We start from the raw sequence: 107761 nt of genomic DNA, 5'->3' as shown, positions 1-107761 counted from the left end.
TAAACCCTAAACCCTAAACCCTAAACCCTAAACCCTAAACCCTAAACCCTAAACCCTAAACCCTAAACCCTAAACCCTAAACCCTAAACCCTAAACCCTAAACCCTAAACCCTAAACCCTAAACCCTAAACCCTAAACCCTAAACCCTAAACCCTAAACCCTAAACCCTAAACCCTAAACCCTAAACCCTAAACCCTAAACCCTAAACCCTAAACCCTAAACCCTAAACCCTAAACCCTAAACCCTAAACCCTAAACCCTAAACCCTAAACCCTAAACCCTAAACCCTAAACCCTAAACCCTAAACCCTAAACCCTAAACCCTAAACCCTAAACCCTAAACCCTAAACCCTAAACCCTAAACCCTAAACCCTAAACCCTAAACCCTAAACCCTAAACCCTAAACCCTAAACCCTAAACCCTAAACCCTAAACCCTAAACCCTAAACCCTAAACCCTAAACCCTAAACCCTAAACCCTAAACCCTAAACCCTAAACCCTAAACCCTAAACCCTAAACCCTAAACCCTAAACCCTAAACCCTAAACCCTAAACCCTAAACCCTAAACCCTAAACCCTAAACCCTAAACCCTAAACCCTAAACCCTAAACCCTAAACCCTAAACCCTAAACCCTAAACCCTAAACCCTAAACCCTAAACCCTAAACCCTAAACCCTAAACCCTAAACCCTAAACCCTAAACCCTAAACCCTAAACCCTAAACCCTAAACCCTAAACCCTAAACCCTAAACCCTAAACCCTAAACCCTAAACCCTAAACCCTAAACCCTAAACCCTAAACCCTAAACCCTAAACCCTAAACCCTAAACCCTAAACCCTAAACCCTAAACCCTAAACCCTAAACCCTAAACCCTAAACCCTAAACCCTAAACCCTAAACCCTAAACCCTAAACCCTAAACCCTAAACCCTAAACCCTAAACCCTAAACCCTAAACCCTAAACCCTAAACCCTAAACCCTAAACCCTAAACCCTAAACCCTAAACCCTAAACCCTAAACCCTAAACCCTAAACCCTAAACCCTAAACCCTAAACCCTAAACCCTAAACCCTAAACCCTAAACCCTAAACCCTAAACCCTAAACCCTAAACCCTAAACCCTAAACCCTAAACCCTAAACCCTAAACCCTAAACCCTAAACCCTAAACCCTAAACCCTAAACCCTAAACCCTAAACCCTAAACCCTAAACCCTAAACCCTAAACCCTAAACCCTAAACCCTAAACCCTAAACCCTAAACCCTAAACCCTAAACCCTAAACCCTAAACCCTAAACCCTAAACCCTAAACCCTAAACCCTAAACCCTAAACCCTAAACCCTAAACCCTAAACCCTAAACCCTAAACCCTAAACCCTAAACCCTAAACCCTAAACCCTAAACCCTAAACCCTAAACCCTAAACCCTAAACCCTAAACCCTAAACCCTAAACCCTAAACCCTAAACCCTAAACCCTAAACCCTAAACCCTAAACCCTAAACCCTAAACCCTAAACCCTAAACCCTAAACCCTAAACCCTAAACCCTAAACCCTAAACCCTAAACCCTAAACCCTAAACCCTAAACCCTAAACCCTAAACCCTAAACCCTAAACCCTAAACCCTAAACCCTAAACCCTAAACCCTAAACCCTAAACCCTAAACCCTAAACCCTAAACCCTAAACCCTAAACCCTAAACCCTAAACCCTAAACCCTAAACCCTAAACCCTAAACCCTAAACCCTAAACCCTAAACCCTAAACCCTAAACCCTAAACCCTAAACCCTAAACCCTAAACCCTAAACCCTAAACCCTAAACCCTAAACCCTAAACCCTAAACCCCTAAACCCCTAAACCCCTAAACCCCTAAACCCTAGACCCTAGACCCTAGACCCTAGACCCTAGACCCTAGACCCTAGACCCTAGACCCTAGGCCCTAAACCCTAGGCCCTAAACCCTAGGCCCTAAACCCTAGGCCCTAAACCCTAGGCCCTAAACCCTAGGCCCTAAAACCCTAGGCCCCTAGGCCCCAAGGCCCCAAGGCCCCAAGGCCCTAGACCCTAGACCCTAGACCCTAGACCCAAGGCCCAAGGCCCAAGGCCCTAGACCCTAGACCCTAGACCCTAGACCCTAGACCCTAGACCCTAGACCCTAGACCCTAGACCCTAGACCCTAGACCCTAGACCCTAGACCCTAGACCCTAGACCCTAGACCCTAGACCCTAGACCCTAGACCCTAGACCCTAGACCCTAGACCCTAGACCCTAGACCCTAGACCCTAGACCCCTAGACCCCTAGCCCCCTAGCCCCCTAGCCCCCTAGCCCCCTAGACCCCTAACCCCTAACCCCTAAACCCTAAACCCTAAACCCTAAACCCTAAACCCTAGGCCCTAAACCCTAGGCCCTAAACCCTAGGCCCTAAACCCTAGGCCCCTAGGCCCCTAGGCCCTAAACCCTAGGCCCCTAGGCCCTAAACCCTAGGCCCCTAGGCCCCTAGGCCCTAAACCCTAGGCCCCTAGGCCCCTAGGCCCCTAGGCCCCTAGGCCCCTAGGCCCCAAGGCCCCAAGGCCCCAAGCCCCAAGCCCCAAGCCCCAAGCCCCAAACCCCAAACCCCAAACCCCAAACCCCAAACCCCAAACCCCAAACCCCAACCCCTAAACCCCTAAACCCCTAACCCCTAACCCCTAACCCCTAACCCAAAACCCTAAACCCTAAACACTAAACCCCTTAAAAAACCCTTAAAACCATAAACCATAAACCCTTAAACCCTTAAACCCTAAAACCCTAAACCCTAAACCCTAAACCCTAAAACCCTAAAACCCTAAAACCCTAAACCCTAAACCCCTAAACCCCTAAACCCCCAAACCCCCAAACCCTAAACCCTAAACCCTAAAACCCCAAAACCCCAAAACCCTATACCCTAAACCCTAAACCCTAAACTATCGTATGAAAACTATTGAATTCAATCCTGGAAAAACAAAATCTATCAAAACTAATGAAAAATATGACCAAAAACAAAATGGGTAATCAGGTGTCTAATAAAAATACATGACCCAATTTCAAAAAAAAAAAAAAAAAAAAAAGAAGAATGTATGCCTCCTTCAGATACCGAATCTGTAAAAAGATTCACAGTTTAACTCATCTTTTGCCACAATGAAAATCGACACCCTAAACCTTAAACCCCTTGAACCCCTAAAACCCTATACCCAAAACCCTAGGGCAGATAATATGGTATATCAGTCTATAAGAATTTCAAAAAAGTAAAAAATAAAAAATAAAACTCCATTTGTTGAAGATAGGATCCACTATATGAGTTCATAGTCAGATCATAAATCAAGTAACTAGTAAAAGGTAAGTGGTCAATAGAGTATCAAATGGAACTGCAGTTAAATCCAGATTGGTCTGAGGTAACAAGTTCCAGAAAGAGACCAGATCAAAGGGGAGAACAAAAGAATATTAAGTGTAAATGAGGGAGCACCAGAATAGGTAGCACCTAGTTGTTTGAACACAGTTACCTGCAACAAAAAGATAATGCCAAAGCATTAAAATATGATTAAAGTAGGTAAGTAGATGTAATTTACTTCTTGGATTTGCTAGGGTTAAAGATTATTTGCTTCTCGAAGTTTGTGCTTGAGAAGGAGAGTGACTCATTTCCCAGCAGAATATGAACCTGGATGAACACTTGCAAACAGATATTCTAGATGTTCCCAAAAATTTCCATGTACTAGTGATAAGTGGAAGTTGTAGGACACAAGTGGCGAACTTTGGAACGGATTTGGAAGAAAATCAAGGGCTAAGAAGAGGATAGGAGACGGCCAAAATTACAGCAAACCAGATTGAGGAGAAGCATGGTGCACAGGGCAAGGATCTTTGGTAAAAACTCAAGAGTGCCTCTAAGCGGTACTAGAGTGATTAGACATCAATGGTGAGGAGAAAAAAGCACAGTACTCGAGCAAGGTGTTTCATCAAAGTCTTCCAAACGGGAAATTTTGAAAAAAAAAATAAACTTTTTAATAATTGGAAAAATTAAATTTTAATGCTGGAAACAATGTGTGACTGACACCAAACAAGAAAAGAAAACAAGGGAGTAGAAGCAAACAGCACAAATGTTGACAAGGAAATTCAAGGATTAGGGTTTAGGGTTTAGGGTGTTGGAGCATATGGCAATACAAGATGATAAGTTCATAAGACATGGGCGAGTAAAAAGACGAATTTGGGTTTTTTGGAGGGCCAAAAGACGGATATAATAGAAATAAATGAGGAACAAGAGCTCTGTTAGTGCACAAGGCGCGGCCAGATTGCAAAGCTAGAATTCAAGCAGGTGACATATCTGGAACCTAGAAACAGACATGCTGTGTGCACTGACATAGTTCAGAAAGCCAAGAGTTTCAGGAGAAGAGCAAGGATCTGTCTCCTAGGACACCTTAAACCCTAAAACTAACAATAAGAAACCATCACAGCGATCTTCTTCCTGCACACAGCGGGAGGATACAGACATCGCTTTACAGTATTTTAAAAACTGAAACCCTAAACCAGAAAGCTAAGAAGACTATAGAAAATATTCAAAATGTAAATAAAAATAAAAGTGCACTCCATGACTAAATTAATCAAAAATTTAAGAAGAATAAGCAAAAAACAAAAAAAACAAGGCCAGACTTTCGTACCTTGCGGTGGAATGGCAACCAGAGGGTGACAGAGTCACCGGGGATGAGGAAGAGGGAAAAAAGAAGGATGAGGCGTGGCAAGAGTGGTGACGGCGAGGAAGAGGAAGAAGAAGAGGACGACAGCGAGGAGATGCGGAAGGGAATAAGGCGAGGCTACAGGGCTAGCCATCGGCGGGGAAGTCGAAATGGGTTAGGTGAGCGGGGCAAAACGAGAAAAGAGGGAAAGAATGGGGAACGAGATGCGAGTGGGAGAATCGAATACCCTACACTCCTCTTTGCTATCTTCTCCGACCCGAGCCTCTTTAAACCCTACACCCAAAGGCAGAGCGCTCCGTGCCTCCGAAATCCATTTGCCCGTTTCCCAAAAGATATAAATTTTTCTTCTTTAATATTTATATTCCTTTTTATGTTTTTTAAAATTATTTATTGAGAATTACAAAAATACCCCTCTTTTTTATCTTATTCTATTCTCCACAAAATGAAATATAACAACGTTTTATGTTTCATAATCCATAATATCTTTAATTAATTGTAGCTTTTTTATCCTTTTTTTGCTATTCTATTTTCCTCTTTTTGAATTTTTTAAAATCTTTTTATCGGGAAGTACATGTGCCTTCACCCAAAAAAGAAGAATGCCTAGAGTACCCCTATTTTTAGGGTTAATGACTCTCTAATTATGAGGTACCTTTTTCGTATTTTTTTAAACCCTAAACCCCAAAAAAACCCTCAACCCTCAACCCTCAACCCCCCAACCACCCAAACCCCTAAAACCTAAACCATAAACCTCCACCTAAGCCCCAAACTCTAAACCCTAAATATAGAAGTGGTGTTTCTTCCACCAAAATTAAATTCACTGTCTGGTTTTTTTAATGGTAGAACCGGTTTTTTTGTTGTGATATAGGCTCAGTGTAAATCTTAAGTTAATTTCAAACTTAAAATATTTAAGAACTTGGATTTTTGAAACTCTTCCCCCAAATTCTAATAACTATGCAAATGACCTATCAGAATCGAATATTAAAGTGATTATTTTGATGTCCAAATATAAGATCAATTTCTCTATCACAAAAGATACTATGTAAATAAGGATGTGAAAGTAGAAGCTCAATAAAAGCATAAACCATAATTGGTCAACTCAATTTGATCCAAATGAGCTAATACTTGTTAAGGGATCAAGTCAAATTACATTTGATTCAACTGGCTAGTTTACTCAAAAAACATACTTATATAATGAAGACTAGTTTCTAAAGTGTAGTCCAAAGAATTATAAGGTATTCATCATTTTTGAACAAATGCATACACATCATTTTTTACTACTCCCCAGAATTTTTGATAGAACTCACCATTGAAACCATTTGGACCAAGGGATTTGCCCTTAGGAAAGCCAAGAGAGGCCAGATCCATTTCTTCAGTATTGAAAGGGCGTTCTAGATAATCCGCATCAGAAGAGGACACAATACTAACAAAATTATAGAAACAACCTTGCCATTAGATTCTATTACTTAACCCCAATTGCAACAATATGAAAATTATTTGCCTTGCATAAGTCGAGGCCTAAGGACAAAGCACCCTTCTATATTATAGGGTGAAAATCTAACAAAATAAGGTAAAGAGTAGTTTTCACAAAACAAAAAAAAAATGTAATGAGAGTTGTTTGAAGAATTTCTTTCGTTCGTCTACACCATTTTGTTGAGGGGTGTAGGCATATGATGTCTGATGAATAATGTCATTTTTTTAACAAAATGAGTCAAAATCTTTAGATGTGTATTCTTTGGCATTATCCGACCAAAGGACTTTAATTTGTTGCCCAAACTGAGTGAGTACAATTGCATAAAAATATTTAAATATCAATGGTATTTCAGAACGCTCTTTAAACAAAAATAACCAAGTGGTACAAATGAAGTCATCAATGAATTTAATAAAATATTTCACGTGAGAAATATTGGAGCATACATCAGTATGAATTAACGAAAAAGGAGAGACACTTTTAATTTCTAGATGAGGTGAGTATGTAAACCTTTGATGTTTACTAATTTGACATGATTCACACTTGAAGGTTCGATCGCACTTTAGGAAAAAAATGATGAAGAGATTGGGTGGACGGATGTCCTAACCAGTTGCGCCATAACCTGGTTTCAGTGTCACAGGTGGATGCAGTATTTATTTGTGGCACATCTAGGTAGTAGAACCCCCCTTGTTCACGACCTCCACCAATCACCCGCTTCGTTGTAAGTTCCTGAAATACATATGAAGAGGGTGAGAAAGTGATAGAGTAATTAAAATGTTTGGTGAGCTGACTAACCGATAAAATATTCAAAGGGAAAGTAGGAACGAAATGGATATCAGTGAGCGGAAGTGATACGACTATATAATAACAAGGGATGTTTGGCCCAGAATATGATATACGTCCTATTGATATTAGGAAAGAGCCTAAATCATGCACCATGCCTTCTACTTCTCATCCCATAACAAATTTTGTGTCTCATCATCATCTATCCCCTGTTTGTTGTCAATTTCTAACGGCTATTTCCCCCGTACATGTACCATAATCCTATCAGGAGGCTCTCAAACATCCAGGGTGATAAGACTTGCGAGCTTTGGTTGATAGTTGAAATAAGGACATATAAAAATCAACAGGTAGACTTAGGGTTTATGGTTTAGATTTACAGATCTGGATAGGACCAGCTAATATTTTAAAATTCAGTTCAAATTTCAAATAGAGAAGCAAATCCAACACGCTATGTTAGGCTTTGAGGGAATCCAAAAACCTTATTAACATGAAATCTAAAAAACTCTAAACAACTTACCTTATACATTTCTTGTCTCACCGACAAAGGCTCATCACCACACAAGGAGTGATAGAACATTTACATCTCTGTTCAGGCTTACAAATGTTTATATGGTTGGATATCATTTTAAGACTCGTGTTCAAATCTAACAAATATAAACAAACCCAACATGCTGCGTTAGGCTTTGAGGAAATCTTCAAATCTTATTAACCGAAAATCTAAAAAGGACTAACTTGCATATTTTATACAATTCTTGTGGCAAAGGCAAAGGTTGTAATATTGGTAAGGAGCGATAAAAAGCTTCACACCGGCACAAGAAGTATTAGAACGTCACCACACAAGACCACTTTGCACCAAGGTTGTACTATTGGTGCCCTATGCTGCCTTTCTCTAGGAAGGAAAAATTAAGAAGAAAGTGAAGAGACAAAGGAAGATGAAATCATGTTAAAAAAGATGAAAAATCATTAAGAGCATTGTTTCAAAATGGCACCATTTTTTATGAAGCTGACTTTTAACTAGATTGAGCTTTTTAGTGGACTGATGGCTTGCCAGGTCGAGTCGCACCAAACCATTTTGGCTATTTTCTTTGACCCCTTCAATTGTTTCTACGTTGAACCACTAATACCCAATTGGAGACGACAAAATCAAATTAAGACAAGACCATCACGTTTCTATTGACCCTTCTAGTTCCTTTTAAGGGGATAATATGCCCCAATTTAGGGCATCTAAGTTTAGCTAATGTAGTACCATAATTACTAATTTATTACATATTAATTGATTAATTATTAAATAATTATGCTATTATTTATAAGGAAATAAATAAAAAATTGTTCTTTTAGAGTAATAGTTAAAAAAAATAACTACTACTAAATATAATAATAGAGTAATAATAATTATTAAGTATGAAATTATTACAATCAATATTTTTAATATATATATAATTATTTTTTACATTTAATCGATTTTTGGAGTAATAATTTTTATAATAATAGTTAATAATAATAATTATTCTATATATATAATTAATAGAACTAATAACTAATAAGTATAGAGTAATTGTAAGTATGATGTATAAAAATAATTATTAAACAATATTAGTGATATAATCTAAAATAATTAATAAGTTCAGTAATTTATAGTAATAATTGTTGATAATAGTAATAAATAATAACAATAACAAATAATTTATATAAGTAAGTAATTAATATATGCAGTGACTAATAAGTATTAAGTAACAATAATTTAGGGTTTAGACACACGATAATGATTACTAATTAATAATATAATATTGGTCATATAGATTACAATTTATTATTTTTATTAATCAATAAATTTGAGCAATAATTACTGATTATAATAGCTAATAATAATAACTAATGATTAGGATAAATTTATAATTATAATAATTATAAAAGCCAATAATTATAATAAGTATATGAAAAGAGGGTGCTACGTGTGTGCCACACGTCACTACGCCACGTGTTCAACACGCCTACGCCATGCGCTCGTCATGCCTAAGCCACGCGTTCTACACGTGGTAACCACGCGTGCGCCACGCGTTCACCACGCGTTCGCCACGCGTTCTCCACGCATAGGCCACACTTTTTTCACGCGTTCGCCACTCTGGTGCGACGCTGGCGGCACGCGTTTGCCACACGTAACCGATACGTTACGATCCTCCCGATATGTTACGATACCCGATATATCGGAGATATATCGGGTATGAAATTTAGAAAGTTTCGGCCGTTACGTATCTAATGTTGTCCGTTACAAATCACATATCGGCTGTTACAAACTCTTAATTGCGGCGTGTCAGACGTCGAAGTCCTTGTAACGGTCACGTAACGGTTTTTTGCTGCGTAACGGTTTGTTTTCTCGCTGAGTCGCTTTTGAGTTGACCTGGTGTGTTTCACCAACCGCATGCAACGAGTTTTTGTCCTTTTGCTTCCTAAAATTGTTTTTTGACCCGGTCTGTTCCAATCGACCGCGAACAGTACCTTATTGACCGAGTCACGATTGAGTTAGCCCGCTTTTCACGTCTCTCCTGCTCTCGCCCTTTCTGCTTTGACATCGCCGGAGGCGACGACGAGATCGGCTACCAGAGCTACACTGCTGCGCTCGACTCTCCCGCTCGCCACTCGTTGCCCATTCTTTCCCTCTCTTCTCATTTCGCCCCGCTCGCCTAATCGCTCGCCTAACCCATGCGGACGCCGCCGCCGACGCCTAACCTTGTAGTCTCGCCTCGCCTCTCTTCGCCGTCGTCCTCTTCCTCTTCCTCGCCGTCACCACTCATTCCCAGCGGCGCCTCATCCTTTATCCCTTCTTTCATTCTGTTTGCCCTCTTCCACCGTCTCCGGTGACGCCGTCGCCGTCTGGTTGCCATTCCATCGCAAGGTACGTACGACGCTTAATCAAACTCGCCTAGACTCATTCCCATTGCAGTCTGATTATTCGGCTTTGGTTTTTTTTTTTTTTTTTTTTTTGCTTCATCTGCTTATGTTTTTGATTAATTTCGTCAGTGAGTGCAGTTTTTTTAAAAAGGATTCCAGTTTTTAAAATACTGTCAACCCAAGTCTGCATTCCTCCAGCAGTGTGCAGGAAGGAGATCAAAAAGATGGGTTCTTATTGGTTGATTTTCATAGCTTTCTCCATTCTGTATATTTATCTTGGAGAGGCTCATATGAAACCATTTTTCCAGTGTCATTGTGGGTGATTGAACTTGGTATGGAGCCTTATCTTTTCAGAACTTGACTGTCAGTTTCCCGGGGTCTGTTGCATCCACTGCTTCTGCCAATGGAATCTCGATGTATGGAGATTTATATAAAACTGCTCAAATTGTGTACGTTCTGTGGCCAATATCTGTAGTCATTTCTGTTGGGAGAATTGTGTTTTAATCTTCTAAAATTTGTCAATTTGCAATCTATATTTTTTAGTTTTAAACTATCATATGTTTTGTTACTCTTGAAATAATACAATTTGGCCATAAATTGATGGTCTATTTCTATGCTGTTATATATCATTAATATGCTCAGTTACCAGTTTACCATGGGTGTATTGATATACAATGGAAGTATTTGAAGGAATATACTATTTTTATAAAGGTACTAACTGTAGGCTGATTTTGTCAATTGTGTAATTTTAAATTGAGGGAATTAACTTTAGAGTTTTTAATGCTCACTTCATGGTTACACTGATAGTGTGGAAACGAATGTTGCCTCAGTTCAGGCATCAAGTACAGATTGTATGTCACTAGAGAAGTAGATTATGTGCCACCAAAATCAAAATATCATCATCATGAATAAATCAAGCTTATATGAGATGAATTAAAAGAATTGGAGAAAAGGCAAAGGATAACAGAAATGGTATTACCCGAGATCAGTATAAGAATTAACTATATAAAGTTTATTTCTTTCTAATAAAATACTGAGGTCTTCTTTTGTCATGAAGATTTGCTTTACTTCTTTCATGCTGAAGTCACATGATAACTTGTCAATGACCATTTGTACATATGTGAGGATTGTAGTGTCTTGTATCTGCCAGTTATTACTTTGCAGTGACCACTCTACAACTGGAGACTAGTTCTTTATCTTGAGGATGTGGCTTTTACTTTTCTGAAGCAAGCATCGAGGAATAACTTGTTGATGTATCTTTCAAATGCATCAAATTCAACTGTAACACTAGTGGCAACATCTTACTTTGAATGAAAACGAGTAAACAAAACTTTTATAGAAATTAATCCGATGCTGCTTGTTGCGAGAAGGTTGGGCCTGATAAGTAGTTATAGGTAATTGTTCGATCCTGTGTCAACAAGGAAAGAAGAACAGAAAACTGTCCACTAGTTTCTGGTAATGTGGTGCTTTGTAGGACTGCAAGATATGAAATGGAAGCAAGAAAAATTGATGCTTGTTGTGAAGGCCATGAGCAATAAAGAGGAAATCTTAGTCAATATCATGTACAGGCAGCCTGGTCTTGTCTTCTGAATGCTGAGTGGATAATACATTTGGTCTTGATGCTGTTGAAAGCATCAATGGACACTTTAAAAATGTCAAAGTTCATGTGAGCTGATGTAACTTCTCCAGAACTTTAGTTTGCTCCAGAATCCATGGATTTGATCTTCTTGAACTGGCTATTAATGTATTTGTCTGATATTGAAGTAATCCTTAACTGGGATTGGTTTCTTTTGAACTGGAGATGTCCTCTACCCACATTTTTGAGAAGCTGAATCAAATATTTTTTAGATAACTAAAAATTCTACAGAAATAGAATCTTTTGGTCACAATTGCAAACTGTGGCGAAGAATTAATCTGATTGTGTACTATCTGATTCTGGGAAAGAATTAATCAAATTGTGGACTATCTGATTTTGGAGATACTTTTACAGGCAGGGTTTATATATTCTAGGCAATTGTGCTTGAGATGCTTGTGGATCCTGAGGCTGGTTTTGGTTATCATATTTGTCCTCTTTGAAAGCTAATTGTTACACATGAGCATAACCAGCAGATAGTGACACTGATTAAGTTAGGTGTTGTTGATGTCCTTTCTGAACTTGGAATAATACATTGGGCATAATTCATATGTTATGAAACCTTCTTTTATCTTTGTCTTGATTAAATATCAAACCTTTTATAATTCATTACATAAGACTTTGTGGCCAAATGGATAAGCCACTGGTTTAACTGGAGAATCTGGGTTCGATTCCTTGCAAAGTCGTTTATGTGTTGTGGGATTGAGCAGATTTTGGCATGACTATGAGTGACTATTAAGCTACCTGCATATAGAGCATTCAAAATTAACAACTAAACCACCGTGCTTATTTATTTTTTCCACTGACAATTTCTATAACTGACCTGGATGAAAGTAGTTAGGAAAAGTTGAAGAAGGGTAGCTTGATTGAGTTAGTTAATGCTAGTGCAAATTGAGGAGGATGGCTCACACAAATTATTTTGTAGGGTTGTCATGAAGCTATGACAATGCAGACATGTTGATTATGATCTCTTCTTCAACCCTAGAATATTTCTTCTTTACTTAATGTTTCTTATATTTCTGTTGTTCAACCTCCAAAGAACAATGTTTCTTGTATTTCTTTAATAAAAGCTCGATCTTTCAGATTGCGAGCCCAGAATCAGAGTTTGCAAGCATACATTGATACTCTAATTATTTTGCAGGCATACACTGAGGAAAAACACTTATTTGGGCCTGCATCTCAGCATTTGAATAGGAAAAAGCATGCAGCTGACTGGTGAACAAGATGGGATGCTAGAAATGTGTTTTTGCAGTTGCAGGTGACCCTTCCTTTGTCTAACAATAAGAGCTAGCACATATTTGACTCATTTGCTACTTTTATAGGCTTAGAAAAAGGAAGAGTCTGTAAATTCATTTGGTTTTTTATATGAAGGAGAGTCTATTAACTCATTTGGGTTTTCTCTATGAATGTGACTAATCAAAGACTTACAAAGCAGTCACCGTTGCACATCGAACTTGTCTATCAACGAAATTTTTTATTTTCCTGAGATGATTTCGCGGAGATGTTCATCAAAATTATTTATCAAGAGATGTCCAGCTGCTTATTTTTTATTTCATGTTGATACAGGGGCATAGGAAACATTCTCCTTTTAATTTCACTTTAATTTAGTGATATAAATGGTAATGATAAATTAAGGCAGTCCTGACAGCTTGATTTGGTATTTTTGAAGAGAATTTCCAGTGAAGAACAATCATGTAAGTCATTGTAGGCTCTGCCTGCAATCTCAGCATAGATGACCCTGTTAGCAAATTCACAACATAGAAGATTCCCTTTCCAGTGTTTTTTTTTTTTTTTTTGAGGGAAGTGTGTGAATTTCCTGTTATTGTTTTTGTTCCTACATAATAAATCCTTCTGGGAATACCCATGTTGGTTGTTGAATGAATTTCATCATCTTGGAATTGCAGAAATAAACGACTTTGGCACAAAGTCTCTATTCATGCTTCCCAGCTGGTGGGTTTCTCCAGCCCCAGTGCTACAGTGGTAGGAATTGGATCAATTCATAGTTCATAAAAAAAACACTTTCGTATGATGATAATAAACTCAAGTGATGTTACCTTATCCCATTCACTTTAATTTAGAGTGGATCTTCTAACCAGTGAGAGCTAGCATTGATTGCTAAAGAAAGAACTGTTATTAACAAAAAAAAAAACCGAGAAAAGTGAAGAAACTAATAATTGTGTCAATCAAATAGTTTCATGTATCACAGCCAAAACAACTATCACTCTCAGGCAACTCGCCTGGGAAGTAGAGAACATTTACACGTACAGTGGTAGACTTTTTTACCTACCAACTGAGTTAATTATTAATTTCTATTTGAAGCCCTTGAGTCTAGTTTAAGTAAAGTTCTTAGGAAAATCAGAGTCCTAGTTCTAGTAATTTTTATTATAAAAGTTTTATATTAGAGGAGGTTACTTGATGCCCTCTCCAGGCATTCGATAGCACGTTTTACTTTTTTGTCTAGAGTTATTAAGTTTTTAAGACTTTTTAACCTTTTCACCATTACAGATGTGTAATTTGTGTTCAATACTTCTATGCTTATACTTAGTTCTATTGTTCCCCTGTTCTTGCTATAGCTGCATTTGAGGTCTGTTCATGTTAACAAAAGTTAGATCTACGTGGCTTTCTCAATGCAAAGAATTAGATATTTAGCAGGATGGAATTGCAGTAAGAATTTCATTAACCTGTTTAATGGTATCTTGCCCCAATGATTCATGTTATAAACAGCATTATGAGCGTTGGATCTAAAGTTGAGATAAGCTGCTTGAACCTTCCTCCATTCTTCCCTTCATTTGCTAGCTCCTTTTTCAGAACGTGTCTCATGTCTTTCCTCAACAATTGCACTTGTGTCATGGTCATCAAATCAATTGGACACAGCTCTTCTCACTGTGGCTCATGCTCTGTCAAAGTGTGCCTAAACACGTGTCTAAGAATCCAAGATTTAACTGAGAACATTTCTTGCCCAAATGTGTAGGGTGCTAGTGTGTGTTTTGCATGATAGCCGGATGATTTTTCCGGTGTCATGTATCATCCACCAATTGTCATCGGTGTTCTCATTGTTCTTTTTTTTTTAAATGGTGCAAAGCTTTTATTAAAGAGAGCTATAAAGCCAAACTAGTACAACATCGGGTACAGCAAAGGATACAATGTAGGATACAGGCTCTAGATAACCTTGTCTAGATGTCAAATGAGGATACGGTACAGATGGCAGCGTTGGTGACTCCAGAATTGGCAATCTTGTCTGCAATTGAATTGGCTGATCTAGGAATTTTTCTCTAGGCAATGTGCCATTCATCAGATAGATTTGAAATTTCATCAAAGATCTTTCTCATAGCCCAGGGAGCTGAATTCTTTTTGCTGCCCCAGCCGATGACACGTGTGGAGTCGCCCTCTAGGATTAAGGGGCCTCCGAGGTGTTGTTTGAATAGCTTGATGCCTTCCAAAAGAGCTAGGATTCTGCTACATTAGATGAACAGCAATCGGCTGGACCTAAGAAGGCCGGCAAGACTTGCCCTTGGCTGTTTCTGAAAACTCCTACCACTCCAGCAGGCCCTGGATTTCTTTTAGAGGATTCATTAAAGTTTACTTTACACCAGGATGATGGAGGCTGCCATTCTACCATCACCTTTGGTTTAGGGGCACCAAAATGGATTGTTTTTCCCCAAAATTTCCTAATGGTGGAGCTTGAGAAAGGGGGTACACCATGGAGGCTTTGCCCATAATCATGAGCTATGAAGTACCTTTTCTATGACCCCACTGACCCACTGATTGAACTGCTTTTGGCTTCACAAGTTCTGCTGTTTCTCTCCAACCACAGGTGCCAACGGACTGCTGCTAAATGATTTCCATAGAGCTTTCCCATAGAAGGCCAAGGGACATGAGCGTCATTGTTGTACAAGGAGGTTGAGTGATAGAGGCACACAGAGGCAGATGCCAAACTTTAGAAGTATGACACTCCAAATCAATCTACTGAATTGGCAGTGTATGAGAATGTGGTCACAGCTCTCTTCCTCATCACCAAAGCTTTCAAAGTGATTTTACAATCTGCTGTCCTCTCTTAGTTAGTTCATCACAAGAGAGTATCTTTGCATGAGCAGCAACCCATAGAAATTGCATGACCTTTTTAGGGGCCACAAGCTTCCCAACTAGACTGGGGCCTAGGGGCCTGATTTGGGGAGGGGTAATCTGGCATCTGTAGAAAGTGGCTACCGAGAAATTGACTAGGGGCAGGCCTTCCATATTATTTCGTCTTGTCCCTGAATTAAAATGTAGTGTGCCAATTCTAGTAATGCAAGTAACTTAGCTACTTCCTCTGTTTCAAGGTCATTTAGATTCCTCCTTAGGTGTAAATTCCAGCTCCCATGAGTTTTCTGTAGGTCTGGATTCCAGCACTTAAATCTGTTTGTTCTGAGCAAGGTTGAATAGTCTCGGGAATTCTAAGCATAGTGGGCTATCCCCCACCCAACAATCTGTCCAGAACTTGACTAAAGAGCCATTTCTAACATCGAATCTGAGGTGTTGTTACAATTTTGGTTTTTGCTTCAGAATTGATTTCCATATGCGATTGTATGCTGAAATTGTCACTTGGGGGTAGCCAATGCTGAGGGTTCCCACCATACTTTGAATCAATTACTTTTCTCCATAGTGATCCTTTTTCTGTGGCATATGTCCAAATTCACTTTGATAGTAGTGCCTCCTTCATGGTTTTGATTTTTGATACCCAGTTCACCATGTTCTTTTGTGAACACTTTGTCACATTTGACCATTGGGTATTTGAATTAATTTGAACTACCTCACCATAGGAAATTTCTGAGTTGCTTCCAGTTTGGATGCCACATTTGCTGGACAAGATAGTGAGGACAGGAAATAATTTGGGATACCCACTAAGATAGCTTTGATTAGTGTGGTTTGGCCTGCTTGTGAGAGTAACTGACCTTTCCATGTGTCCAGTCTTCTCTGACACCTGTCCAGAATTGTTTGTCAATGTTGTTTAGTTGCTCTACCATAAAGAGTGCAATCCCAGATAGGATGAGGGGAGCTGAAATGGTTTGCTACCTAGTATTTGAACCATTTGTTTTTGCATGTAACCACTAAGATTGAGGCCTATTAATCCAAAATTTCCCCAAGTGGCACTTTGATGGCACAGATCTCATATAAGTTCAATAGTGCTTTTATATTCAAAACGAGCTCTAGCTGCCCATCACATTGTACAACTGATGCGGCATTAGGTATGTCTTTCCTGTCATGAAGGTGAATAGAGGAAGAATGGAAGAAGAAGAAGAGGAGCAGAGAGTAGAGGGGAGAAGAGGGAACCAGTTGGGAAAATTTTCCAAAACTCTATTATCTCTTCAGTCTTACAGTTCACATATATAATGACTGGAAACCCTAATTGAGACTTAAAATAACAAAAATGTCCTTGAACAAATAAAATAATTACTCCTAAGAATAATTCAAATAGAGGATAATAAAATTATAAAACCCTAAACCCTAAACCCTAACCCTTAACCCCTAACCCCTTAACCCTAAACCCCTAAACCCCAAAACCCTAAACTCTAAACCCCAAAATCCTAAACCCTCAACACGTATAGCATCTTGGAACCGTTTTGGGCATAATCACACGTAAAAAGATGTAATAATAATATCAAACTCTGACATATAATGGTATAGTTATCTTGTCGTCCAACTACAATCCCATGCTTGTTCAACAACACAAGATTGGGAGACACGAAAGCATGAATTTTCTATCAAGTACTTTGAACTAGACCAATAACTACTAAATTTTTTTAATAAAATTTTATATAGTTCAGAGAATAAGATGTCAACTTAAAAGATTTTTTAGAAACTCATATGACCAGGACTACTTCTACCTTTTCATGGAATCAATGTTTCCAGTTAGCGTCTGTATGGAACCCACAAACAAGAAAAGAAAAGGGGAGATAAATGTTTTGTGTTGTTTGGCAACAGAGAATCATTAAGAGAAAATAAAATAAGAGACAAAATCATAGTTAATAATTTTTCTCTCACAAAATAATGGAATTTGGGGAGAAAAGAAAAGAAAAAGAAACTTGAGATGAAATTTTTATCATCCAAAATTTTAAATATTACTAATTTTATTTTCTTTTTTATTTTCCATGTGTATCCAAACAAAAAAAACTACATTTCTCTTCCATTTTCTCTCTTATTTTTCATGGGCATCCAAACAAGAGAAAAGAAACCTCTTTTCTTTTCTTTTATCTTTCTCTTTCTTTTATTTTCTCTCCACTTTATGTGTTCTAAACACAGCCTTAGGGGCGTGACCTTAGCCTTTTTATTTTAAACCTAAGGTTAAGATAAATAATAATATTTTTAATTTCATTTTACTAAAAAAATTGCCTCGTTATGCTTAGGCTGTGTTTGGAACACAAAAAGCGGAGAGAAAGAAAAAAAGAGAGGTTTATTTTATATTATTGGATGCCCATGGAAGATGAAAGAGAAAACGGAAGAGAAATATAGTTTTTTCTTATTTGGATATACAAGCTTGATTTCTACAAGTTTTGTGTTCTTGGGAAACAGAATAAGGTGCAGTTCAAGGCAGCCACACACAAGACAAAGGGGATTTTTTACCATGTTCATTAAGATGTTTGGGGGCCAGTAAGAGTAACATCACGAAGAGGACGCATGTATTTTGTGACCTTTATTAATGACTACTCACGAAAGGTTTGGGTATACTTCATGCAGCACAAGTCAAAAACGTTTACCAAGTTCAAGTTGTGGAAAATTGAAGTAGAAAACCAGACAGGGAGGAAGATTAAATGCCTCAGGTCAGACAATGGTATTGAGTACACAGATTCAAAGTTCAAGGAGTTGTGTGAGCAACATGGGATTAAGAAACACTTCACAGTATGCAAGATACCACCACAAGACGGTGTGGCAGAAAGGATGAACAAAACAATAGCTGAACGAGTCAGATGTTTCAGGTGAATGTAGTACTTACAAAGAACTTTTGGGCAGAAGCAGTGAATATGGCATGTTTATTGATTAACAGATCACCTAGATCAACACTAGATGGGAAAGTATAAGAGGAGGTGTGGACAGGCAGTGAGGTAGACTACTCTAGTTTGAGAGTGTTTGGTTGTCCAACCTATGTACATCTATGTACATGTTTTTAGTGAAGAGAGGTCGATGCTTGACGCGAAGTCTAGACAATGTATCTTTCTGGGATCCGAAGACTTCAAGCTATGGGATCCAAAGGCAAACAAGATGGTGATCAGTAGAGATGTAGTTTTTGATAAAAATAAAAAAAACATGTTGCAGCATACTCAAGAAGAAGAGAAACAGGTGCAAGAAAATTGCAGCACCAATGATCATGTGATGCAGGTGGAGCTAGAGAACCATGGCAGAGAGTTCTAGCTCAGGTGATCAGCAACATCACAGTATAGCCACAACCATACCCAAACGCACTATCAAGCCTCCTACCAGGTATGGTTTTGAAGATTTGGTTTCTTATGCTCTTATTATTAGTAGCAGGGATCCTACTACTTTTCAGGAGGCAGTACAAAGCCAAGAGAAAAGTAGATGGATGAGTGTTATGGTGGAGGAGATGGAGTCTCTGCATAAAAACCAGACATGGGAGTTGGTGGAGCTTCCTGAGGGAAAGAGAGCGATAGAGTGCAAATTGGTGTATAAGAAGAAAGAAGCAATATCATAAACAATGGGGAAAAATTCAAGCCTTGTCTAGTAGCAAAGGGTTACTCACATAGGAAAGGGATTGACTATGATGAGGTCTTCTCCCATGTGGTCAGACACACCTCCATCAAAGCAGTGTTGGCGTTAGTAGCACATTCAGACATGCAGTGGAGCAGATGGATGTAAAAACAACTTTCCTTCATGGTGACTTGGAGGAACAAATTTACACGGTGCAACCAGAAGAGTTTAGTCACCCTGGACAGGAACATTTGGTCTGTAATTTGAAGAAATCATTTTATGGGCTGAAGCAGTTTCCGAGGTAGTGGTACAAGCGATTTGACTCTTACATGATCCGGATTGGCTACGAAAGGTGTGAGTATGATTGTTGTGTTTATGTGAAAAACCTTGATGATGATTCTTTTATTTTTCTGCTACTTTATGTGGATGATATATTGATTGCAGCAAAGGGTATGAGTGAGGTCAACAAGTTGAAGACTTTGTTGAATAGAGAATTTGACATGAAGGATTTGGGTGTGGCCAAGAAGAGTCTTGGGATGGAGATTAGCAAGGACAAAGCTTCCAGGAGATTATGGTTATCTCAACATAGCTACGTTGAGAAGGTGTTGGACAGGTTCATCATAGGTAATGTAAAACCAATAAGTATACCTTTGGCGAATCATTTCAGATTGTCTACCGCTTAGTGACCGAAGACAGATGACGAAGTTCATGACATGTCAAAGGTCCCATATGCCAGTGCAGGGGTGTTTGATGTATGCTATGGTTTGTACAAGACCAGATTTGGCACAAGCTATCAGAGTGGTTAGCAAGTTTCTTTCCGATTTGGCCCTGATGGCTTCAATGGGGATTTCCTTAAAAGATTTTGGCCGCGTCTCAAGGGGGATATCATAGCCATGGTTAATGGTTTTTTCAACAACGGGATCACGTTCCATAGTATCGGTGCGTCCTTTATCACTTTGGTCCCGTAGAAAATCAGTGTGAAGAAACCAGAGGATTTCAGGCCTATCAGCCTCGTTTCTAGTGCATACAAGATTATAGCCAGAATTTTGACTCATCGTCTCAAAACTCTCCTTCCTACAGTAATTCACAAAGGGCAAGGCGCATTCTTGAAAGGTAGAGAGATCTTGGATTCTACTTTGGCTGCCTATAAACTTATTGATCATTTTCAGCGCAATAAGGACCCAAGAATTGCCCTAAAGTTGGACCTTGAAAAGGCTTTTGACAGAGTCAATTGGATCCTATTGGATGAGAACATGGAAAAGATGGGTTTTGGCAACAAATGGAGATTCTGGATCAGAAGTTGTGTGGGTTCAGCATCGTACTCCCTCCTCCTCAACGGCTCAGTATGTGGTTATTTTAAAGGGAGCAGAGGAATTAGACAGGGAGATCCTCTCTCCCCGCTTCTATTCAATATGATTGGGGAATTTCTATCTGCAATGTTCTACTCGGCAGGAAATCTTGGGTGGCTCCCCCCTACTAGTTCCAGTCCAGCTTTTAAAACTCCCCTACTTCAGTATGCAGATGATACCATCATTTTTGGAGTCGGCTCCATTGATTGTGCAATAAAGATTAAAGTTGTGTTGGGGCTTTCTGAGTTAGCCTCTGGTCAGAAAGTAAATTGGGGAAAGACTTTCCTAATGGGCTTCAATGTTAATCCTGAGGTTCTCACTGAGATGGCAAATATATTTGGATGCACCTTAAGTCAATTACCCGTAACATATCTTGGTTTACCTCTCTTCAATGGGTGTTTTGGGACGACTTGTGGATAGGGCCGAAACCTCTGCAGACTGCTTTCAGAAGTCTTTTCCTTCTCACCACTCACAGAGAAATATCAGTAGCTGAAGCTTTTGAGGGGGGAGGGATGAGCCTCCATCCTAGAAGGGGTCTCTCGGATAGTGAGGCATTGGAAGCTAGCCGATTGTTGGATTTAGTCGCTTCGTTCAAAATTCGTCCTTGGGAGGCTGACAAGCTCATTTGGTGGCCGGATAAAAAGGGGTCTTTCACGGTCTCATCGGCATACGGATTTTTAAACGGTAGTAATTCGGCATGGAGGGAGAATGGGATCAATTTCGTATGGCGTTTATGTGCCCTCCAAAGGTAAAATTCTTCGTGTGGAGTGCCTGTCTAGGTAAAATCCTCTCGACTGATGTATTGCGAAGAAGAGGCCACCCCTCTGTTGATCCCTTATGTCCATTCTGTAACTCTGAGAACGAAACTATCAGACACATTCTACTACACTGTAGTTTCTCTTGGAAGGTGTGGATAAGCATCCTTGGTAAGTTTGGGCTTCAATTCTGCATGGAGGAGGACCTCCTCACTTTTAGTAACTCACCCTTGGGTACCTCTATGCCGCGTCTTGGAAAGATGATGCTCTCTGCCTGTTCCAGTTTCATCCCGTGGGGGCTTCGGAATGAGCGGAATAGAAGACGATTTGATGCTAAAAATGAATTTGTAGACCGGGTTGCGGACAGAGTGGTGGTCACATATCTACTTGGCTTTTAACAAAAAAAGCATTTTCTCCCTATCTGGGTTCCTCCATTTGTGAAAATTGGAGAAACTTGGCTTTGATACACATTGGAAAAAAACCTCCGGTCATGCAAGAATGGACTCCTCCAGCTCCTGGTTATCTCAAGCTAAATTTTGATGGTTCATCTCTTGGCAACCCTGGTATTTTTGGTTATGGTGGAGTAATTTCAGATCATTCCGGTAATCAGCTCTTCACGTATGCGGGCCCCCTTGGTATTTCTGATTCTACGAATGCAGAGTTACAGGCTCTCCTCTCCGGTCTTCGTGTTTTCAAAGAAAGATGTAGTGGGCCCCTCCAAGTTGAAGGGGATTCTAAAGTGGTGATTGGATGGTGTGAGAGAGTGTCTTCTCCTTCGTGGAGACATTGGGATACATTTAAGGAAATTTTAGATATTACCTCAATTGTTTCTTGTTGTTGGACCCACATTCCGAGATCCGCAAATTCAGCGGCAGATGTACTTGCTAGGCAGGGAGCTACCCTACAATCACTGGTTGTAAGGGAAATGCTCCCTCAAACTTTGTAATTTTCTTCTGTTTTATTAATACATCTTTATTAAAAAAAATGTTTCTTTCAAATCTTGGTCGACAACATTGGGATGCAGTCAAGTGGATTTTTAGATACTTGAGGGGTACTACAGACTATGACATCATGTTTAACAGACAACAGAGTGACCCTACAATTGTGGGATATCTAGATGCAGACTATGCAGGGGACTTGGATGATAGGAGGTCTACCACAGGTTATGTATTTACTCTTGTGGTAGGACCTATTTGTTGGAGGTTTATGATACAGTCTATAGTTGCACTATCTACTACTGAGTCAGAATACATGGCAATAGCTGAGGCTGCAAAGGGGGTTTTGTGGCTTACAGGGTTGGTCAAGGAGCTAGGTGTCCAACAAGGTGGAGTTCAGTTGCATTGTGACAGAGAGTGTCATTTATTTGGCAAAGAACCAGGTGTATCATGTGAGGACCAACACATAGATGTGAGGTTTCACAAGATCAGGGAATTGGTTTCATCAGGTGAACTACTGCTTGAAAAAGTTCACACTTCTGAGAATGCAACAGACATGTTGACAAAGCCTGTTACTACAAATAAGTTCAAGCATTGCTTAGACTTGATTAATGTCTCCAGTTACTAGATGGGAGATGCTCCAACCTATTGTTACAAGTGGACTCCTAGGTTATACTTTCTTTTTTCTAAGGGGTGGATATTCTCCAAGGTGGAGATTGTTGAAGTATATGGCTCATACAAGTTGGGGGAGTATTTTTGTATAGGGGTATTTCTATACTGCACTGTACGTCTAGGGTTAGTATAAATACATACTATGTAACCCTAATTGAAGTTATTGAAATTTCTAGCACCACTCGATCCGTGGACGTAGGCACACCGCCGAACCACGTTAAACCCTGTGTGTTCTTCGTTTCTTGTAGAATCTCTTCGTTGAATTGCCGTATAGTTCGTAATAGCCTCACGTTTTACAACAACTAGAGATGTCCTTGTTTATGTAAAGAAGAAAGAATAAAATGATTTACATGTCCAAGGTGAACATGCCATAAAACATGGGAAACATGTAAAGATTTATTTGTAAGGACAGAAAGAAGGGCAGGGTTGCCATGCTGTAACACATATAAGCCTCCATCTCTCTTACCGGTTGCCACCACCATTCCTGTGAGACGATTATAAATTGTGAAAAGATTGTTAGTAAATATAACGGTTAAAGGAAAATCAGTCGGTAATTTACTGAAGGAGAGAAGATTTTTTGTGAGATGTGGAACAACTAAAACATTTAACAACTGAATATTTGGGGTAGGAGAGAGAATACCTATATGTGAGATAGGTAAGGAGGCATCATTTCCCACAATTAAAGAGTCATTACCCATGTACGGAGCAGACTGATCCAGGTTGGATGCGTTGTTGGACATATAAGCGGAAGCATGTGTCTAAGAACCAGTCGGAGGGCACAGATCTAGTGAGAGTGCATGATCCAGTGAAAGCCTCAGCAAGATGGGTATGAGACTCACTGGACTCATTACAGACATAATGTTAGTCGCATCGATTAGCATAGTGACTGTCAAGATGGCATATCTGACAACGAGGAGGGTGGTGCCCTTATTCAAAATAAGGGCACATAATGGCGGCCAAAACCATTGGTTCGGCCATGGGTTTGACCAGATCTGCGGCAGGTCGACCGGTCCGATCCACAAGACGCGGCAATTAAAGCAGCGACGGGAGAGACAAAGCTCAAAGCTCTCTGCTCTGGAGACGAGGTCAGAGAAATAGGGGAGAGGCGTGAGGGCCATTTGTGTGACGGAGAAAGTGGAAAATTCGGCACCGAGTCCACTGAGAAACTAGTGGAGTTTGTCGGTGTTGACGGCAGGTATGCCGATAGCATGAAGTTGATCGTAGATACCCTTGAAAACGCTGGTATAAGTGACAACGGATTGATTTCTACGCTTTAGCTACTGGAGATTGTCTTTGAGACGGATTTCTCGAGCCTTCGACCGATGATTGTATGCATTTTCTAATGCGAGCTAGACTGTGTGTAGTGGAGAGGCCAACGGCTTGGCCATTGCCTCCTTGGTGAGAGAGGAAAGGAGGAGGCTCAGAAAGCGTTGATCCATTTCTGTCCATTTTATATATTCGATAGTAGGAGTAGTAGAATTTGCAATGACAAATTGAGGTGGTGGTGCGAGGGTTTCGTTCACATAGTCGAAGAGATTTTGGCTTTCAAGAAGGGGAAGAAGGCTTTTCCAGAGGAGATAGATGGTGGAGGAGAGTTTAATGGTAATCATGCGAATGAGAGTTTGAAAGGGGAGAAAAGGAAAAATAGAGTCAGCAACCATTGAGGTTTGATTTTTTTTTTCAAATAACAGTGAACTGAACTGGACACAAGGTTGAACCACGAGCTGATGCTAACCCGAGGTCTTGGCTTGGGTCGGATGACGATTTGGTTTGGTTCAAGATGGAATGAGCCCTCGGGCTTGAAGGGGAGAAAAATAAAATCAAAAGAGGTGTCGCTTGGGAGAGGAAGCGGCGCCACAATGAGGTTGCAGAGGCAGAGGGTGGCGGAACGCTGGTGGGCCATTGTGTCGGGACGAAATCTGAGGGGTGGCGACTATGCCTGTGCCAGAGCCGACGCGCAGAGGTTGGCAACAGCGGTTGCTCGGGGAAGCTTTTCGCCAAAAAAAGGGCAATCAGATACACGAGGATCGATGACGTCTAATACCATGTAAGTTTTTATTGAAAAACTTTTTATTCACCATGATTATAACGTAAGTGTACAATGGTATTTATACAAAAAAAACTATTTTTTGCTCGGTGATCCGTCGGTTCCAGTGATGGAAGCCTGGTCTGCAGGCTTCCGTTACAGTGCCATATCGTTCACAACCTTTCCAGCTACTTCCACTCCTACTCAGCCAATCTTGCAACCAATTGCTATACTAAACCAACGTACACTGCTACTTGGTAAGACTTCCATTCCCCTGCTCTTGATCAAGTGGGAAGCCAAGGAGGACATCAAGCTGTTTCCATCTCTCAACCTTGAGGACAAGGTTGATCTTGGAAAGGGATGGTCATGTAATAAACCTTCAGCTGAGATGGTTGGAGATGAGTTGACTAATCCACTTGTTCCAGAAGAGTATATTCCAATAGGCTTCACAAAGGGTGCAAACAAGTGGGAAGGATTACCCATTAGAAGATGCAACGTGGGAAGCCAAGGAGGACATCAATCTGTTTCCATCTCTCAACCTTGAGGACAAGGTTGATCTTGGAAAGGGATGGTCATGTAATAAACCTTCAGCTGAGATGGTTGGAGATGAGTTGACTAATCCTCTTGTTCCAGAAGAGTATATTCCATTAGGCTTCACAAAGGGTGCAAACAAGATTCCAGCAAAATATCAGGATTTTGTTATGGCATGTGGTTTAGGTTATATAAGTAAGCATCATCTCCCTCTGGAAATCTTACAGTAGTGGTACTTTTTTCAAACTTCATGCAGGCATGTGGCCGGCCGGTTGAGTGCATTCTCTCCCAAAAGAAGTAAAATGTTGGACAAAATTAAGGTTGGATGGTTGATGACAAGAAAGAGAGGGATAGCAGTATCTGGATGCATGATTAGGACAAAGCCAGGCGGATGATACCACAAGTTCTTGGTAATGTTGCAGAGAAAATTGGAACTAATGTTATGTGAAGTATTTGATCAGTTCCCAAATCCAATAATTTAGTTGAATATTGAATTTATTGACATTACTTTTCGAACATGGTGAAATTCAAAGCTTCTACTAAATTCTCTGCAGTAGCAGAAGGAAAAACGATGGATGGACGAGTAGCTAGTGACATGCATGGGCACAGCTTAGATAGCACAGTACGTTTGATGGTGTACATGTACGTTTACAGTAGAGGCAGCTGGGTCTAACGTCTATTGGCAGGCATTGCCGTCGGCTGGTTGGTGGAAGTCGCTGCATAGGCCCTGAGAGAAGGCGATTGCGTAAGGCGGTCCGGAAGTACAGTTGTCCCCTGTTTGTTGTTTCTTCTGTTGAAACCTTCTCCTGGCTAAGTAGCCTCTCATCCATGGAGTCACGTCCTCGCTGAACTTAATCAATAGGAAGAACAAGATGCGGTAGATGACAATCATGCTGAAGAGAACCGACAAGTTCCACCATTTGGAACGGTTCACGTCAATCTGGAAGACATTTTTGAGGATTTACTCCCCAGGGATCTTCGGCATCTCAGGCGACTAGTTATCGAAGAAGACCTTTTAGGTCGTTTTGGTATTGGCCCTGAAATTGAAGCAGAGACAGCCATCGTACATTAATTTAATGTCTACGTTAAACAAGATGCCATAACAGAGAAATAATAATAATACCTGAAGTGCCCAAAAATGAAAACTGATATAAGACATGGGGTAGCGCCAGACTGGTTTTGGTATGTCCTTTGGGAGCCTAAAATAACCAGAAACCAGCATGAAAATTCCCTGTAGCGGGCGTCATGACCAAATGCCAACCAAACAGTGTCAGCAATCAGAGAGATCCAAAGCAGTAAAGTGGAAAAATTGAGTGAGATTAGCAAAGGAGAGCATATGGAAGTACACCTGGATTCCAGCGCCGATGATAATTCCCATGAGGAAGTTGGGGATGACGCTGGCTATTGCCATCATCAAGCTTTCCACGACGGTAACACTTGCATAGAGGCACAACACGAAGAATATATAATGGACGATTCCTGGGTGGAGGTGAACCATGAAATAACATATAGTTCCAGATATAAAAGTTATCATTATTAGAAAAGGCATAGCAGATAGGGTGTTGCCGATGACAAAAGCTGCTACGCCGTAATGACCATTGAGCCTCTCTCGCTGGAAAACCTGCAATTTTTCATCACTCAATCAACCAATCAATCAACTAATGGCAGATCGCTCATATACATATAAATAGAATTGTCTCCACAGACCTTCATATCTTCCACAAACGAAGGAAACCCGCCAATGGACATAAAGGTGACAAACCCAAACACAAATGAGGCGCATGAACCCCTTGCCTGTTCGTGAAGCGTACGAGGGGGTTAATTCAATATTTCAAAACTTAATGGAATTGCTGTGTTAGCTGTATATATGCATTTCATACCAGGATGGAATTGTAGCTGGTTCCCACGTTCAAATAGATGGTTCCGATGCAGATGGTGACCACAATGTAAATAACAAGTCTCAACCAGTAATAACCAAAATCTCTGGACATGTTCACGAATGAGCGCTTGGTCAAGGTGTAGGCCTGCATGAAGAAGCTAGCTTGACTGCCTCCCGAGTCCAGTACAGTCCCTTTCTGCCATCAACCCCACCAATGTTAAATATATTAGGCTTTCGACTTTAGACCACAACCACTATCTACTACCATATCTACCTTTTACCATTTTTTTTCAATTCAATTCAGTACTTGAAATCACTTAATTCACTTACAACTCTGGAGATTTCCTCAATTCTCTCTTTCGCAGAGTAATGATATTGGGAAGTGGAGTAAAAGTTTATCAGGGTGCGGGTTGCTTCAGCCGTTGTTGTCTTCTCCAAAGGGTCATCAGACATCACAAACTGATCATCCATTCAAAAAAGGGCTGATTAATACTTAAACCGATGCAAAATAAAGAGAAAACATAATAATCGATTCAGAACATGCATGCATGCTTACCCGTAACTTCATGGATCCTTTTAAAGTAGCTTTCACCTTATCAAAATCCGAGTTTATGCACCTCAGAAAATGATCGGATGGGTTCCTCAGCGCTGGGCAGGGGAACCCTGCTTGGGCGAAAAACTGCAGATGCACAAAATAATAACAGTCACATGTATTATATAAATATAAACATTTCTCAGTAACATTACAAATTAAGAGACTAATTAAGGAAGGGCAGCATTGCACCTCACAAGCCTCTGAGACCTTCCCGAAGTAAACTGTTTTACCTCCTGAAAGGAGGTACAAGCGATCAAATAGCTCAAAAACCTCACTGCTTGGTTGATGAATCGAAGCTATAACTGTTCGACCATCTCTCGATAGACCTCTCTAACAAGGTCATCCTCCCATTCTTGTGATGGGAGGAGGACCACCTCTTTTCCAACTTGTAAAGGTTGGTATAGTATAGTCATTCAATAATTTTAGTGACAAAAAGGTGATGGCAAGAAGAAGACGAGCTCCCCCTCCTGTGTTCTACTTTGTGAGAGGGAGAAAGGTCTCCCATGGACATCGCTCTTTTTTTTAATAATGTTTATTTTTTGAAACTATTTGTTGATCAATTAACTTATTATTTCAACTTTAAATTAATAATTAATTACATCATTAATACTAAATGAAATATTAGCAACTTAAGTTATTTTAGTAATTTATTTAATTTATCAACACACTATTGAATGTCACAATAATTTCTATAAAAGGTGCGTCCCAACTGCAATGGTTTTTTTTTTTTTGAAAAATGTTTCTATTTGCAATAGTGTTGCTCAACCCATCATAATGCACCTGAATTAGCCTCTTGATTGAGCAAGGTTCATCATCCTAGTATTTGTTCTTTAAATAATACTGGAACCATGCTTAACTGGATGGTTGTTTCCATGTTTATTATGTACATATAGTATTCTTCTGTAAGTTTTTCTACCTTTTTTGTTAGTTTATTCATTTGTTTCTCGTACTTTTGTCATGATTATGCCTATTTTCAAGCTAACTTTAGGAAGAAAACAAAATATTGGATAAAATGCCATATTAAAAGTTGCAAATATTGAAAATCTAAGTCGATCGGGAGAAATGTGAAAACGAGAAGAGGCTATGTTGGTGCAAATGTTGTCACGCACAACCAACAGATGATGCTATTTCCTCTTATGTACAACGGTGTTGTTTCTTTGCTTACCTATAATTTTGAGAAGTTTTTTGGTTAAAATTTTGGAAAACTCTTTGGGCATTTCTTTTATCGCTTGATGTTCTTGGGGATCATAATTTTTTTTTGTAGTCTAATAGCAATTATACACATACACACACATACACATATGAACGGGTGATCCAATAAAAAACCTGATTTCGTGCAAAAAATACTAAATCGGATTTCTTGCTATTCAATCTTGATCAACAGCCTAGGTGAAATTTCCCTGCTCGACACTCTCGCCTCTCATCCCCTATTCTTTCCTTCTCCTCTCCTTTCGCCTCGCTCACCTAATTCATTTGGAAGAGCATTTATTAATCAAAAAATATTTAACCAAAATTCAAAAGTAATGATGGGCGCATTTTCAAAATGGTGGTATTTTTTACGAAACCAACTTTTATCAAATTTGAGCTTTTATAGTGGAATGTTGCCTCTCGAGTCGCACCAGACCATTTCAGTTTTTTTTTACTCCTTCTGTCGTTCGAACCATCATTGCCCAATTGTTGACCACAAAATCAAATTGGGACCATCACTTTACCATTGACCCTTCAGGTTCGTGAAGTATTTTTTAATGTTTTTTGTTAGGAATTATTTCATTATTAAACATATATTTTTAATATTTTTACTATTTTTTATTGTTATTTTTTAATTCTTTATTAATGTTATTGAGTTATTTAATATGTTTGCGCCAAGGAAAAAAGTTTGGGGTTAATATTCCCAAATTTAGGGCCCCCCTAATGGAGTACCGTAATTACTAATTTATTACATACTAATTGATTAATAGTTAAATAGTTATGTTATTATTTATTAGTTAATGAATAAATAATTGATTTTTTACAGTAATATTTTTTTATAATAATAGTAAAAAATTATAACAACTAATAAATATAATAAATCTCTACTTATTGATTAATTGAAGTCATAACTAAAACGTATTAATTTAATACTTATTGAGTACTAATAGAGTAATAATAATTATTAAGTTTGAAATTATTATAATAGATATTTGTAATATATATTTAAAAACAATTACTAATTATTTTTTATATGTAATCGATTTTGGAGGAATACTTTTTATGATAATAGTTAATAAGAATAAATAATAATGGTTCCATAATTAATAGAACTAATCACCATAGAGTAATTGTAAGTACGTATAGTAATAATTAATTAAACAATATTAGCAACATTATCTAAAAAATAATTAATAAGTTTGGTTATTTACAGAAATAATCGTTGATAATAATAACAAATAATGATAATAACAAATTATTTGTATAAATAAGTAATTAATAAAATTATTAAATAATAATAGACCCACGATAATGAGTATTAATTAATAATGTAAAATTGTTAACACAGATTTCAATTTATTCATTAATTTAATTTTTTACTAATCAATTAATGAGAGCAATAATTACTGATAATAATAATTAATGATTAGGACAAATTTATAATCAATATAAGTAATAATTAATAAACATAATAAGTAATTGGACCAGGGTGCCACGTGCGTGCATGAGTGAACGTCCTACGCCATGCGGTCAGCTTATGTGTGTAACCCGTGCCACGCATGCGCGTACACCAAGAGGAGGACGCCACGTGCACGCCACTAGGACGGCGTGCATCTCACTTGTGCCACGCGATAGCCACACAGGCGTGACACAGGCGGGACGCGTTTGACACACGTGGATATCGGCCGATACGTAACGTCATCGGGCCTGAAATTTAGAAAGTTTCAACCATTACGAATGTTATGTAATTCGTTACGAACCTCATATCGGCCGTTACAAACCTTATGTAACGGTGTAACGGACGTTACGAAATCGTTGTATCGGTCACGTAATGTTTTGTTTTCTTCCTGAGTCGCGTTTGAGTGGACCCGGTTTTCTCTGATTGAGTCGAGGTGTCTGGTGTGTTTAACCTATCGCATGCAACGAATGTTTATCGTTTTGCTTCCTAAAAATTTAGTTAAACCGAGCCACACCCTTATTTGGCCGGGTTTGTTCCAATCGGCCACGTAACGGTAACTAACCTGACCGAGTTGGCCCGGTCTAGACCTCTGCGTAAATCGCTGAGATCGCTAAGATTATCTGGCTCTACCCTTTTCTGCTTAGACATCGTCGGAGGCGACAACCAGATCGGCTACTCCAATGGTGATTTTTGTCTCTACAGCCACCGCGTTCTTCGAAACGGAGGCGGCACCATAATCTAAAAAATAATTAATAAGTTCGGAGTATTAATCGTTGATAATCTTAATAAATAATAATAAATACAAATAAGTAATTAATATAAGTAATGATTAATAAGTATTAAGTAAGAAAAGAAACACGATAATGAGTACTAACTAATAATATAAAATTGGTAATACAGATTTAATTAATTAATTAATTAATTTTTTACTAATTAATAAATTAGAGCAATAATTACTGATAATAATTATTAATAATTACGATAAATTTATAATCAATATAAGTAATAATTAATAAGCATAATAAGTATTGTACAAGGACGCCACGTGTGCGATGCGAGTGAACCATGTCAGCGCCACTTTTTCGTCACCCATGCTACTTGCGAGCGCCACGTGTTTGCCACGCGTGCGTCACTCGTTTGCGACTCCTTTGGCAGGCGTTTGCCGTGTGCTTCATGCGTACTCCTGCGTATTCCACGCTGGCGGGACACGTTTGTTACACGTGGATATCGGCCGTTACGTTACGATAATTGTGATATGTTACGATATCCGATATATCGGATACATATCGGATCCGAAAATTAAAAAGTTTCGGCCGTTACGTATCTAGTGTAGTCCGTTACGAACCTCTTATCGGCCGTTACAAACCTATTTTTAGGCGTATCGGATGTTACGAAGTCGTTGTAACGGTCATGTAACGGGTTTTCCTTTGTAACGGTTTGTTTTTGGGTGAATTCGAATCTGTGTTGACCCGGTTTACTCTGTTCGAGTCGAGTTGACCTGGTGTGTTTCACTTATCGCATGCAACGAGTTTGTCTTTTTTGCTTCCTTAAAATTTATTTAACCCGAGCCACACCTGACCCGTTTTGTTCCAATCGGCCGCGAAACGGCTACTAACCTGACCGAGTTAGCCCGTTCTTTGCCAGCCGCTCGCCACTCGTTCCCCATTCTTTCCCTCTCTGCTCATTTCGCCCCGCTGGCCTAATCGCTTGCCTAACCCATTCGGACGCCGCCGCCGCCGACGCCCTGCCCTGTAGCCTCGCCTCACCGTCGCCCTCTTCCTCTTCCTCTTCCTCGCCGTCACCACTCATTCCCAGCGGCACCTCATTTTTTATCCCTTTTCTCATTCTGTTTTCCCTCCTCCACCGTCTCCGGTGATGCCGTCACCGGCTGGTTGCCATTCCATCGCAAGGCACGAACGACGCTTAATCAAACTCGCTTAGCCTCATTCCCATTGCTTTGTCTGATTATTCGGCATTCTTTGTCCTGCTTCGCCCATAGGGTTATGTGACTTACACTCGGAGCCACTCGTAGAAGCCTACACTTCCAGCGCTGATCCCTGGAGAGGAGGATGTCTGCGTGCCATTTCGGGTATACTCTTTTTCGATCTTTCGTTGTTGTGTATCATCTTGTTGGTGGAAACGAATGTTGTCATCCCCCTCTTTTATCCACTTATATCTAACTCTTTGTTTCCATAAAATTCTTTCCTGGTTGACAATTGTTTTAATAGCTTCTTGGAGCATGTCTCTCTCTTTATTTTCTGGTATAGTGAGTGTTTGTTGTTCCCCCTTTTCTATCGATTTCCTACATTTTTTTGTCAGAGGCAGTTTTTTATCCTGCTCGAAGTTTAACCGTCTTACCGCTCGCCATGCCTTGATTCTTTACTACAGCAGTTTTGAGTTTTTGGCAGAACTGATAAGTTGCACTCCTGCGACTGGGATTGTGTTTTTAAAGCCTTTTCCCCCTAGCCAAGCATCTTCAAATTGAAAGGGTGGGGGGGAGGACCCCACATGTCTAGCGTTGTTTCAAGTAGAATGGGGCAGTGATCAGAGGATTTTTCTTGTTGAATTTTCATATAGGTCAAACCAATGCTGGTCTACTAGGAATTTAGCTAGGCCATTATTGGAGAGGATCTACCATTCGACCATGTGAATTCCGCTCCAGATAAAGAGGGTTCGATCAAGGCATGGCATGCAATAAGCCATATCTGATTATGTCGAAATCACCACCGATCCCGCGTCTTAGAGTTGCAGTTTGGTATGTAGACTGATACTGTTGTCCAGTGAGCCAGTCCCATCTTTGACTGATTAAAGTGGATTGCAAGTGTATGTTGTCCCTCCTCGGAGTTGATCACTTCCAAATGTCGACGATCCCTGAGAATTGCCAATTCCCCTGCCGAGCTCTTGGCTTTGGCTTCTATCCGGTTTTGGCTCCTTGTGTGCCAAATGTCTTTCGCGTGTTGGATGGTTAATTTAGACAAATTTGTTTCTTGAAAGAAGGCCACTGTTATTTTGTTTTTTTAACATCTCCCTGACTTTGCCCGTTTGCTGTGTAGATCCAGACCTCGTACATTTCCAAGACATAATAATGTTCATTGTTCATTGACTCGGGTGTTGTCTTGTAGCTTTCTGATTCTCTCCCGGCATAATGCGTTGATGTCTGCTTTGCGCATTTTTAAGAAGGCGCCAAATTTGTTCATCATCTCTTCTAAGAATAGGCCTAACTTTTTCTCAAATGTCTTTAAACTGGTCTTTGTCCTATTTTGTATTTCATGCTCCTTCTTGTTGGTAAGATTTATTTCCTTGGGAGTTCTCTGTATTGTTTTTTTTCATTTCGTTTTCTCAAATGTCTCCACTGTGCTTGTAATAATGCAGATTTTAGTTGACTAAAGTGTGGCTTTCTTAACTGTCTTACCAGGCTTCTCAATGATATTTGGCAGCCACTCGATGTTTCTGAGTAATAGCTTCTGTTGGTCAACATTTGAATGCCTTTGTCAGCTAAGTAATAGCTTTGTCTTAGTTGTAGTCTCTTCATTACATGTATCTTTGGATTATCCTCTTTGAGCACAACTGTTTTAATAACTCTCTCTTAGAGAACTAAGAAGATGGTTTTGTAATTTTTTTAATAACTAAGAAGATGGTTTTGTAATTGGGTCCTTCAAATTTTGTTTGTTCCTCTATGATTTTGCTTTTGTATCTTAAAAACACAGCTCTCTGTTTTTTGAAAGTTTCCATGTTGAAGCACCTTGTTCTTTGATTGGCCATTTATATTTGAGACTCAAGTTGCTCATAGAATGTCAGATTTAGAGTATGATACTAGCCTTGGCATTGGCTTGGGACTTTATGTGTAAACATAAGCTTATGTCTCTGTGTTAAGCTACCAAGTTATGAAAACCAGTCATTTGAGGTTACATCTAATGTCATACATTATGGAGAAAGCTGGCACTACAGAGAGTTGGAATGCAAATTATATCCGTGTTTATTATACCCTAATGGTTGAGATGTGGCAACTGGTTGACCTTATTTCTGATAGATTTGTGAATTTTAGTCTATAGAATTAAAGCTGCTTTATTGTGTCTATTACTTTTTCTGTTTTTTTTTTAAAACATATGACATTTTTTTTTAACTTGTTGATGGTCAGAAATTGAAAATTTAGGTTTCTGCAGTAAATATAGTATCATCACTTAGATTCTAATTGGAGTGTGATCTGCTCTTCTTTGTCCTGGGTCGAAGTCTCGCCAGCCTTAAGTTAGTTGTATGGGTTATGGGTAACTGACATTTACAAAAACACTAAAAACATTGTCTTTGTTTTTCTGCCAATCATGCATTGATCCTTTGACGTGTTTGGGTTGAGAAAATCTCTTTAATTGGTGCTTTTCATTTGGTTCAACTGGTGGTTGGGTAAAAAAGTAATAATGGTTCATTTTGTTAGGTGGGATCTGAGTGTATTGTTAAGATATACCAGGAGCTTCACCGCCGTTTCTGGACGATGATTCCCCCTCCTTGTAATCTTACTCTTTTGAGCCTTTTAATATGACTCAGCATTATTTTAAAAAAAAAAAAAATGATCTATCCAGTAACATCTTCTAGACGCTTGTCATTGTTACTCCATTGATCCTCCCTAAACATGCCTAATCCACCTCAAATAACTTTTTCTATGTTGTCATTCTTCAATGCTACTCGTAGGCAATACGGTGCTAAGCAAAAGATACAATTATTTTCACACAGACTACTTTCTTTTTTGTTAGTTGATGACATCATTCATATAAATAGAACTTTCCTAAGGAACAAAAATTTGGTTCAGCAAAAGTTGGCTGGACTTGATTCCAGCATCCTTTCCCTATATCTTGTTCCTATTTCTTCATTCTTTAAATTAAATACTAAAATATCTATTATCATAACTTTGGTACTCATGAGCATTAAAAAAAAAGAAAAAACTATAAGTACTCATTCTTTTCTTGAAAAGAAAACTATGAGTACTCTTGATCACAAAAGAATAAAAGAAAACCCATTGGAAAGAACAGAGGCAGAAGCAACAAAGGCCAGTAACCAAAAGTTCTAGGGAAGGGAATGACATCTCTAACAGCATTAACACAAGTAATTGTCATGTCCATGTTGCCAAACCTCACACTTAAACCAGAAATTTTGGCAGTTCATGCTTTCGAATATCAACATACCACTCATACTGGTCCTTAGCCAAACCCAGTTCCTGTACCCTGAAAAAATAGTTGATCAGAAAACAGTGAGAGAGAGAGAGAGAGAGAGAGAGAGAGAGAGAGAGAAATGATATGAGGAAATCAAAGGAAATCAAAGTAGATCAGCAGCAATGATACTATCAGAGTGCACTAACCGAAAATAATTGAATGCCTATTTAGATTCTCTATATATTCAAAAAGCTAGCACAACAGTTTTCAGGCTTGAGAAAGAGAAGAAAATAGAAGAGAGATGAGAGATAAGCAAGCAAGAGAAGATCGAGAGATAGAGGAAGATGATCCCGAGCACCCCAAGAATTTCTAGAAGAGATGATGCTTACGGAGAAAAAATTTCACTTTAGAGAGAGAATCAAAGGACAATCGGGGCGTTCAGTAGTGTTTAACTTATTAGCGATCGAACGAGGTGTCGAGATAGGTGGTGCCGCCTCCATTTCGAAGCATGAGGAAAAGTAAGATGGTGGTTGTAAAGATCACAATCGCCAATGAAGTAGCTGGTCTGATAGTCACCTTGTCGCCCATGGTGATGTCTGAGCAAAAAGGTAGAGAGTCAGAGATGGTGTAGGGTAGGACAGTGATGGTGTAGATTTAGTCACAGACTGGTAAGATCATTAGACAACATCGCGAGTTGTCCTGCCTCAGTCACTCAGTTAATTATTTTGAGAAGTAGGTCTTGGTTGCGGGACGATCCAAGTCAACACGTTATTTTACTATAATCAATCCCGGCCCACTCATTATTCTGTTGCCTCTAATCTGAGCCACTCAGCATTTGACTTGCGACAACTCGGACTTGACTCGGGTAGATTTCCAAGCGTTACGTTGCAAAAAACCCATTACGAGACCGTTACATCGACTATGTAACCTCCGATACGCCATTACATTTAGGTTGTAGTGCCTGATACGATCATTGTAACGGTCAACTTCATCGTCAATGACGGCCGATACGATCATTGTAACGGTCAACTTCATCATCAATGATGACCAATACAAATCAGACTCAGTTTTGATATTTTGCCGAAATATCGGATATCTTGGTTCTATTTCATCATTCTTTAAATCAAATACTAAAATATCTATTATCATAACTTTGTTACTCATGAGCATTAAAAAGAAAAAGAAAAGTAGTCTAGGAGATGGATTACGCATGTTTTTGACAGATCAGTGAAGCAACACGACAAGCGTCTAAGAGATGTAAGGGATTTGCTCCCTCCCCCTTTGTAAATTTTCTCTTGTTAATATAAATACATCTTTATCAAAAAAAAAAAAAAATCGTCTAAGAGATGTTATTGGATAGATCAATAAGAAAGGGAGGTAAGCCAAATACAAAATAATTCGTAGTCTCTTGTGAAAATAATTATATCTTTTGATTGCCACTGTATGATTGTCAGTCAGTAGAACCGTATATGTTGATGTTTTGTTTATTTGCATTTGCATGTGAAGGAGTTTCTATTGAAGAGTCAAATATTCAACCTTTGAGAAGTCCAGTTTTTGCTTGTGGTAGTATCCTTGGACAGTTTCATGATCTAATGAAAATTTTCCAAGCTGGTGGTCATGTACCAGAGATCAACTGCATATTTGTTTTTTTTTCTTTAATTGTATGCTCGTCTTTTTTGTCAACTAGGTCACTGATGCCAACAGACATGTATGACAGCTAGAGCCCTATGATAGCTTCTTTTGCAACAGTTTGATGTCTCGCGGAAGTGATGAAAATAACCGAAGTGGGTGCAACCGTTGTGAAAGAGAGCTTGGGATTTACTCCCAGTTTCCTTGGCTCGCTACTCAGCTCCTACTCCAAGCTGCGTCTATACAATAATGGCCGCTCAGTCCACTCTGTGGTTCTAAAACGACAGGTGTGGTCTTCCAATGGGTATCTGCAGAACCATCTGGTTAATTTTTATGCTAAATGTGAGAAACTGTCGTGTGCACATAAACTATTCGATGAAATTTTCGCAAAGAATACGGTTACCTGGACTGCATTGATTTCAGGATACAATCAATGTGGAAGATGTGATAAAGCTCTGAAGTTGTTCTCCCTCATGAATTCTCAGGACCCATTGTCTCCTCCAAATGAATATACCTATGCAAGTGTTATTAGTGCATGCAACAAACAAAATTGCCTGCTCCATGGTACGCAGGTAACGAAGAATGCTTCTTTTTGGTTGGGTTTTGTTCTAGCTAACTGTAAGTACTAATGACCAGAGAACTTATTTTAGGTGCATTCACATGCGTTGAAGAGAGGCTCATTAACCCATCTCATGGTCTCCAATGCTCTCCTCTCTCTATACATGTCTCAAGATTGGGTCACAGAAGCCGAGTTAGTCTTTCGAGAAATCCGTCAGCCTGATGAAATCTCATGGAACTCACTCATTTCTGGCCTTTCACAGAATGGATTTTTCAGAACCACTGTTGAGACATTTCAAAGAATGAGGAGAAGGGGTATCGCTGTATCTTCTTTTGCGTTATCGTCCTCAATTTCTGCTTGCGTACAAGGTGAATTTAGAGGTAGAGAACTCCATGGTATAGCTATTAAAACGGGACTAGATGCAGATTGTTTCACAGGGAGTGCTCTAATCTTGATGTATGCTAGAACCAAGCACATGGATGGTGGGATCAAAGTATTTGAAACATTAGATTGCAAAGATGTGGGCTCTTGGAATTCTTTGATTGAAGGGTACGGAGAAAGTGGTGAAGGAGAGCGGGGTCTTCATGTTTTCTGCAATTTTATTGAGTCAGGCTTAAAAGTAGATGAGATCACCATGACCACAGTATTGGGTATTTGCACAAAACTGGTTTTGCTAGAGATTGGAAAGCAGGTTCACACTCTCAGTTTAAAAGTTGGCCTTGCTAGGAGAACATGTTTGGAGAACTCCATGATTGATATGTATGCCAAGTGTGGAAACATTGAAGATGGAATAAAGATTTTTCAAGACATGGAAAAGAAATCCATCGTTTCATGGACAACGATGATGGGAGGATTGGCCTACCATGGAGGAGATAACGAGGTATTAAGATTGTTCGAAGAGATGAAGGTAAATGAGGTGAAACCTAATCGAATCAGTTATACTTGTGCTCTATCAGCATGCGCTCACAGTGGGCTCGTCGATTATGGGAAGAGTTTGTTTGATTCTATGGAAATTGAACCTAAGGAAGAACACTATATCTGTATGGTGCATCTCTTAGCAGGATCTAGGAAATTTGAGGAGGCTGAGGATTTCATTGAAAGGTCTCCAAAAAATTTCAAGGAGCGGTTATGGAAGAGCCTTTTGGTTGCTTGTAAAAATTCCTGCGAGTCCGAGAAAGGGCTGGAGGTTGCAGAAAATATAATGAAAAATGGTCTACCAAGTGAAGCATCCTCTTTGGTACTCCTGTCACATGTGTTTGCAGCAGGAGGTAGATGGGATGAAGTGGAGAAACTGCGGTATGAAATCAAACAAAGAGGGATGAAGAAAGAGCCAGGGTGTAGCTGGATTGAAATTTGTAACTGTAAATTTCTAATTTAATTATTTAAAGAATCTCTTACCATCTTTTGACCACATATTTTTTCTTTTCATTGAAACAATTGAAGAGTTGAAAGTTATCTAGATAAATAAGAATATGAGCATATGTAGTCCATCACCATGAAGATTACACGATACTTGTTACAATGACGGTTGCCTCACAAAGCTAATAAAGCTTCAAAGTAATAGACGTGGAAGTGCAGGTCAAGGTGGTCAAAGCAATAGATGCTCTCACCAAACTGTTTTCACTAACACACTTACTCTTCTTCACTTACTCTTCTTGAAGATCAAGATTGGACTTTCCTCTCGAAGATTTTACTACTATACAAAATTAAATTACTATGTTTTAAAACGTATTCATTCCATTGTCATCCTCATCCTCCTCATCATTATTATTATAGCCTGCCCTAACATTTCAGACTTGGCATCATAAACTCAACTCCTTTGCTCTGCTCTATCATTTACTACTCCATTATTACGTCAACCTTTAACAATTTCCTCATTGCCTAAACCCTATATCCTAAACCCTTAAACCCCTTACACACCAAAAACCCAAACACCCCAAGAACCAATAAAAACCCTAGAACCCTAAACCCCAAAACCTTGGGCTTTAGATCTAGGTACAAACCTCCCCTCGTGAAGCATTTAAAGAAATGGTTCATTAAACTAACTAAAGGAAGCTTGGAAAAAGGAAGATTCAAAAAATTCAAATGATTTTGAGCCCCAGAAATGCTAGGTTTTCTCCTTTGCCTTTCAAGTTCTATGTCATAGTTGATGCAAAATCTCCATCCACATGAATTAGAAGGTTCCTCTTCTACTACTGGATTGATAACAAGAAGAATTGAAGTCGAGGCCTAAGGACAAAACGCTCTTCTATATTATAGGGTGAAAATTCCTACAAAATAAGGTAATGAGTAGTTTTCACAAAACAAAAAAAAATGATGTAATGAGAGCTGTTTGAAGAATTCCTCCACTTGGGTCTGACAACATATACGGGAGGCTCTTTTAGAGCTTCTATCCCTAATAGAGATGGTGTGGCAGCCCATGAGAACTTAACACCCATTGGTCTAACACATATAAGCTCTTAGCCAAGGTCTTGCCACAAGATTGAGGACAACTTTGCCCTTTGTTATTAGTTAGCATTGTCACAAGCTTTTATGGAAACTACCAATTGCAAACTTGTACACATGAGCTAGCGGACTCTCAAGGCAGAAGGGCACTATTCGACTTGGTAATCAAATTACACATGGAGAAGGCATTTGACAAAGTAAACTGCAAGTTCTTACTATTTCTGTTCAAGATAATCTTGTTATCTATCCCCATAGAAATTGGGTCTCACAACATAAAGTATGGGAGCCTCTTTTAGAGCTTTGATCCCTAAGATATATGGTGTAGCAACCCCATCAGAACTTAAACCCATTGGTCCAACAGATATAAGCTCTTAGCCAAGGTCCTGACCACTAGAACCCCAAAACCCTAAAATCTAAACCCTAAACCCTAAAAACTCTAAAACCCCTAAACCTAAAACCCTATACCCTAAAACCTTAACCCTAAACCCTAAACAATAGAAATTGGAAGTCTATTTGACTTGAAAGCCAAGACCGCACAACATTCATCTTGTCATTAATCAAAACACTAATCAGTTGGAAAATTCATCAGACAACCTTTGTTATCCATGATATCAGCTTTCTGGTGGAAAAATTCAGGCTTCATACTCCTAGGTTAACAACCTGTGTTTGGGACTCACTCACAAAAGGGGGCCTGGTCTGGGCAATTTACTTTCTCATTTAGTAGGATCTCTTGGCCTTGTGGCCTACTTGTTTTGTTCTTTTTCTCATATTTCATAGCTTTCCTTCTTCATATGTCATATATAGTTTATATAATTTTTTCATTTTTAATAAAATTGATTGCAGGCTTGCAGCCATTCAAACAAGAAAAGCCAAAAGCTCAATCCGCACTACTACATTTTTTTGTTTCTTGTCCCTCCTTTTTCAGAGACTTTTGTGTATATTTCTTTACTTTTAATAGATGTGGTGTCTTCTATTCCAAGAAACGACAAAATTCAATCTACAAGTTTAAGAGTTTAGAGTTCTGTTGAAACCACTCTTTTCCAAAAAAAAAAAGAGTTTTGCTGAACCAGAAATGAATACATCAAACTAATTCATCAAAAATAGTGGAAATTGGGAAACTGAGGAAGTGACCATAAGAGTCTAACAAAATAAAGCAGAAAAATAAAACTATATTGAAGATAATAACATTCCAAATGAGAATATAAACACCTGAAATACATTTAGAAAAAGTAGACACCAGAAATTATCTCTTTCAGTCTGTGCCGCATAAGCAGAAAGAGGACGTGAAGAGAAAGGACAAAGAGATGGTGTGCAACTTCTCTCCACATCTTGGTTGGGCCTCTATTTCTTGTAAATGACTTTCCATTAACAACTTAGAAACTTAGAAATATGATATTTGAGCACTTTTGGCAATTCTATTTGCATTTCAATGTTTGAGCAATGGGGTCCATGAAAAGAGGGGTCTAAACTCCCCCCAACCAAAACCTCTTGTTTCTCAGCTTTTTGATTATGCTTGATATAGTTTCCCCCACACTCTCTCTATCCTTTCCATGCCACTGCACAACCTTTTCTACCCCTAGCATCTGTCTCTTTCATTATTTTTATTCTCATGTACTAATTATTAATTGGAAAGGGGCAAACGCCAAAACCAAAAATCATTTTTAGTGCTCAAATTCTTATATGAGCAACCTCTTCTCCATATGAATTTTTCTGTTTATTTTTTTTTTTTGTTGAAACTGATATCTCATGGTAGATCGCAACATTCTGGAGTTGTTGATTGAGGTACATACAGGGTTTGGAATTGGATATTTGGTTGTATGGAGCATGTGGAAAGGGGTCAAGTGGAGTCTTCCAAACGAGGATTTTTTTTATTTTTTTTTGAGAAAAAATTCCAAATGAAGATGTTCAGATGATGGAATGAGATTCTAGCATCTGATGTTGGAAAGTAAGTCCAATCATTGTAGCCAAGTAGCCTATAGTTATGGAAGTTAAAATTTTTATTTTTGATGCTCTTACATCAGTTATTCAATCAAATAAATGAGAGTGAGCTAGTTTGAACTTCATTTTCTCACTTGGAGAAACTTACATGCCTTCCTCCACCTTTTTCGCTTAAAATGTAGTATTTTTGTTAACTGGATTGTTGTTCCAGGATTAGGAGTGTCGCCAATGTTAGGAAATGCAAGACCTCGTATATCAAGCTCAGTGGGAAGCATCATAGATGGAGGTGGAAATATTGGGAGGACCTTAAGTAGGAGGTGGGCTCTCTGTGCCTGGGCTTACTTTGCGGGTGAATCTGTCTGCTAATAATGGTTCAAGCAATCTTACTGTTCAAGGATCTAGCAGTTTAATGAGTGGTGTACTTCAACAAGGTAGTTTTTTTGGTGTTGTGTTGAATGATTGTTACTTAGTATCATCTTAACAACATTATCCAAGTTCTTTCTATAAGATGTATGTAGTTGTTGCCTGTGATAGGACCTATAACAGATGATTCAAATGCATCAATTGATATCTTGTAGGCACTTTTATTGAAGTTTAGGGAGTTTCTGAAATCAGAGTTTGAATATCCTTTTAAGGACAACTGATGCATTTGAAGCCATTGTTTTCAAAAGGATACATTCATTAAAAGTTTTGGTTCAGTTATCTTCTTATAGTCTTTTAAATGCACTTGTGGCAAGGGAACTTTGTCCACTTCCATCTCTTTGTTAGTGTGTTGTATACGTACTTGTTCCAGTAATATTTGTTTTTATTTATTGGTATATGGTAAAGGCTACTTCTGTTAGGGTTTTAGAAAAAAAGGGATTAAAAGGCCATGGAAAAAAATGAATATTCATCACCTTTGCATGGGGAGGTATTGTACTTCTCAAGATGGGAGATGTTCTTCTATACTTGTGCATTACATACTCGTGCACTGGGTTTTGCAGCACCTCAGCTTCTTTCACTGCTTGGGAATTCTTATTCATCAACAGGGGGTGCATTGTCACAAAGCCAAGTCCTACCAGGGAGTGTCGAATTATGTGAATGCTAGTGAGAGTTCTCCTTTTGACATCGATGATTTTCCTCAGTTGAGTGTACGCCCAAGCTCAGTTGAAGAACCACAGGGACAACTGGGTCTATTTGGAGCTAATAATTATATTTACTTTCAATTTTCTGATCATGTGCTTCAAAATGGATAGTAACTTATTGTAATACATGAATTGATACATGCTTGACTAATCTGTAGGTTATCTACGAAAGCAAAGTGTTGGCCTTAGTTCTATAAGCCAGCAGAGCCAAGAATTTATATCATATCTTGCAAATGGAATAAAATGAAAAGGGAAGGGCATTAGGGTTTAGGGTTTGATCTGGTTGGGTTATTGAGTTAATCCCTACCAGACATTTGCAGCAAGGTCTTTGTTACATTTGATCCTTTCATGTACTTGTCAGTGCCTCTGCTCCAAAAACTATGCGGACTACGAGGATAACCTTCTTTAGTGTAGATGATACTACTGTCCCCACCCCTTACACTGTTATTGTGCCCAAGCAAGGCTTCATTCAAGCCTTAAGCATATCATGCTCTTTATGGAATGATGAAAGCCTCATCGTGGCAGAGGTTTGCTCTAAGAACTATGATGTATTATTTCGTTTTGTTTCACTTGCATTAATTCAAAAGAAAAAGTGCAACTGTATAAACTTCATTATTAAAAACCTCTGTACCTATCAAATTATGCACCAAAATCATGTGCAGCTTAGGATCTTGTTCAGGAGGGATGAAGTATTTGGAAAATAATGAGGGGATGCCTAGCGAAATGTCTTATCGGGGCTCATCACTCTCCTTTAGTGTTTTCATTTTGTTTTCCTCCCTCAACAAAATTTTATTTATATTACTTGTTCTAGATGTATACATAAATATAATTATTTACTTCCTAGAAGAGCCATGAGATTCCTTGTGGCGACAGACTTGTTGAAGACCATGTACCAAGTTATCATGAAAAATCTTTGTAGGTCATTTTATCATCAAAGTCAACTAAGTGGGTTGATTATTTTGCAATGTGCTCACAAGTATTTCAACTTTGTCATTGTGTCGGAAAGTTTAGCTCTTACTTAGATAATCATTTGATGCTAAGGTTGTTATAGCTGAAATGCCATTTGATAGCTATAAGTGGCCTATTGGAATTTTTTTATCTCCAATTTTATAGAGAAAAAGTAGTATTTTTTATTTTTAGTTCCTTTATAATGTTTAAGATTTTATTTTGCTTCTGCCAAATTTACTTCAGTTTTTATAGGCATAGATACTCCTCTGTATCACTTGTTTGTTTGGTGGAACTTTTGTAACATATCTCATACTTTTTTGTCATTTTTAAAGGTCTCTATTAAAAAAAATCAAAATTGACTAAGGGGATATGTGTTTAGCAACATTAAACTAATATAATTTGTCATTATAAGCAATAGGACCAACTTAAATGTCTTTTAACTTCACTATAACAAAATTTTACCTCTTTTAGAGAAAACCTCGATAATAAAAACTTTTGGTCATGTCTAGAAGAATTTAATTGCATGGTTTGTCCCACATTTAAAAGTTTGTCCTCAAAAGCTGAAAACCTGAAACTGAAAAACTATGGGATTGTAGGCTTGATCTTCCTACAGCCTTAATGTTAGCTTCCTTTGGCTATGTAAATATTTCTTTATTTTTATTTTTTTTCAGTTGAAGCAACAAAAAAGGTGGTACATTAGTCGTTTTTGGCTTATGGCTTTGACATCAAATTCACTAAGCCAAAAAAGGGTCTCCATGTGCATTTTTGCATTTTATTTTTCTAATTACACTTTGCTTTATGTTGCAGGAATTATCGAGTGCATTTGGAAAGGCTTGGAGCCAAAAATGCTATCAGGAAAGATAAGTTGAATGGCTTACAGCATATTCTGGGAATTATTGATGGAGATTCTTCAGTAAATGTTGTGATAATATTAGGCCTAATTCCAAGGGTATTCAGTGCAAGGCCGATTTGGATTAATATATTAAATCCCTTCTTCATTTGCTTTTGTCTGATAACAAATGCATTTCCTATGATTAGGTGGGGCCAGATTGTGTGGTGAGGCTCATATGGTGAATAACCTCAAGCGAGAACCTTAAATATTTGTAAAAGATAATGCTTGATACTAGAATTAGGTTTAGGACTAGTTAGGATTCAATCTTACTTGCATTAATGATTTCTTATGGTTTTCATTCCATCCACCTTACAAAGTATGTGTACTACTATTTGACTCTTCAAGAAATAACCATTTTCAATGTTTAATGCTGAACTTCAGTTACTTACTGCTGTAAAAGCCCATATTTTGTGATGAAGAAATGAGTTAAGCTAAAATCATGTGGCTAGGGAAGTAGGTGGTTACTCAACGCCAATGAAACCGACTGGAGGAAGTGTTTAGAGGGTTCAAAGGTTTAGTGCTTGAATTGAAGAAAAAGCTTGTATGAATCTAGACGAGTATGAGTGAATAATCTTGTACATACTATCTGTTTAGTGTTGTCATATTTCCTCTGGCAGTATGTATGACGTATGCCCTTCAGTGGTTAACTCTTTGCAATTCTCTGCGATTACTTTCTCACTTTTAGAGGTTGTTGTTTTATAATTTAATGGTGGTTCAGCTTTTTGTCAACTCTCTGCATTCAACTTTGAGGTTGCTGCTCTACAGTTTAAAGCTGAAGACTATGAATTTATTTGTTTCTTGTGATTTGACATCACTTGGGTACTGAACTCTTCTCCAATTCAATTACCTTAGGCTTGTTGAAGACTTCAAAGGTTATCAGCACATAACTCTGCCATTTGTTTCGAACCATGCCATTCATTTGACTCATTCCCAATGCGCATAGGCCATGCCATCATCTTCATCGCCATCGTCTGCAAGCACCTCCCTCGCTCCGTTCACCATTATCTAGACATATTGGCCTCCTTCCCAACTTTGTTGCATTCATTGACTCCTACAGATGTCGCCTACTACCGCCGTCAGCTCATTGTGCGTCCATTGTTTCTCAGTTCTAGCACATTGCAAATTTCTTCCCAAATTTAAGATTTTTCTTTATGGGGTATGATCTCCTAGGGTACATCGATGACTCCAAACACTGGCCACAAAAACCCTCGAAATGCATCTCTTCACTAGACGATGCGCTCTCCCTAATTATATCGTCTCCAACCGCTACCAATGTTGTTGCTCTTCCCATCCTTGTGCTTCCAAGAACCCTCATAACACATCTCTTTATCAGATGATGCACTCTATTTTATTCCGTTTGTCCCCGTCGTTACTAGTCCCACGTCCTTTTGCTTTCAAGAACTCTCGAAACACATCTCTTCGTCAGACGATGCACTCTCCGATTTCATCCACCCCAACCCCCCTGTAGTGTCGTTGATCTTCCTATCATTTTCCTTCCAAGAACCCTCAAATCAAATCTCCTTACAAAGCAGTGCCAAGTTCACAATTTCAATTGTTATGAGACAAGATTAGTCTCTCTAACTGTGACCTATCTTGAGGAGACATGATTAGGGACTAGCATAATCCCTTCAGTTATCGGATAAAATCCCATTGTATTTTTCCTATATTATTATTATCTTTTCATGTGAAACTTATCTTTTCTATTTTAAGTTGTATAAATACTATCCTTAATCAATTGTAAAGGTGTGGTTCAATTCAATATCTAACAGTTTGCATGATTAATGTTAATAAAGTACCCAATATCACTTTCAACAATTTTCAAGTAGTTTTTTTACCATTATGAATGCCTATGAAGTGACTTCACACATTTTTTTTATTGCTCTTGAAATGGTCATTTGAACAGAGTGACTTGTATAACTTTTCGTGTTTTTAAAGCATCCTATGCCTACTTCAAGAATTGATTCCATAAGGGTTTTATATCTTGAAATCATCATTTGAAGTATTGTTGTTGGTCATTCAATTAACGAGTCTTATGTTTTGAGCAATTTTTCAATTTTTTAACTAGACTTTTAAACACAATGTAGCCACTCAAATAGTTTGTTCTATTAATTATTGAATGAGGCTTTAAACTTTATCAATTTGAAAAGTTAAACTCATGTCTTCGTTATCCTCAGCATTAGACAAATGAAAGTTACGGGACCACCAAGGAAGAACTATGTTGTTAAGCACCTAGTCAATACTAGCCAAATGACCGGTCTGGTAGGTAGCGAAAAGCCAAACACTTAACCCAGGATCATAACATCATACACCCTTTGGAAAAAGAGTTTGCAATCAAGGTCTTACGAGTCGAATCTCAACAAGCTCTTTCGTTACAAGTTGATGTCCACGATGGGCTACTCTAGTGATGGCTAGGGGTGGCTTTGAACCAAGTCGGTTCTCGAACGGCTCGAGCTAGGCTCGGTTCCGGCTTAGTTCAATTTGGTTACCGAGTTCGAGATCCGGGATCGGCTCATTTAAATTAACGAGCCGAGCTCAACCAAATCAAAGTTCGGCTCAAAAGCTCGCAAACTGGCTCATTAACGGGCTGAGTCGGGAGCGGCAGTGAGAGCGAGAGCGAGAGAGAGGGGGGAAAAACTCTTCCTCCCCTCGTCACCATCGAGGCCCTCCCGTCCGTTGTTGTCACCGCCTCTGTCATCGGCCGCCTCGATTGCCGTCGGTTCGATTTCTTCCTCCCCTCGTTTGCCTTCGCCTCTAGTTCCGTCACCGCCGTCATCCCCGACGACAAGTGCGCCTAAAACCAGAACCAAAGATACCTAAGTTAAGGATCATAACATCATACACCCTTTGGAAAAAGAGTTTGCGATCAAGGTCTTACGAGTCGAATCTCAACAAGCTCTTTCGTTACAAGTTGATGTCCACGATGGGCTACTCTAGTGATGGCTAGGGGTGGCTTTGAACCAAGTCGGTTCTCGAACGGCTCGAGCTAGGCTCGGTTCTGGCTTAGTTCGATTTGGTTACCGAGTTCGAGATCCGGGATCGGCTCATTTAAATTAACGAGCCGAGCTCAACCAAATCAAAGTTCGGCTCAAAAGCTCGCAAACTGGCTCATTAACGGGCTGAGTCGGGAGCGGCAGTGAGAGCGAGAGCGAGAGAGAGGGGGGAAAAACTCTTCCTCCCCTCGTCACCATCGAGGCCCTCCCGTCCGTTGTTGTCACCGCCTCTGTCATCGGCCGCCTCGATTGCCGTCGGTTCGATTTCTTCCTCCCCTCGTTTGCCTTCGCCTCTAGTTCCGTCACCGCCGTCATCCCCAACGACAAGTCCGCCTAAAACCAGAAGAACCAAAGATACCTAAGTTAAGTCGGTTTTCTAATAAGTCACTAATAGTAATAGGATTTTATTTAAAAGTTTTTTGGAAATATGTATTATAGGAAAAACATTTTTTCTAGAATATAAATTTTCAACTAGGGGCAGTAAAGAGGCCATAGTAAATTTATGGTCAGATTCAAAAGTTACAAAATAAGCTAGACAACATTTGGAGTAAAAAACATTAATATTGGTGCGTTATAATCCATTTATGAAATTCAATCCTGAACCTCTCCTATCATTTTTTTTTAAATGTATACATAATTTTATATATAATTTATTTGACATATATTTTTTATAGAGTATTAAATGTAAGTTAAACTCGAACACGGCTAGAGCTCGAGCTCGAGCTCGAACTCGGTTAAAATTATTAGGCTTGAGTTCGATTACAATTTTAAGCTCGAGGCTAGGGTCGGCTCGAACTCGAATTCGAAATATTTAAATCAAGCTCGGCTTGAACATAGACAGGTGCCGCTCGGCTCGATGCCACCCCTAGTGATGACCTACTCTAACGATACCGCTAGGTCGCCCCCTCCAGGATTCGAAATTGCAATGTAAATAGTGACTCTTATACTAAATATTAAGCACCTAGCCAATACTATTTAAAAGATCGGCCTGGTAGGTAACGAAAAAACAAACACTTAACCCAGGATCATAACATATGCCCCTCCATTTGACTAGATCATGGGAGAAATGCAAGAGTCGCTTCTCAATCCTTTTTTTTTTTTTTTCTTTTTTAAATACAATATCATGCTAACATCATATACCATGTAAATCAATGATCAATCAATCTCTCCAAATCGATGATCGGGTTTGTTTGGTAACATTTGGTGTCATATTATTATTTAATTTAAAATATTTAAAGCACATTATGACTAATTAGGTAGATTTATTAACTATTATTTATTAGATCATATGAAATACAAGTTGTATCTTAGGACCCAAACTTAAGACATCAAATAAACAGCAACGCACCTTTCAAATCAAGCTCCTCCGTCGATTTCGGTCCTAACCAATTGCAGCGACGCATTAATTTGAATTTCGAATTAGACTTGGGAGGTAGTCCCGCGAGTCACTCTTAACTGCGAGAGACTCATTTCATTTGTTCTTTTGGTTGTTTCATAAATCCAAAAAGCAAATGCTATTGAGAGCAGTGAGAAAGATAGTCGGTACCGTGTGCTTTGTTGCTGTTTTAGCTTATGTTGTAGCGTGCAACCCAAATTACCCGAACGCTAAAAACAAGGAAAAGAAATAAAAGAGCCCATTTGTGTATGGTATTGTGATTTTGTGACTCGTGAGAGTTGAGAGAGACAACATTTGTTTGTGTTTCATTCGTTTTTGCCGGCGGAGCGGCACCATTACAGAATTCAGACCCAGAAGAGCAGGGTCTTCCTCGCGTTGCCTTCGCCTGCATTTCGTAGTTCCGTCAGAGTAGAGGTAGGGGCCGGTAAAACGACTGCACAGTGGGAGGGACGGGGACCGGAGAAGGAAAAAATGTCGTCGGAGGACGAGAAATTGCTGAAGGAGGCTAAAAAATTGCCATGGGAAGAAAGATTGCTTCACAAGAACTGGAAGGTCAGAAATGACGCCAATATTGACCTCGCCGTTCTCTTAGATTCAATCACCGATCCGAAAGATCCCCGCCTCAGGGACTTTGGTAACGTTTCTGATCCTTTCCCCCTCTCGATCCGATCTCTCGATCGATGCTCTCGTCCTATTCAAGTGGATGGCTTCCCTTCGAGTTAATTTTATCTCGTCTTATTATTTTCCCTGGTTACTCTCTTTTCTCTCCGCCGGGTCTTGCACTGGTGGTTGGTTCCCCAACACTTCAGATCTAATTTAACTCTCCTTCCTCGCCCTTCCATCTTTGTATTAGGTCCCATTTTTAAAAAGACTGTTGCGGATTCTAACGCTCCTGTACAGGAGAAGGCCCTCGATGCCCTAATTGCATTTCTACGTGCAGCCGACGCCGATGCCGGAAGGTTTACACATGAGTTCATTCTTTGCATTTTCTCTGGATCTTTATATTGAGGATCCGCTACGCTTCATATTGATTCGGATTTTGCAACTGTCTGACTACGGTTTTATCTGCCTTTTTGTTTAGGTACGCGAAAGAAGTTTGCGATGCCATTGTGGCCAAATGCCTCACTGGTAGGCCCAAGACTGTTGAAAAGGCTCAATCTGCCTTTCTTCTATGGGTGGAGCTGGAAACTACCGATGTTTTTTTGGTATGTTCTCCTCCAAAGTAATTTTTATTTTCTGTAGATAACATTACTGCCCTTGAAGGCATTTTCTCTGTCTTCCTCTCAATTTGCATGCCGCTCTGCTTTCTCAGGTCTGATTCCATTCCTCCTGCGACACTCCTTTTCTTCTGCAGCATTAATGTGGCATTTCAGTTTGAACTTTATTTTTTTTTACGAGAGGAAGTGGGCTTTGTTATGATGCAAAGGCTTAGTCCGCGCCCCCCTGTATGCTTCAGACACTGTTTTCTAGAGCTTACATGGCTATGCTTCTGACATGTACTCTGCACTTAATCAGCGCTTAGCAAATGGAATAAGAAACCAAATTAATGCATTTGGAGCTACTTCTCTTTTCTAGTCTTAAAGAGGGGGGAGGGGCAAAATCTCATACTTTAAACGAAACAAAGAAGCTCAGTTGGTCCAGAATGATAAAGAATTGATTCTAATATTCCTATCTTTGTTGATGCCCATGACATCTTTGAGCATATTATGTACAAAGTGCCTTCTTCAATAAGAGTTCATGCAGTTCTTCATCCAAAGTACATGAAGCATTCCATGTTGTTGTTAGTTCAAACTTCTGATGACTAGAATTTGGAAATTGATATTACTCAATTTTCAAATGCTTAATTTTTTCAGCTTGAACAATGACTTTATGGCAGTGTGCAAGCATTGAGCATAGTCCTAGGTTGTAGGAATGACAAATCTAGCTCTTGGCAGAAGCTGATTCAACTGTTGGGGATAAATGTCGACTGTAACCAGCTGAGCAAAACTACTGGTGCACAGTGCATTTCTTTTTTTTAAAAGTCATGCATTATTTTCTGTTATTTTCCAAAAGGTGGAGTCAAACAAACAAACTGAAAATAGGAAATGTAAGCTCCAAAATGTTGATACAAAATCTCTTTCTCATTATCCTAGAAAAAAATAATTTCCCCTACTAAAGTAAATGTTGTCCAGTATTTTATTTTTCAAAATTCAATGAGCAATACAATAACAAGATTAAAAGTTAGTTACAGTTTTAGATGTATAGATAGGTTATTTGGGAAAAAGAAAATGTATTATAGAGAAATTTAACTTCTATCAAATACAATTATTCTCTTGAATTTTGGGTTCCTATTGATCCTGCCCCTTAGAATGCCTCAAGTTATGGAAAGCAATCAATTGGTTCAAACTTTTGTATAGTGGGAGTCTTGGTTATCATTTTAGAAGTGGTTGTTTGGTAAAATATTGGTTTGATGAGTGGATTAATGATTTGTTTTTTAGCATCTGGGTTTTCTTTGGTTTTCAATGCTGTCAGAAACAAGCACATTCATGTTTTTGATTCTTTTATGGATGGAAGTTGAACTTTTAATTTTAGACAAGGTCTTAGGGATATTGAGGTAATGAGGCGGTGCATTTTGTTTTATTGTTAGAAAGTTGGTACATGTTTTGTAATGGTGATGATGAGTTGGTTTGTATGTTCGATGTTTTTGGTTTTTGTCAATTCGTTTTTACTCTAATTTTTATCAGGGTGGTAGTGTTTGTTTGCCAGTGTCTGCTTTTGATATTTTCCCTGGTATGCTTTTAGAGGTAAGATTTTAACAATAATCCTACTTATTTTTAGAGGTCATATCGTGGAGTATGCTGATTGTGAGTTGTGTAATGCCACTAATGAGCCCAAAGATCCCTTTTGTTTGCATTGTCCTTTTGAATTTGTGGTCTAGTTGTTGATTGTGGAAATTTGACTTGCATTGTTTCTTCCTTTCATATTTACCAGATTTGGTAGTACAGGCTTTTGAAAGACCTATTATTAGATCATGGAATGGGTCTGAGAGTACAACTGTCTTAACAACTATGTGGGCCATATGCAAAGAAACAAATTGTAGAACTTCTAGAAACAAATGCTAGTCCATTGACGGGGTGGTAGAGTGTATGGTCCACAGTACTCCGTGTTGGATTAGTGAGTTCACTTAATTTAGAGCATTGGATGGATGTGGTTACTTTCTCTTCTCCAGGCAATGTTTATATATCTCAATGTAAATTGCCTTAGTGTAGTTGGATTAAATAAAATTCTAACAGCAGCTTAAGAGGCACTCTTAGCCCAAGGTGGGGGTCTTCAAAGATTGTTTGGGTTTAGTTATCTAAGGGTATACTCTGTGCCTTTTGAGCCATGTGAGTATGTGACTCTATTGAAGCGGAGCTCTCTGTGGTCTTGCATGGGATGCAGATTTTCTTTAGTATTGTTTACTCCAATTGATTGGGTGGTTCTCTTTGGGCTGTGCTCCACCATGGCGTTTTCGTAGCATTTATGATGAGATTTGTGATTTAGTTAGGCCATTACATGTCTCTTGGGTTCATACAGTGAGAAATGCTAATTCTATAGCAGATTATTTGGCCTTGACCAGCATTATGTTTCAGCGATTAGAGTGATTGATAGTTTTTCTTTTTTTTGTATGATGTACTCTTCCAGCATTTTTTGTTTAGTTGTTCTCGTACCCTGTCAATTTTTTTTTTCTCTTAGTCAAGTTTTCAACATTTTCAAAAAATCCTTGAATCAACATACCTGTCCATTGAAGGAATGTGAAGACTGAAAAAAACTGAACTACAAAGTGCTGAGGGAATATTAGCTTTCCTGACAGTAAACAATAGATGGTTATCTATCTTTTATTTCCCCTTACGTGCAAGAGGCTTAAATCATGGATTATCAAACATTGATGTTAAAAGTTTGGAATGTTTATTTGACTAACTGTGGTATATATAGGAATGAAGATTTTTATTTTGAAATATAAGGGAATGATTTAAAAAAATCATCATCCTTTTATCTGACTAACTGTGGTATATAAAGGAATAAAGATTATTTATTTTAATACAAGGGAATGATTTAAAAAAAATCACCATCCTTTTATATACCACAGTTTTATATGCTTTCCAATTCTTGAAACATTTTAAAAAAATGATGAATAAAACGAATGATGAAATTTCTACACTGTTTGTTAATGCTAGAAACTACTAATATGATAGTGCCCCTGAAGAAAATTTAAATTAGGTGATTTTTTGTTAGATTTTACTATTTTGCTACTGGTTTTCTTTCTGCCTGCTCTCCTAGTCGTAAGGCTGCTGGATTCTTACGTAGTATCATGTGGTGTTCTCAGCATTATTGTTATTGTTGTCCAATGTGATTTAGTGATAATTGCTTGTTTCTTGGTCGTTTCACTTTCTCCATTTTGTACATGAATCCTTTTTTTTTCTTTTTTTCTAAGAACAGAATGTGAATCTTTCTTATGTCGGATATGCTGCTCTGCCCCTTCGTGTTTCTCTTTGTCCAGATTGTATTCTTGTTTTCCATCACTATCTAGTTGTTTGTTTCCACCTGCACTGATTTTGTGTACCTAATAAAGTTTCCACTATTAGGAAAAGCAGTTCTAATATCAGGTTTACAGGACACGATGGAGAAAGCAATCAAGAATAAGGTTGCCAAAGCAGTTGTCCCGGCTATCGATTTGATGTTTCAAGCTCTCAGGTTTCTATCTTAGTGATCAGACCTGCATTTATGATTTTTTTATGTTTGACTTTCAGCAGTTTTGAATTGGTCATAAGAGATGTGACTATTCTTATGCTTTTTATATTAAGTGATTTTGGAGCAAAGGTTGTCCCACCTAAAAGAATCTTGAAAATGCTTCCTGAACTTTTTGATCACCAAGATCAGAATGTTCGAGCATCATCAAAAGGGTTGACTCTTGAACTTTGCCGCTGGATAGGAAAGGACCCTGTGAAGTCAATTTTATTTGAAAAGATGCGGGACACAATGGTGAGCTCAATATTTAACACTTCAACATAATTTTATCCCATGCATTTACCAAATTGTGATAATTCTCTTGTATATTGGCTGTAAGAGGGACAACCGATTTGGTTGTTAGTAATTCAACAACTTAATATGCTTTTCTGAGGTTTGAGGCTTCCTGTCCCTTCTATCATGTAACTTTTGTTTCAATCTGTCAACACTTCCAGTATTTAAAAGAGTAATAAATTGCATCCACAAGTGCAAAAGATATGGCCTTAAAGCTGATCCTAGGTATGACCTGTAATGGCTGGAGATGTACTTTGTGGTCTTGCCAATTTCCTTGCACTTATTCCAAAGACATAACCCTTAATGATATTTATTTGTACATTTTTTTTTGAACCAGAAACTAAATACAAAATTCAGAGGAACAGACCCCTAACTACTTGTACATTCTCTCCCCCCCTTTTTTTATGGAATGTGTGAAAATTTATTAAAAAATAAGAGGAGAGAGACAACCTAATGTGATGGGCCATCCTCAACAACGAGGCATTGGAGGGTTGAATCCCTTTTAGCATGGAAATGCGGATCTGGGAGTGGGGTCCATTTACAATTTAGGTAAGAAGATATATTACAGATTTCAAAAAAAGTCTCCCAGTGCCGCCGGGGGGCGGATTTTCTTTGCGCACCAGTCAATGACAACTTTGGAGTGTACATTCTCTCCCCTTGATGACCATGAAACCAATTTCTTTGTATTACATTATATGCTTCTCTAAGTTAGTGATGTTTTTTTTTTTTGAAATAGGATGCTTCTCTAAGTTAATGATGTTGATCTATTTCAAAAGAAAGTTTTTGAGATACATGTTTTGTTCTCTTTCTCTTGATGCTTCTCCAGTTGTCTAAGAGAGATTGCATCTATAACTAATTCCAATGGAGTAAAGCTTGCTTTTATCTTATCATTGTAACCCATCTTCACCTCTTTTTTATTACTCTTCCAATAAATTATAATTTGATCGATTAGTTTAATCCTTTGATAAGCACTTTTTGATGTCTCCTTTGTTTCTTGAAGATGGGCAGTTCGTATTTTTTTCTTTACATTGGCTTATTCATTGCCCTTAGCATTTCACAGTGAACAATCCAAAACCAACTTCTGCCTTTCTTTATCTTAGTTGGGAAGCAATCTGACTCCATAAGCTTCCTGTGTCATGTTCTACTAAAAGCTTCATCATTTCAATGACACAAGTTCTTCTCTAAGAGTATGGGATGTCTGTTTTGGTTCTTTATGTAATGTTTGTATAGTTTTTTGCTGAAAAAGCTTCTACAAATTTCTTTGATTTCAGCTATCATCCATGCTCTGATATATTTGATGTGCTCCATGTCTCTAGTCTTCCGCACACACTGTGTATGCATGCATGTATCTCCTATGTGGCATTTACTGTTTTCCTGCATTTTGTCCTTGTATCCCTAGATCTTGCCTTTGCTTACATTCTTTTAGCTTCATTTGTTATCAGTTTGTATCAGCTCTGATTTTCTTATTTCTGCATTTTCTGGTGTCTTAAGCAACTACTTACTGAGTTTTTTTTCTATATGAAGAAAAAAGAGCTTGAGGCAGAGCTTGTGAATGTCTCTGGCACAGCTAAGCCATCACGTAAGATACGGTAAATTTCTGTTCCTTTTTGTTTTATATGCCATTCTTTTAGTTGTGTAATTTTTTATGGTTGTGAGTCTTCACAGGCGAGCATTGGCCTATTAGTAATCTTATTATTTTCTGTTTAGGGTTTTATGAGCAAGTTCCATCCTCAAAAGATTCTAGGAGTGAGACAAAACCTTGATTTACTGTTTGGGTTACTTGTTCTGAAATTTCATTTGCTTTGTCATTATTGATCTTTCAGTTGCACAATAGCATTTTGTATCCGAAGCAAGCCTAGCTTGCTTTGTTTTGGTTGTTAAAATTGCTAAAATCATCTTATCATCATACTGGATAAGATGTATCTGAGCTTTTACAGTGATTTATCCAGTGTTGTGAAGTCTTTGACTGCTGAGTGTTAAATGCCTTTTATGATTTACTGCTTTAACTGAAAAATACTGTTTTACAAATGTTCAGACTTATCAGTTGCATTTAATTTTGATGACCTGTGGAATGAAATAAGAAATTACTGCAAATATAAATGGTGGCTTGAGAAGCTTGAAATGTGGGGTCTTCTAAGGGCTAATGACTTGAAACCAGCAACGAAAATGTTATATATTACTTATTGCTCATGTTCAAAGCATTAACCGTATTTCATGACAGGCAAAAACAGAGAAAACAATTGATGTTTAGCAAAAATGACATTATTGTTTTTTTTTTTTAAATGGTGTGCTTTATTAGAAAAAAAGGGAATAGTAAAAAAATCAAAGGAGCAATCGTGTTTTTTTTTTGAGAAGAGGTGTGAATAAAGGAGCAATCCTGTTACAACAAGAGATTGCATGGAAGCTTCATTTTTAGCAAGACAATCAGCCGCAGAATTGGCTGATCTTGGAACATGGGACCAAAAGCAAGAAAAAAGGGTAGTGTTGTCTTTGATGTCCCAAAAAGTAGCCTAATAACGCTAAGGGAGCTCAAGGAAAGGGGAGGAGCACCACCAAATGACCATGCTAATTAGAGATGTTGCTAGAAACAGCACCTACTTCAGAATATTATTATTCTATGCATGGAACCTTGCTGTAAATTTGTGTCTGATGTGTTGAAGTAAACAATGTGACATTTTTCTTAAGCTTGAATTTTTTTCTCTGGTTTGTTTCATTTGGAACTGCTTGTGTAACCATGTCACCAAGATTGATCTTGGTGTGTCTGGCAAAACTGTTTGGGAGCTCCCTTCTGCTATAGCTAGTATGCTATAAGCTGCTATTTCAATGGTTATCTTCTTTTTCCTCTTTTGTTTTTGCCTCTCCTATTGTGGTGTACTCCATATTGGACAGACGTCTTTTACACATAAGGTGCAAGTTTTCTGTCCTATTAAGTAGGATTGTCTCTTTTTAAATCCCCAAATAACCTTCCTTTGCAATGATGGCTTATTAGAAAATCATTGAGAGACTGTTTTTGTACCCCGCATGATTATTTGGTTGCAAATTTGTTTTGATATTAAAAAAGAAATAATCCTAAGAGTGGCATAGAATGATTTAAATTAATATTATATTTTATTATAATACATGTACGGCCATGGTCTAATGAATTTAGCTGTTCATTGATTTTTTTGTTAGATCTGAGCAAGATAAAGAACCAGAGCAAGAAGCTGTGTCTGAAGTTTTAAGATCTGTTCCTTCTGATGAAGCTGGAGTTGATGGTAAGGAGTAAACCCTGGCTATAGCCTGGGTTTGCATAAGTTGGTTGATGGGGATGTTTGGTGTCATTAATTGTGGCTAGTCAAGTGCTTTATTTTAGTTTTCCATTTAACCATTTCTTGACTCCGAAAGGAATCTTGTTTGACAGTTCCCCAGGAAATAGATGAGTATGAGCTTGTTGATCCTGTTGATATTTTGACTCCTCTTGATAAGTCAGGCTTTTGGGATGGAGTGGTCAGTGTCCTGTCTTTATCTTCAAAAAATTAACTTTTTTACAGTTAATTGCTGTACATTATCTGCTAGAGGAAATATTTATGCTGGGTATGTTGTGTTATATTTGTTTCTAGAAAGCTGCCAAATGGTCTGAAAGGAGAGATGCGGTTGCAGAGCTTACAAAACTTGCTTCAACCAAAAGAATTGCTCCTGGAGATTTTACAGAAATTTGTCGAACCCTAAAAAAGGTGTGTCCAAATATATGTGTGTGTGTGTGTGTGGATTTAAACAAAGTGAGAACTTCATTGAAAGAGACAGGATTAATTAATATAAGATATAAACAGGCAATTGACTAAAAGACCATTAAGAAGAAAGCTGCAAACAGGAGTGCCATTACATTAAAAATACAAAAAATGAAACCGAAGCATATTACTACAGCATACAAGTAAAAATATCATCCCATATCAATAGGATAAGTACAATTGTGCACGAAGGCCAGAAAGGGAAACACCCATCCTAGTAAGAGCATTTACTAACCCATTAGCACTACTTAAATTATGTAGCCACTGCAACTGAAGCATAAATCTAACACTTCATCTTGCAAGCTCAAAAATTGCCCAGGTGGCCTAAGTCCAAAAGAGAACCACCCAACTACCATAACCGAATCACCTTCAACTACAAGAGTCATGGCAAAACACTGTCTGTAAAATACTTCTCCTTTGGGACCTGTGTTCACTTTTCTTAAAAAATATCATACTCCATTTTCAAGAATTATGATGGAGGTGTTATGGAAGGGTCTTCATCTACCCCTTGTTTTGTCTTCTAGTAAACCTTTAGTGTTTTTTGTGTTTGTCTCATTAGGTGGCTGCTGCCATCTGCCAACGGAATAGCAAGATGAATGAACAAAGAACTATAATCAAGATACATATTACTAAACATTTTTCATAAAAAAAAAACATTACTAAACATGTAAAAATGATATACATTACTGAGAAAAATATGGTGTACTTAAAAAATGTGACATTTACTGGGCCGTTGGCATAAATTTTATGAATGATGGTATAAAACTAATACATTTTTTTTTTTGATGCGAGAGTACCCCAAAATAATAGACACTTTGATATTCGAAGCTGGGACAATGGTCAACATCATAAAAGTAAAGGCAATTTTGGGACTCTTCGAAATCTGTTCTGGTCAGAAAGTAAATTGGAGTACAACTTCCTTGATTGGGTTCAATATAAACCCAAAATCCCTCTCAGAAATGGCAGAAGTGCTTGGTTGCTCAATCTCATCCCCCCCTTGTACTTACCTCGGTTTTCCTCTATTTACGGGCCGTATCTGCAAAGATCTCTGGACTCGAGTCATTGAGAAGATGAAATTGCTGCTTGCTTCGTGGAAGGGTTGGTTGCTTAGCAAGGCTGGAAGGTTGACTCTTTTAAAATCATGTATTGCTGGCATTCCAAACCATTATTTATCTTTCATGCTTTGCCCAACCTCAATTTGTCAGCAATTGGAGTTTTCTTTATTTAAGATCAAGAAGTGCTTTCTTTGGGGAGGAAACAACTTTGATTTCAAGTACCATTTGGTCAATTGGGAGGAAGTCTGCCTCCCGAAGAGTTTTGGAGGTCTCGGAATCCATCTCTCCTAAGACATGAACCGAGCTTTACTCCTTAAATGGATTTGGAGACTCAACTCATCTGCTCCAAACCCCTGGAAAAATATGGTGCTCTCAAAGCTCGGCATTTCCTCGAATTGGTGGATTGAAGAGGGAAACAAAAGGCATTTATCTCCTATATGGAGGTCTCTATATCTCCTCACTCCAATTTTCTCATCAGCTGTCTGATAATATGTGGGGGGATGGCCATCATATCAGATTCTGGGAAGACTGGCGGTTGGGTGATATGCCACTTCAGAACGCCTTCCCTAGCCTCTTCATAATTTCAAGATTAAAGAATATTACCATTTCTAAAGTTGCTGATAATGGGGGATGGAATATTCAACCTCGTCGTGGTCTATCTGAGCTTGAGGGACTTGAAGCCAGCCGCCTTTTGGACGCTTTGCAGCCAGCCAAAATTCAAGCCAACAAATCAGACAAATTAATCTAGTGGCCAGATAAAAGTGGCTCCTTCTTAGTCTCCTCTTCTTACCTTGTTATTCGAGGCGGGGTTACTTGTGGTCCCAAGCATGCAGTAGAGTTCAAATGGTGTCTCAGCGCCCCCCTAAAAATAAATTTTTTCATGTGAAGTGCTTGGTTGACAATCTCAAAATTCGCAGCCAGCTCGGAGTTGACCCCATTTGCCCTTTTTTTCATGCAAACGAAGAAACTATTAGCCACCTACTGTCCTGTGCCCATTCTCTTGGGAGAATTGGGCTACATCTCTACTTCCCGGAAGACTTTGCCGCCACCTGCCGAATGCTTGCAGGGACCCCTTTCCCTGGTCTCGGGAAATTGATGATCTCTGCTCTCTCCGCATTCATCCCCTGGGGTCTTTGGCTAGAGCGCAATCAAAGAAGATTCAATGCCAAATTCAGCACTCAAGATAGAATCATTGAAACCATCTCAAGCAATATTACTACTTGGCTTCACTCTCGAAAAACCTTCGCCCTTTCTCGGGATCTTCCATTAGAAATAATTGGAGGTGCCTTGCCCAACTCCACACTTCTTCAAAGCCTCCCGTTATTTGTGAGTGGACTCCGCCACCTGTTGGTATCCTTAAGTTAAACTTTGACGGATCTTTTTTCAGTAACCTTGGCTTAGAGAGTGTCAGCGGCGTGATTCATGATTCTCTTGGGTACCAGATCGTCTCCTTTTCCGAGTCTCTCGGTATTGCGGATTCCGCAACGGCCGAGCTTCAAAGCGTTCTTAATGGGCTCCATGTCTTTCGAGATCACTGTTCTGGGCCTATCCTGATTGAGGGAGACTCCAATGTGGTGATTGGTTGGTGTGAGAAGGCCTCTGTGCCTTCGTGGGATTGGGATACCTTTTTTAAAATTTTGGATTTTGTCAATCTTTTTGATATTTTTTGGTCTCTCATTCCGAGATCAACAAATTTTGTGGCTGATGCTTTAGCCAAGCAAGGAGCCTCCTCACAATCTCTTGTTGTTAGGAGTTAGTTCCTCCCCTTTGCTCTCTTAATAAAATAACATTTCATAAAAAAAAAGAGAGTACCCCAAAAGAGAGTACCATCTGTTTGATAGTTTATCAAACAAATGGTTGAAGTTATGGACAAACCTTTTAGACCATTTACATATACCTTTATTTTGTTTTCTTGCCTTTTGGCTTTGAAATGAAATATCACCTTTCTCAAAAAAACAAAAAATTACACCCAATACTTATAGAGGAAGTGTAAACAGAGTTGAACCTGGTTATAATACGTGAAGTTGAACTTTACATTTCAAAACCGATGAAGGCATATGATTTATTAGATAACATAGCGAGAAATGTATCTCTTTAGAACCCTTTACGAACTCTCATCTAAAAGAGAATGAGTCATGACAATGTCAAATACATGCCTGTTTTTTGTTTTTTTTCAGCCATTCATTTTGTTGTGAGTGTATGAACAGGAGCTTGGTGATGGATGTTTTTTTTTTTTTTTTTTTTTGAGAGAAAGGTGTGAATGTATTACTAGAAAAAGTACAAATACGTACCTTACTATACAAGCCCTTCCTCCATAACAAGATGTTGAAGGAAAACACCTAATTTAGCTTGATTATCCGCTAAGTGATTAGCAGATCTAGGAATATAATTCTAGCTATATTGCAATTGAGAAATTAAATTACAGATATCCTCAAAAAGATCCCAGTGCCGCCAAGGAGGTTTAGAAGACTTCTTGCACCAATTGATGACAACTTTTGAATCACCTTCGACGCAAAGAGGATCTACCATCCGTTGATGAAAAAGATTTAATCCATTATATAAACTAGATAACTCGGTAGTTGTTGAGTCCGATTCGCCAATTAGCCCAGAAAATGAAAGGAGAAGGTTTCCTTTATCGTCATGGATGACACCACCATATCCAGCAGGCCCAAGACAGCCCAAAGCACTTCCATCGAAATTTAATTTGAAATGGCCCAACGGAGGAGGAGACCAAGTTTTCATGGTTGGAAGGCGAGGAAAGTGAGACATTTCCATTATAAGTTGCCAATTTCCTCGTAAGTTTACTCTTTTGAGATTTTAAATTCTTTCCGCATGAGAATCTAGGAGGTAACTTGCCCAACAATTCAGTTGCTTAAAATATTGTTTGGAAGAGATTTTCTATTGAATTTTCTATTGAATTTCCTATTATTTCTTTTTTTCCATAGAGCCCAAACGATGTGACCAACGCAACATGAGATTAATAATTTTCCGAGCTTTGGGAGGTGGGCGTTTGTGACCGTGAGTATAGTAGATGTGAGATTTTGAGAGGGACAGTATTGCAGACCAATTTTGTTGATGAGTCCGGTCCAAACAGAATGAATATAATCACAATGCAACAAAATATGGTCTGCAATTTCAGCACTGGTACGGCAAAATGGGCACAGGGGGTCCAGAACATGCGTTCCCCGACAAATTAACGAATTAGATGTCAGGATTTTGTTTTGACATATTGTCCAAAGGAAGAACTTTGCTCTCGGAGGCACGAGTAAGGACCACGCAATGGCAGATGGATTGCTGGGTTGAGTAGAGGGGGGAGGGAGTAGGGAGTTGTAGGCAGTTGAAGTAGAAAACGCACCTTGCGAACAAGGAGTCCAGATAAGTGTGTCTGGAACATTTCTAACACGTACCGTCAATAAACTCGTGACGAGATCAGCAGCTTCAAGGGCTTCGTCATCCGTCTGTGCTCTACGAAGGTTTAAGTTCCACTCACTAGAATTCAGCCCGACCGCAGATATGGTTGCCTCTTTGTTTCTAGCAAGAGAGAAACTTTGACCATGGCTGGTATTGAAGCTACTTGGGCCCACCCGCCAGTCTGTCCAGAATTTTTTCTGACTACCTGAACCATTGTAACACTTGATGGCATTTTTGAAAACAAGCAGCAAATGTGCTATCTTTTTCCACACGAGATAATTTATAATACCTTCTACCTTCTGTCCACCAGCCAGAAAATTTTACTGCTTTGGCCGCCACAATGTTTCGCCAAATCAAGGACGGGTGCATATTAAATGTGGTCATGGATGTTATGAGACACAAATTTCAGAAAATTTGGCACTCCTATTTTCTAGTGCATTGCCATTCTGCAGCACATAGTTTTAAGAGTCAAACTGAAATTATTTCATTATAAAAAACTCAGAAAACATAAAAAATATATCCAAGTGACATGATTTTAAGCTCAATAGAAGTCTAATTGTGACTAGAACATGGAGTCCGAATATTGGAGTGGACTATGTTGGAGCAAAGATGAACTTTAACTTTAGATGGAAACACAACTCTGTGCTGTTTGCCTACTTCAATACTTCAACCACTTCACAGGCTATGGAAGATACTGAATCTAATCGCTGAAGCAACTTCCAAGAGATGAATCATCATCATCATCATCACTAATATGGAGATTGATGATTACAATGCTCGTGAATTCTGATTATCACCTTGATTTAAGTAATATAGTCCATTCTTCTCATAGCTCTGATCTCCAGTTACCTTCATCTGGAGATTTGAAATACGTACAGGAGGGAATATATATTAATGGACAGTTTGGATGTTTTGTTAACTGACTTATTGAAGGCTTAGAGGAATCTTATTTACATAATGGACAAATGAGAGCCTAAACCCTAAACATCATCCAAACTAGCAAGTTGATTCACATACCATCAACTAATCGTCTCGACCCACTAGTAGATGATTTGGTCAACCAAGAAAAGGATCCAATAACTTGTCATATGACGAGAAGCTCTTGAGTCTATAATCTAATTGTTGGCCGATGAGACCAGGAGAACAGAAATACTTGAATGTGCCACAGTAGTTATACAATAGCAGAAAATGAAGCTTGTAACCAAGTAGACTGAATAGATGCTTCTGCTTGTTGTCGTTACGATTTCTGGTATTCTCCCTCTAACACTGATTATCTTTGTGTTTTTCACAGTTGCAGAGGAGCTGTAACCCTCCTATGTAGCTTGATTAGTCTATGCTTGTTTTCCAAATTTTTCATAGTGACAAGGTTTAAGGTTAGGGTTTAGGTCTGTGCCTGCAGTGAACGTATTGACAAGGTCCTCCATGACCTCTACGTCTGCCTCCCCTTGACCCTCCTGCCACGGTTCTTAGTGGGTGGTATACATATTAGCCATCCTTATTCTAGCAAATGCATCAGACAAAGAGGGTTCTTTAGTACTTTCTGGCATATGTGCTTGTAAGTACGGGGCACTGCATGTATTAGAAAGGAGCCACATTAACCTCTTCTTTTTGTTTGGTCAAGTCTTCGACATATGTGGTGCAGGCACAATAAATGCTTCTCTTGAAACATCCTTCTTATTTCACCATGGAATTCTCTTACACTTTCGTCACCCCTTTGTAGGGTAAACAACTTAGTATACAGTTCATACGTGTGAGATAAATTGTGTTCATGACCAAAACATTGGCTACAAGTATCCTGTAACACATAAAACTTGAGAACTGCTATGGGGTTTCATGCTATTCAACATCCATGACATGACTTCATAGGAGCGGTGGAGCCTTACTCAGATATTGCAGTTCTTCTTTCCACCTAAGAAAATGTGAATTGACTTAGCCCACTTTGAACAGTTCTCATTCTTTAGTTTGATATTGGTAATCTGGATACTTTGTTCTATTGCTATCCTCAGATTTGCTGGTCTTATCCACAAGAGATAATTTCTAAAATGTCAGCCATTTCTCCACACAAGAATTTCAGCCAACATTTTTCTTTTTTAAATTTCAGCAAAGACATTTTTTAATGGAAAGTGTGAATTTATTAAAGCAAAATAACATAAAGATACAACCTAGAAGGTGGGGCCTCCTAGCACATCAAGGGTTTGGAGGATAAGCCCGGTTTAGCTTGAGAGTCCGTAAGGTGATTGGTAGATCTGGGTACATGTACCCAAGTACAATCAAGGGAGGAGGAGATGCTGTAGATATCTAAAAAGATGTCACAGTGTTGCCAGGGTAGAGTCTTGAATTTGGTGCACCAATCAATGACCACTTTGGAGTCACCCTCAATGATAAGGGGACCTGAGAACCGGTCCCAGTACATCATTAGGCCGTGAAGCAGTCTGACAAGTTTAACCGAGGTGGAATCAGATATGCCCAAGGGGCCAGCAAAGGAGAGTAGCAGCTGCTGTTGTCATCATGGATTACTCTGCCAAACCCTGTAGGTCCAGGACAGCCAAAGGCGTTGCCATCAAAGTGCAACTTGAGGTGGCCGAGAGGAGGTGACCAGATAGTCGTATTTGGAGGATGAGAGGGCCCCACCATTGTAGCAATAATGCACCAATTCCCCTAGAAATGAGAGTTGTTGAGATGGAGAAATTTTTTCTTCAGTAATGATGGTAAAATTCTCCGTTGAAACCATCCGGTCCTGGGGCTCGAATGGTAGGCATCTTGAGAGCAGCGGAGTTGATCTCAGTAAAAGTGAAAGGGAGTTCGAGCCTGATGGCAGCCAGGTTGCTGATGCGATGATATTGGAGTTGATGGAAAACAGGTCGATCGCACCGCTCCTCGATGTGTAGCTTTGTAAAAAACATTACAAGGGCATTAGTAATTGAGGGTTTATCCGTATTCACCTGACTCTCAATGTTTAGGGAGGTAATATGGTTGGCTCTCCTCCTTGCTGAGGCAATGAAGTGGAACATTTTTTGTTCCCATCTCCATCAGTCGGCCAACGGAATCTAGCCCGTTACTTCCTGTAAATGGTTTCATTGTAAGATATATCTTGGAATTCACGATTGAGATCATTATAGAGGGAGAGCTCAGAGACAGAAAAGAATCTTTGTTCCTCAAGGAGGTCGAGCTCAGATATTGGGCTGAGGATGGACTCTTTGCGGCTAGCAGCTGCAGCTTGGTTATTGGGAGACCAAGATCTAATTTCAGCAAAGACTTGATATGCAGATTTTGGAAACTCGACAAAATCAGTAGGAAACCAGAGAAAAAAGGCATCTTGAACTTCAAACCCCATCAAACCAACGCATAAACCGGCAGCAACAACACAAAGACTCACTCACAGAACACTTTTTGGCACTTAAAACTACCGAAGATCAGTACTAAAATTCGAATACGAGCTGTAATCAGCACTGTTATGGGATGTATCGGCAATAGAAATCAATCAACCAGGATTTATTTGCAGCATATTTCAGCAACAATTAGCATCTAACAGCAACAAAAAATCAAGCATCCAAAACAGATCTGTGCAGGCATAAACTGGTGCTTAGATTAGAACAACTCCCTCAGAATACCTAATTATGGGCACTGCAGCATGTAGAGATCTTATATACCACCAAAACAACAACCCAAGGGTTGCGGTGCAGAAAATGAAGAAAGGAGTCTAGGAGGTTCTTGTCAATCAAATAGATTCGATTTTTACAGAAAAAATGATCTGCACAAACCAAGCAAGCATAAGGATCAAGTGAAAAGAATTTACCCGTGATGATCTATTCTCTCTCTGATATTATGCAGAATTGGGTTATAATTGAGACTTTAGGAGTAGTGAGATGAAAGAGGGACAAGAGAAATTCTGCATCGAAAGAGAAAAAAGGAATTAGGGTTTAGGCTTAAAATACTTATTAAGATTGTCTATGATTGTATAATGACACTAATGCCTCTAAGGACACTTTGCTAACGTCTCACACATAAGTTGACTATAATACACTTCACTAAGACTTTGTATCTGAAAACTTATCTTAGCACCATAATCACTCCCATGCCACTAATTGCATCTCAACAGTGGTTTGAATTTTTTTTTTTGAAAAATTTGAAGATTTATTAACTAAAAAAACTGATTTCAAAATAAGGAGGGGCATTCAAGCCCCAAGGAGTAAAGATTCCTTCAAAAAAATACATGAACGTATAACTTCAAAATGAGCAAAGTCATCCACTAAATGATTGGCAAAATGAGGAACATGTTTCCTAGAGGTGATTAGTTGTGATGATAAAACAAGAATCTCGTCATAGATGTCAAAATTGCCAGATGGGATAAGAAGGTCAAGAAAACCATGAAATAACCACATGGGAATTCCTTTCCACTGGATCATTGTTATTTTCTGAAGGGGCTATTATAAAAAAGAAAATCATTCTCTCTTGACTTTGTCGGGTTTGGAAACTTGTTCCTATTGGTGATCATTTAATTAGTATAGTAAGTATATATATGTTTTTTTGAATAGTTAATATGTATTTATGTCTGCAGCTCATTACGGATGTAAACATAGCTGTTGCGGTCGAGGCTATCCAAGCAGTTGGAAATCTGGCCAAGGGTCTCAGAAATCACTTCTCTGCAAGCTCACGCATTCTTTTACCAGTTTTACTTGTGAGTATGATACTATGACCTATCTTTTATTGGTGTGTATCATCTGTTTTTATTTGTGCCATATGCTAATATGGAGGTGGTCTTAGAGTAGTCTATCCACAAGCATTTCTGAGGAATGCTTGTTATTTCGTTCATGTTGGAAATTGATCTCAACTGAAATTCTCTTTATTTATAGAAGATAACAAGGCTTTTTTGCTGTCTCTGTTTTTTCTTATTATTTACCAATCTAACAAATTGGCAAAGCTTTTGTGATTTATTTTTTTGCATTGTTTTTTATTCTTGTGCTTGTAGAAACTGTGGCAAAAATTGTTCTGTTTTGTGTGTCCTTTTTAGTCACTTAAAATGCTTGCTAAATTGCGTTTTTTTTGATAAAGTAAAAAAATTTGGGTGTCTTATGTTTTTTCTTTACTTTTTTAGGAAAAACTGAAAGAGAAGAAACCAACCTTGACAGAGGCACTTACTCAGACACTTCAAGCGATGCACAAGTCTGGGTGTTTGACTCTAGCAGATGTTATAGAGGGCAAGTTCTTACTTGTTGTGAATTCAAGCACAATTTAAGTTCATAACATATTGATTTTTATGATAGTGTTTTGTTGGTTTAACTCATGATATTTATGTCTGGAGATATGTTAGACACTATAAAATTTTCTTCTTATATTATGAAGAAAAATTCATCTTCTTAGACTAAAGTTACATAATCCGTTTCTTTTTTTTAAGTTCTTAATGATGAGTGATTTGGGAATTACGAAAAGCATAGCAGTCAAAGTTGGTTTAAACTATTCTAAAAATACTAAATCTTGCACATTGATATACTGAGTGATAATAACTGTTTGAAATACTGTAGAGGGGTGTTTTGATAATTTCTCTGTCTACACCTCCTAGGAGTACTCTTTATCTTATTCAGTATGATTGATAGTTTATGTGGTTCAAGTTTCATGTAATTAGGAGGTGTAATGTAGAAGTTATAAGGGTTTAAGCGAGTTTAAGTAAGTAGGGACATATTGTCCTTGTACATGTTTTTTAAGCTATAAAAAGAGATTAGGAGTTGATCAGAACCCTAATCACGAGAGATCTTTCTCTCTTGCCACCCTCTTTCCTTTTCTCTCGTATCTCCTTCTCCCTCTCTCTCAATCTCTCTTATTCCATAACTTTCACAGTAATAATGATGGAAATTTTTTATTTGGTCTGCTTGCAAAAACAAAATTTTAACCTCTGATGTTTTAATTCGTTGGGGTACCTCTATCTTGGACCTCACTACCCATTTTGTACAAATACCCCAGAAACAACATCACATGTCCTCCTTTCATGTCAGTTTGCCTATCGAGTCTGGACATCCTTTTTAAACAAAATTGGCCTTCAATTCCGTGCCCTGGGAAACATTGCTGACACTATCCTCCCCCTAGTCAGCACAAAGCTCCCAAAACTAGGGAAAATGATCTTATCTTGCTGTATTGGTCATATTATTTGGGCTCTCTGGAAAGAGCGCAACAAAAGGAAATTCAAATTCAAATCTTGTCCTATTGAGGTTTTGACTGAACAAATATCCAGTCAAGTCTCTGTTTGGCTCTTAAGCAGAAAAAAATTCAAAATATTCAGTAATTCCAACTTTAGAGGAATTTGGAAATCTATTGCTGAGATGTCCCTGCCATCTTGCCCCCCTACTATGGCTACATGGACACCCCCTCCACCTGGCTGGACAAAACTCAACTTTGATGGCAGTGCTTTAGGCTGCCCAGGTCCTGCAGGATTCGGTGATTCGAAGAGAATTTTTATGAAAGCGTTTCATTTGCTTCTCTTCCATGGAAGTTTCATTTTCCTAGAATGTATCCTCATTTTTAGCCTAATTCTTCTTCTGATGATCGATTCAACCTCTGATAAAAAAGATATACCTTGGTTATATTTCATCTCTTCAACAAGTTTAGTAATGAGCATAACGGCCCTATTGTTCCGATGGAGAGAAGAACCTATGATTAGCTTTTCGGGAAATTTCCCTTGAATTTGCTAAACGTTTCCTAATCCATCGGGCGTCTAAGGATATTTGTCCTGTCAACGTGAAGATGTTAAGAGTGGCCAACTAATCGGTTGGTTTGATGCCGTTGATGTCAAATCAAAATTGCTTGCGCACTTTGACTGCGCGGCGCTGGTTTTTGTACGTAATGCGCTGGACTGGACCTGAGAAGGTTAATAGTGACTTCTCCACAATGGAAATAGCGATCTCCTCTTCTCATATGCAGGTCCCCTTGGCATCTCAGATTCTACTACTGCAGAACTCTCTGGCCTTCTGCACGGTCTTCACTAGCCACCTCTCTGGCCCCCTTTTAATTGAAGGCGATTCAAAAGTAATCATCAATTGGTGTGCTAACCATGGGCACTCCCGTGGTGTCATTGGGATATGTTCAATGAAATTTGTAATTTACTTTCTGGCTTAAACTGTATTTGGAACCACATTCCACATTCTGCTAATCACTTAGCAGACTCTCAGGCTACTGCTAATCACTTAGCAGACTCTCAGGCTAAGGTGGGTGTGTCTCTCCAACACTTTGTTGTGGAGTCAGGCCGTCAAAGCTAGGTTTGTTTTCCTCTCTTGTTTATCAATGTACGCACTTTCGTAAAAAAAAAAAATAATGATGGAAATTGGCCTATGGGTCTGGTTTGGTCTTTTTGTACTAGAGGGTGATCCCATCTAGAATTGTGAGTCAAGTGGGTGTCAAGTTGCCTGCTATTTCTATATGTTGTAATCTTCATTTTTAAGTTCTGTCTCTCGGTTCTAGGGCTATGACTTCTTTGGCTGTTGAACTGGCATTATAATGCTTTTGGAGAGTGACTTCTCACTGGAGACTCTCTTTGTTTTGAAGAAGTCTCGCCCTCTAGTGATTTTCATAAATTGCTTTGAAGTTATAAACGAAAGTAAATTGGTTTCTTTACCTTATTTAGTTATCATCATGCACAACTTTACACATTTGAGAATTATGTTTAGTACATTATTATGCATAGTAGATTATAAAGTAAGTGAATTTGTTTGTGAGTTCCTTTATCTTGGATTCTGAAAAGCCCTAGAAAATCGAGTTAACGATGTAGACCTTATTTAGTTATAATCATGCACAACTTTTTACACATTTGAGAATGATGTTTAGTACATTATTATGCATAATAGATTATACATTTTTTTCAAGTAAGTGGACTGTTTGCAAGTTCCTTTATTTTGGATTCTGAAAAGCTTCAGAAAATCAAGTTAACGATGTGGAACCTACCCGTCAGATACACTTGATCAATATTATTCTAAATAATATATAATCTAATGTAGATGGTAACAATTTCAAAAAAAGCGTGTAATGATTTTTGACATTCTTCCCCACCTTACCTGTATTGGGTCCCATGTGCCCAGATTGCAAATTCTCTTGTGGATGGTTGTGCTATGTAGGGGACCTCTCTCCATGCTTTTCTTGTGAGGGAGGCCTGCCTAATCTTGTTTGTTCTTCTTTTGGTTTTAATAAATTCATCACTTTCTCAAAATAATGTTTGAGTTGTGTGAGGATATGAACGAACTAGATACTCTTTGTTTTGTTCATATATTCTAAAGTTTCTGTTTGCTGAGTAACACCTTTTGGCATGAATAGCTATAACTTCTTCATATGATGCAGATCTTAGAGCAGCGGTGAAAAATAAAGTTCCACTTGTTCGCTCATTAACTCTAAGCTGGGTAACATTTTGTATTGAAACAAGCAATAAAACAACTGTCCTCAAGTTGCACAAGGATTATGTTCCTATATGTATTGAGGTTAGTTACTGCAAGCCTTTTTCTACTCTATATTAAATCCTACATTATTCACTGTGTTTGAAATGTAAATTCCCATCCAAATTCTTCCTCATCTCCTACTGACCTCATGCAATGTCCTTGTCTGTATAGTGCCTGAATGATGGCACTCCAGAAGTTAGAGATGCCGCATTTTCTGCTTTGGCAGCAATTGCAAAGGTACTCGTATCATTGTTGTCAGGGTGTTCTCTCATTTAACAAAGTGCTTGAGGATACTTCTTTCAATGTTTTTATCTGGTTGGATGCTGATTGTTTTGTTGCTAATCTTGGATGTTTCCTCTCTTAGTTGGTTGGCATGAAACCATTAGAAAGGTCTCTGGAAAAACTAGATGAGGTGAGAAAAAAGAAGCTCTCGGAGATGATTGGTAGTGCTGGAGGGGGGATGCCTTCTGTAACTGGCTCAGGTATGATAATTTTATTTTTTCATGTGAAAACCATGCTGAAACCTTATGTTTTGTATGCTGAGTTATTTTGTCTTGTTTAGGTCCAGTCTCTTCAAATGCCAGTGCCTCAGGTACAGAGGTGAGTGGTGTTGGTTTATCATATACGAATTTTTCCATCATGATCACAAAATGTCGCCAAAATCAATGGAGCTGACTTTTCTTGAGCACTACCGTCGAAATTAAACTTAATAGTCCCTACCTGGGAGGAATACATGCAGTGATAACCTTTGGATGAGTGAGACTGAGAGGGGCAATGAAAGGCCAGTTTTCCTTCCTTTGTAGAATCTGAAAGAAAGAGAAGTCTACTGTGTGTCTTTTCTGTGGCATGTTTGTATAATCAATCATCCATGTCTGAAACCTGTTCTATTGGAGGGTAGTAAGAGGGTGTGTAGTGTGGGAAAGTCCCATATCTGGTATGGCTTGAGGTCTTAGCATGACGATATCTTATAACCTGTTTGTTAATCTGTTCTGTGGCTTATTTATGTGGTTCACATGTCAGGCCTCTGTTTGTTTGTTCTATTGGGCCTAAACATGAGGAGTGCTAGTGTGGGTACATGTCCCACATCTGGTATGACTTGGATTTTGTTGGGCTGTAAGTTGGGTCATAGGCCTTCTAAGATGGCTAATCATTTTGGATGGAAAGGGGCCAACATGACATGAATCAAGCACTCCTCATAACGAGACGATGTTGTTTCATAACCTATTTAAAAAAATGTTGTTTCATAACTAGACGATGTCGCGCCGTGCGATTTTGAAACGTGCGCTGAAAACCAAAATGTGAGAGAGCCCCCTTGATGGTCATCGTCCCCACGATTGGCGATTGGACCACTCCCTACGGCCACCACCACTCTGGCAGGGCCACCAAAACCATTTCCGATGCCTGTAGAAGTTGGAACGAGAAGAAACAGAAGAAAATCCAATAGACGGTCGGATCTGTCCAACCACCGCTCCAACGAGCTTTCAGATGCTTTGACGGACGACCACGAAGCTTGCTGGACGACGGTCTCCCAACGAAAGAAGCGAAACAATCATTTCCGCTTCAGCTACGGAAAATGTAGAGTTACCATCGAGAGAGTCGTCCGGAAAACTAGTTCGGTGATCCGTATCTCTTTAGTCGACAGATCAAAACTTTCCTTCATCTGCGTCCCTGTAGAAACAATCCGTAGCTTCAAGCTTCAATTTTAGAGAGCGACCAAGGAACCAGAGAAATCCCGTGAACTCTGGTCACGGGATTCGATCTTCCTCTTCTCGGTGACTACCTTCCGTGGTCGCCTGGAATGTCGGGTCACCCACAGAAGAGGAACTTCTGTTTTGGCCAAATAGTTCATCCCCAAGGCCACAAACTCGGGTTTTGGCCTCTCCCTAACGCTAGATCCAGCAGAAGCGCCTATCCTCCCCGATGATGCCAGAGAAAGATTCCCACCTCTCCTCCCTGATACTCAGCACCACCAAATCCTCCCGACATCCCCTCCTGTTCCTAACAGCACACCCTCCCCCCTGAAATTTCCTGATTTGCCCCTAAACGACACCTCAGTCCCCCCTCGCTCCCACAAAATCATCCAAATCTCACCAAACCTTCTCCATGACAGGCGCAGAATTTTGACTCGCTCCATTCTCGTCCAAACATCCCCCGACGTCATCAAATCCAGCATTCTTCATTGGCTGATTGACGAACTTTACCTCCCTTACACTCCCAAAATCTCCTATCGCAGTCCCCAAACTTGGCTTGTTCATTTCAGAACTCAGCAAGAGTCTTTTGCGGCTCTTGCCCTCATACCCCACTCCACCTCAGGCATCATCGTGGTCTCCAGCCAGTACGGCTAATGGATTTCTGTTACAGGGCTTCCTGCCGAGCTATGGCAGAACCCGGTTTTCTCAAGACTCGTGTCTGAGTTTGGCTGCATCATTGCTTTGGACCCACTCACGGAGCACTGACACCGTTTGGATAAGGCTCGAATCCTCATCAACCCTCTTCACCCTCATTGAAACCCCCACACGCCCCCCTATAAATCGTCCCCAGAGCCCCCACACTCCACAAGCTTCCCCCCCCCCGGATAATGGACTCCCCCCTCCCTTACCTCTCATAAATCCTCACCCCGAAAATTACTTCTCCGACGCAAAGTCTGAAGCTAGCGAGCGTGCTCCCCGTGGTCACAAGCAAAACATTTATCCTCCTCTCGTTATCACCTACTAGCGCCGAGCTAGAAGCCAGTCGAGACAACTTCTACATGGAGGACCCAGTGCCACCACTTGATACCCCCCAACCCAGAGGTGGGAGATTTCATCCTTTCAGAGCTGGGTGAAAGAGCTCAAAAGTTTGTGGCTGCTCTCAAGTTAGAACAACACAAATACGACCCAGAAACCTGGGCCCATATAGTGGAACTTGCCAAGGTGATCGGCACTGTCTTAACGGAGACTCTCCTAGGAGATAACTACCCATTTGAGAAGTCAAAGAAGAAGAAAAATGACCAATGATTATTCTCTCTTGGAATGTTCGTGGAATTGGGTCCTTGCGTTGCCGCGCCTCCATCCGAGACCTCCTTGCCTCTACCAAGGCAAATGTTGCTGTTCTCTAAGAAACCAAGGCTACTTCTCTTCCCTTGGATATAACCGAGAGTTGTGTCTGGGCTTCAGTGGATGCAGTGGGATCGGCTGGCGGCATCCTACTGATGTGGGACACCAGTACTATTGAGGTACTTGATCATTGCTGTGGCTCTTACTCCGTTGGCATCGAGCTACGAGACAAAGGTGTGGGGAACATTTGGTGCCTAGTTTGTGTCTACGGCCCTACTAGACACCACAAACGCCATCTCTTTTGGGATGATCTATCGATGACTTGTCAGATGTGGCCTATTCCTTTGATGCTTGTGGGCGACTTCAATCTTACTCGCTTCTGCCATGAGAAATTCCCACCGTCCCAGAGAATCATAACCTCCATGAGGCTTTTTGCTAACTTTATTGGCAGTTGGAACCTGGATGAGATTACCCTATCTGGGAAGACCTTCACTTGGTCAAATGGCATCAACCCCTTGTCCTCTCCAAGCTGGACCGATTCTTAGCCAGCAATGATTGGCTTCAGCTCTACATTAATGTCTATGCCAAAGTGCTAAATTGAGTCGTCTCTGATCATTGGTTGATTATGGCTGATACCCATTTTGGCAGTTGCCCCCCCCCTCTCTTTCAGATTCAATAATAATTGGATGGCAAACCCCTCTTTTGATCTCTTTCTCTAATCCTTCTGGGAGAATATGACCGTTGCTGGCCCGAGTGGGTGGATCTTCCCAATCAAGCTCAAGATGTTGAAGCCGTTGCTGCGGTCCTAGGCCTCCGAAAAGAAGGCCTCTTACTCGACTATGAGAGTCAATGCCCTTGCTCAAATAGCCGTTATCGACTTTGAGGAGGAGTCTGGAGGTCTATCTTCTCTGGAAGTCTCTCAGAGGTATGCCCTTCAAGAGCAATTGTAGTCCTTCGCCCACAGCTTGCTAGTACACTGGAAGCAACGTGCAAGGTTCAAATGACTCTCTGATAGGGATGCTAATACTAAATTCTTCCATGTAGTCGCCTCTGCACGAAGAAGGACCAACTGCATAACCATGCTCAGCGTCAAAGGTGAGACCACCTCGGACCGAACCCTTATTTCTGACTCATTGGTGAATATTTTTGCAGATTTATACTCTGATCACCCACCAATCCTCCCTTTCTTCCAAAGGGTTAACCTCCAGGTTGTTCCATCAGTTGTAGCTAGCCTCATCGAGCTCCCCTTCTCCAGTCGGGAAATTGAAATTGCAGACCTCAGTCTTGCTCTGAATCGCGCTCCATGTCTAAATGGATTCAACGGGGAATTTTATGGCCGCTGCTGGCCCTTCATCAGAGACGACATTTTTGGCATGGCTTGCTCCTTTTATCAGCATGGCATCGGATACAAGAGCATTGGAGCCTCTTTCATTGCCCTCATCCCTAAAAAAGATGGGGCAAAGCTCCCATCCGACTTCCGACCGATCAGTCTCACTGCTAGTGCATATAAGGTGATAGCGCGCACCTCCTTGCTAGTCGACTCAGGGCGGTCCTCCCTATTGCCATTCGCCATGGCCAAAATGCTTTTATTAAAGGAAGAAACATTCTCGATTCAGCCATGGCATGACATGAACATAGTCATCATTTCAAGGTTCTCAAGCTTCCCAGATTCATCCTCATGCTTGACTTCGAAAAAACATTTGATAGAGTTAACTGGAAGTTTCTAGACACCTTCTTGGGGAAGATGGGATTTGGGAAAAAATGGCGCTTCTGGATCCAAGGCTGCATCTCCTCTGCAAGCTACTTCGTCCTTCTCAACGGAACAGTTTGTGGGTATTTTAAGGGAACTAGAGGAATCAGACAAGGAGAAATTTGAAAAGAGGCTAGCCACTTGGAGGGGTAAACTCTTATCTACAGTGGGGTGTCTCACTTTCCTCAAGTCTTGTTTGGCAGAGCTGCCAAATTATCTGTTATCATTCATGCACTGTCCAGCCTCTGTTTGCTCCGAAAGTGATGCCATTCGTCGTCGATTTCTCTGGAGAGGATCAGAAGACACCTTTAGATACCATTTGGTTAGTTGGAAGGATATTTGCCTCATAATAGGGGAGGATTAGGCATCGGGTCTACGAGGGAAATGAACAAAGCTCTTATTCTCAAATGGATTTGGAACTTTTACAACAAGCATAACAGTTTATGGAGGAATATGGTTAAATTCTACCTTCAGTTTTTGGGTGCCTGGTGAAGAGGGTGGCGCCGCTCGTCTCCTATCCCCGATATGGAAATCATTTTTTAAGCTCTTTCCATTATTTAGAGATGCTACCTTGTTTCACACGGGCAATGGAAGGACCCTACTCTTCTGGTTAGATGAATGGTGTGGCCCCTGATCCCTCTCGGAGTACATCCCGGGGCTGCATAGGGTGGCTAGAGACCTCTCTTGCTCTGTGGCTGATTCATGGAGAGATCAGTCGTGGAGTCTCTTGATCCGTCGGGGACTAAATGATGAAGAATCATCGGCTTTTTGCTCTCACCTTACTAGACTCAGCAACATTATTATCCAGGAGCATTCAGTTGATAAGCTAATTTGGAGGCCCATCATTAATGGCCGATTCACTATTACTTTTGCTTACTCTCATATCAGAAAACAAGACTACAATATACATGAGCACAAGGCAAATTTGGCTTGGAAACTCTCAGTGCCAAGCAAAATCAAATTTTTCGCGTGGTCAGCCATCAGAGAACAAATTCTTACTTCTGACAACTTTCATAGAAGAGGCTTCACCGCCCCTGATCTTTCTTGTCCCCTTTGTGGTGAGTGCGATGAGATAGTTCAACATGTCCTATTACATTGTGGATTTTCATGACAAGTCTGGATGAAGATTTTTCAGAAGATTGGGCTCCAATTGGGGAGACATCAGGACCTCTTCGGCACCTTTGAGATGGTTAGAGGGATTCACCTTCCTCGATTGGGCAAGTTAATACTTTCGGCTTGTCTTGTGCATGTTCCATGGTGCATTTGGCTTGAGCGAAATAACCGGAGATTCAACTCAATAGCTTGCAACCTGGACAACACAACTTCTCATGCTGTTGTCCTCATCTCAAGCTGGCTTCATACAAGGATGGAATTTGCAGCTCTATCGGGTGTTTCCCTTAAGGAAAATTGGAGCTTGATCGCCCATATGTCTGGCCCTTGCAGAACTCCAAGTATGGCCGTTTGGGATCCTCCTCCTTGCGATTGCATTAAGCTCAATTTTGATGGTAGTGCAATTGGCTGTCCTAGGCCGGCTATAGCAGGCGGTCTTTCCAGAAGTCACAATGGAGACCCTATTCTTTCTTATGCTGGTCCGGTGGGCATTGCCGATTCTAATACTGCTGAAGTTAGTGCTCTTCTATTTTGCCACCAAATCTTCAAGGATCGTCTGCATGGCAAGTTAATCATTGAAGGCGACTCAAAGACTGTTATTAATTTGTGTTCCAAAGATAGTTCCACCCCTTGGCGTCATTGGCCCATCACAGACAGTATTGCTGACATTATATCTTCTATCTATTGTAATTGGAATCTCATTCCTAGATCAGCCAACTCTTTGGTTGATAAATTGGCAAAATTCGGAACTTCTTCCCTCCTTTGTAAATTGCTCTTTTGAGTTTTTGTCTTAATAAAAATCAACATCATTTAAAAAAAAAAACAGACGATGTCTGTAGTTGTTTACTTTGTGTTTGCTGTCATATTCTTTTTTGTCTTTCTAATTAAGATCTGTTCACTTTATTTATTTATTGGTGGTGTCTAATAGTAATGGTGATTATCGATTTCATTTGCAGGCTATGGAGAGTTCATTTGTGAGAAGATCTGCGGCAAGCATGCTCAGTGGAAAGAAGCCACTTCAGCCAGTGGTGGTAGGCCACTATTTTTTACAAACTGCAATTTAGTCCTCATAGAGATAACTCCTCATTTTTGCTGTGAGAGTTGATGGTGATCTGTTATTTTAATCTTCTATATGTTGTGTTTCTCAGACGAACACTAAAAAGTCTGGGGCAGCCAAGACTGTTGTTGCAAAGAAAGGTGTTGGAGCTGGACAAGCAAGGAATTTGGGACAGAGTGAACCTGAAGATGTGGAGGTGATTTTACATGAGCTTTTACAGATTTCATCTATGATCTCAAATAAGCTTTTACATATTTTCTCTCATTACTTTGTGTGTTTATGCATTTCCTTTTTCTTATTGTTTGTGGTACCTCTTTTTTTATTTATTTTTAGTGAAGTCGAATTTAATTGCAACAACAAAAAAACAAGCAACAACAGCCTAACTAAGGTGCACTCCCTTTACAACAAGCGATTGTAGGGAAGCACCTTACTTCGCAAGAGTGTCAACAAAAGAATTTGCTGACCTCAGAATATGCGACCAATTACAATTAAGAGAAGATACAATGTCAAAAATTTGATAAAAAAACTGTCACCATAGGGGTTCAGCAAGGGCTGAGCACCAGTCAATGACAACTTTTGAATCTCCTTCAACAATAAAGGGACCATCCATGTGTTTGTGATACCTCTTATTAACTTGTTAGTCTAATTTATTTATCATCTTTTGCCTTTAATGTGTTCAGCCAGGTGAGATGAGCCTTGAAGAGATTGAAGGAAGATTAGGTACCCTTATTAAAGCGGGAACTATATCCCAGTTGAAGAGTGGCGTTTGGAAAGAACGATTGGAAGGTTGTCAAATGATTTTTGTCTGCTAGTGAACAAGCTATTACGCAAATACTGTGGTTTATCTTAGAGATGTGACTAAATCAGCTTGTTCTTGTCCATAGCTATTGTGATGCTAAAAGAGGAAGTAGAAGGCCTTGAAACCATTGATCAAAATGTGGAGATCTTGATTCGTTTTCTCTGCATTGTTCCGGGATGGGGTGAGAAAAATGTTCAGGTAATTCAGTCTTGGGAAAACTTGGTTTCTGTTATTATTTTTCCTAAATATTTATAAAGTGCATTGAAATAGTTTTAAAGGTTCTTATGAACAGAAAAATTTATAAAGGTCAGAAAACCATTTACTTGAGTGAATGCAGGTTCAACAACAAGTTATTGAGGTCATTACGCATATCGCTTCTAGTTCAAAAAAGTTCCCAAAACGATGTGTTGTCCTCTGCCTTTTAGGTGGGTATTGAATGTACTGAACTAGTAGTATTTCTGTCCTAAAATTGTATGGAAGTGAGGCGCAGTTAAGAGTTGTTGATGTTTTGAATATGATATTTTGTCTTGGTTTTATTTATTTATTTTGCATTTTTAAATATTGGGCTCTTTATGCCTGTGAGACTTGAACCCAATAGCTCACCATAGGAATCCCGAGGCTGCACCTGTGAGGCAAAGGGCCAATCCACATATTTTAAGTGTTGCATGCAATTGATAAGACTGAAGCTAGAGAAATTGTTCTGAATGAGTTTCACTAAGCTTGGAAATAAAAATAAGTGGATAAAAAAGACAATCTAGAGTTGATTGGGCTGGTAAACTCATTTAAGTGGTAAATGTGTTCTGGGAAAGGCCAAACAGGGAGCTTCCTTAATCAATCTCTTGTTGTTTGGGGCTAGCTCCCCCTTTCTTGTTTCCTTTGTTTTTTTCCAACTTTCATAAAAAAAATGTCTTCTGGGAAAGGCACATGTTTTCTAGAAAGCGGGCTGCCTTTAAGTGTTTGAAGATCTTAAGATGAGTTGGGTGCTTGCGAATTGTACGCCATAGCTCCTTTTCTTTTGTGCTATAACATTTATTATAACTATGCAATCCATATTGTAAATATTGCTCTTTACAGGTTTGAGCGAGCGGGTAGCAGATATAAAGACTCGCAATTATGCCATGAAATGCCTCACTACATTCTGTGAGGCAGTTGGCCCAGGTTTTGTCTTTGAAAGAGTAAGTAGTCATCATATTTATTAGTCTTAGTGAGCTGTTCCTTGTTTTTCTGTTTACATGCCGCAATAGGGCACTTGCTTTTTCACAACGAAAAGAAATATATTACTTTTTGTCTAGGTAGGTTTTTTGGTGGTGTTTTTTTTTTTTTTTTTTTGTATGATGACTTCTGCAATTTTGCATGGTTATAATTTCAGCTTTACAAGGTGATGAAAGAGCATAAGAATCCAAAAGTTCTTAGTGAGGGTATCTCGTGGATGGTTTCTGCAGTGGACGATTTTGGAGTATCACATATAAAGCTAAAGGTGCATTACTTTTACAGTTATGCTTTCAACAAATTATTTGATTGTTATTTTTAAATGCTTTTTAAATCATTCAGATGAATCTATGTACTTTCTTATCATAATTCTAAGTGTCATTGGAAAGAAACATGAGAATTTTTCAGCACAAGACAGATCACTGGGGCATGTTATTGAGAAGGCAATTCATTTTATTGTCTCATAGGCATCGTCCATTCATGAAATGCCCCCTTATGAGAAACTAGTGGAATTTTTTTTTTCCTGAAAAGTGATGATTTTATTTCATCTGAAAAGAACAATATAAATCAAAGGAGCACTCCCATAACAATGAGAGATTGCAAGGAGTCTCCTTACTTGGCTAATGAATCAGCAAGAGAGTTTGTTGAACGAGGTATATGAGATTAAATACAGGAAATTGAAGATACAATATCAGGAATTTCAAGGAAGACATTCCAATAGTGTCAAGGGGGGATTAAATGATGAGGAAACTACGACTTTTTGCTCTCTTCTCTCCAGACTTAGCAGCACTACTATTCGTGAGCATGCAGTTGATAAATTGACATGGAAGCCCAGCATCTCCGCCTAGTCTCACATTAGAAAACAAGATTATAGCATGCATGAACACAAGGCAAACCTGGCATAGAAGCTCTCAGCGCCTAGTAAAATCAAATTCTTCGTGTGGACGGCCATCAGGGAACAGATCCTCACCTCTGACAACCTCCATAAAAGAGGTTACACTGCCCCCGATCGCACTTGTCCCCTTTGTGGTGTGTGTGACGAGACAGTCCAACATATTCTCTTACATTGCGACTTTTCTTGGCAAGTCTAGATGAATATATTTCAGAAGATTGGTCTCCAAATGGGGTTACATCAGGACCTTTTCGGAACCTTTGAGATGGTTATGAGGATATGCCTTCCTAAGTTGGGCAAGATAATTTTCTTGGCATTCCTTGCGCATGTCCCATGGTGTATTTGGCTCGAGCGAAACAATCGGAGATTCAACTCCAAGGCTAGCAACCCGGATAATATAGCTTCTCAGGTAGTGGGTCTTATCTTGGGTTGGCTACATTCTAGGAACAAGTTTGTTTCTCTATCGGGCGTCTCTTCGAGAAAATTGGGGTTTGATCGCGCACATGGCGGGCCCCTGTAGGAATCCGGTTATGGTCACCTGGGATCCTCCCACTTACGATTGCACCAAACTCAATTTTGACGGCAATGCTTTAGGCTGTCCTGGGCCGGCTGGAGCTGGTGGTGTTTTTTAGAGACAGCAGTGGAGACCCTATTCTATCATATGTAGGGCCGGTGGGTATTGCTGATTCAAATACTGCTGAAGTGGGTGCTCTTCTATTTGACCTCCAAATCTTTAAAGAGTAGCTTCATGGCAAGCTGATTATCGAAGGCGACTCAAAGACTGTCATCAGCTGGTGCTCAAAAGATAGCTCTCCTCCTTGGCACCATTGGCCAATCACTCATTGTACTGCTGACAATTCATTGTAATTGGAACCTCGTTCCTAGAACAGCCAATTCTTTGGCTGATAAATTGACTAAATTCGGAACCTCCCAACAATCTCTCATTGTTTGGGAAGGCTTCCATTCTTGTAATTTGCTTGTTTGAGCTCTCATAATAAAATTCAGCATCATTTAAAAAAAATAAAAAAAGGACGGTCATCCACTTCAATTACCAATTATCAAAAATTCTTAGCGGTGCGACGCTGAGGGGTGACGGTGCGAACGCGGGTATCCGAGACGGGGACCACCCACCCCTTGAGAATCTTCGACAAATTGTCGGTGACCCAAGGACGATGAAGGACAGATCCACTATTCCGACTATCATTTCTCATATTTCTGCCGGTGGCAAGGTAACGGTGATGAACAAGATGATTGCAAAACCCTTTTCAGATCTATCATTTGGATATTCCCTTTCTTCTGACGAGACTTGACGGATCGTAGAGCTTGGCCCCTTTGCAATCAACCCGAGGAAGACGATGACCAGTTGTATTTGCTCGAGTAGCTCTTTTTTTTTTTTTTTTTTTGAGGGAAAGGTCTGAATTTAATTCAAAAGAAGGGGAAGAAGATATAACCTGGCACGGTGGCCCATCCTCAACCACGAGGTATTGGAGGGAAGAACCCCATTTTAGCATGAAAGTCTGCCAAATGATTGACTGTTCTGGGCGTGTGAGCCCATAAACAATTTAAATGAGCAGTTATATTACAAATTTCAAAATAGAGATTGCACTAGAGGAGCAGTTATACAATCTCATAGAAGCCTAGGGTTTGTGGCAGCGTGTAATATTGCAATAGATTCTTCTCCTCTTCTCTGGCTACATTGGGCATTGTGACTCAACTGAGGCAGAAATGCGAGCTCTATTAACTGACCTCAAGCTCTTTGTCAAAAGGTTCCTATCCCCATTCTTAGTGGAAGGTGACTCAACAAATGTCTTAGCTTAGGCTACAAAGAAGTCTCTAGCCACTTGGAGACTAGGCTACTTCTTTGATGAAATATCAGACATTACTGCCTCTCAAACCGTAACATTCAAGCACATCCTTCATGAAGCAAACAGTTTACCTGATCAGCTAGGCTAGGAAGGAGTCTCTTGAGTGCTCCTTGCAATGGGAATCTCCCTGCTTTTATAAAATGGGAATCATTTCACCTTGTATTCTGTGTTCTAGTTGATTTTTCTCATTGATAATTTTTTTTAAAGGGCGTATTTCTCATGATAAATGTTATCACCATTTGTCAAAAAAATCTAATTGTCTTTCACTTTTACAGGATATAATTGAGTTCTGCAAAGACACAGGGTTGCAGTCCAGTACTGCTGCTACAAGGAATGCAACAATCAAACTTTTTGGAGTTTTACATAAGTTTGTTGGACCAGGTATTTTTTAAGAATGCTATTGAAATTGTGGATACTCTTTAGACGCCTTCCTAACGTGTCTTTTTTTCTCAGATGTTAAAGGATTTCTTTCAGATGTGAAACCTGCACTTCTTAGTGCTCTAGATGCTGAATATGAGAAAAATCCATTTGAGGTATATCAGTTCTGTGTTGTCATATTAATTATATTTTGCTAATTACCCAACACTTGCCTTTTTTAGTGTCATTTCACTTTGCAATTCGTGTTGATCATTGAGTTAAAATATTCTCAGGGTGCTGCTGCCCCAAAAAGAACTGTCAAGGAAACAGACAACACATTATCTACTTCAGCCACTGGATTTGATGGCCTGCCACGTGAAGATATTAGTGGGAAGATCACACCTACTCTGCTCAAGAACCTTGGAAGTCCAGACTGGAAGGTTGTGGTCAATATCTTTTTGTTTGAGCTTTATGTTTAGGGTAGTATTTGTGTTTTTGTGACTTAATTTTGAATGTTTTTGTAATCTTCCAGGTCAGGTTAGAGTCAATAGAGTCGGTCAATAAAATTTTGGAAGAAGCTAACAAGCGGATTCAGGCCACTGGCACTGGTATGACATGTGTCAAAATTTGTTCTAGATTTAATGGCGATATGGCATGTTTCTGATAAGGACGTTAGAGTTTTTATACTGTGATCTCGTCGGGCATTAGACAAAATTTTTATTGACTGCCAGGTGAACTATTTGGATCTCTGAGAGGCCGTCTGTATGACAGCAACAAGAATTTAGTGATGGCAACTCTGACCACCATTGGCGGAATTGCGACTGCTATGGGTCCAGCTGTTGACAAGTCAAGCAAGGTTATTGAAAAGCATTTGATAGTTGTGTCCGAATGAATTTTCCAACTTTTATATGTTATGAATTTGTCTTTAACTATTTATTACTATATGCAATTAATTATGTATGGAAATTGGAAACTTCTCTAAAGTGTTTTTTTTTTCTTTTTTTTTTTTAAGAATGAGGAGCAACTCATTGAGAGAAAAGGAGATATACATTTACTAACAAACGACTAGCTATTCAAGGAAATCTAGCTAAAAGAAAACAAAACAGAAAATAACTACTCTAAGATGGAAGTTTTTTTTTTATTGTGGCAAGTCTTGGAGTAACTTGGATGCAATGTAATGAAACTTCATTGTTTCTCTTTCCTGTCTGACAATGCTCCCTCTTGGTGTGAGAGAAATTGGCTGTAGTATTGGGTTCCCAGAAACTATAGATAGAGTTGTTCTTGTATCTTTTTATGCTTATATGATATGTTGCAGGGTATTCTGCTGGATATTTTGAAATGTCTTGGTGACAACAAAAAACATATGAGGGAATCTACTCTAAGTGCTTTAGACGCTTGGGTTGCTGCTGTCCAACTTGATAAGATGGTATCCAGCTGATGTCTTTTAAAGTTTTTGCAACATTCACACATGATTACATATGTTTTCTTGGAGCTTAGTCTTCTGCTTCTTGGCTTTTAGGTCCAATACATTACAGCAGCTTTGGTTGATACTAAGCTTGGCACCGAGGGGCGGAAGGACCTTTTTGATTGGTTGTCAAAACATCTTTCTCATATAACGGACTCCTCTGAGGCTTTGCATCTATTGAAACCAGCTGCTTCTGCTCTTGCGGTATCTTTTATAATAGCTGGGTTCTGTTGTCAAATTTCTCGAAATGAGATTAAAAGGGAAAGCCTTCAGATTCTTTAGAAGTTAACTTGTATTTGGTCTACCGGGTGTCACTTTATGTTAGGATAAATCATCAGAGGTTCGAAAGGCAGCAGAAGCTTCACTAGCAGAAATTTTGAGAGTTTGTGGGCAAGAAGCTGTAAGTGTTCTAATGCTCTCAGAGTGTTCTTTTTCTCTTCTGTGTTGAAATCTGACTCGCTTTGATATATTATCTGTTAACTGGTCTTGCTTTTTCAGGTTACTAGAAGCTTAAAGGAGTTACATGGACCCACTTTAGCTCTAGTTTTGGAACGATTGAAACCTTCTTTGACTGCATTCCCTGGTATATTCTCCCACATATTGACTCTCTATTGAATTCTTGCCTGATGGTAGTTTGATATTTACGGTTCTTTCATCAATTTAGAAGCATTTGATCCTCAAAGGCCTGCATCTACTGGAATGGCATCTAAAACTGGAACAAAGGTTGGAAAAATTGCTCCTGCTGAGCGCGTTTCAAAACATGGTGGAAAAGCAGGACAGGTAGTTTGTTATCTTGTTTAGAACTTTTCTTTGCTGACAAAATAAATGCTAATTTTTTTTTTTTTTTTTTTTTGGTCTTGTTTTCTTTCTGAATAGAGAACTACCATTACAAAATTGTCTAGGCAAGGCATGTTTTTGGAAGATCTTGCAGTCCAATCACAGGCTCTATTCAACATTAAGGACTCCAATAAGGTATCTCTGGGTTGAAACAGTATTCTGCTGTATCCATTTGTCTTTTCTTTGCAATGAAATTTTGTTTCTTCAACAGAAAGGGCACATTATAGCTGAGATATTTTATTTTTGCAGGAGGACAGGGAGAGATTGATTGTTAGGAGATATAAGTTTGAGGAGCTGCGGTTTGAGCAGATCCAAGATCTTGAGGTTTGCTGAATTTGTGTTTGGAAGACAATTTCATGTTGAAAGTAAAAAAATGGAGGGTTTTATGCCTAAAATTTACATGTGTAGATTTCTGTTTGGTAGTGTTATTATAATCAACTTGAAAGACTAAGAAGGATTGTTTTCGAAAGTAGAACTCCAAAATGTTTTCTGCTGTTGGAAAAACATGTCATGTAACAGGAAGAATTATCCCTTATTAGAATATTTGGCACTCTCTCTAGCACCTTATGAAATGTTAACATCTCCAAAATGGAAGCCTAATGTGTCTGACATAGGCTGACTCATTGTATCAGGGTTGGTATTTGTTCCCAAGAACATCTACTAACTTTCTATGTGGATTGGCTTTGGCTGACTTCAAAATGATTTTGACTTATGCTCTTCTGACTCAAAGGGCTCTGTCTTTGGCCAAGGACTAAGATCGAAAAAAAATCTTGGCAGAAAAAAAATTACTAGCATTAGTATAGAAAAATAGAGTTTTAATTGGTGTTTTTAGCAACCTTTTTCTCTAAATTTGTTTCTCAGTAGATTTTGGAAGTCTTATCTTCTTAAAAAATCAAAAACATATATTTCCTGTCTAATAGTTCACTGGATTGCATTCATTTAGTGTTCCTGTTTCTTTTTGCAGTTTGAACTCTTCAACATTTCATGTTAACATTGTTTTTTGTTTGAATTGAGTGTAGAATGATCTTATTAAATATTTCAGAGAAGACCTTCATAGGCGTCTTCTTAGCACTGATTTCAAGAAGCAAGTTGAGGGGCTTGATTTGTTGCAAAAGGTTGGATGTGCTTATCTCCCTAAATTCTCTCTTTTAGACTATTCTCTTTAAGGGAAGAGGCTGGACTCATGTCCAGAAACTTTTGCCACACCCAGCTTTTTCTTCTTGAGAAAAGTTACTTTATTTACAAGAATGTGTTTTGGTTTTTTTGCGTTCAGGAGAGAAAAAAATATGACTATAAGAATAAAAAAAAGCTGGTAAGAAGGCCATATCATTCAAACAAATAAAAAGTACGAAAGCTTACAAAATATATATGTGAAGGAGCAATAGAAAAACAAGTAAAACATATCAACCTGGGTCAAAAGGATAAGTGTCACTTTGCACAAGCGTGGTCAAATTGACACTTAACTGGGTAAAAACATCTGCCATACCATTCCCACACTGAGCAATGTGAAACCATGAAAGCCGAAGGGCATCACAAAGAGCTGAAACTTCATCATAAAGATTCGAAAACCTCCAAGGAGCTGTTGTGGAAGAGAACTAACCAACAACTACCTGTAAAACCTCTTAAATAACCAAAGGAGAATCAAAAGACTGCACATAGATCTTCAGACTAGACGGTAAAGCACGAACCTCAGCTTCTGTGGAATTACAGATTCCAAAGGGTGCATAAAATACTCGAACAACCTGTTCTCAGGAGTCATAGAATACTCCCCACCTCCTTTAGGACCAGGATTACCATTGGAGTTGCCATCAAATTTTAATTGGAACCAGCCTTTGAGAGGAGCCTCCCAAGAGACAAATTTGCACCTATTGGATGAACATAAGAAGCCACATCTCCCCAATGAGAGCGAATGACTGTAGAGAGATATTCAGTCCTTTGCATAGTAAGGAGTTTGTTATACAGGTCATAAATTCTAGATAAGTTACCATCTTGAGAGAACCTTTTCTCCAAGGCATGGGCAGAAGATCTTCAAGGATAGCTTCTATGGCTATCTGATCATGGAAGGTTACTTTTTGGCTGTCATTACTAGGTGCTCTAGCAAGAAAACTCCCTCTTGGCGTTTGTGGAACATTTTCTTTGAGATGTAGGATCTTAGCACTTTCGTTGTTTCTTAGTCCCATGTAAATAGGTTTGTCAATTCTTTGGTGGACTCTCTTGCTAAAAGGGGAGTCACCCTCCAATACCTTGTTTTAAGGGGAACCCTCCTCTTGTTCTTTGTTTTTGTGCTGTTTGTTAATAAATTGTACTCTTTACCAAAAAAACGAAAGAAGGCTGTCCAAATCCTCGTTTTTCTTTTAAAAAAGGCATATTGTCTTGAAGCCAAAAGGCAAAACTACACAATAGAGGAGGAGGTCTCCCTTACGATGAGGGATTGGAGGGAGATTCCTTCTTGGGTGAGGGACTTAGTCAGACAATTTGCTGACCTCAGAACATGAGACCAAATGATTACATTATCAGCTAGGTCAAGATTTTTATGAAAAAGATGCCACAATTTCCAACGGGGACGCTTCTTCTTGCTACAATTAATGGTCATGAACGAATCCCCTTCCACAAACAACTAACCCTTTTTATTTTTATTTTTGAATTGATGAGCTTTAATTATTAAAAGCACAAACAATTAAAGGTGCATTCCAAATACAATAAGAGATTGCAAAGAGGCACTATTTTTGACAGGAGAATCAGCCACAAAGTTGGCTGATCTCGGGACATGAGTCTAAGTACAATAGAGAAGGGATGAAATATCCATAATGCAAGAGGTAGACCAATGACGCCAAGGGGAGGAGCACCAACTAATCACCAAACAATTGACCCATGAACTTTGCTTTTGAAGATCTGAGCAAAAGTGGAGTCAACAAATCCAATAGGGCCCAAGAAGGAGAGAAAGAAAGACTTCACTACTAGAAGCTCAAAAAACACCTCCATATCCTGCTGGCCTTGGGTTTTCAAGAGAGATCCCATCAAAGTTTAGGTTGATATAGTCCAATGTTGTGTGTGTGTTTCTGTGCTTTTGGGGAAGAGGTGGGGGTGTTCCAGTACTTAGGGATAGAAAACCTTGCAATCATTTCCTAGATTTGTCTCATGTATTCAGCAAAAATTGCTTGAAGTACAACTAAAGATATAATGTTGTTGATAATTCGATGGTAGAGGGGTGAGGGCTGAGAAGAGCAGCTGTAAAAATGACTTTGGTTATGCTCAAGCCATATCCTCCAAGGAATAAAAGTATTGCAACCTTTATCGGCATTCTGCCAAGCTTAGGCAAGGGAAGACCCATAAGTTGGTCAATCAAAATAGAGAAAGAGGCGGGAGCACAAAAGCTGATACCAAAGGACCAGCAGATGATCAATGGATTCACCACAAAGGCAGCATTTTGGGTCAGCAATAGGGGTACTTTTTCTGTGCAGATTGTCAAAGGTGAGAATTTTGCCTCTTAAGACACTCCAAATGAAGAATTTAGCTTTTGGAGGGGCAAGGAGCTTCCAGGCCAAATTTGTGTTTCCAGCTATCAAGTTTTGATCATTGGATAGGGGCCTACAGCAGGATGCAACAGAATAATCCCCATCATCCTCGTGGGTCCAAATAAGGCACTCCTTTGTATCTCGCTTAAGAAAGAGGGCTTTCATTCCAACAAAATAGCTGCTTTGCTGTCAATGAGACACCTTCCGAAGTCAAGATTCTCAACAACCAGGAAATCAAGATGATTTGCAAGCCAGAAAAGACTAGAGTACGCAGTTTTAAGGGGCTCTTCTCCAAGCTATTGGTCATACCAGAATCTAACAGTGGTTCCATTACAAACAATGATACTAAAAGCTGAGCTGACTTTTGGAAAAAGATGAGTCAGTGCATGCCAGAGAGGGAAAAGTTTGGAAATGGTTGCCTCCCTTGTCTACCACCTATCATCATTTCTAGCTTTAGCAACAACTAACGGTTTCCAAATTGCTTTTATCTTCATAATGATTTTCCAACACCATTTGGGGAGGTGTACCTGATTCATAGTTTGAATTGGTTTGATACCCAACCCACCCTGCTTTTGTGTTCACAAACCTCATTTCATGTCACGAGATGTTGCTTGAATCCATTTTCCAACCCTCGCCACCAGAAAGTTGTCATCAACTTTTCAATTCTTTGAGCAATGTTAATAGAATAGGGTAAGAAAGATAGGAATGGAATGCCACTGGTACAAGAGTTGATGAATGTGAGCCTCTTAGTCTTAGACAGAAGTCTTCTTTCTAAGTTGATAACAAGGAAGTCATCCTTTCAAGGACAAGGTTCCACATGGTCTTATCTAAGTGTGGTAGTAAACATAGGATGTCCCAAGTAGGAAGTAGGTAACACACAACCTGGACAGCTACTGCCTTAGAGTATGTTTCTGATTTGCAAAGGTTGATCCCATATATGGTTGATTTATGCCAATTCATCTTCTGACCAGATGCGATAAAAGACTGCCTTAAGAGTCAAAGTCTGCTCAAGGTTTACTTCAATGACTATAATTGTGTCATCAATGAACTATAGAATGGGGATGACACGTAAGTGGTTCTCCAAGGTGGGCTACAACCAGTTGATCTCTCAAGCAACCAGAAAGACTTTCTCCAATCAGTTTGAAAGCGGAGATTGGATCTCCTTAATAGATACCACTGGTCTGCTTAAAATAGGGAATTAGTTGCTGAAGAGACACAACTCATGGTCCATCCTTTGCAGCGTTGGCCGAACCCCATGAGGTCTATCATGTCATAAAGATACTGTCAACAGACATTGTCAAAAGCCTTTTTGAAGTCTAACTTGACATTAAGTTTTTCTCTAGTGCTTTTTTTAAAGGAAGCAATAATTTCATGGATTGTGAAGCAAGAAAGGATACTTCTCCCCTATATAAATTTTGGAAAAGTCAAGTTTTCTCATCAATTTAGTTTCGTGATCAATGTTCACCAATTTTCCAAAGTCCTGGGCATAAATTTTGAAGGTTTCCTCATGCCAGATTTTTGTGGGAAAGGTCAAAGATATTTATCCACTAGGAGAACGAACCAGATGGAGTAGTTCCACTCCATGGTTCAATTGATAGTACAGGATCAGCTGGGGGTGGCCAATCTGGAGACTGGATGCATCAACAGCCAATTGGCAGGCAAGCCGGACCAGGCACTCTTTTGGACAGATAAACGAGATGGCTGGTAAATAGTTGAGTTGCTGGACAATGGAAAGCCATTCAACAATTTCATTGGCAAAGTCATGATCCTAGTGTGCATTGACAACAATGCAATAGGAGAGCTTAATCCCTTCTTGATGCCAGAATGTGGGCCTATATGTGAAGTGTTGGAAGTGGTTTCATGTTGGGAAGGTTTTTTAACAGGGATGGACAAGGAGGGTGGCTGTCTGTACTCGACGGAGTCTTGGTGGTTCAAATGGGTTTGGGTTTTGCTAGGATCGATAGGAAGTTGTGGCAGGCATCAACATGGAGGTTTCAATAAAATTCACTACTAGATGCACAAAAATAGATCCTTGCCGGGATTTGCTTCCCACGATAGTAAATTATTGCATTCAAGGCTGCTGGTTCTGTGAAAGGCAGTGAAGTTGACATGAGTATCCTTCACCCATAGATCATGACTGGGTTGACAGTTCTCTTCAGTTGACAATGGAGTTGGTGGGGGCAGAGATTGAGATGGATCAAGGATGTTTTGGACTCTGATAGACCCCAAATTAGTATTACCTACTCTAGAAGGAGTAAACAAAAGAATAATTAGAGGGTGATTAATGGGTCAGGGGCATTTTCGGAATTTAATAATGTTAAGTGTTTTCAGGAGGAATTTAGGGGGGAAAGGAAGGGAGAGGAGGGTCGTGTCGTTTTGTCTTCAGAGCGTGGCTCAAGGAGAGTATTGGTTTCTCGAATACCAGGGTTATCGGCTACGATTTTCCGACGAGTTCTCCATTTATTTCGACAGTGGAGTTTCCGTTTTCTGGCGTTGGTTGTATGTGCAAAGGACTGGGATTCATCGGAGGTATTTCTGTTCGGGTTCGGCGATAACCGCAGGGAAGGAAAGGTTCGTCTTCTTTCTATCGTTTGTTTTGGCTTGAAAATCTTTATTCCTGTGTTGGGGTATATCAGACTCTATTCTGGTGGGGATCTTGAATCCAACGTCACCCTTAATGATGCAGTTGTCAATCTTGAGTGTAGATTGTCCATACCTGAAAAGGTTGATCTGGAGCGTCTGTTCTCAACCTTACCGGCCTTTCTTGCTTTCCTGCTTATAATAGTTTGCCATCTTCCCAAATCGTCACCTCATGGAGTCGCTGTCGAGGCCCGTCTTCGTGTTCCTACACCACTTGCTCTCATAGAACTTTGATTCTTCTCTCATCCTCTTGCAGTCTCTCGAGATTGCTCGTTTGCTCACCGGCTCTCGTCGCTCACATCAGGGACTACTACCATACAAATTGTTCAAATCCCCCTTGCAGTTTTATTGTATATTACCTGCCAAATAAGCTAGGAATCCATAATATTCAATAACCACGAGATGACAGTATAATTATCTGTCTCCAACTTTTCATTCATTAGATTGCGAGGCTTTTTTATAAGAGATTTCAATGTTTTTATTGGATCCAAGGAAGATCTGGGCAGCATGGACCACATGTCAGTTTCTCGTGTTCATTTTACTGATGTAATCTGGGTTGTAGAACTTTCCTTTTCATCAGCCTTTCTGGTTTATCATTCTTTCATCCGTAATTTTTAACTACACAATCACTAATTACACTAGAACTTCTGAATAAGACCAATGCAGTAGCTAACAACAACACAGGCTATATAACAGCCTTGATTTAACAGAAGCAGTAGCATTCAAAGGCTATCAATGTCTGTGCAAATATAGTCCAGTACTAAAGGGGTTCTTGGACAGGCACTTGGGAGGCCTTTATAAAATTGCTGCATAGACAGTTACAGGCAGTAGGAACCCTCTCAAAGTCCTACAAACCTCACAAGGTGGCCAGGCAAGTATAGATGATCATTCAGGGAGATAAACAGTTAATCCATTATACGAGGGTAATGGAACAGAAGAGAGAGGATTTTAGGGCTGCTGTGGAATGTTAGAAACCTATTCTTTGCTGTAGTAGACAAGCTAGAAAGAAGAAAAGGAAGGAATAAGAGGAGCTTTGATACCCTCAAAAGTTGGAGCAAGATGAGAAATCCGAGGTGCATCAACTAAAAGGAGAGCAATTAGGCTGTGATTCTTCATTAATTGAATCAGGTAGGGCACTCCCTAAGTTGGCTTAAATACATGTTACAAAATAGACAAGGATAGAATTGCGCTTAGAATTACAAAGTCAACTGAGTCGCTTTCACATGTGACAAATATACCCTTAAGTTGAAAAACTGAATAAAAGAGGGAACATCATGAAAAATTGCACAAATGCCACCTTGAACTATAATATCTCTACAAAGGTCACGTATTATTACATTTTACAGCAATGCCATTAACACCATTTTATCATGAAAGTTATAAAATAAGAAATAGATCCAAAATGAACATCAATTATGAATGTATGTGGTTAGTAATAAATATAGAATAAGAAGAATTAAGTTTTAAATCATTGAGGTCAATTTAGAAACTGGGTGCACCTAGCACAGGACTTGGATCTATGTTCCTTTTTCGTGACATATTTTTTTTTCTTTTGTTCAGTCTCTGCCTTCAAGTGCAAAGGAGATAATTGAGCTCATTGATATATTTTTGAGGTGGTTCGTTTTACGGTTCTGCGAGTCCAACACTACATGCTTGTTGAAGGTGCAAACTCTTTCTACTGTAGGTTCTCAGTTGTGTTTGAAACTGTGTTGTAATTTCTGTGCTCCTTGTAGGTTTTGGAGTTTCTGCCACAGCTTATTGAGACATTCAAGGATGAAGGTTATGCTCTTACAGAGTCGGAAGCCGCCATATTTCTTCCGTGCTGGATAGAGAAGGTTCTTTGATTCTTATTGTTTTAGCATTTCTTTTTGTGTTTTTATGCCCCCTTGTAACTTTTCTTTGTTCTGCTTTCATTCTATCATTTTCTTTTCTGCTGTTAGACAACTATTTAGTTGGATACAGAAAGTGACAGAGAATTGTAGAAAGAAGGAAAATGAGCTGGAAAGAGCAATGATATGCTATTTCATTTAGTAAACTGTTTAGTTAAATAAAAAAGTGACACCGCATAGGAGAAAGATGGAAAATGAGCCACTTACAAGCTGGAAATAGTAAATGCGTTTCATTTGTGCTATAATGAAGGTCAGATGTGCTCCTTTGTGGTGTTTTTGACATTATCAGATGTATCATATCTCCTGAAACCCAGGTCCGGGACTTTTATGGGACCATTGCACTGCTCTGCTGTGCCTACATCATACTTCAGTATCTGACAGGGTGCTGGCTCAAGGACATTCATCATGGTCAATTTTACACAATTACTAGTTCTACTGCTCTATTTGCTATAGAGGTGAACCCATAGAGTCTCTCTCATGTAATTAAACTGTAAAATTGACATTAGGAAATGGAACTGAGCAAAGAGAGAAAGCAACAGCACCCTCGAGGTTTGTGTCAAATAGAAAATAAGGCTTCTAGTTGACCCCGTCTCTCAATATTTGATTTATTTAATCATATTTACAGGTGTGGACAAGTAATCCCTTCACTTTAGCCTCTTATGATGAGACCATTATACTCTTATTTTTATAACCATAACCATTGACCACTTAAGTAAAAGCAGAAGCTAATCTGTTCAAATGTACTGTCAATAGTTACTTTGGTCATTTGAATCGTGGGTGATTTGATCACATGCCATCTCTTATCTAGGCTCGTTGTTATTTTTATATGTTTAGTTTCAAGTTTATGTACTTAAAAGTAAGCTGGATTACATTGTTTTAGAGAGAGGAGGCATGTAAGTCTTTTTTTGCATGTTTTGCTTAGATGAAGAATAAAAGAGAGAAGGGTTTGAGCTCAACTGTAATCTTCTTCTTTCTCAAAATGCGACAACACTGGAAGTCTCTCCAATTCTTTCTCCTTTAAACCTCAAGTTTCGTATCCTATAATCAATGGCAAGAAAATATTCCTGGAGCTCATCTCAATGCATACAAAGATTTATCTGGTTAATTGGATGATTTCATGACTGGAGTTAATCTCGAGTAGCTTGTGCCCAATTATTTAGCCATTTAGGGCCCTATCATGGACGTTGGTTTGTTTTATGACCATGCCAATTGAGTATTAGTAATATTTCTAAAATGCGGGAGAGATATAGTTGTCTCTGGCAAGCAGTATTATAATTCAGGTTGGTTCTTTGAGTATTGCATCCTGTCAGGTCACAACCACCCTAGTATCAGGTCTTTCTCTAGGACTGACATGATCCATTGCCAGCCAATCAGAGGGAATAACGCAACTACCTGGTCTTGGCATCAGCTGTCTTTGTAGTCATTTTGCAGCCTGATCGCATTGCCAATCAGTTCTTTCATGATAAGTGCAAATTATTTTAATGTTTTTTTTTTGAAATAGTGCTGAGTTATATTAAAAGGCTCAAAAGAGTAAAATTACAAGGAAATGGAGCTGTCCCAAACAATGAGAGATTGCTGGGAGGTTCCAAATTTAGCTAGCCTATTAGCCAAAATTGGCTGACCTAGGAATGTGATTCCAAGTACAAGAAGTGGAAGATACAATGTCTATAATAGAAGAAGTAATTGGCCAATGCCTCCAAGGGGGAGTGGCTGAATTAGAGCACCAACTTATGACCACTTTAGAGTCTCCCTCTATTAGTTGCTTCCCTTGAAGTCTGTCTTTGAAAATCTTCAACCCAAGATGAAGAGCATTCACCTCCGCAGTGGTAGAGTCTGCAATGCCCACATGCCCGGCATAGGAGATATAGTTTCTCCACTGTGATTATTGAAACCCCCACCCGCACTAGCCGAACTTGGGCAACCCAGAGCACTTCCGTCTCTGGGGGGAGGCTCTCACTCAGCCATGATCGGAGTCCTCTAGGGGCCCGCCATGTGGGTTAGAAGACACCAATTCCATCGAAGGGAGATACCAGCCTGAGGAGCAAATTCCTTCCTAGTGTGGAGCCAGTTGGAAATCATACCCATAGTGCAAGAGACCGTACTATCCAGATTGCTAAACTTGGAGTTGAATCTCCGATTATTTCTCTCAAGCTAGAGACACTAGGGGATGTGGGCAAGGCAAGTAGAGAGCAAAATCTTGCCAATTTTGGAGAGGTGAGTCCCAAGTACCATCTGTATAAGTGCCAAATAGATCCTGATGGAGGACTACCTAAATGCTGATTTTTTTGGAACACAACCATCCAAACTCTCCACAAGAAGCCACAAAGGATATGTTGTACTGACTCCTCACAAATGCCACATACGGGGTAGGTAGCATCTGGGGCGGTGAAGCCTCTCTTGTGGAGATTTTCTGTCGTGAGGATTTGCTCTCTGATGTATTTTAATGTTTTTGAAAGTTAGAAATTTTATTAAGGCAAAAGGAGAATTGCCTAGTAATTCCAACATAGAACACTAAACACAAGCTGTTGATGAGTGGTCCTTTTCTTAGAGAATTGGTTGACAATAAAGTTGAACAGGCACAGTGAGAGAATCGGTTGACAACTAAGTTGAACTGGGCACATGAGCTGACTGTTGGAGAGGGGCAGTAAGGTTGGCAATAATATTCATATAATCTATAACTCAAATACCAAATTGTGAATGTTAAGAAATTCCACATAGATTAATGAGTACAACGATCTTGAGTTTATTAGTTGGGAAAGAGGTTTTTTAAATTGGATAGTCATTTTGGGATGGGCCTTGGACCCAACTTAACACGGTATCAGAGCAGGTACTCATATGTTGCCCTACATCTAAACTATCCACTTGTAAAGCCACAAAAGAGTGCCTACACATAAAATTATCTACTTACAAATGGCCTACACCTAAACTATCCACTTTTAGACTCACAAACAATGGCCTACACGTGAGGAGTGTTAAGGAATTGTCCCACATGGATTAGTGAGTACAAAGATTTTAAGTTTATTAGTTGGAAAAGAGGTTTCCTAAATTGAAAATAATGATGCAATCTTTTGGTAATTTGGTGTCTGATTTAACTATATGCAATATAAATTTCATGTATTGGTGTGTTTGTTTAAAAAATTATCTTCCTTTATTGTAAATTTGTTGTTTTATTCAATCTATTAGTTAAAATTACTAAATCATATTGTTTACTTTTTTGCATTTTCGTATAACTTACATGACTGTTGTCTAATTGTCTTTCATTTGCAAATTTTCAAAATCTTTGCTTTTTTAGTTGGTCATGATTGTTATAACATATTTTCTTCTCACCATTCAACAACAAAAACAAAGGAAAAAATCTTCTTCATCATTGCTTTTAGTAGTGATATCATCTCGTCTTGAAGATACGGTTTGAAGCATGTATAAAACATTGATATGTGTTTCAGTGTTTGATATTTGTCCCACATCCAATTCATCCATCTACATCAGAGGTGACTCTTTCTAGTAACAGAGATCCTTTCCATAATGTGAAGCTGGTTGATGTGTGTAACATTTTTTTGCTTATTAGTTTTGCAGGTCTTGGGCTTCTATACAACTGTTTAGTACTAGTTTCTGATATGAACATGTGATTGTGTGATTGCAGTCTGGACATAACATTGAAAAAGTGAGAGAGAAGATGCGGGAACTAACAAAGCAAATTACTAGCATTTATTCTGCAGCTAAACTGTTCCCATATATTTTGGAGGGGCTGCGGTCAAAAAACAATCGGACTCGGATAGAGTGTGTGGATCTTGTTGGATATTTAATGGATCACCATGGAACCGAGGTATGATTCATGTTGTTAAAGGACTTAGGAAATCTGTTGATTATCATCATCAGAATTGCTCTTAGGTACAATTATTGTCTTTATTAGTTTCATATTTGGCAGGTTCTTACCCTCTTGTATTGTTTTCTTTTTTCTTTTTCTTTTAAACAGATAAGTGGACAGCTCAAGTCCTTGCAACTTGTTGCAGGATTGACCTCAGAACGGGATGGAGAAATTAGAAGAGCTGTTTTAAATACCATGGCTACTGCTTACAAGAACCTTGGTACGTTAGGATTTCATGTCCTAGAGAGAGGTGTTAAAGTTCAGCACCTTGTTATGTGGAACACCTTCTTTTAAGGGTTAATAAATTAGTGGTTTTCAAGTGCTTATTAGCATTTTATTTTGATTTATCTATGATGGAAACAGGTGATGATGTTTGGAAATATGTTGGGAAGCTGTCAGATGCCCAAAAGAGTATGCTGGATGACAGATTCAAGTGGAAGGTTGGTGACATTACTAATTTTATAATTTCTTTTCTGAACTTAAATGTTATCTTTATGTTATATGCCTATGGGGTCATGTATAACTTTTTCTCTAGGCGAGAGAGATGGACAAAAGGAAGGAAGGAAAACCAGGGGAAGCTAGGGCAGCTTTGAGGCGTTCAGTAAGAGACAATGGGTGCGTTGACTTTTATTCTGAAAGAATTGATTGTTCTTTTTTATGATGTGTTTGTGTTGAGGGATCTGCGTAATTATAAACATTTTGATGATGAGAAGTGTGTAATAGATGATATACAGCAATAGAGGCTCATACACAGAGGTCCATGTGGAGTGGGCTAAAAAACAACTGGCCCGTAAAAGTAGTACTTTGATTTTTGGGCGTGTTTTATTTTTAAATTTTTTTTTTAGGAATGATCCAGGAGTTCTCATAGGAAATTCTGAGTGCAGGGGGGGTCATTCTGTGATGCAAGAGCATTTTGTATGGCGAAAAATAAAAAACAAAATGAAACATGTTACAAATGTTCATGGTTCTATCAACTTGAATTTGAGCTAAACAAACTGTAGATGGAACTTTCAGGAAGGCAAAGGCATGTTGTCTTGGTAGGTTTGTTGCTTACAGTGGCTTTTATGAGGAAGAATTAATGGGTCTTGATTACTTATGAAACATTTAATTCTATGTTAAAATGGCATGACATCCTACACGAATGTCTTGTGTTCTTTATAGTAACCAGAAGTTTGAGTGAAGCCAAAGGTGTATGATAAAGATGCAAAGTAGAAGAGAGGAAAAAGATGAAGAAAGAAAAGAAAGGGTTGTCAATCTATTCTTATCTGAATCCCTCAACCTGAATTATAATCTTTCTACATGATGCTATTTTGAGCATAATACAAGCAATCTGTGGAATACAACTTGTGATATTTCTCAGACTACTCAATTTTATTTGTGAAAATCTAGAGAACAGTAGTCATTTAAACTTAACACTCCTTTATTTAGGTGCTTTATTGCTCCCCTTCATGTTTATTCTTTTCTTAGTTAAAATGCCAATTTTAAAACGCATGGAAAGTATTTATTTAATTCCTTCAGAAGCAATGTTTTCAATTTTTTTTTTTTTAATTTTTTTTTTTTTTTTTTTTTTGTGGCTGAAAGTTGATGATGCTAAGTATGCACTTCCATCTCATTACCGTTCTTTTGTTGTACCCAGGTTTCATGCTTCAAATAGTCAAACATTTAAAAATTTCCATGATCAAATTATTGGTAGTATGAATGGGTCCTTCAAACTTAAAACTGCTGTTAGTTCTGGTTCATTATTGCTAAGGTGATTTTGTAGCAGATAATCTATAGCTTTCGAAGAATCGTCTTTGGTGGTCTTACTCTTTGTTTGGAAATATTGCTGGCTTTTGGCCAGTTATTTTGAAATCTTATTCTTCCTGGACAGAGTTTGTGTTCAGTCAATTTGTTTCTTTGTCACGTGGGATTATTTTGATGGGACATGGATATAATTGATAACATGGAATCTGGCATTGTTGCCAAGGTAAGTGTTCCTTGTACAAAATACTTTTTAACTGAATGTTTTTATTTACAGTTTGGAGTTGGCAGAGCAAAGTGGAGACGTGATGTCGAGGTCTTTGCTGGCTCCTATTTTGATGAGGTACTTGCCAGGTTTAGACACTACATGATATACTCTAGGAATCATTTGTACTAAATAATGTTTGTATTATTTATAATGCTATTGCTGATAATCACTAGGGAGAGCAATGGACATTTTGAGCATCTGATGCCTCGCACACTAGCCTCCGCAAATGGTCCAACAGACTGGAATGAAGCTCTAGATATTATTGTCATGGGTTCCCCTGAACAGGTTCGAACCTTTGACATTGGATTCTTCTTTTGTCTTTTTTTGTTATATGCCCTCATTTTTGTTATGCTATAACTTTTTTTTTAAATGTTGATTACATATGCATGCTACATATATTTCCCCCAGTGAGACTTGAACCCAAGACCTCACACTAGAACTATCTTTTCATCATTTCATTTTGTGGAAGCTTTATGTGTTTTCTTTATGTAGAACTATTGATTTTTTTTTTTTTGTCAAATACTGAATTGACTTCAGGTGTTGCTTAGAGGTAATAAAGCATTTCTTTTGGTTTTCTGCTCACTTTTGATTATAGTGATCATTGTGGTAGTGTCTCTCTTATGATAACATTATCATCTTTGTTGAAGAAAAAAATCAGGCCTCTTCTGTCCACTTTTAACTGTGAATAGTGATGCCTGGGGATTTGTTTTTCTGAAATGAATCCTGGCCTGTTTAGCTTTCTTAGTTTTTAATTCTGGAATTGTCATCACTTATCATGTGAATTCAACCACTTGATGAATTTTTTGTCTGATGGTGTTTAATAAACTTCTTTGTGCCTGTGCCTATACATTTGAAAATCCTATCTGTATTTAGGTGAGAGTCTTTTCAAAAAAAAAAAAAAGGAGAAAGGGTGAGTGTCATTTTCTGTCAAAACTTTATTCTGTTTTTTTTTTCAAATATATCTTGTGTATTTGTATGAGTTTTATTTTCAATTTAAACTCCAGGCTAAACTTTATTCACCTTAAGGAAAGTACTTATGCTATTTTGTATTTCCTGCTGCTGTTATTTTCCTTCTTCAGTTCTATTCAAGTCTCCCTCTTTCTTGCTTCTATTACTTTTTATTGCTTAGTTTCTGATATTGGATCGTACTCTATTCTATGACTCTACAGGCTCCTAACTGTTCTTACTCTTAAGAGTTGAATGATATATTGATGTACTCTTAGCAAAAATGGCTTGTTATTATTGTTTTCATGTATTTGATGTAAACACTTTCAAAGGCTTGGATTCACTGTGTACTCAAATGCAGTCGGTTGAAGGCATGAAAGTGGTTTGCCACGAGGTTGCACAAGCTGCTAATGATCCAGAAAGTACAACAATGGATGACCTTGTGAGGGATGCTGATAAACTTGTTGCTTGTCTTGCAAGCAAGGTGATCTATCTTTCTAAGTCTATTGTCATAGTTATAGTATTGTTTATCCAAATAACTCTTTTCTGAATAAAGACTTATCTGACTTTTTCATCAAATTTTTTTTTCATCAAAAAAATTATCTGACTTCGACAGGTGGCCAAGACCTTTGATTTCAGTCTTGCTGGAGCATCATCACGATCCTGTAAATATGTTCTTAACACCCTAATGCAGGTATTGTTCTCATCTATTGCCTGATTTCTATTTTTGGTGTTTTTCAAGAGATTAAGTTTTATTTGTTGGTAACTTTAGAGAATTAGTTTCAGATGTTTATTCTATTTCTTAGTGGCTTTTTTTTTCTGAAAATGTATTTATTGGTCATTTTGGTAACTTATATAAGGTTTGCTTTGTTTCAGACATTTCAGATAAAGAAACTTGCTCATGCTGTGAAGCAAAGCACCCTTGACAGTCTTATCACTGAGCTTCTTCTTTGGCTTTTAGATGAGAGGGTCCCACAGATGGACGATGGCAGCCAACTTTTGAAAGCACTTAATGTTCTGATGCTTAAGATTTTGGTGAGTTCTTATTCTGGATGGATTACGGAAGGAAAAGTTTGAAACTGACTGGTGTCTCTTCTAGTCAGCGTCTTCTGATTCTTGTCTTGTATGTTCCTTTAATAGGAAAAAAAAACTTATTTCCTGTACCACAGTCCATATCAATAGATCTACAATTATGCAATGAGCTTGTTACTAGAACTAGGATAAAGTTGGTTTGGTGGAAAATTTAAGTGGCTGGTGAAGACCAGCGTATTGAATGAGTTTGAAATTAGGTTAACAAGCATAAGGATATAGTGATACAACTGGCTGAGACATGTTTGCCATTTCTGATTTTTAGTTTATTTATTTTTTCATTTTTTTTATTCTGAGTCTCTTTATCTTTTCACTTCTTAACATGGATTCGGATGAATCCCAATGTTGCCTAGTTTTTAAACCTTTGATATGCAATTTTTAGGGGAAAAGGAACTGTGCATTAAACCCTGAAATATAATATTCCACTGACGAATTTATCTTTCACTAAACAAAAATTCTCTCTAGTTGTCTTTAATTCTCTAAGAGAGGCATGTTTACTTTGTTCTTACTTCAAGTAAAATTTGAATTTTCTTTGGTTACTTCAACATTTTAAAAAACAGTCATAAAGCAGACCTCTACACATCTTGTAGAAAACCCAAACTTCTGAACATTCCCCTGTTGGAGTGGAATACTCACTTTCAAACTAGAAAACTGATAAGCATTTTGAGTTATACTAATGTCATGTATACGTTGACAGGATAATGCAGAACGCACATCATCTTTTGTGGTGCTGATAAATCTTTTGCGGCCATTAGATCCTTCAAGGTGGCCATCACTCTCATCATATGAGAACTTAGCTGCAAGAAACCAGAAGTTCTCCGATCTTGTTGTAAAATGTCTTATCAAGTTGACCAAAGTAGGTTTACTCTGTGCAGCATTACATTTCTGGTGTTGTTCATTTTTCTTTCTGTTGTTTATACCTGTTAAAAAAATCATCAGGTTCTTCAGAGTACAATATTTGATGTTGACCTTGATCGTATCCTTCAAAGCATTCATGTGTACTTACAAGAATTAGGGATGGAAGAAATTCGGAGAAGGTATCTTTTTTTACGTTGTGTTCTTTAGATATAGAATTTTCAGGTTATCAGCCTTGTTGTCATTCATGATTACTTTGAAAGTGTTATGTATTTTATGCCTTGATCCACTTGACCAGAGCTGGAGCTGATGACAAACCTTTGCGCATGGTTAAAACTGTTTTACATGAACTTGTTAAGCTTCGTGGGACAGCAATAAAAGGTCACCTTTCTATGGTTCCTATAGACATGGAGCCTCAACCAATCATTCTAGCTTATATTGATCTTAATCTCCAGGTACACTTTCACTTGATTTGAGAATAGGGGATTGGTTGAGAAAACTCTCCCTTGTTTTCTGAAATGACTACTACTTACATTAATTATATTTCCATCATCTTCATTATACATTTTCTAGCAGACCCTTGCAGCAGCCAGAATGCTGACGCCTTCTGGCCCAGTTGGCCAAACTCACTGGGGTGATTCTGCTTCCAATAGTTCATCTACTGGAACAAATTCTGCAGATGCGCAACTGAAGGTAGCGATCATCCTTATTGAATAATTTGTGTCTTTTAGAAGTTACCTTATCATTCTTTTCATACTAACATAGCGTCCATGTTTGTCATTGTGTTACTGTAACTATCCTGTGACCTAATTATTTAATATGAAATTTGAATGATGCAGCAAGAACTTGCTGCAGTCTTTAAGAAAATTGGTGACAAACAGACATGCACTATTGGTTTATATGAGCTCTACCGCATCACCCAGTTGTATCCCAAGGTATAATATGTCTGCATTTCTTTCATTTTTAAACTGACTGAGAAATAGTTAAAAAGATCAATGGTAAGTATCATACCTTACGATTGCAGCTCATTTGGTGCCACTTGCAGGTAGATATATTCGCTCAGCTCCAGAATGCTAGCGAGGCTTTTAGGACTTATATAAGAGACGGGCTAGCACAGGTAATGGAGAGCCATTCTCTCCGTTCTCTCTCTTTCATTCTCTCATGCGCATGCATGTCTTTGTTTGACCTTTGCTAAATGCAGATGGAAAAGAACGCTGCTGCTGGGAGAACACCTTCAAGCCTGCCAATGCCAACTCCACCTCCTGTGTCATCAACGCTTTCTTCTCCTAAATTTGCGCCACTATCACCTGTGCACACGAAATCTGTTATTAGTCCGAAGTCTGAAACTATAAATTCAAATGGAATGCAGTCTGTGTTCCCAAATGATGATAGCAGTGGAGGCCCTCCTGTTGCCACCATGAAAAGTTCCGTCTTTTATCATTCAGATATCAGACAGCATTATATGGGGGAGGATCAGAATGATAGATTCCCATCTGGTTGCTCTCTCTCTCTCTCTCTCTCTCTTTTTCTCTCTTTATGCGCTTATTTACGTCTGTGATGACTCGTCTGACAAGTTTATACAGCTACTGCAGTGACGACGGGTACACTGGATGCGATTAGGGAACGAATGAAAAGCATTCAGGCAGCAGCAGCTGCTGGGAATGCTGATGGAGAAAGTAGACCTGTAGCATTTGGAAATGGCAGCACACTGCAGCCCCTACCACATGGAATAGCTGGTCAGGTTGCCCCACAAGCAACGGATAATTCTGTTTTAGAGCACCATCCCGTGCAGACAACCATTCTTCCCATGGATGAGAAAGCTCTATCAGGGCTACAAGCGCGGATGGAGAGGCTGAAAAGTGGATCCATTGAACCATTGTAAGCTTCACCAACCTTGGCGCTTGTGTTAATATAATTCTTGTAAAATTGAATGAGTAACTGAAATATGAACTTCGGCGGAATGTAGATAGTGATTTGCGTGTGATGTATTATAGGTCCCCCTTTTAGATTTTGGTCAGGCAGTGACTGGCGGGAGTAATCTGTTCTTGTGTCCTATATAAACCGTGAGATTGGTCGCAAGGTCGATGAGTAAAATTTCTCTCTCGTCTACAAATGTATAAAAAAAAAAAAAAATAGAAAGGTGACGATTCTTCTTTATTACAGATGGCTGGCTCTCTTGAAGTATCGAGTAAAAATTGAGGTTTAAGGTTCTATTGTTTCATTGTGGCGTATGCTAGTACACTGGGAACCAAACATGTTTGAATGTGAGGTGATTCCAACAGCCTCTACGCTTGTAGTCGTAGTCTTATGTAACTTTAGTATACATTTTTTAGTATGTTTCTCGACTGTTAAATGGCTTAAACATAGAAAAAGAAGTATCTTTGGACGGCCTGTAAGTGTGCTCCCGACACGGGTTAGCGTTCTGCTCTAGGTCTGGGACATACAACACATTTTTTTGAGCCCCAGATTGAGCAAGCTAATAGGAAAAAAGAAAAGAAAAAGAAAGATGGTATTCAAAATCTACTACAGTGCAAATAAGTTATTTTACGGGAGCAAGTGGCACCTTACATTTTCTCCAGGATGAAAGGGGTGAAATTAATCAAAATATTCGTATAGCGATCGATTTCCACTGTACGATATTCAGAGTATAGCACAAGCAGTTTCATAAATTGCAAAGCCCATTCTATTTATATTTTTCACATATTTATTATTCATCATGTAATAAAATATTACAGGCAAATAAATACATTCAAATTGTACAGAAATTTCTAGGAGAGTACAAATACGTTAGCAAATTTCTGACGGGCAATTTTAGAAGAGGAAAGGAAGATGTCTGATGACAAGTAGAAGAGGAGATGGCGAGGTTTTGAATGGTGGCGAGTTGCAGAGAGCCATTCTCTGCTCAACCCATGAAGATAACGGAGAAGAGGAAGAGAAAAAGCAAAACTAATTGAGCCCAGTAGCTTTACCGGAGAACGCCAAAGAATCTTGAGAGTCCAAGTGAAGTGGAAGAAACAGTGGCTTCTATCAGTTATTTATATTTGGGTAATTGGTATAGTTTTTGGTTTACGGTTTGCTTGAAAACGAGGTTGAAGGGGAAGTTGTACTTATGATAACAGGCATTATTACCACATAAAGATAAACTCAACCTGTAATTTGTATCCAGCTATGGGCCGAAGAGTTGTGCATGCTACGTCTCTTCATCAACGAAATACATAATAATTATTAATTTTTTATTCTCTTTAATATCGTCAACATGGTATCAAACAGAGGGAAACCGTAGCCCTTTGGCCAATATCGGTTCTTCACAGTTCCTCTCTTAACTCTGGTAGTGCATCCGAAAGCTGAAGCCACAACGTTGCTACTTGCTTGAACCTCTCTGAAAATTTCTCTTGTCACTGACATCATCATTAACATAAACCAGGTAACGTCGCCAACGTCAACTAAAGTCTCTGTGACCACTCCTTCACCACCGATTTGTTGTATATGACACTTACGAGCCACCGATGACGATCAACATCCTCTCTGCCGTCGTCAAGTATAAGAAAGCCACCGCAGCCGTAGTTGTAGGCTCACCACTATCATCGCTAGAAACCTCCTCCATCGTTGGAACCCGAGGATCGTTCGACACAATAGCCATCATCACTGCGTCCTTCCTATCGTAAACCTCTTTCCTGAGTTTCGATTAATTAGAGTTTTGATTAATTGATGACTCATAGAAGAAGCCAAGCACGCCATCCGTATGAGCCACACGTGTGAATCTAACACATGTGAAAAAAAAAAAACTACTTCAACGGTCTTCCAACTCGTCAATTTGAACTTATTCTTTATTTGTCATCCCAATATGTGTGGCTATTTGTCGACCCCAAACCTACTTCGAACACTACCAGTGGTGTCATGCATAAGGACACATTGTTCACAATATCCTTTTTTTGTCAGATGTATCGATAATTGTCACCATTGCTAGCTCTTTGCCCAAATCAATTGCAACCCCGCCCTTCGACACAATGCCAACCATGATCATATCTTGCAACCGCCACCTCTTCTGTTGATTCCACCCGACTCTTGGATAATGGTGCATCGCACCATGTTACATCCAACTTGAGTAATCTCTCTAATCACACTCCTTATGACAGCACTGATGACATTGTGATTGGTGATAGTATGGGTTTCTTTATTACACATACCGGTTCCAAATCTCTCTCTACACCCTCCCACACTTTTTCCTTAAATAATATTCTATGTTCCTACTATACAAAAGAATCTCATTTCTATCTCTTAATTCTATCAATCTAATCATACTTCGATTGAATTTTTACTTATTTTCTTGTGAAGGATCTTTGTACAGGGCAACACTTTTGCTGGGGGGAACTAAAAATGGTTTGTACATGTGGTCATAATCCTCAGCCTAGTCTTCACCATCACACCATGTTACATCCAACTTGAGTAATCTCTCTAATCACACTCCTTATGACGGCACTGATGACATTGTGATTGGTGATGGTATAGGTTTCTTTATTACACATACCGGTTCCAAATCTCTCTCTACACCTTCCCACACTTTTTCCTTAAATAATATTCTGTGTTCCTACTATACAAAAAAATCTCATTTCTATCTCTTAATTCTATCAATCTAATCATACTTCGATTGAATTTTTACTTATTTTCTTTAGAAGGATCTTTGTACAGGGCAAGACTTTTGCTGGGGGGAACTAAAAATGGTTTGTACATGTGGTCGTAATCCTCAGCCTAGTCTTCACCATTAATAGCCTTTTCCGGTGTCAAGACTACTTCATCTACATGGCATCATCACTTAGGCCCTTCATCCTCTCCCATTCTAAGGCGCATTGTCTCTACTTTTTAATTAGATTTATCGCATCCTTTGAATTTTATTTTCAGTTGTCACTCTTGTCAATGAAATAAGAGTTACAAATTACCATTCTCCCACTCAACTCTTGTCTTTCTTCTCCTTTTGATATTATTTTCTCGGATGTTTGGACCTCTGTTATTTATTCTATTGATGGTTTTAAATACTATGTTATTTTTGTCGATCACTTTACAAAGTATATATGGTTTTATCCTCTTAAACAAAAATCACATGTGTTTAATACATTTGTCCTATTTAAATATCTTGTTGATAACTTCTCTGGTAAATAAATTAAAACACTCTATTATGATAATGGAGGAAAATATAAAGCAATGTCCTCATTTATGAATACCAAAAATATTTCTCATCACACACCTCCTCCACACACACCTGAATGCAATGGGTATTCTAAACGACAACATCGTCATATTGTTGAA

The 107761-nt window shown here is 38.9% G+C and overlaps 2 protein-coding genes, 1 long non-coding RNA gene and 1 pseudogene across 16 annotated transcripts; 3 read left to right on the top strand and 1 right to left on the bottom strand.

Moving 5' to 3' along the window:
- Positions 1-9460: 9460 nt before the first annotated feature.
- LOC137939545 (uncharacterized) lies at positions 9461-25838 on the top strand. 4 transcript variants are annotated; one of them, XR_011109958.1, is made up of 4 exons: positions 9461-9828; positions 10133-10273; positions 12599-12715; positions 25662-25838. It is a non-coding gene; the product is annotated as an uncharacterized lncRNA (long non-coding RNA). The 4 variants fall into 4 exon arrangements; XR_011109959.1 differs by lacking the exon at positions 25662-25838 and adding an exon at positions 13127-13282; XR_011109956.1 differs by lacking the exon at positions 25662-25838 and having other exon boundaries at positions 12599-12891.
- Positions 25839-25970: 132 nt separating this feature from the next.
- LOC137938591 (ABC transporter G family member 11-like) lies at positions 25971-31174 on the bottom strand (annotated as a pseudogene).
- A 1005-nt stretch (positions 31175-32179) lies between these two features.
- LOC137938656 (putative pentatricopeptide repeat-containing protein At5g13230, mitochondrial) lies at positions 32180-45308 on the top strand. Of its 9 annotated transcripts, none has more exons than XR_011109890.1 (4): positions 32180-32615; positions 33942-34025; positions 42450-42669; positions 45118-45308. XR_011109890.1 is itself a non-coding variant. In XM_068783629.1 (4 exons), the coding sequence occupies exons 3-4, from the start codon at positions 37437-37439 to the stop codon at positions 39231-39233; spliced, it is 1719 nt and encodes a 572-aa protein (XP_068639730.1). In that variant the 5' UTR covers positions 32180-32615; positions 33942-34025; positions 37355-37436; the 3' UTR covers positions 39234-39945. The 9 variants fall into 9 exon arrangements, 3 of the variants coding, with proteins under 3 accessions (XP_068639730.1, XP_068639731.1, XP_068639732.1); XR_011109894.1 differs by lacking the exon at positions 45118-45308 and adding an exon at positions 43222-43640; XM_068783629.1 differs by lacking the exons at positions 42450-42669; positions 45118-45308 and adding exons at positions 37355-37868; positions 37947-39945.
- Positions 45309-49865: 4557 nt separating this feature from the next.
- Positions 49866-104668, top strand: LOC137939190 (protein MOR1-like). Of its 3 annotated transcripts, none has more exons than XM_068784406.1 (54): positions 49866-50222; positions 50442-50547; positions 50670-50793; positions 54222-54301; positions 54412-54589; positions 56153-56217; positions 57800-57882; positions 58029-58114; positions 58228-58341; positions 67420-67539; positions 67957-68059; positions 71181-71317; positions 71447-71512; positions 71640-71757; positions 71838-71875; positions 78127-78201; positions 78319-78423; positions 78908-79013; positions 79112-79224; positions 79364-79451; positions 80101-80201; positions 80396-80503; positions 83268-83373; positions 83446-83525; positions 83643-83789; positions 83882-83957; positions 84081-84205; positions 84665-84775; positions 84869-85018; positions 85140-85214; positions 85313-85397; positions 85482-85594; positions 85691-85786; positions 85901-85975; positions 86671-86766; positions 93367-93468; positions 93540-93641; positions 97336-97518; positions 97669-97780; positions 97924-98000; positions 98096-98175; positions 99578-99643; positions 99742-99853; positions 100875-100997; positions 101130-101207; positions 101390-101548; positions 102300-102458; positions 102542-102639; positions 102756-102912; positions 103034-103150; positions 103297-103392; positions 103503-103574; positions 103659-103953; positions 104041-104668. In XM_068784406.1, the coding sequence occupies exons 1-54, from the start codon at positions 50060-50062 to the stop codon at positions 104337-104339; spliced, it is 6099 nt and encodes a 2032-aa protein (XP_068640507.1). In that variant the 5' UTR covers positions 49866-50059; the 3' UTR covers positions 104340-104668. The 3 variants fall into 3 exon arrangements, with proteins under 3 accessions (XP_068640507.1, XP_068640508.1, XP_068640506.1); XM_068784407.1 differs by having other exon boundaries at positions 85479-85594; positions 104050-104668; XM_068784405.1 differs by having other exon boundaries at positions 85479-85594.
- The last annotated feature ends 3093 nt before the right edge of the window (positions 104669-107761 follow it).

Source organism: Aristolochia californica, unplaced genomic scaffold (genome assembly GCF_029961685.1).
Source record: "Aristolochia californica isolate CCGP_79_NKW_82.1479 unplaced genomic scaffold, dmAriCali1.0.hap1 SCAF_8, whole genome shotgun sequence".
NCBI classification, from domain to species: domain Eukaryota; kingdom Viridiplantae; phylum Streptophyta; class Magnoliopsida; order Piperales; family Aristolochiaceae; genus Aristolochia; species Aristolochia californica.
The sequence above is the reverse complement of the archived record's forward strand: the minus strand, read 5'-3'. Positions and strand labels throughout refer to the sequence as shown.

What these genes read in the sequence shown, in the direction of transcription:
- LOC137938656 (XM_068783629.1), top strand. Translation starts at nt 37,437, where the DNA reads ATGAAAATAACCGAAGTGGGTGCAACCGTTGTGAAAGAGAGCTTGGGA. An exon ending in GCCTGCTCCATGGTACGCAG is followed by an intron (nt 37,869 to 37,946) that starts GTAACGAAGAAT and finishes AACTTATTTTAG; the next exon opens with GTGCATTCACATGCGTTGAA.
- LOC137939190 (XM_068784405.1), top strand. Translation starts at nt 50,060, where the DNA reads ATGTCGTCGGAGGACGAGAAATTGCTGAAGGAGGCTAAAAAATTGCCA. An exon ending in GTGAACCTGAAGATGTGGAG is followed by an intron (nt 78,424 to 78,907) that starts GTGATTTTACAT and finishes TAATGTGTTCAG; the next exon opens with CCAGGTGAGATGAGCCTTGA. An exon ending in TGGATCACCATGGAACCGAG is followed by an intron (nt 97,519 to 97,668) that starts GTATGATTCATG and finishes TCTTTTAAACAG; the next exon opens with ATAAGTGGACAGCTCAAGTC.